At 45.3% G+C, this 143309-nt stretch overlaps 4 protein-coding genes and 1 non-coding gene across 10 annotated transcripts; 4 read left to right on the top strand and 1 right to left on the bottom strand.

The window, feature by feature from the left end:
- The first annotated feature begins 22262 nt into the window (after positions 1–22262).
- Positions 22263–30910, top strand: FAM111B (FAM111 trypsin like peptidase B). Of its 5 annotated transcripts, XM_028111361.2 has the most exons (5): positions 22400–22608; positions 23279–23349; positions 23463–23509; positions 24356–24522; positions 27164–30910. In XM_028111361.2, exons 1-5 carry the CDS (start codon positions 22435–22437, stop codon positions 29270–29272), a joined length of 2568 nt encoding a protein of 855 aa, XP_027967162.2. In that variant the 5' UTR covers positions 22400–22434; the 3' UTR covers positions 29273–30910. The 5 variants fall into 5 exon arrangements, with proteins under 5 accessions (XP_027967163.2, XP_027967162.2, XP_027967164.2 ...); XM_028111363.2 differs by lacking the exon at positions 23279–23349 and having other exon boundaries at positions 22487–22608; XM_028111364.2 differs by lacking the exons at positions 22400–22608; positions 23279–23349 and adding an exon at positions 22618–22707.
- Positions 30911–50393: 19483 nt separating this feature from the next.
- On the top strand, positions 50394–60460 carry FAM111A (FAM111 trypsin like peptidase A). Of its 2 annotated transcripts, none has more exons than XM_028111419.2 (6): positions 50394–50543; positions 52004–52073; positions 53313–53342; positions 54755–54842; positions 55373–55489; positions 56816–60460. In XM_028111419.2, exons 5-6 carry the CDS (start codon positions 55409–55411, stop codon positions 58595–58597), a joined length of 1863 nt encoding a protein of 620 aa, XP_027967220.1. In that variant the 5' UTR covers positions 50394–50543; positions 52004–52073; positions 53313–53342; positions 54755–54842; positions 55373–55408; the 3' UTR covers positions 58598–60460. The 2 variants fall into 2 exon arrangements, with proteins under 2 accessions (XP_027967220.1, XP_027967219.1); XM_028111418.2 differs by having other exon boundaries at positions 52004–52342.
- A 13497-nt stretch (positions 60461–73957) lies between these two features.
- Positions 73958–107012, top strand: DTX4 (deltex E3 ubiquitin ligase 4). The gene is made up of 9 exons (XM_028111056.2): positions 73958–74224; positions 82317–83040; positions 89561–89622; positions 89967–90128; positions 92227–92288; positions 93199–93351; positions 96387–96548; positions 101254–101343; positions 106779–107012. Exons 1-9 carry the CDS (start codon positions 74014–74016, stop codon positions 107010–107012), a joined length of 1860 nt encoding a protein of 619 aa, XP_027966857.1. The 5' UTR covers positions 73958–74013.
- A 3959-nt stretch (positions 107013–110971) lies between these two features.
- Positions 110972–115299, bottom strand: MPEG1 (macrophage expressed 1). The gene has a single exon (XM_028111055.2). The coding sequence runs from the start codon at positions 115186–115188 to the stop codon at positions 113035–113037; it is 2154 nt and encodes a 717-aa protein (XP_027966856.1). The 5' UTR covers positions 115189–115299; the 3' UTR covers positions 110972–113034.
- A 10920-nt stretch (positions 115300–126219) lies between these two features.
- LOC114203815 (U4 spliceosomal RNA) lies at positions 126220–126359 on the top strand. The gene has a single exon (XR_003608055.1). It is a non-coding gene; the product is annotated as a U4 spliceosomal RNA (small nuclear RNA).
- Positions 126360–143309: the final 16950 nt, after the last annotated feature.

Raw genomic sequence — 143309 nt, 5'->3', positions numbered from 1 at the left:
AGGGCTCGATCCCACAACCCTGAGATCATGACCTGAGCTGGAACCAAAAGTTGGATGCTTAACTGAATACACCACCCAGTTGCCCCATTGTCAACTGATTTTCAAAAACAGTGCCAAGACCACTCATACAAAAAACTTAACTTAAAAAAATGGATCAAAGACTTAAATGTAAGACCTAAAACTATAAATCTCTTAGAAGAAAACATAGGAGGAAATCTGTGTGACATTGTTTGGTGATGCTTTTTTAGATTTGACAGCAAAAGCATGGGCAACAAAAGAAACACTAGGCAAATTGGACTTCATCAAAATTTAAAGCATTTGTGCTTTAAAGGGCACTATCAAGAGAGTGAAAAAGACAACCCCAAAATGGGAGAAAATATTTTCAAATCATATATCAGCTGAGGGGTTATTATCCGGAATGTATAAAGAACTTTTCCTATTTCAATGACAGCAGCAACAACAACAACAATTTAAAAATGGGCGAAAGATTGGAATAGATGTTTCTCCAAAAGATATAAAAAGGCCAATAAGCACACGAGAACCTGCTCAACATCACTGTCTTTAGGGAACTGCAAATCAAAACCGCAAGGAGATCCCACTTTCCACCTGTTGGGATGGCTGAAATTAAAATACAGAAAGAACATGCTGGGAAGAATGGGCAAGCCTGCAATCCTGGCCATTGCTGGTAGGAAACCTCAAATGGCATAGCCGCTGTGCAAAACAGTATGGTGATTCCTTAAAAACTTTAACATAGAATTACCATATGATCCAGCAATTCTACTCCTAGGTATATACCCAAAAGAAATGAAAGCAGAGACTCAAATATATACCTGTACACGAACATTCCTAGCAGCACTAATTCTAATAACCGAAAGATGGAAGTCAAGAGATGTCTATCACCAAAAGGTGTCTATCAAGAGATGAATGTAAAAACAAAATGTGGTATGTATGTATACACAACAGGACCTTTTTCCACCTTAAAAAGAAATGAAATACTGATATATGCTACAACATGGGTGAATTTTGAGAGAATTATGCTAAGTGAGGTAGGCCAGACACAGAAGGACAAATATGGTATTCTTCCAATTATATGAGGTCATCTAGAGTAGGCAAGTTCATAGGGACAGAAAATAGAAAGAAGTTATCAGAGGCTGGGGAATGGGGGAATGGTAATTACTCCTTAATGGGCACAGACTTTCTGTTTGTGATGATGAACAAGTTCTGGAAATGGATAGTCATGATGGTTGCACAGCATTGTGAATGTACTTACTGTGACTGAATTATACCCTTAATAAAAAGGTAAACTTTATCTTGGGTATATTTTACCACAATAAAAACAGAGAGTTTGGAGAATGGCCTATTCAGGTTTTTCAGCAATTTTATTATTTAGAAAGAAAAAAAATTATTTCATTTTAATGTTTTATTTAAATTCTAGTTAGTTAACATATGTGGTAAAATTGGCTTCAGGTGTAGAGTCTGGTGATTCACCACTTACATGTAACACCCATTGCTCCTAACAAGTGCCCTCCTTAATTCCCATCACCCATTTAGGCCGTCGCCCCGCCACACTTCCTCCATCAGTTTGTTCTCTATAGTTAAGAGTCTCTTATGGTTTGCTTCCCTCTCTCTCTCTCTTTTTTATTCCCCTTTCCCTATGTTCATCTGTTTTCTTTCTTAAATTCCATATATGAGAGTGAAATCATATGGCTTTGTCTTTCTCTGACTTATTTCACTTAACACACTCTAGCTCCATCCACATTGTTGCAAATGGCGAGGTTTCATTCCTTTTGATGGCTGAGTAATATATATATACCGCATCTTCTTTATTCATTCATCAGTCGATGGATATTTGGGCTCTTTCCCTAGTTTGGCTTTTGTTGATAATGCTGTTATAACATTGGAGTGCAGGTGCTCCTTCGAATCAGTATTTTTGTGTCCTTTGGGTAAATACCTAGTAGTGCAATTGCTGGGTCATAGGGCAGTTCTATTTTTAACTCTTTGAGGAAACTTCATACTGTTTTCCAGAGTGGCTGTACCAGTTTGCATTCCCACCAAGCAGTGTAAGAGGGTTCCCCTTTCTCCACATCCTCACCAACATCTATTATTTCCTGACTTGTTAATCAGCCATTCTGACAGGTGTGAGGTGATATTTCGTCACGGTTTTGATTTGTATTTACCTGATGCTGAGTGATATTGAGCATCTTGTCATAGGTCTGTTGGCCATCTGGATGTCTTCTTTGGAAGAATGTCTATTCATGTCTTCTGCCCATTTCTTAACTGGATTATTTATTTTGGGGGTGTTGAGTTTGATAAGTTCTTTATAGATTTTGGATACTAGCCCTTTATCAGATATGTCACTTGCAAAATCTTCTCCCATTCTGTAGGATGTTTTTTAGTTGTGTTGATTGTTTCCTTCCCTGTGCAGAAGCTTTTTATCTTGATGAAGTCCCAATAGTTCATTTTCGCTTTTGTTTCCCTTGCCTCTGGAGATATGTTCAGAAAGACAAATTTGATGGTGAAGCTCAAGAAGACTTGTATTTGGCTAAATGTTGGAGGCAGAGCCAGTGTGAGGAGATAGCGAGGACATCTGATGTGAAGAGGAGGCCCTGGACTCAGGCTGGGGTAGAGGGCGGCAGAAGGAAAGGGGACGTGAGGCATTTTACAGTAGGAGGTGGCTGCTGACAGAGTGGTGTGGGGAAGGAAGCTCCGTGTCCTCCAGTGTCAGCACAGGCCACTGTGTTCTCGGGGCAAATGGAACCACAAGTTCTTTTTGCAGGCTGATAAAGTGCCATGAATCTGGAATTAAAACCTCTAAAACCTTAACCGAAAGTTAGAAGGAGAAAATAATAGTGAAAGGTTTCCTCAATTTTAGATAAATTGAGGAAGAAACAAAGAGCAAAAAGCACTTGGAGGTGAAGACGAAAGTAGCTTTTTCCACTAGCTACAAGAATTCTCAGTTCCTGCAACAGGATGCCTTTGTTTAGAGATTGCTTCATCAAGCCACAGAATAGAGCACAGTTTTAGCCAAGGCTTTAGCCCCAGAGGAGACAAGATATATTTAACTTTTAACACATGTGTACTATTTCACCTCCGTGGATATGAAAAATTTTTAAACATCTGTATTGGCTAATTGGCTAATGACTGCTTTACCTATCTGATCCAGGCCTCTTTCTCTTAATGTTAATTAACTTAATAAGTTTCTCACATTTTTTTTCATTATTCTCCGCATCACTGAATATAATTGGTAACTCTATAACCTGGTGTGTTGATGATATAGTCAATACAACCACCTAACATATGTTAGTTACTTTGCGCCAGGCATAACGCTAAGCATTTTACATGCATGGTCTTGTTGTAATACCATACCTCTGAAAGGTCTGCACTCTAATTTCTGGCTTACTGATTAGAAAGCATTTTGAGACTCTGATTGGTTAAACAGCTGGGCAATGAAGTAGGAGGCAGAAGTAAAATTTGAACCCATCTTAATCTTTGAATCACCCTCAGTTCTGCTGATGGCCTTCTCCAAGGAATTGTTAAATTCGTGACACCTTTTCAACAATTTGAGTATCATTTCAACTGAACTTCCTGATATGGGTTAACATTTTTCCTTGTATTTCAAATATTGTAATGAAACAGGCAACTACGGAAATGGCCAGTAGGCATAAAATATTGACGAGCTGGACCTTTCAGAAAATGGTTGCTAACCCCGCTCTAAGTTTTCCTTTCCTTTCCTCCCTTTGGAGGGCTGACATTTTTTATTCCCAATAAAAGAGAGCTTGTTAGACATCTGGTGACCAAACTACAGGAAAGGGGTTATGGGAGGGCTGGAGAGTTCTGTTGTGGGCATTTGGGAACCTCCCAGAATGTTTAATGTTCACTTTTAATATTCATTCCTTTCTGGGGGGAAGAGCGTGTGTTTCAGAGTCATTCATACATAGTCTCAAAATCTGCCTCTGCCTCTCATTTCTGGATGAACTTAAGGACGTTACTCGGTATCTCTGAGCTTTGGTGTCTTCAAAATGAGGAAGATCACAGCCTCATGAAAATTACGTGGTGAGTGTATGTGAAGTTGTATGTGAGTGTGTGTGAAGAAGTATGTGAAGTGCAGTTTTCAATCCCTTTGGTACCTGGAACACTTTCCCTTTACTTACCTTGTCAGAGTTTCTCCTTGAACCGAGACTGAAGCATCCCGCAAAGTGCTTCCACAGCATGATTCCCGGAAGCTGCTGACCTCATACAAATCCTTGGCCAGAAGCATCCCTGAGTCCCTGAAAGTGAGGGAGTAGCGGGAGGTCGGGCTGTTGAAGTGGAGCATTGAGGATAAGAAAGTAGCAAGCTCCTGATTCTGGCCCTTCCCCCCTGCCTTTCTGGGGAGGTTTGAGCTACAAACAGAATGGAGGGGGAGGCACATCTAGACCTGCTGCTGCCTCTCAGAGGGAGGCAACTTGGCCCATTCTGCAGGTTTTTTCATTCACATGGGGAGGCAGTGGAGGATGATGCCTAAGGGCATAGGTTTTGGAGCCAGATTGAATGGATATGCGTTCCAAGTCCGCCACTTTCTAGTTGTGTGGCTTTGGGTGTGTTCCTTCACCTTCCTGCTCCTTGCTCTCTTCATCTGTGACATGGGAATAAAATTAGCACCTTCGTCTTAAGTCGTTATGAGCACTACAGTCCCTAGGATGTAAGTACTAAGAGCCTAGCAAATGCCCAGTTAGTGCACCCTTGCTATTCATTATCATGAGGATGTCTGTGAATTTTTCCAAGTAACTTGCTGGTAACGTCACTTTCATCAGCATGGTCCTAGAGACACGGCTCATCTCTCCTGTCATTGGCTTGATCCCAGTACCCTCTCCTGGCCTATGTGTCTCTCTTGCTTATCATATCCAGGCCCCCGTGTCTGAGAAAGCCAGTGCAACCTTCCCAACCTCCCCTAATCCCTTCCACTCCTCCAGCTGTACAGCTCTGTTGATCACATCAGCCATGGAAACCCCTTCGACTGGGAGGTTCAGGTGGACTCCTGGCCTGAGTGCCAGATGCTCATTATCCGGCCTCAGAAACAGGTAAGTACACAGCCCAGGGTGGGTGGGACTGTCAGCTTCAAAGGGCCTGAGGAGCCAATCCAGTTCAGACTCACCATGGCTGCTTGCAGGGTCAAAAAGAAGTTGAGGTGCTTTAAAGACACTCCTTTGGTGCTTCATACCTTGGATGAGCACCACATCCCCACCCTGCCTGTCACAGCATAACACTCATCAGGGCAAGGGAAGGATGTGAGGAGAAGGAAAGTACTGGAAGGGCATCTCTGATCTGATGGAAATTCGGTGCTGACTGAGGTGGAGGCATCAGTGACAGGGGCTGAGACAAGGCCAATCTAAAGGGAACAGTGACTTAGAAACAAACACCAGGCAGAAGTCCACTCCCAAAATCCGCCTCTCAGTAAACATGGACAGTCATAATGACTTATGTCAACTATGTGGAGGCACTTCCCCTGATAGTGGATGATATCCTCAGGATAACCTTGTCAAGTGAGCCTTAATATCTCCAGTTTAGAGAGGAGAAAGCTATGCTGAGGGAGGGAGATTAAATCACATGGCTGCAGGAGATCATGTGTTAAAGCATGGTCTTTGGCTTTGCCTAGTGTGACCCGAATTCAAGTTTGAAGGACTGCCAATTTTACTAGGTCTGCGACCACAGACACAAATTTTTCTGAGCCTCAGTTTCATCTTCTGTAAAAGGAAGATAATAAGAGTAACTTCTTCATAGAATGACAAAATTTAAATGAGATACCATATATCAAAAACTTAGTCTATAGCACATGCTGTAAATATTACCATTGGTACTGGCTGAGGCCACACAAGGAGAAAATGATTAAGTTTAAGCGCAAACCTACATCTGTTTTTGCCCTAAAGCCTCTGAACTTCCCTAGACATCTAGTCAGTGAACTGATGCTTCATGGCCAGCTGGCTTTATTGTGGGTACAGAAGCTGGGTCCCCAAATAATAATAATCTAATCCAGGTCAAGCTAACCTTGCAAACCAGGTTGGGCCTGGAATGCAGACGGTAAGGAAGCAACCCCAGCTTGAGGAAACCAGGGAGACAGGCTGGGCCTGGCGCTCCCCACTTCTTTCTTGGCTCTTTCCCTAGGGATGTGCCTTTGGTCTCCTGGCTTCCCGACAGGCTGACTTTGAGAACTAACACCCAGTTTAGTAAATTCCATGGCCCAATTTCTTCAGAGCATAATGTGCTAAATAACTACAGGTGGCCCATGGTCACATATTTGTTTTCATTTCGATAATTTTGTATTTATGATGTGTAGTAGAGCAATGGAACTATGGCATCAAACCCATGATTTCACAACTCCATTGCTTTGAACAAGGCCAGTTTTCAACAAGTGAGTCAATAAATAAAAATACTGAATATATAAACATGCTATGGGACACCTATGTGACAAAAATTGGTAAGATTGTGAGACAATACAATTTATTTTTGAAATACATCCATCTAGCCAAATTCCATGGCATACCATGTTCTTTTCAGTATTAAAAGTTAATCCAATTGTCATGAAATTATGACTTATTTTTAATTTTTTTATTTCTTGAAGATTTTATTAATTTATTTTAGAGAGAGAGAGAGAGCACGGGGAGGGGCAGAAGGAGAGGGAGAAAAAAATCTTTTTTTTCTTTCTTTTTCTTAATTCAAATTAAATTAGCCAACATTTGTACATCATTAGTTTCAGATGTAGAGTTCAATAATTCATTAGCTGTATATAACAGGGCTCATCACATCACGTGCCCTCCTTAATGCCCATCATCCAATTACCCTATCCCTCCCACCCACCACCCCTCCAGCAACCCTCAGTTTGTTTCCTCTAATTAAGAGTCTCTTATGGTCTGTCTCCCTCTCTGATGACTTCCCATTCAGTTTTCCCTCCCTTCCCCTATGATCTTCTGTGCTGTTTCTTATATTCCACGTCCAAGTGAAACCATATGATAATCGTCTTTTCTCTGATTGACTTATTTTCGCTCAGCATAATACCCTCCAGTTCCATCCATGTCAATGTCAGTGGTAAGTATTCATCCTTTCTGATGGCTGAGTAATATTCCATTGTCTATATGAACCACATCTTCTTTATGCATTCATCTGTCAATGGATATCTCAGCTCTTTCCATAGTTTGGCTATTAGGGAGAGAGAATCTCAAGCAGACTCTGCACTAAGTCCATAGGCCCTGAGATCATGACCTGAGCTGAAACCAAGAGTTGGACATTCAACCGACTATACCACCCAGGTGCCTCAACTCTAACTTTTGATCCCAAATTGTATTTTGAGTTTGGGCCTCTTTCTTTATTCCCCTGACCAACTTCCATTTACTTTGTGGTGTCATAAAAGTTCAAATTTATATGCAGAAACTTTTCTTAGAGACTATTAGAATACGTGTCCCACAAATGTTAGGGGTATTATCCAACAGAAGATCAAAATCCTGTTAAAAACTGAAGTATTTAAGGATGAAATCATCCATTGGAGGGGTCAGATGAAACAAGGTTGGTCATATGTTGATAATCATTGAAGCTGGGTCATGAGTCCATGGGGATTTGTTATACTTTTCTACTTTTGTGTCGCTTTTACATTTTCCATTACGAAATGTTTAAAAAAAAAAAAAAACCCTTTTTTTCAAATAAAAGAACCAAAAAAATCTAACTTCCTCACAACTTGGGAGCAGTTGCAGAAGAACAGAAGTAACAGGCCGGTCCTTCCTCTAACTTGATGGGTCCTTCCTAACTTGGCTGCCAACTTACTAGTTGACCTTGGGAATCTTTCTGCTACACAGTCTCCTTAAGGACCTTCCTTCAGTTCCCTCATTTGAAAAACAGGGAGTTCACCCTGCATCTGAATCCACTGGTATGCTAATTTAAACTACAGGTTTTCAAGTCTTCCCTAGAGGTAAGGACTAAGAACCTTTAGAAATGTGGGATGCGGGAGAATTTATGTAGGCAAGGTTCCAATCTTATCACAAAGGTAACCTATGCTGATTATACAAGGGGAACAATCCCATATTGCTTTAAGAAATTACTCCCTGACCTCTTCTCTTCCCCTCCTTTCTCACCCTTTGAGGTAATCAGTGCCCTAGCTCATTCCAACACATAGAGGGGTATTGTTATCTCTTATTGCCATCACGTTCTGATTTGCCTTTAACCCAGCATCCCTCCGGGTCAATCAGTGCAATACTAACACATTCTTTTCAATTAATGGTGTCATAGTCGATACAGTGAACACACTGATATTTAGTCAGCCATCCTACTGGTTCACATCACTCATGGTTCTTTGCCACTACAAACAGTGCTTCAACAAACATCCTTGTACATGGATCTTTACATCTTGAACCATTTCCTCAGTAGAACTGATTCTTGAAAGCGGTATTACCAAGTCAAAGGACATGTGTATTTCAAAATCTGGTAGGCACTGCCTGATTATTTTCCCAAAAGATTGCTGTTATTTTATTTCTGTTAACAGTGACTAGAAGAACTATTTTTCCAGCACTGGATATTATCCCTCCTTTTAATTTATGCCAAACTCATGGATGAAAAATAGCATCTTATTATAGATTTAATTTGCATTTCCCTGACTAGTGAAATTGATAGATTTCGTGTATATCAGCTATTTGGGGTTTACTTCTGAATTGTCTGTTCATATCCTTTGACCACTTTTACACTGGGTTTTCATGTCTTTCTTAAAATTCTGTAAGGATTTTTAAAAATTAGGGATACTAACACTTAAGGTGTATGCTACAAATTTATTTCCCAACATATAATTATGTTTATTTTATCAATGGAAGTTTTTCAATCAGAAAATTTTAATTCTCATGTCATCACATACATTTTCCCCTATGATTCTGAGATTTTTTTTAATTAAAAAGCTTTTTCCTACTCTAAAGTTGTACAAATATTTCAATATTTTTATTTTTTACATTTCAGTGTAAGCTTATTTTTACTTTTTACATTTCATCTTCATTTCATCTGGAATATATTTTTGAATAGTATTTTTTAAAAGATTTTATTTATTTATATGACAGAGAGAGAGAGACAGCGAGAGAGGGAACACAAACAGGAGGAGTGGGAGAGGGAGAAGCAGGTCTCCCGCTGAGCAAGGATCCCATTGCGGGGCTTGATCCAAGGACCCTGGGATCATGACCTGAGCCGAAGGCAGACGCTTAACCGACTGAGCCACTCAGGTGCCCCTGTTTTTGAATAGTATTAAGATTCTTCTACATCTTTCTTCCATGTGGTTAGCCAATGATGCCAGTACTATTTATTAAAAATCACCCCACCAAAGCTTAAATACCTCTTTTGTTATATAATACATATATGTGTTTGTATCTATTCCTGTATTGGATTCTAGTCTTATGCTGTTTCAGTGGCTTTATGGTGAGTTTTAACATCTCTTTTCCTATCCTCTTTCTTAATTTTCTTTTTTTTCTTATGGTTTTATATTATATTAGTATGGACTTAAACAGACTTTTCCAGTTCCCCAACAAGTATTCCAACTACCTACTACAATTGTGATCTGAACTGGATTCACTTGTTAAAAATAATTTTGAGTGGATCGAGATTTACATGTTACTAAATCTTTTCATCTAGAAACATGATATGTATCCCAATTTTCTCAGTTTCTGTTTTACTACCCTTTGGTAAAATTATACTGTTTTCCTAGGGTAGGCCAAATGAAATAAAAACCATTCAATTTATTCTTGGCTATTTTATGCTTGTCAAGACTTTCAGTGGAATTAGTTTTCCTTTTCCATTTCTGAGTACTATTACTTTGCTATTGATTTTTTATTTCTGTTCTTAATTTTTTTAAAGATTATTTATTTATTTATTTATTTGACAGAGACATAGTGAGAGAGAGAACACAAGCAGGGGGAGTGGGAGAAGGAGAAGCAGGCTTCCCGCCGAGCAGGGAGTTCAATGTGGGGCTCGGTTCCAAGACCCTGGGACCATGACCTGAGCCGAAGGCAGACACTTAACGACTGAGCTACCCAGGCGCCCCTCTATTCTTTTTGTTGTTGTTGTTGTTGTATTTTAATCAGAATCAACATTAAGTGGCATAAAACATCTATCTCTTCGCTCTTCCCAATCTCATGAACTCAAAACTCAAATACAACACAAGCAGTTTTCAGAATTATTTTGGCCGGCCTCTCCAGTCCCAAAGGAGATTAAAAAGTAATAATGTAAAAAAGTTAAGGTCAAGGTGTCTTAATATCATATCTTAATAACTAACCACTTGCTTACTGGTGGTTTCTGCTCCATCCTGAAGCCTGCGCCCCTCTATTCTTAATTTCTAAACATGCCACACAAGATTCTTTAAGATACTGTTTATGTGTTTTCCATCAGAGCCTCTTTGACTTTGCCAACACATAATACTATAATATGTACATACAGATGATTTGCTTCTTTTTTCCCCACATAGTATTGGTTTTTTAGTTTCTTGTCCTATTGCATGTGCAGGACCTAGGAAGATAATACCAACTAAGAACAGCAGTATCTCCATCCTTGTCTCATTTCTGACATTAATGAGATGGCTTTAACAATTCACATTTGGAATTATATTTGATCTGTCTTTACATGTTTAGAGTATTTTCCCACGATGCCTATTTTCTTACAGTTTATATTTGGAATACTGACTGAAATTTATAGGTTTCTTTTGTATTTGTTTCTTCCTTTTCTTTTATTTTTGGCAGTTGATTACACTCACACAGTTTTTCATCCTTTAACAGATTACACGGAAAGATCTTCTCAGTCTAAGACATTCTTGCCTTTCTAAAATAAACTCTATTTGTTCACATCTACTATTCATTTGATATAATACTGGATATTTTATTCAGAATGCTTGCACCTGTATTCATAAGTGAAAACATTGAATAAATATCTTTTATACCTCTTTTGACCAGATTTCAGATTGAGGGTCTTTCTAGCTGTTACCATGGCTTGATACTGAAATTTTGTGTTGATTCTTGCCTTATGTAGAACTTAAATACAAAATTATCTGATTTTGGCCACCTGATAGTGGATAGACATTTCATTTCCAATTGTTTCTATTAGTATGTTGAGGTGTTTTATTTCTTTGAAGATCAATTTTGAAAATGGATGGAAATCATCCATTTCTTTTATCAGTAAACGTGTTGCCTTGGAGTCACATCTAACCTTCCATTAGAATTCCCTTGTTGCCCTCACTCTCTCCTTCCTCTTCTCTAGTAGTGTCTGATTTTTCGTTTTCTTTCTCTTGTTTTTCCTTAAAAAGTCTTACCAGGAGTTTATCTCAATTTTTTTTTTTTGACATCTAAATGGGAGTTTATGCTTTGTCTGCTTTTTGTACTATGTCTCATTCGCCATTTCATTATTTTCAACCATTGTTCTTATTGACTGCTCCCTTTGCTTTCTTTTGGTCACTTTGATATTCTCTTTACAATCCCTTGAATACTTTGTTTATCCCAGTCATTCTTTCGAAATGAGGCTTCTTAATACATCTACTATTGTGAATTCATCAAGGTTTGGTTTTGGCCACATTCAGGAACCTGCGTTTATTTTTACAAGCACCCTCCAATTCTTGAAGGATTCTTTAAAATTAGTTATATTACTTTATGTTTTAGTTTTCAGCAATATAATTTTCCACATAATATATTCACTGCTGAAACTCTCAGACTTGTTGTTATTTACTCTCAGAAACAAATATTGTCTCTCATGGAAGCTGTGGCTTGCCAGAATAGGGTTCCAAGTCTCTTTCTTCCAAGCCAATGAGAATAATACCACGGCAAGTTGCCCAGAGTGCCACCAAAACTTCTGATGACCTTATTCCATTTTAGAGGCTTCTGGCTGTGAATAAGGTATTTTTGTTCTCTTAGGTTAATAGTCTGTTGCTTTGGACAAGGGTAATGTCTTATTCATGTTTATTTCCACTGGAGCATCTTGCCCATGCTCTAGACACTATAGATTCTCAGTACATGAAAGCTGGGAAAAAAAGTTCAAGGGCATGATCTGACCTTTCACCATCCCATACAGGAGCTGACTGGCCATCCATACACAGGCAGACAATGCATGTTCTCCAAAGAGCCTCAACAGTTATGGGAAGTTCTAAAAAATTATGGCGTCATTAACCAGAAGATGCTCCAAATCCACGGCAACTAGTCAGAGAAAATGAGCAACTGCATTGGTGACCAAAGTGGGTCCCCAACCAACAGTATCAGCATCACCTGGGAGCTTATTAAAAATGCCAATTCTCAGGCTTCCTGAATCAGAAACCATGGGGTCCAGAAGAGGGACAGCAATGTGTGATAGAGCAAGTGCACCACCTGATTCTTTTTTTTCTTCATATTCTTCTATTTATACGTTTATTAACACTTACATCTTAATGAAAGGAAGATGTTTGTTGAAAGACGGTATAAGCACAATGAAGTTTCCACATGGCTTTTCCCTAGTGCTTCTATGTATGAGTTTCAAACACTGATATCTCATGAAAGGAAGATGTTAGTTACAGGATGAATTCTGCACCATGTAGTTTCTAAGAGATAAGCCCATAGTCCTTTCCATAGGCTTCTATTTATGCATTTAGTAACAATTACATCTTAATGAAAGGAAGATGTTAGTTGAAAGACGATATAAGAACACTGTAGTGTCAAGGAAATAAGCACCTGGCTTTACCCAGGTGCTTGTATGTATGAAAACATTTATACCTGACTGAAAGGAAGATGGAACTTGCATGACCGTTTTAGCAGATGGTCATTTCTAGGAGTTAAGCACATGGTCGTTTCCATGTGCCTCCATTATTCAGTTTTTATCTTATTTTTTTTAAGATTTTATTTATTTATTTGACAGAGAGAAAGAGAGGACAAGCAGGAGGAGTGGCAGGCAGAGGGAAAGGGAGAGGGAGAAGCAGGCTCCCCACTGAGCAGAGAGCCCTATATGGGGCTGGATCCCAGGACCCTGGGATCATGACCTGAGCCAAAGGCAGACACTTAACTGTCTAAGCCACCCAGGCACCCCCACCATTCAGTTTTTAAACACTTCCATCATAATGAAAGGAAAATGTTAGTTGAAGTGGGGTTTGAACACCTATGTTTTCCAGGATAATAGCACATGACTTTTCCCTAGTGCTTGTTGAGGAAAGTTTTAAAACACTCGTTATCTTAAAGAAAGGAAGTTGGTAGTTGCAGGACAGATTCAGTACAATGTAGTTTCTAAGAGGAAGCACATGACCTTTTCCATATGCTTCTCTTTTTTTGTTCCTTTTAAAAAACCTTTTTAGGGGCACCTGGGTGCACAGTAGGTTAAGCATCTGACACTTGGATTCAGCTCAGGGTCGTGGGATCAAGGCTGAGTGCTCAGCGTGGAGTCAGCTTGAGGATTCTCTATCTCCCTCTGCCCCTCTCCTACTCACACATGCTCTCTCTCTCTCTCTAAAATAAATAAAGAAATCTTTTAAAAAATTTCATTTGGAAATAATTTCAAACTTAACACAAATTTCAAGAAAATAGTAGTAGAATGAACACCCATTACTTCGTCCATATTTACCAACTGTTCCCATTTCCCTCCATTTGTTTTAGACTTGAGCTCATGCTTGCTTGGGCTCCCTCCCTCTGTACACACAACATAAATACATGGTATGTTCTCATGACCCATGTGGAGCACCTTGCATGTGCCATTGCACTTCACCTCTACATTCTTCAGTGTATATTCCTAAGAATATGGATATTCATTACATAGTCACAGTATTTTATCACCTGGAAACTTAAGATTGATATAATATGATTATTTTCTATACCATCCCTATTCCAATTTTGTCAGTTGACCCAATAATGTCTTTTATATCATTTTCCCCTTTTGTACAGACTCTAGTTTGGGATCGGGTATTCCATTTACTTACCATGTCTCTTGAGCTCTTCACTGGCTTTGTTTGTTTACTTTTTATTTAAATTCGGGTTATTTAACATACTCTGTAATATTAGTTTCAGGTGTACAATTTAGTGATCCAACACTTACATACAACACCTGATGCTCATCACATGAAGTGCCCTCCTTAATCCCCATCACCTATTTCACCCATCCCCCTGCCCACCTCCCCTCTGGTCACCATCACTAACTGATTCTGATATAAGCAGAGGGTTGGGAACCACCAAGAGCATGTACAGAGTTACTAATCAGGTGAAAGCTAAAGAAGCAGAGAACTCTGAACCATGAACAGGGTTGCTTTCTTACCTCTCTTCCCAGGGTTGTCAGGAAAATTTGGGTGAGGAGACCAGAACAGTTACATTCTCAAAGTCAGTTAGAGTAGAATATCTGAACAAAATCCTCCCTGTAAGGGAAGATATTTTGAAGCTCAGTACCTCCAATGAGAGCAAACTTGGAACCTGGTGTGAACATGCCCTCCAGATGTCGAGTTTGAGACATATTAAAAAATGTGTTCTAATCAATGTTGTGGCTTTCTTCAATATTGTTATTTCTTATACATTTTTGTACTTCTCCTATATCAGTTTTTGAGTGAGGAGAAGAAAAATTCATTCCCTGGGATGAATAAAAGTTGTCAAATGGACAAAATGGACAACTTTTCAAAGGCAGGTATCTATCTCATCAAGGACACGAGTGCTTGAGATCTCTAGAATGGGATGGTATCAGAAATTACAGGAGTGGGGACTAAAAGTTTGTTTCTCTTGTCTTCTTTCCACAGTGAGGATCTAAACTTGATCTCTCTCATTCTGTGCTGGAAAATGACTGCTGGAAACCAGGTCAGAATGAGAGGAGCCTGCCCAACATCCAGCGTGGCACACAGACCCTGCCAGCCCACTATGCTGGGCCTAAAGGGGGCTCAGGCATAAAGGCACATGGACCTCACCAGTAATGTGTGAATAGGCCATTCCTTGGATGGATACTGAAACCAGGGTGTCCAAAGACAGCTAATGGCGCATTACATGAAACATCTGTGTCAAGAGAGTATTCCATATACCTCTCTGTGCTGGCAGAGGTGGGATGCTATCTGGTTTCTTTGTGGCCTCATGTGCATGGCCCCAGTGGACCTGCTACCCACAGAAATTACTTCCATTTGTTTAAATGTCAAAGCTCTTCAGTCATCTTGGGAAAGTCCTCTATAATACTGAAGCACAAGTCACAAAATAGCTTTCTTTAACTCACAGATGTTTATTGGGCATTTATGATGTGCCAGGAACTTTTCTAATGTGGAGGCAGGATGTTAAAAGGCCCTGCCACAATCCTAAACAACTCACAATCTGGCGAGACCAGACATTGGAGGTGGTGGTTGCAGAGCCTTTCAACATGTATGATAAGTGTTCTTGGGACAGAAGAGGTTACCAGTAAGCATGTGATAGGGAAGCTAGGGGCAGTTCTTACTTCTGGGAGTCAGAACACTTTATGAAACTGGATAGATAGAATGCACTATCTAAAATATAAATAAGGGACTTTAATAAAATTGTCAATAGAATAGACCAAGTCCGTTTAGAGGGTTTGTTGTAAATACCCCTGCTACTTATGGATTTGTGAGGCACTGCTATGCTAAGTAATGAATGTCAGTCTCCTAGTTTGTGATTAGCAAAGTATAAAAGGTGAAATCCCAAACAAATGGCTTTCCTAGGCTAACTTCACCCACTCACACAAGTATTTTATCACTGTGATGCAGAAAATCGCACCCAAAGGATCAAGTTTCATGGCCTCAGGTCCTCTGCTAGATGTGGTATTTCCTGTGACTCCTTTCTCATACCCTTCACTAGTCGTTTGTGAAGCTTGATCCTGGATTAGGTGTTCCTGTGAGTCTGGTTCTTTGTTCAGCCCTTTGTGTTTTTCCCTGTGTGGTCTCAGGAGAAAGATCTGGTATTAGAAGGGTTCCTGGAAGAAGTAACAAGGATGGCGAGGATGAAAGAGTGAGTAGGAGTGAACCAGATGAAAAAGTGGTGAGAAATTCCAGATGAACAAAAGAACACATGCCAGGCACTATGATAAGCAATTTATAATTGAAAATTGATATTACTAATACAGAATCCCTGAGTTATACACTTCAGGAAGAGCACAAATACAACAATGACCTCTTCTGGCCCTGCCCTGCAACCCTGCCATTGGAATGTGAAACACTGTGCACACTGAAGCTACTGCATAAAACAAGGAATCTTAACAGAATTGACTCTGGATGATTGGCCAATGCCCACCCCCATCTCTCCATCAAAAGGTAAACCATAGAATTTCATGTTTATGTTCGATATGATTATAAATGATGCAACTCCAATAATTACCCTGTAATTACCTCTGTACTGTAAGATGGCACAGCAAGTTTACCTGCAGAGACAGCCCACTCGGATCAATTGTTGGGCTGCCCCAACTCCTGAATTCAGGCCTCATTGAAGGCAGAAGAAAATACTGCTTGCTGTGTGTCAAGGAAGATTCATATGCAAACCCAAGACTTGGGTCACAATTCAGGGGAGTTCACTTCCACGGGAAAGTAGGGTCAGCCCAGTTTCATAGGACACCAAGGACAACTGCGGGTAGCTGGTATGAAGGTGCTGATACAACGTGAGCACTGGGTCTGCCCTAAGAAAGAGTGAAGAGAGTCCCAGGTGGAGCGGGGATCAAGATGGTGAACCAAATTGCAGGTGTCTGTCTCCTTCACACCAATAACTATATGAAATAATGGGGAAAATAAAAGAAACAAAATCAGAATAAATCTGCAACAGCAAAGCAAAAGAAAAGGCAATGTCAGTTGACCTGAAATTTTTTTTTAATTTTTTTATTGTTATGTTAATCACCATATATTACATAATTTGTTTTGGTGTACTGTTCCATGATTCATTGTTTGTTCATTACACCCAGTGCTCCATGCAGAATGTGCCCTCCTCAATACCCATCACCAGGCTAACCCATCTCCCCAGCCCCTCCCCTCTAGAACCCTCAGTTTGTTTTTCAGAGTCCATCGTCTCTCCTGGTTCGTCTCCCCCTCTGACTTACTCCCCTTCATTCTTCCTCTCCTGCTATCTTCTTCTTTTTCTTTTTTCTTAAAATATGTTGCGTTATTTGTTTCAGAAGTACAGATCTGTGATTCAACAGTCTTACACAATTCACAGTGCTCACCGTAGCACATATCTTCCCCAATGTCCATCACCCAGCCACCCCATCCCTCCCACCCCCGACCACTCCAGCAACCCTCAGTTTGTTCCTGAGATTAAGAATTCCTCATATCAGTGAGGTCATATGATACATGTCTTTCTCTGATTGACTTATTTCACTCAGCATAACACCCTCCAGTTCCATCCACGTCGTTGCAAATGGCAAGATCTCATTCCTTTTGATGGCTGCATAATATTCCATTGTGTATATATACCACATCTTCTTTATCCATTCATCTGTCAATCAGTTGACCTGAAATTTTGAGCAGAGAGATGAACCTGGAGGAAACCCCAGGTCCTAACACGTCACGGGGCAGACCGCTGTGGAGACGGGAACTACATAAAACCTTCACGTTTGGGAATGGGGAAGAAAGAAGTGGGTGGGAGGTGGCCTAGGATATGCCTTCCCTGGGCCCATCCTGTCAAGCCCCGTCTCTCCTCCATCCTCAAGCCCCTGTTGGTCCTCAACAGCAGGGCAGTGGTGACATTTGCCCACAGGCTGACCTGGTGAGTACAGGCACTCAGACTGGAGGTGCAGAGTTTGCTTGGTAGGTAGCTGAGGATCACACGGAGGGACCAGGCACCTCCACTAAGGAATCTTAATTCACTTCTCCATCATATTCCCTGATTAACTTTTTATTGATCAATAATATATTTCCTAGTATTCATAAATGAATACAAATTTCTCTCCTACTATAGGAGATAAAGTGCCAGCTCTTCTCCCTCGGCTTCCCCAGTGCACCCCAATAAGATGATGTCTTTCTAAAGATTCAGCCCCTGTCCTTCTCCCTCCTCACATCCAGAGGAGTGAGTAGATGTCTAGACCAAACCTCTCTTCCCCCAGCCCTGCTGGCTGGGAGCACAACCCTGGTGGTTCAGACCAGATGTGGTAGACTCTCCCTTGCTGTTAGTCATTTCCAGAGGGTCTACCATGGTCATTGAGATTTAACCATATAACATAAATTTGGCCAGACTTTTTTGCTCATCACTGTTTCCTCTCCTCATTATCTGCTCCTGTCTGAGGTCTGTGCTCCTATTTATTTGCTCTGTGGTTAGCATTCTTCCTCCACTATTTTCTACAGATGTGTATGTTAGTGATATGATTTCTGAAGTCTTCCAAAGCCGCAGATATCTTTCTCTGATCCTCGGGGGACTGACACCCACGACCCCACGTTCGAGACCAATGACATTCTATTTCCTCCATCTTACGTACGATGAACCTGAAGCACAAGGAAGTAGGTAACTTGTTCAAGGTCATGCAGCCAGTAAGAAGTGGATGACTAGCCATGGGGGGTTTCAGACTGATTAACAATCAAAAGCACAAGATAAAACAGGGCTGAACCCAATGTCGTGTTTATAAAATGATGTAGGGCTGGACAGAGCTGGCAGAGCATATCCTTCCTCCTTGGGAGTGCTGCCGGGGCCCTGGTGCAAATGCCAGGCTCAGTCACAGCCTCCACACCCTGAGTAGGTTTCTCACGATGTTCTCCTTAAATTATGCTGAAACTGGTAAACTCAGAAGATTCATGTGTCATTTGTTCAGACCATCGGGTGGCTAAGAAGTCACTCCAAGGTCAACTCTCCAAGTGTCCTTGGCTCCTGTATAGGAAGTGAGTCAGCTAGGGTGAGGACAGGCTGTTCAACCCTTCTGTTCAACCTGTCTTCAGGGGCAAATCCAGGCTCCGAGATTAGATCTCCTGGCTCCTAGCCCAAAACGCCCGGTACAACCCCACCAGCACCTTAAGAGAGAAGATGCTGAGAGAGACAAGAGCAGAGTCTCTGAACTGTAACTGAGTTCCTGGAGGGATCTGTGTATGGGACATTTACCTGTCCTTCCTGTGGGATAGGGGCTGAAAAGTGGGAGAGAAGACGAAGAGGCTGCAGCTAAGTGGGCCAGAGGAAAGGGCTGGGTGCCCCTGGCCCTGAGGACTGCAAGAATGGAGGAGACCAAGGAGGCACGAACCAGCTGTCCCCCATAATCCCTGTTCTCCCACCTCAGCCCGGGGCTTTCCCCTCCACCTCCCGCCCTTAGGCTCTGTTGCTTTCCTCCCACTATGGGACTCCCCCTTGCCCATCTACAAGCTAGATACTGATATGAGGAGGCAAAACTAAGCCAATGGAAAATGATCCTATTTATTACAGAGTGAGATACAGTATATGAACAATAAAGCAGGATAAGGAGACAGAAGACATGGGGGGGAGGCGCATATTCAACAGGAAGTGGTCAGGGAAGGCCACCCTGAAAACCTGGTGTTGTTCTGAAGAAAGAAGGAAGAGAGCCAGGCACAGATGAAGGTGAAAGCTTCCAGACGGAGGAAGCTCTGCGGGAAGTGCCCGAGATGGTCCATTGGGGTGAATGAAGAAACTATTTGAACCTCCATTTATATTTTTATCTAAACGTGAAAAGTTACATGTGCCTAATATTCAATATGTTATTAAAATACATAATGTAAATAAGTATATATGGGGTGAGTGCTCAACTTGCTAACAATTATACCCGCGAGAAATTAAAAGTTCAGAGATTACTGTAGCACAGCCTAAGGCAATAATCTGAAAGGCCAGGGTAAATTTTTTCCATCACATTATCTGGAAGAAAACAGGTATCTATATGCTGTGTCTATCTTTTTGATTTCCTGTGTACATCTTCTTCTCCTTTACTTTACAGCAGAGTCCCCTATTCTTCTGTATTTTCAATACCAACTAGACCCATGCCTTGCAGATGAGTCGCTAATAGAGGAAAAGATGACTGGACAGACAGAAGGATGAATCAGTGTAGACCTGTTTCACCGAAACTTCATGCACTGAAATGCTACAAAGGCAGCCTTGGCACAATAAAGGACTTTGGCTTTGGCATCTGATAGGAGTGAAAATCCTTTCAAGGAACACCCACAGGCAACATACTTCCCTTGTTTCCTAATCTGTGAAATAGGAAATGAATTAAGCAGAAAGAGGAAATGAGGCAATGCTCTGGACAATTTCAAATTACAATGCCTGATGTTTAATGGACACTTCGCACTCTGCTCTCCTGACCCCTAGGCCCACGCACTCTGCTCCCCATTGTCAACACCCAGAAATACTTAGCTGCTAAGGCAAAGACAGGTACCACGCTGGCTTTGCCCCCTCGAAGCCTTTCACAAAACCTCCAAGGACCCAGAGTGATGAACCCAGAGACCAGCGAAGTGGGCCTTAGTTAACTGAGACCAAGGCAGTTGGAAAAAGAGGGTTGAGCCAGCCTGAGCTAGAGCAACCTTGGACAGACACATGTCCTTTCAGGGAGTACCTGATGCGGCATAGGCCACTGCCACCTCTCCATCCGGTTCCACAAGTGAAGCCCCCTAATGGGGTGGGAAGCTCTTGGGCGATAGAGAATGAAAAAATGGACAAACCAACACCAAGCTGCCTTTGGCGACAGTGAGTGTCAAACCTCACCCCCTTCCCCGCCTCCTCTTCCCTCCCCTTTCCATCAGGCTCGTTCTCTGGCGCCCTCTGCAGGCCATGCTCGGAACTCCAGCTGTGGTGGAGAACCTTTAACCACCGCGAGTATCCATCCACTGGTGTTGGGAACTGGGTTCCGTTCTTGGGGTCTTTGTTCCCTGCCTGGGCGATCCTGCAAGGGGACTGCCTGTGCTGACCACATCCCCAGGAGCTGCCTGTACGAGAGCCCGTGGGCGAATAGGGAGGGTCACACTGGGAAAAGTGAGGGCTGTGGGGAGCGGGACTGGAGGGGAGCAAGGGGCAGAAAGTGCTGGGGTGGGCTTGGGTCCTGGAAGCTGATTGGAAGAAAACAGAGAAGCAGTGGAAGGGGGCTAAGGACACCGTGCCTGCCTGCTTGGGTCTTAATCCTGGCTTTGCTAATAGCTGTTTGTCTTTAGGTCAATTGCTCGATGTCTCTCTATGGCCACAATTTCCTTTAAAATGGGGATAAGGGTAGCTGCCTCCTATGCTTGTTAGAGGATAAAACTAGTTAATATTTGTAAATACTTGGAGTACATTTTGGTCACTGAAATTAACAGTTGGCTTTAGAGATGGCCACCAACAGCACTGGCATCACCTCTTCAGAAATGCAAGTTACCGGGCCATACTCCAGCCTTAGAGAGTCAGCATCTTCGCAGAGGGAGCTCAGAAATCTGTTTTGACAAGCTGACCAGAGGATTCTGATGCATCATAAACTTTGCGAAGCACTGGTCTGAGTTTCCGCGGTTTTTAAAGCTACCCAAGTGGTAGCTGGAACAGGAAGGGAAGGAGAATCAGAAAGGGGCAGACCAGTTTAAGTAACAAGTAGGGAATCAAGACCCGCAAGAGGGGAGTGAACTTGCCCAAGATCTCCCTGCAAGAAGCTATGACACTCCTCCAGTGCACCACAGCCCCCAACTAGTCCCACGGTCTTAGGCAAACTGTCCTGTTTCCTAATCTGTGGAATGGGAGCAAAAGCCAACCTAACTCCAGGGGTGACTGCGAAGATCCCATGAGACCCAAATATGTCAACTACAAAACACCGGCCCGCTGGGAATAGGGTCTGAACTACAGTGATCAACCAACCCCAGGCCCCAGAGCCTGAGATGCCTGCAAGCCCCTGGGCCCCCGCTGGGCGGATTTCCCTCTAAGAGGTCCTTGATAAAATAAAACTCCTCCGGCAAATCACGGGGGCGGGGACGGGGGGAGATTTAGGGAGAAGTTCAGATCCCTGGGCTTCTTGCTTTGGCCTAAGTGTGTGCATTAGCACCAGCCTCGGTGAGGCTGGTTCATTTGATGGGGGGGCCATGTCCCACTAGACAGACCACAGGAGCGCTGCTGCCCGCTTTGGGCCCTTTAGAGCGCTGGAAGCCCGTACTGCGCCCGAACAGCACACGAAGGTTCTGGCAGGGCCTCTGCGCAATTCAGGCCGGCCCTCCAGCGGCCGTTGGGTCCCGCCCGGGATACGCCTCGCACCACCGCCCACTCCGCAGGCTCCAGACTCCGGCCCAGAGCGCCAGTCCCGCCTACGCGCTGCGGACTCCGCCCCGCGAGAGCGGGAATCGCAGGCTCCTCCCACTCCCGCCCGCGCTCGCTCAGCTCCCCGCCCGACCGCGGCCCCACAGACCCGGGAGAGCCGGAGGAGAGTGCGCAGTCGGTCCCGAAACGAGATGCCGGCTCAGGGCCAGCGTGGGGAGTGCGTGCGCGGAGGGACCAAGCCGCAACCTCACGCGGCCCCAGCTCACCGGATGGGGTCCGCGCCCAGCCTCTCCCGCCCGCCGCCTCGGTGCCGGGAGTGGCCAATGGGTTCCTGAAGTGGCTGTGTTCCTGGCCAATGAGGGCAGACACCGCCCCCTCGCCTCTAGTTGGCAGGACCAAGAGCGCGGGAGTGCTCACTTCCACTTTCCCAAGGGAAGAGAGCCCGCGGGGAGCCCTCCGTGCCACGTCTTCTCAGCTCTTGCGAATCCCGAGGCAGCGATCACCGGCCCCGTGGACACACTCCGCATCTGTGAGTGGTGCTCTGGTCCTCAGTGGGACGTGGAGCTCCTAGGGGTGGTCGTCAAGAGCACTAGGCCAAACCTTGGTCCTGAGCCGAGAAGTTTTGGGGGTAAGGGATAAGCAGCCTCCCATTGTAGGAAGCTCCTTCCCGCCCCCCACCCTCAAAGATCAAGACTTTTCCTCCTAGAAAGACACTTGGAGATTTAGCTAGGAAGCTGTTTCAGCTGCCCTGTTGTGTGCCTGGGCATCCGGAGAGGGGGAGGGGGGATGCGGAGGCGGGCGCGTTCTCGGCTGGGGGGGGGGGGCACGGATCAAATATAACTGCAGCCCAGAGTCACTGAATCATGATCTTTGAGGGTGGGATCCGGTATATCTTCCTTTTCAACAAGCCCAGAGGGGGTAATTCACAGGAACAATAAAAGGTTGATCTACACCAAACATCTTCATTTACAAATGAGGAACCCCAGATCCCTGGGAGGGGTGTAGGGAGAGGGTTTGACGTTTCAGGGTGGTTCTTTCTTGGCCTTAGGTACTTCCTTCCGTGGCTGCTCTGCTCAGTTCTCCCCGGAATACCTGAGAGGAACCCTCTTCATGTATCCCAAGTTCTCGGTGTGGGGAGGTCATTCCCTTCTGTGTCCTGTCACCTCTGCCACCTCCCTCTCTCTGACTCTTCAACTCAGGGATTCCAGCTGGCTCTGCTGTACTGCCCCTCTCGCAGCCTGGCCTGGGATCTCTCACGCGGTCAGCGGCAGTAAGCACAGGGGGTGCCTTATTTGTACTGTCCTTAATTGCATGATGGCCAGCCAGTTCCTTGTAAATCATTGTTACCTATCTTTTGCCCATTTTGTCTTGCTTTGTTTTCAGTGTGGAGGCTAAATCTGGTCCCTGTTACATTTGGCCAGTGTTTGAAGGTAATAACTATTTCAATGTTCTTTGCTACTAGCTCTGTGAACAGTGTCCCTTCTGGATCTGTTTCTGTTCCCCAGTTTCTTTCTTCATTAGGGGACCTATTTTCCTCTGCTGTTCATGCCTGGTGATTTTGTATTGGACATCCAGCTTTGTTAATTCCACATTTTGGGGTGCCAGAAATGTTTCAGTTCTCATCGATCTTCTTAAGCTTTGCTCTAATGCCCAGTTATGTGACTTGCAAACAGTTTGATCCCAGCAAACGTTGCCATTCAACTTCCTTAGGTGGGACCAGAGCAGCCTTCAGTCTGGGGCTACTTTTATCCCACTACAGAGACAATACCTTCCTGAATACTCGACCCGATACCTCATGCATGGTGAAGTTTTCTAGTTTGGCTTTTGGGAGGAGAAACTATTCTCAGGCCTGTGTGAGCCTCAGAATTGTTCCTCTTTTTCCTTTAAGTGGTTCTTCCCCTGGCTTCCAGTAGCTTCCTCACATGCATGGACTGACTGATACTCGGCTGAGATTTCAGGGGGTACCCACTGCAGATCTCCGATTCTGCGTGTAGCTGTAGCTCTCTTCTCTCTAGTAGTCTGCCCCACAAACTCCAGCCACTTCGGCCTCCCATGACCCTGAGCTTGTCTTCTCAAGCCAAGGAAACTGCCAGGCTCTGCTGTTTCCCTTCCCTGAGATATGGTCTGGAAACACTCCCCAGGCAGAAAGCTAGAGGTTCATGGGGATTACCTCATTTGATTTCTGTCTCTGAGGGGTAAGAGATCACTGTTCTGCACTGCCTGGGGCCCAGTGTTTGAAAGTTGTTTCATGTACCTTGTCTTTCCTTTGTTTTTAGTCATTGCAAGTGGGAGGGTAAATCCAACCGTTGTTTCTCTGACTTGGCCACTAGCAGAAGTGAGTCATAGTTTCTCAGAAGTCATCATGAACTCCATGAAACCTGAAGAGAACAAGTCATTCACTGCTACAGAAAATGGCCGGGGTACCAGACCTGAAGATTCACAGGTATGTCTCCTTTTTAACAACTCTTGGCTACAGCAGCGTTCTCCAACCGTAGTATGGTATTAGGATCCTGGAAGGGGAAAAGCTCATAAAGAATGGCGGTTATAAACCCTTCCTCTGTGTTGTGGAAATTTTATATTTGGGAGATCACATCTCTAAGTGCCTGTCAAAACCAAATGATAGTGTATGAATTAGCAGTGCAAAGTGTGCCTTGTTAGACAACAAGATCACTAACAAACACTGTAGATGCTTGATATCAGAAGGACAGACAGGCCAAGATAGTAAGTAAGCAATTACTGCTTACTGAGAAATTAGTGTGTACCTGAAATTACTCTTGCAACGTCCTGTGGATTATCTCATTCAACATTTAATAAAACAACAGATGTTGTTATCATCCCTGTTTTAAAATTGAAGAAACTGAAACCCACTTTTCTTAAAGTTGCAAAAATGATGAACTTGAGGGTGAGGATTTGAATCCAAGCAGTCAGACTTCAGAGTCGGTTTTTGACCAACGCAAAATATGCAAAATGATAATACTGACTCAAGATATAAACAAGTGTTTTGGAGTGCAGAGAGGAAAATGCTCCATTCACACTCAAAATTTAGGCAGTATCACCTGAGAAAGATCTTACAGGATGAATAGAATTTCACCAGGGAAGTGTATCCAGCATGAGGAAATAGCGGGAGTCAAGTCATATGCACAAGAAAACATATCTGGGAGCAGTATAGTTAGACTTGATGGTGTGGAAGAATTCAAGAATGTGGCAGAAGATTATAGTAGGCTTTATTTCAATAAAAATAAAATAGGAAAAGCAAGCCTTTACACTTTTTAGAAAAAAATAGAATAATTCTATGAAAGTTAATCTTATGACATAGAATGATTAATAAACGTGACAACAGAAAACTAAGGATTTCTTATCTTGAATGACGCCTGATGAGAATGAAAAAGCAAGCCAGATACTCCAAGAATATGTTTAAGACATATAATAAATAAACGACTTGTGTCTGAATATAGAAAGGATTTTCAGTGATCAAAAGGAATATAGTCCAATAGAAAAACGGGCAAGAGACATGAACAGGCAGAAGCATGAAAAGGCATTCAACTCGCATTAGTAAGTAAACGAATTAAGATGCCATTTCACACCCACAAGATTGGCAAATGTCGACAGTTGGGCAGTACTGACTTTGGATGAGGATGTAGATGTCCCACAGTGGAAGTACAAGGTGGTACAACTGTTCTGTAAATAATATGGCAGTATTTAATAAAGGGAAGTATTCAGAGATCCTAAATTGGAGCAGTCCCACTCCTACCCCTGAGTGACATTCTTGCACGTGTACGCCGGGAAACATTCAAGGATATTCACAGCAGGATGGAACCACTATTTTTTTGTAGAAAAAACCTGGAAATGAATAAATGCAAAGGAAAAGGAAAGCACCATGAGAGGAAGAAACTCACTGTGCCTGAAACCAGACAGAGCTCATTCAATTGCACTGGCCTCCTAAATAAACCAAGCCCCTCTGTCCCTCCTGAGTTTACTCTCTCCAGCTTTATTCTTCGTTCATATAGAATAGGTCCAAGACTTGAGACTCCACAGGAATTCCCATCCAAGTTCTACTGAATCCTGTGGTGTCATGTTTTTCACCTATGTCCTTGGTTTTGATTCCTGTTGCCATCAGATTATCAATACTTTTTCCCAGGCTATTACCAACTGGTTCTATTTGTATATGTTTTTGAATATGTATATTTATGTGTATATGCCCATGTGTATTTACTTGTATATCTATCCAATCCTGGGATTTATCAATCATTTTAGTATATCATGTGTTTCCTTACTGCTGTTGAAACATGTACCGAATAGAACTAAACAGATACTTAATGGGAATTTTTGCAAGGTGATGTTTCACCTGTCCAAGAGGTGCATTCAGTAGCTCCAGTTTTACTAGTAAGTAATACAGATTTTAAAAACAGTCAAATTAAATGGCATCTCATTTATCATTTGGTAGACATCTAAAATAGTAGTACTGAAATCCTTTGGAGGAATCAACCATATGGTTGGCCTCTTTGGGCAGCAAGGGGGGAAGAATCAGGATGAACTGCTGCAATTTCTCTGGCAAGGAGTTGGGCAGCTTAGATGTTGTGAAGTACATTATAACCTTAGTCTCAGTTTTTCTACCTCAGGGAATCTAGCCTAGGGAAATATTCAGATGTTGAGACAAAATGTTTTGTGTGTAGAAATGTTTGTCATATTTAGAGTAGTAAAAACCTGGAAACAATCTAAGTATCCAGCAACAGAAGAATGGATTAGAAATTATTGTACGGTGAAATATCCTGTGGCCCCTCAAATTGTGTTTTCAGAGGTTGTTGAATGGCATGTATGTCATTAAATGTGTTTCATGACATGTCAATCAATGGCAGATTGCTTAGTGATTTGTATGTGCATGTGAAATCATAGAAACAAATAAAACAACATGTAGAATGGTTATCTCTGGTGATAGAATAACTTGATTGGTATTTTTTCTCCCATTATTCATTATCCATGTTATTATCCAATTCTTCACAGTATCTATTAGTTTTATAATTAGAAAACCATGAAACATTATTAAAGGTGGTTCTTACTAAGTTTTTCATCTTTCCTTTTTTAAGGATACTGTCATGAGGCGGACATGTCCTGGCACACCTGCTGCTCATTCTCTGTCTGACAGGAAAGAGCATAGCAGTCCCATTAAGCTTAAAAGTGAAGTCAAGCAGGAAGCCTCTGTGGAAATTCAGAACCGAGACTTGAGCACCAGTAAAAAATGTTCTTTTACTTTTACTTTGAGTAAAAGCTCCGGGAAATCAGACCGTAGTGTGTTTCGAGGCCATGGTAAACCCACTGAGAGTATCTACTCAGCTCTGATAGCTAAGGAAAATTTCAGTGAAAGGATGGGGAATCATCTTAATAAGAACATCCTTGTTTATGAAGAGAAAACTATAGGCGGATATGTAAATTTAGGAATGCCCCTCAAGTGCCTACCTGAAGATTCCCATTTTAAAATAACATTTGGTCAAAAAAAGGGTAACCAGGATCAGATGTTTCGCCAGTGTGAAGATCCAAACATGGAATGCGTTCTTTTTCACATTGTTGCTGTTGGAAGGAATATAAAGAAGATTGTCAAGATCAAGGAACTTCATGAAAGAGGAAGTACACTTTGTGTCTATGCCTTAAAGGGTGAGACTATCAAAGTAGCTCTAAGCAAGGATGGCCGATTTCGGTCCGACCTTGACAAATATGAATGGAAAGTAATGGAAGATCATCAGAAAATTCATGGAAAGCAGTCCCTGGTGGATGAAGTATGTGGAAAAACCTTAGAAATGGACATTTTTAAGAAACAGGTCAGGAGAAGTGCTCCTAAAAAAATTAATCAGAATGAAAATGCCACTGATGAAATCAGTCCCTGGGATCAGATACAGTCTGAGAGCAAAGAACACGAACCAGAGACCGATGGGGAAACTGAAGTTGTAGAGTCCACCAGAGAAAAACTCGTCCCACCTCAGAGTCTAGGGCATGGTATTGAAGGTAAAAAACGACGCACAATTTCCAGAATGAGGAGGTATTATAATAGTTTTAACAGAAAACACTGGAGGAACAACTCAAGACATAGGCAAAGGCCCCATGTGCGTATGATGCATGTTTTTCAAGCCATGCCGAGGATGGCGACTAACCTCTGGCTAAAGAATTGCCAAATATTGGACAAAAGTATAATGGATCAATATCCAAATTTTAATGGGGAGGCACTTTGGATGAGTAAGTATTTTCAGAATGAACGGAAGAGAACCAAACTGACAACCTTTCAACAATTCAATGTATATAAAAAGTACTTTGGGAAAGTGACTGAAAATTCTACTGCAGTTGCAACCTGTGAAGCTCTTATTCATCTTAGTGAGTCAGTTGGGTTCATGACATGGGACAATAATGGAAATCGAGGGTTTGCTACTTGTTTTGTCTTCAATCATGGTTATATTTTCACCTGTCGACATGTAATACATCTTATGGTGGGAGAAGGCACAGATCCAAGTTTGTGGCCAGCTATAATAAGCAAATGTGCAAAGGTAACTTTCACTTACAAAAGGTTCAGGCCTGTTAACGTTGATTGGTATGACATTGAGCCATGGTTTGAAGTGTCTGATGGACCTCTAGATTATGCCGTTCTAAAGCTAAGCAAAAATGAAAATGGATTCCCTCCAGGATTGTTTGGACGAATTTCCTCTCAACCGTCTAGTGGTTTGGTTTATTTAATTGGTCACCCAGAAGGCCAGGTCAAGAAGATAGATGGCTGTGCTGTGATTCCTCTAAATCAGCGGTTATTGAGGTACCCAGAACAACACCAAGATGGGATGGTAGGACCCCATGCTGCCCTGTATAATGCTTTCTCCATGTTCACCGAAAAAAGTTTCCTACCAGAACTTTGGAGAACTGACACACTTAGCTATGATACCAGCTTTTCCAGTGGATCCTCTGGCTCCCCAGTGTTTAATGCATCTGGCGAATTGGTTGCTATTCATACCGTTGGGCATTTTTACAACCATGGAGGTAAAATCCAAGCCCTTATTGAATATGGCTATTCTATGGATTCAATTCTTTGTGACATTAAACAGAAAAATGAGAGGTTTTATAAATTCTTAAACGAAGAGAAAAACGAGAACCATAACAAAGACCATAACAAACAAGAGTTGTCACTTCACGATAATCAGATTGAATCCATGGAATATTAGAAAAAAGGTTTTTTTTTTTTCAAGAAAATATGCCAATAATTTAGAGTATTTGGGGCTGTTTCCTTAAAGTATAATGAAAATTCTTTTAAATTAAAAAAGTTTTAGAGAATCATGTGGATGTGCAAAACACATATAAGAGTTTAAGTAAATTCTGATTTCTAATTTTTTTTTTTTTATTTGAAGCTATCTCAAGCCTCTGTTATATACATACAAAGAATTTGGTGTTTACCGTTCTGAATGCTTAGGAGGATACATCCATCCCATCTTCCTAACTGGTAAGGTGACCCCATTCTCTGCATCACAAAATAATGGGTAAATAAACTTTAGAGGGAAGGAAAAAAGACTTGTTGTTCCTCTAAAACCCAAAATTCTTTGGTAACCTTAATGTTTTTTCTTTTTTGTGTCACCTGTAACATCAGCCCCTATTGCAAATGCCCACAGAAAATCCTAGCTTTTCTGTCCTTTCCTCTAGTTCTGCCCTTCTGTGGAGGACAGAAGCATGACTTGCTAAGTCTCCATGCCGACCCTCTCTTATCCATAGTCTAGGAAGCTAAAATATAAATATATCAGTCTAAGTTGCAAGTTAAGATTCGGGTATAAAATAGATGCACTTGCCTGTTATCTGGAAGATAGAGATAAGATGGAAATTGTCTTTTTTTCTCCATCTTCTGGCAGACTATGTCATAGATGTATTTACCCACTCCCCTAGATAGTCCAGAATTTCTGAGTGATGTGCCTGTCTCCATCACATCAGGATGCAGCTTTTTGTGGTCTAGAGATGAATCCTACCATTCCCTTTCACCCTACTCACATACCCAATACAGCATAGTAGAGTATGGCCAGAATCCAACCACTTAAAATAAAATTTCCACTCAGAAAAGTGAGTGGAAAATACAACAGTCACTGTCCCATGGCAGTGATCCAATTCTGTTGTATCTATGGTGCTTTATTCCCCAGATCCCCTGCATGAATGGGCCCTGAATATCAGTGTTTCTTTGTGACCTGACCTCTAAGTCATAATTGATAGAATTTTTTATAGGCACAGGGTTCAAACTAAAGTTCTCTCCCATGATCCAGACCTAGAATATACAAATGCTAGTCAGTTTTGGACTGAGAACCTGTACGTTCTGGAAGTATGCAGTGACTTTGCTCATAGAGAAACATAAACCTGACACTCCTATATGGTAGGATGGATGATGACCCACAATGCTATCTAGGTCCTACTACCTAGAAGCTTTGAAAGTTAAATTATGTGGTAAAAGGGACTTTGCTGATGTGATTAAGTAAGAATTTTGAGATGGGAGGAGTATGCTGACTTAACCCAAGTTCTGAGTGTAATCACAAGTGTCCATGTGAGAGGGACATGGAGAGAGATTTGAGTACAGAAGAGAAGAAGGTTGTGAGGGAAAAGCACACAAAGGAATGCCAGACCACAGCCTAAGTCATAAAGGCAGCTTTTCCAAGCTGGAAAGGGCAGAAAATGGATTCTTCCCTCCAGACTCCAGAAGGAACTGTCTCCCGACCAAACTCCAGAAGCAACTGATGCTGACATTTTGCTTTTCCTCTCCTAAGATCCATTTTGCCTTTCTGACCACCAGATATGTAAGATAATAAATTTTGCTGCTTTAAGCCATTAAATTTGTGGTGATTTGTCACAAAAACAATAGGAAACTAACATAAAGAGACAGAAAAGTCATGCTGGAAATATGAAATTAAGCCACACAACTCAACCTATCCAGCCCTCTGATAAAAGGCTAATCAGAAAAACGAAACTTTCAGGGTTCCTGGGTGGATCAATTGGTTAAACATCTGCCTTTAGCTCAGGTCAATATCCTGGGGTCCTGGAATCGAGCCCCACATCAGACTCCCTGCTCAGCGGGGAGTCTCTTTCTCCCTCTTGCCTTCCCCCTGGTCAGGCTTGCACTCGCTATCTCTCTCTCTCTCGTACACACACAATCTTAAAACGTATATTTATTTTCTTCTTGGGAATAAATAAAATCTTAAAAAGGAAAAGAAAACCAAACGTTCACTGATGGCCACATAGTTTAGTTCGGTAGAGTATCTCAAAACTCTTGAGGGCACCCAGGATCAAAAACTGAACTTTTGGGGCACCTGGGCGGCTCAGTCGTTATGCATCAGACTTCAGCTCAGGTCATGATCCCAGGGCCCTGGGATCGAGCCCCGCATCGGGCTCCCTGCTCAGCGGGAAGCCTGCTTCTCCCTCTCCCACGTGCCCTGCTTGTGTTCCCTCTCTTGCTATCTCTCTGTCAAATAAATAAACAAATGAATCTTAAAAAAAAAAAAACAACTTTTGAAAGTTCCCTTGGAATATTTTGTCAGAGGAAATGGACAGTAGCAGAGGAGACAAGTTTCAAAATAGACTTTTAATTTTAAAGCATAGAAGCATGAAAAAGCAGGGTTCTTTCATGAAAGAAGACTTCAAAGTGGCAAATGTTGCTTTGAAAGAGCTATCCTGGCACTAATTGACATTGGATGATTTTAATTCTGAGAGGTCTCTCACCATAAAGAGTAAACACCAAAGTTCAAGCTTCCATTTTTCTGTAATAATGGAGGACAAAATATTATACAAGGGTGGGTTAAGTAATGCATAGACCTGAAATCATTGGATGTTTTTGTGCTAATACACATTATCAGGTTTGTGTTTGAAAATGGTATTTTTTTCACTGATAAGAAAGGCTTGAAATGGGCAATGGCACTAAGCAATATTTCTTGGCAGTGCGTTTCCATCAATGCCAGCCACAAGGAATAGCATTAAACCCCACATTTCTCAGTGCATGACATTTTTCTTCTTTATCATATGCCACCGCCAAATAAAATGGCATTTTTTTCTGAATAAAATACTTTATAAAATGAAAACAATTTTCTTCATGTAGCCTTGGTATTGGTATGTGGGGACAGTGTAACACATTTTCATCTCACAAGACTGTTCCATCACAGTCCAAGAGATAGGGTCCCCCTCTGGACCCAGCACACCAAATCCTGGAAAATTCTGGAGGCAGCATTCAATGTATTTCAAGCTCTTATCATTTTTTCCAAAGTTCCACTGTTCATCCACAAGCCCTGCATGGAGGCATCCAAGATGTTCGGAAAGCTTCCTTTCCTGTCAACAAAAGAATGTGCATTCATTCAGCCAATACAGAACACCAGGATTACAGAAAATAAATATGACATCAGCCCTTTCCTTGAGGATCCCACAGCCTAGAAGAAGAAACAGACAGACAAAAACTACTAATTCTTTGTCTGCTTCAAAATGTTCCTGAACAATTTAAGAGGGAGATAACTCTATGTGCTTTATGATACATTTCATAGCAGAAAGTGAGCGTCATATGTTGTAGTACATCTCAAAGAATTCCAATCATATATCCCGAGGAAGAAGAAAATAAGCATATGTCTTAAGAGCGCAGAGATACGGATAGACCGGAACAGTCTTCAGTTTTGTTTGAAGATGCATTCTGAAACACGTGGATTTTGAATTCTCCACAAAATATCTAAATACATAATATATCTTTCAACAGATATTTCAATAAAATTTGTATCACAGGAATATGAGAGCCATTTTGATCTTACGGCTTCGTGTGTCCCAAAGCCCATCACCACATGCCTCTAGGGAAGTGCCAAAAATGCAGTTTAGGAAGCACCAATATAGGAAAAAGAACATTGGACTTTTTTGGTGATAACAATTAGGATTTAATCCTGATTCTCTCACTGGACAAGTTACCTGAGATAGTCTTCTTATGTGCAAAATCAGAATGACATCCTCTGTGGGTAGAGGAGGTTGAGACAGGTGGAAGAGAGAGCCCAAAGAAGTTTCACCTCTCCCCAGCAAGGAGGAGTTTTCCAGAATTGGTCAGTTTCAAGGTCACTTCTTGTCTGCCAGTGAGTGGGGGTTGCTAGGCACTAAAATGTCCAGAGGTGGGTGAGGCCTCTTTTTGCTCTCTGCCTGCCTGACCTTCTCTGGCTCTGTTTCCCCAAGATCTCAAGCATCCTCACCTGCCCTTCTCTTGTAACAGAGTCAAACCTAGGTTGACAAGATATCAAAATAGCATGTGCGTTTAGAGGAAAGAAAGAATTGCCTTAGGGCAGGTACTCCATTCCACATTTTCAGAGTTATATTATTATTAAGATTCTCATGGGAACACAGCTGGGCGACAGGAAGAATTAATGTTGGCTCTCTTGGCTAAATCACTTGCACTTCTGAGTGGATAGATTTTTTTTTTGAATTAGTAATGTAATTATAGAGCATAAGTGGATATTAATGGAAATTAATTCTATTTCTTTGAACCCTGTTATCCAGCTATACCCTTCTCTAAAGGCTACCAGTGATGTGATATATTTATGTAACCTTCCAACGATATTCTATGCAATTTTAGATGTGTACATACTATGATAGCATACTGTAAATGTGATTCTCTCCATTTTATTTGTCGTTCTTGTTTTCCACTTATAAATACATTTTAGAATTCTTTCCTTATTAGTTCATATAAGCTGCTTCATTCTTTAATGGCTGCATATTATTCCAATGTGTGGATTATACCATAATGAATGGACCTATGTTCCTATTGATGGACACGTCTCATATGTTATGCTCGCACATATTAAATTCATCAAAGAATTAAAATCCAATTTGGGAATAGCTTCCATTTTTATACATATTATTTTACCCAACTATTTCGATTCCAGGACTCATCTTTCAGAAATATTTATACAACTGGTGTAATATGTTTATGAAGACTTTTGCAGAATTTTTGTTATTAGGAAGAACTGAACATAAATCAAAAGTGTGCTAGTATGGAAATACATAGCTGTGCATCTCCCCTTTTTAATTTTTATTTATTTATTTTTAATTTTATTATGTTATGTTAGTCACCATACAGTACATCAGTTTTTGATGTGGTGATCCACAATCCATTGTTTTCGTATAACACCCAGTGCTCCACGCAGTACGTACCCTCCTTAATACCCATCACTGGGCTAACAAATCCCCCCTCCCCCCCTCCCCTCTAAAACCCTGTTTGTTCCTCAGAGTCCGTAGTCTCTCATGGTTCGTCTCTCCCTCCGATTTCCCCCTTCACTTTTCCCTTCCTTCTCCTAATGTCCTCCACGCTATTCCTTATGTTCCACAAATAAGTGAAACCATATGATAATTGACTTTCTCTGCTTGACTTATTTCACTTAGCATAATCTCCTCCAGTCCCATCCATGTTCATGTAAAAGTTGGGTATTCATCCTTTCTGATGGCTGAGTAATATTCCATTGTATATATGGACCACATCTTCTTCTTCCATTCATGGGTTGAAGGGCAACTCGGTTCTTTCCACAGTTTGGCTATTGCAGGCATTGATGCTATGAACACTGGGGGGCTTATGGCCCTTCTTTTTACTACATCTGTGTCTTTGGTGTAAATACCCAGGAGTGCAATTGCTGGTCATAGGGTAGCTCTATTTTTAAATTTTTGAGGAACCTCCACACTGTTTTCCAAAGTGGCTGTACCAACTTGCATTCCAACCAACAGTGTAAGAGGGTTCCCCTTTTTCCACAACCTCTCCAACATTTGTTGTTTCTTTCCCTGTCTATTTTTGCCATTCTAACTGGTGTAAGGTGGTATCTCAATGTGGTTTTGATTTGAATTTCCCTGATGGCTAAGGATGATGAACATTTTTTCAATAAACCACTGGCCAGACTTATCCAAAAGAAAAGAGAAAGGACCCAAATTAATAAAATTATGAATGAAAGGGGAGAGATCACAACTAACACCAAGGAAATAGAAACAATTATTAGAAATTATTATCAACAACTATATGCCAATAAACTGAGCAATCTGGATGAAATGGAGGCCTTCCTGAAACCTATCAGCTGCCAAGACTGAAACAGGAAGAAATTGACAACCTGAATAGGCCAATAACCAGTAACAAGATTGAAGCAGTGATCAAAAACCTCCCAAAAAACAAAAGTCCAGGGCCTGATGGATTCCCTGGGGTATTCTACCAAACATTCAAAGAAGAAATAATACCTATTCTCCTGAAGCTGTTTCAAAAAATAGAAACAGAAGGAAAACTTCCAAACTCATTCTATGAGGCCAGCATTACCTTAATCCCCAAACCAGGCAAAGACCCCATCAAAAAGGAGAATTTCAGACCGATATCCCCGATGAATATGGATTCCAAAATCCTCAACAAAATCCTAGCTAATAGGATCCAACAATACATTAAAAGGATCATCCACCACGACCAAGTGGGATTTATCCCCGGGATGCAAGGGTGGTTCAGCATTCGCAAATCAATCACTGTGATAGAACACATTAATAAGAGGAGGGAGAAGAACCATATGGTCCTCCCAATTGATGCAGAAAAAACATCTGACAAAATACAACATCCTTTCCTGATTAAAATTCTTCAGAGTATAGGGATAGAGGGAACACTCCTCAAGTTCATAAAATCCATCTGTGAAAAACCCACAGCGAATATCATCCTCAGTGGGGAAAAGGTGAGAGCTTTTCCCTTAAGATCAGGAACATGTCAAGGATGCCCGCTCTCACCACTATTGTTCAACATAGTACTAGAAGTCCTAGCAACAGCAATCAGACAACAAAAAGAAATAAAAGGTATTCACATTGGCAAAGAAGAAGTCAAACTCTCTCTCTTTGTAGATGACATGATACTTTAGGTTACGTGGAAAATCCAAAAGACTCCACCCCCAAATTACTAGAACTCATACAGCAATTCAGTAATGTGGCAGGATACAAAATCAGTGCACAGAAATCAGTTGCTTTCTTATACACTAACAATGCAACTGTAGAAAGAGAAATAGAGAAACAATTCCATTTACAATAGCACCAAAAACCATAAGATACCTCAGAATAAACCTAACCAAAGAGGTAAAGGATCTATACTCTAGGAACTACAGAACACTCATGAAAGAAATTGAAGAAGACACAAAAAGATGGAAAAATATCCCATGCTCATGGATCGGAAGAATAAACATTGTTAAAATGTCTATGCTACCCAGAGCAATCTACACCTTCAATGCCATCCTGATCAAAATTCCAAAGACGTTTTTCAAAGTGCTGGAACAAAGAATCCTAAAATTTTTATGGAATCAGAAAAGATCCCAAGTCGCCAAGGAAGTGTTGAAAAAGAAAAAGCTGGGGGCATCACGTTGCCCGATTCCAAGCTATATTACAAAGCCGTGATCACCAAGACAGCATGGTACTGGCACAAAAACAGACATATAGACCAATGGAACAGAACAGAGAACCCAGATATGGACCCTCAACTCCATGGTCAAATAATCTTCAACAAAGTAGGAAAAACACGCAATGGAAAAAAGACAGTCTCTTCAACAAATGGTGCTGAGAACATTGGACAGCTATATACAGAAGAATGAAACTTGACCATTCTCTAACATCATACACAAAGATAAACTCAAAATGGGTGAAAGACCTCAATGTGAGACAGGAATCCATCAAAATCCTAGAGGAGAACATAGGCAATAACCTCTTTGACATCGGCCACAGCAACTTCTTTCAAGATACATCTCCAAAGGCTAGTGAAACAAAAGCAAAAATAAACTTTTGGGACTTCATCAAGATAAAAAGCTTCTGCACAGCAAAGGAAACAGTCAACAAAACAGAGGCAACCCACAGAATGGGAGAAGATATTTGCAAATGACACTACAGACAAAGGGCTGATTTCTAAGATCTGTAAAGAACTTCTCAAACTCAACACCCAAAAAACAAATAATCAAGTAAAAAAATGGGCAGAAGACATGAACAGACACTTCTCCGAAGAAGACATACAAATGGTCAAGGGACACATGAAAAAATATTCAACATCATTAGCCATCAGGGAAATTCAAATCAAAACCACACTGAGATACCACCTTACACCAGTTAGAATGGCAAAAATGGACAGGGCAAGAAACAACAAATGTTGGAGAGGTTGTAGAGAAAGGGGAACCCTCTTACACTGTTGGTGGGAATGAAGGTGGTATGACCACTTTGGAAAACAGTGTGGAGGTTCCTCAAAAATGTAAAAATAGAGCTACCTTATGACCCAGGAATTGCACTAATGGGTATTTATCCCCAAGACACAGATGTAGTGAAAAGAAGGGCCCTATGCACCCCAATGTTCATAGCATCAGTGTCCGCAATAGCCAAACTGTGGAAAGAGCCGAGATGCCCTTCAACAAATGAATGGATAAAGAAGATGTGGTCCATATGTACAATGGAATATTACTCAGCCATCAGAAGGGATGAATACCCAACTTTTACATCAATATGGATGGAACTGGAGGAGATTATGCTAAGTGAAAGAAGTCAAGCAGAGAAAGTCAATTATCATATGGTTTCACTTATTTGTGGAACATAAGGAATAACATGGAGGACATTTGGAGAAGGAAGGGAAAAATGAAGGGGGGAATCAGAGGGGGAGACAGACTATGAGAGACTATGGACTTGGAGAAACAAACCGAAGGTGTTAGAGGGAAGGGGGATGGGGGATGGGTTAGCCTGGTGATGGGTATTTAAGGAGGGAACGTACTGCATGGAGCACAGGGTGTTATATGAAAACAATGAATTGTGGATCACTACATCAAAAACTAATGTATTGTATGGTGACTAATAGATAAAATTAAATTAAAATTCAAAAAAGGAAGATGTGGCATATATTTACAGTGGAATATTACTCAGCCATCAAAAGGAATGAAATCTTGCCATTTGCAACAGTGTGGATGGAGCAAAAACGTGTTGTGTTGAGCGAAATAAGTTAGAGAAAGACAAATATCATGATTTGATTCATGTGGAATTTAAGAAACAAAGCAGATGGACATATGGAAAGGCGGGGGAAGAAGAGAGAGGGAAACAAACCATAAGAGACTCTTTAGAATAGAGAATAAACTGAGGGTTGATGGAGGGAAGTTGGTGGTGAATGGGCTAAATGGGTGATGAGTTTTGAGGAGGGTACTTGTCTTGTTGAGCACTGGGTGTTTTATGTATGTGATGAATCACTAGACTCTACTCCTGAAAACAATATTACACTGTATGTTAACTAGAATTTAAATAAAAATTTGAAGAAAATAAATAATATCTCTAATTTGCAACTAGGATTATAAGTCAGATTCCTTAAAATAGACACACTTGCCTCTTATTGGAAGATAGAAATAAGATAGAAACCATCTTCTTTCTTCTGGCAAACAATATCATAGAAAAATGAGTGTCTAGAGAGAGTAGTGTTGGCCATGTGTCCGTGTCTAGTCCTCAGCTTCATGTGTATCGAGGAGTGATTGCAAGTAGTAGGAGAAGCCAAAATCCATATTGCAGTGTCTGGTCATTTACTTTGAGAGTATGAAGAGGTATTTGTAACAGCTTCCTCATCTACCTTCCTGATTCCTGGTTTGCCACGAGAGGGTGCATTCTTGAACTCCATTCCAGTGTTGGTCTTTGAATCCCTCCCACTGCTTTTGTCATTCTAAAGATGTTCTAGGGACGCCTGGGTGGCTCATTGGGTTAAGCATCCAACTCTTGGTTTTGTTGGCTCGGGTCATGATCTCACGGGTTGGGGGATTGAGCCCCGTGTCAGGCTTTGCACTCAGCGTGGAGTCTACTTGAAAGATTCTCTCTCTCTCTCCCTCCGCACCCTCACAAATAAATAAATAAATCTTTTAAAAAATGTTCTAGCAGTTAATCCCTTCAGTTGAATCTCTTTTACCTGCACAGATCTCTGATACACCCTCCTTACCAACTGGCCGTTGATTGTCCAAGTATGTGATAGCCTTTCAGTTGTTCAAATGCTATAAATGTCAGAGAAAGTGTTGGTTCAGAAACTCTAGATCTGTATGTGTATTAGAAAGATACAGGAACAACTGCTAAATTTCAAAAGAAAAATAGCATGAGGTTATTTCTCACATGGTAGTCTAAAGATACAGCCCTCTGTGGTTGTGGGAGTTTCAGGGGGTGATGGTATTAGGTTTCCTCTGTCAGGTCCAAGATGGCTACAAAACCTCCAGCCAGCACCCCTACGCCACAGCCAGGAGTAAAAGGAAAATGTGCAAAAGGGGAGTATACCTCTTCCTCTTAAGAACACTGTCTAGAAACTGCATATATCCCAGCTGCTGGTACCCACTGTCTACCACTTGGTTATGTAACTGAAAGTCAGGCTGTGAAATGTAGTGTTTATTCTGGATGACCAGATGCCCAGCCTAAATTCTTTTACTTTGGAATAAAGGGAAAATAGATTTTGGATGAACTAGTTGTGTCAACCCACTCATCTAGCCTCTCTGGTGTCTATATACACTCTTCTTTCCGCTCCCAAATATAGTCCAGGATTCTGGGTGATGTGCATGTCTCTCCATCACGTCTGGATGCAGCTCCTCATAGCCCAGAGATGAATCTGCCCATTCCCTTTCACCCTACTCACACACCCGATAGACCATAGTGGAGTATGGCCAAAATCCAACCACTTAAAGTAAAATTTCAATTCAGAAAAGAGAATGGAAAATATCACTGTTCCTGTCCCATTGCAGTGATCAAATTCTGTTGTGCAGAAAGTGCCAGGATGCCCAGCTCTGGCAGGGAGCACAAGTTTAGGTTAGCTCACTGCAGCTGTTGGTCACTGCTCATGGCAGTTGGAATTGCCTTGACCTTTGTCCTTCCAAACCTCAGATTTTGTCCTTCAGGGTGTTTTTTTCTGTCCATTGTTTTCTGTGACCATTTCTTTTGTTTCTGCAAAGTCTAGTTGTAGTAATTTAGGATTTATGTGTAGTAAAATATATCCGTTTTGGGATAAAAGTCTATGAATTCTGACATACATATACTGGAGTAACTACTACCACAATCAAAAAGTGAAGGAGCGTTTATTTTATAAAATATACAGTGCAGTCAACAGGCTTACAGAAATTTAAAGGTAGTTTCAGTCAATGTATAGCTTTCCCTAACTTCTAGGTGCAATCTGAAGTATCTTCCATGATGAAGTGATAAATTTGCTGTTAATTTTCGTTTCTTTTACTTCTGGAACATTTGAATCAGAATCCAAACAGTCTATACATTGTGTTTGGCTCTAGGAGTCTCTTCAGTCCCTTTTAATGTGTAAATTCCCCCTTTATCTTTTTCCTGACATGTATTTATTGAATAAAGTGGATCATACTTGTCCTGTAGAATATTCTACATTCTGGACCTTGCAATTCCATCTTTGTGGTGTCATTTAATGTGTAGTTGGAGTCCCTGTATTTCTTGTAAACTGGTGGTTAGATCTAGAGGCTCAATTATATTCAGTTTGGACTTTTTGCCAAGAATACTTCCTAGGTGGTGCCAAGGGATGTTTGGCCTTCCAGTTACATTTACTGTGGGTCAATATCTGATCCTCATTTTCATAGCATCATGAGATTTAGGATAACTCCCACTGGCTTCCTAACACTGAGCGTTGAATCGAATCTCTGGGGAGCTCACTACTTCAAAGAACTAAGCGAAAATCATTTTCTATCTTCTTTTATTAAACTTTAAAATCCACTCCCACAAAATTCCCTGGTTTTTGATGGCAAGGTTTAGCAACTCCTGAAAATTCTCTTTGCAAAAAACTTCTTTCCCACACATTCTGCAAAGCGCCCTCAGATCATAGTAAGTTTAACTCTGGTGTGAAGGTTAATGTTATGTGTCAACTTGACTCAGCCACAGGGTGACCAGATACTTGGTCAAATATTATTCTAGGTGTTGATGTGAGGGTGTTTTTGGATGAGATTAACATTTAAATTGATAGACTGAATAAAGCTATTTATTCAGTGGGTAGGTGGGCCTTATCCAGTCAGTTGAAAACCTGAATAGAAGAGATCTGGGAGACCCCCAAGTAACAAGGTATGCTTCCTGTATGGCTGTCTTTGAACTGGGATGTTGACTTTTTCTTGCCTTCGTACTTGAACTGAAACATTGGCTTTTTCAGGGTCTCAAGCCTGCCTGGTTCTCAGACCTTCAGACTCAAACTAGAACTTCACCACCGGCTCTTCTGGGGGTCCAGTTTGCTGGCTCACCCTGCAGATCTTGGAACTTTCCAGTATCCATAATCACATGAATCAATTATCTACACTAAGTTAAATTATATTGTTTTATATATGTTTATGGATTCTGTTTCTCTGAAGAACCCTAATACATATGGTAGCAGGGCCTCTACAGTGAGGCATAGAACTTGAGAGAAATGTCATCTTTCTCCTACCAGAAGAAAAAAGAGAAGCAGCAAAGAGAATGAATGTGTCATTCAAGTTTAGAGGATGCTATTTTCCATGTCTCAGAAGCCTCCGAAACACCATAACTCCAATTCTAGGACACTTACCCTTTGTAAATGAATGTCTTAAATTTCACAAACAGGACAGGGAAATTTGTGCATGCAGTTGCCATCAGAATTTAGTGACATAAAAAAAATCAATCTCAGAGTTCTGGTAATGAAGAGATAGATAGGGGCGCCTGGGTGGCTCAGTCGTTAAGCATCTGCTGTCAGCTCGGGTCATGATCCCAGGGTCCTGGGATGGAGCCTCGCATCAGGCTCCCTGCTCCGCGGGAAGCCTGCTTCTCCCTCTCCCACTCCCCCTGCTTGTGTTCCTGCTCTCACTCTCTCTCTCTGTCAAATAAATAAATAAAATCTTTTTTAAAAATGATTAAGATAGATATTTCATACCAACTCTCCCACCCTACACACACACACACACACACACACACACACACACACACGTACACTGAACAACCAGAAAATCTAGACTTAAAATAGGAAACACCTGTGTGAAGCCATCAGGACTCTACCAACACAGCTAGGAAGTACAGGGCCAATATCCCAGTGAGGAGGGAAGCCCAAAGGTGTCAGCTCTGTAGTTAGTGCTGATTTTACCTTAGAGGCACCTGCCAATTCTGGACGAGATGACTGAGAGGTTGAGTAGCTGACCAGACATTTGAAGAGAATCATGAAACTGAGGAGGCACAAGAATTAGAGCTTAAGGCCTATCAAGTAGTAGAGGTTCTGGTAAACACAGGATTTTGAATGCAAAGTGTTGCACCCATAAATAAGAATGTTCCAGAAATAGCTCAACCTTCACAGGGATACAAATCAGTTTGAAATCACCTCAGTCCAAATTAGGTTAAGGTGATTGGGGATTACTAGTGATGCCAGCCCAGCCACCTCCCAGAATGCATTGTAAAGTCTCTTTGAAGGAAGGTTATATCATGCTGAGTCTCATATTTTTCCTACAAGACAAAATTTGCTGCATAAAAATGAAACCTTGGACTTTTAAAGAGAAGGAAAAGGACTTGTATTGGTGACATAGATTAAGAAAGACAGCCAGGATGTAGACTTGATGAGAAGAATGTGATCATATTCTTCTATCCAATACTAACATGAGAAATGTATTATGATTATTTACTTATATGCCAATTGAAGGGCCCAGCATGTTTACTTGAGAGACAGGCCTTCTTTCCCAATTACTATCTGAATAATGGGGAGTTAAGTTCTACTCTCGGCATTTGACTCATTCTTTCTCTACCAGACCACCACAGGTACTGACATTTCCTGTTTGGTATTTACTGAAATTGAAAGAAGGAATTATGCAACAAAAGGCCACCTATAACTGTAACCAAGAGGATACCTTTAGACGTGTCCACAAAGCTGTGGGCCCTCTTGTCAAATCCTGGGAGCCCAGTACTCCTGCTGCACCACACACATGAGGATTTCAGATCACCTGATCCTGCTGCTGCAATTAAAAGTCCACTGAAAAGTTTTCACAGGAGCTCCTAATTGGGGAAATCAGATCCTGAAACTTATGTTTTTAAAAAGCATGCAAAGGAAGCCTGCCTCTCTCAGTGCCAATCCTGGGAGGCTAAGCATATGCCACTGCTTGAGCTTGCCCGCCGCTTGACCTGCCCCTTTGAGCTAAAGATGGGTCCAACCAGATGCCCGGACAAGAGGTGGTTCTAAGTGCTTCTAGTAGGATGTGTTTTCCACCGTAATTTTCGGTAAAGCTTATCACTGGGATGTGCAGGAGTCAGACACACAGACCCTGGGACTTTGCCACAATAAGCACATCTGAACTTGGGATCTATAGCTCCAGTGTCACCACCTGTGTGCTGGCATCCCTGAAGCCCTCTCTATGCCACCACTCCCTTTCCTCATTTCTGTATTATAGCACACGGGTGGTAACTCTCTTTTTACCTGCCTTTTTCACCTACTAGATTGTAACTTATTTGATGATTAGGACAATGTTACATTCTTCAATGTATCCCCAGTGCTTAACACTCCTTTAGCACACACATAAAGTTCTAGTAGCTCCAAAAAGAGTGAGTACATTTTTTCAAACGAATTTAGATTTATAGTTCTTAGACACAGGTCAATGAGACGTGAATAAAGGCCATCCTGTAGTATACTCATGGGACTTCTACCCCAACAAATACTTGTCCTGGAACAACACAAATCAGCTAAAGATGAGGCCCCAAGGGTCTGCTCCTCCAGCCCTTCTGTTTTTGCTGCTTGGTCCTCTCAGGCTTTCTCCAACCCTGCAAAGAAAGGGCAGCCAAGAAGAGAAAATCAGAGGCTGGTCCACACCTCCAGGGTAAGATGACTTGCAAATCCACCTTCATAGAACATTGGCTTTGGCCTGGTTTTTTTGTTTGGTTGGTTGGTTTGGTTTTTCTTGTTGATTGTGAAGGTCAGTTATACGGTCAAAGTACTACTAGAAAACCAAACCCTGAAAATGAAATCTGACTAGTGATTCTTCTGGTCAGTCTCATCATGTTGTCCAACCACTTCCCAAACTTACAGCGAGGGAGGAAAGGATGGATACATAAGTTAACTGGTAGGCCTCGGGAAACAGAAAGCGGCTTCGATCCACCCCCCGGGAAATTACAGTGTGCTTTTGCTGTTGTTGCTGCTATAAAAAGGCCAGGGAAGAAACCGAAGGTTGAGGAATTAAACTTCCTAATATGGTATATCTTGATTAACAAAAGAAAAATATATAACAAAATATATTTTAAAATCCTGCCTGCTCTCTCCTTTTCAGGGCCAGAAATACCTGGCGGCTAAGTTAATAAAAAACAAGAATCCCTTTACATGTTTACAATAAATCCACGGTATCATCAATGATGGAGAAAAGGGCACTTGACTCCCAGCAAGGTGAAGTCGATCAATGCTAAACTGTAGAGGCGGCGAGGCAGCCCCAGCAGGCCAAGCCAACTTCAGTTCTGGCACCTTTAGGCCAACAGCTGGATCTAGGAGGAGCACTTGAGAGAGAGCGTCTAGCTCCGCAGCTTCTCCGCTCGCTGCTAATGCCCCGGGCTCGTCAGGCACACGGCGAAGGAAAAGCAGTTTCCTGCCCCCGGGAACAGAGAGTTGGGCAAACGGCCTCCCTTTTGTGCTGCTATTGGGCAGGAAGGATGTCAATCCTCACCTTGGCTCCGCCCCCTTTCCCCTCTCTCTCAGGCTCATCCTCTCGCGCCACCTGCAGGCGGCGCCCGGACTCGGCTCGCGGTGAAGAAACGCCCTCACTGGGCGGGGTTCTTAGGGACTTAGCTCTAGCGGCAGGGACTTTGCCAGAAGGGGACTTCCTGCGCTGAACTCGAACTCCGAGTTCAAGAGCACCGCAGGCGCCGCGAGAGGATCCTGGAGGGACAGGTGGGGGCGGCGGGACGAGGGGAGAGCGGGGCAGGGAAGAGCTGAGGTGGGGAAGTGCGGACTTGGGGTGGGGTCACGGAAACCCATGGAGCAATGGAAAGGAAGCCGATCCTAGAGCCTGAAGCCGCGGGGCCAGCTTTCTCTAACGCAAAATGGGGGGATAAAAATGGTGCCCATTTCGCAGAGGTGTTGTGGTGATTTAAAATATGTGGCGTGCCTACCACCCGCCAGGCAGAGTGTGCGGTGTTTGTTAACCAACAATTGACTTTAAGGATCTTCTAAGCAGGAGCCTCTCACCGGGGTGATTTTTTAAAGATGCTCCTTACTGAGCCTCACCCCGGATTTGTTGAACTATAACATATTGGGCTGGCTTCAAGAATCTGCATTTTTATTTTATTTATTTTTTTAAGAGTTTATTTATTTGAGAGAGAGAGAACGAGCGGTGGGGAGGGGCAGAGGGAGAGAGAGAGAAGCAGACTCTCCTGATAAGCAGGAAGCCTGATTCCGGGCTCGATCCCAGGACCCGGGGATCATGACCTGAGCTGAAGGCAGACGCTTAACCCACTAAGCCACCCAGGCGCCCCCAAGAATCTGCATTTTTAAAAGACTGCCCTAAATAGTTCTTATAGACACTAAAGTTGGGGAATCACTCATCTGTGATTTGCAAATGAAGGAACTGAGAGGTGCCCAAACTCTCTCTGCAGAGTCCTAAAAGGCTGTAAGGCTCTAAGACTAAAATCCTACCGTACCTCTTTCTTTCCTTCTAACTGGTTCCGTGGCGCCTAGCAAATTCACCGGGTTCCTAATCTGTGAAATGTAGACAAAGTCACACCCACTGCCAAAGCGGTGAATGTGAGGATTAAATAAGACTCAGGTGTGTCAAGCACAACCCCAACGGGCGACAAGTGCTGAATGAAGGTTCCCACCCTACCCCATCCAGTTTTCCGAGGTGCAGAGGCCGGTCCCCACCAGGAAGCTCTTAAGTAAAACGGCGTGCCTTGGAAGTGCGAGTCGCAGGAAGGGGGACTGAGGATAGGTGGTTAGGGACTGTCCATCCATGGGGCTCAGTCCCGCTCAGCCAGGTCGGGAGCTGCTGGTGCACCAGGAATGACCCGCGGCGGGTTTCCGCGTCGCTCTGTAGGAGGAAGGACAGGGCGCTCCAGCCGGAGCCCCCTGCGCTGACCCAAGGCCTAGGCGCTCTGGCCTCTGGCCACGGCTGCGCGAGGCGCGGAGGATACCGCTCTTCCCGAGAGAGGATGAGCCCCGCATGCAGGCAGCCTCCTCCTTGGAGTCTCTGCAATCAGGGAGGTGCAGGCACCCTCTAAGCAGTCTAAGCAGAGCCCCCGCCTGACGGCGTTACCTCGTCTTTTGCCCTCCAGATCCTGGGTGGATCTGGAGTCTTATGATCTGGCTCTGAATTTAGGAATCCAGGTCGCACAACAGTTTTGACCTCAAGGTGAAATGAACATCACCTCGTCCTGCTGGTGGAAGAGTAATTTGGTACATCCTTTTTGTATTAGTAATTTGACAGTATTCCCCCAAACCTAGAAATTATGTGCAATTTTTGACCTAGTGCACAGCCTTGTAGACAAGTGTGCACCAAACAGAATAATATGATAGTCATAAAAGAAGTAACACTGACAGCACCTATCATTTATGGAGTATTTGTGCCTGGTATATTTGGACACTCATTCCATGCACGGCCTCACTGAAGCCTTCCCACATTATGAGGAAGTACTAGCAGGAGCGTGCGTGTTCTTTACCTGGCGATGGCAGAAGCCAAAGAAAGGCAAACAGAACGAACCAGTGGCACCCAAGGCCAAGCTCAGCAAGTTTTGGATCTGTGCACATTCCACTGTCTAAAGCAAATCAGGTGGCTAAGCCTGACATTAATGAGGTGGGCGGAACTGCAAAGTCAGGGGGCAAAAGGTGTATATACAGGGAAGGGTGAAGATTTGAGAACAATTTCTCACACCCATCATCTGGTTCTTCCAGTTTCTCCAGACTTTCCCAAATCAGAGAAACAGAATTAGGGTTTCCCTAATTCCCAGAAAATCAAAATAAATGTTTTCTAAGGCAAAATTACATAAAGCTTTACAAAACTTTAAATAGCAAACATGCATAGTGTGTCCTGGAAAAGTACTGTGCGTAGAACTAGATTGTATTAAACTGCTCTGGATCCATGAATGTGAGCAGCATTCATTCATTCAACTCTGTATCCCTAATATCCAGTCCATTATCTGGAAGCAGGAACCAACGTGTGTTTTAAAAGAATGAAACCATGTTGGAAATTCCATTATGTGTGTACCTTTTCCTCCTTCCTAAGGGCAGGACTCTCCTCAACATTTACACTTTGTAGCTCTTGTAAATTGTAACTGCACATTTATGTGTTGAAGAAAGGATTGCATAAATGAAAAAAATATGTAGGAAGAAGGGAGCTGCTGTGCCTTTCGCTGTTAAATATTAAAGGCAACCATAGAACTCTTTCAATAGAAAGAGTTTAGCCTTAGTTTCAGTTGAGAGTTCAAATCCTGACAAGGAATGTTCCTGGGCAAATACTTGCTAAACCTTTATCTGTGAATCAGGGCAGATGACCACACCTTCCCCACAGGGTTATTGAGAGAATTAAATGAAGCAGGCAGGACGCCTGGGTGGCTCAGTCGGTTAAGTGACCGCCTTCGGCTCAGGTCATGATCCTGGAGTCCTGGGATCGAGTCCCACATCGGGCTCCCGGCTCAGCAGGGGGCCTGCTTCTCCCTCTGACCCTCTCCCCTCTCATGCTGTTTCTCACTCTCTCTGTGTCAAGTAAATAAATAAAATCTTTAAAAAAAAAATGAAGCAGACATATGCATGGGTCAAGCAGAGAGGAGCTCAGAGCAGTCCCCCAGCAGATCTTATTTGCCTGTATACCCTCTTGACTCCTTCCACCCACAGATATAAATGTTACCCCACCTGTGAAAGCAAATAGCCTGGCTGGCCTTTGCCAAGGAATCCCATGCCCCTCTTTCCATTTTTAAATTACTATAAAAGTAATTACAATAAAATGTTATACACCACCACCAATTTATTTTTAAGAGTTGTTGATATATGTTTCCCATAAGAAAATTAGTCATAGAATATATGAGTGATTTATTAAAGTTAGTGTTTATAGACCACAGTGTCATATAAACCTATCTTGGTTTATGAAACAGGTATTTATTTACAATGCTTCCAATAATTAAGAATGAGTTATAACAGGCAACCAAAAAAGAAGCTTGTATCAAGTATGATGAACCTGGAATTTTTATTTACTTTTTTGGGTTTTGTTTGTTTTTTTACAGAGGAAGCATGGCTTTTAAGATAAATTCTGAAGTAAAAATGGAAAACAAGGCATCTTCGTGTATGATATAATCTTTTCCTGCAAGATGGCCTTGCAAAAAAATTAACAGCAAAAACTCCGGGGGCGCCTGGGTGACTCAGTCCATTAGGCGTCCGACTCTTGGTTTCTGCTCAGGTCATGATCTCAGGGTTGTTAAGCCCCTCATCAGGCTTGGTGCTGGGCTTGGAGCCTGCTTAAGATTCTGTCTCTATGTCTCCCTCTGCCCTTTCCCCAGGACCTCTTGCACTCTCTCTAAAAAAAAAAAAAAAGAAAAAAAAAAAAGAAACGAAACAAAACAACAACAAAACCCTGCAGATGAGGTTGTACTTTCACATGTTTTATGTAATGTCTTATAGGCACATTATCTAATTAAGATTTTCTAGCAAGGATATTACATTCAGGAGTCACAGTAAACATTCTCCAAATAGACCAGTTACCACAGCATAATTATACCCATGCGTATTATTGTTGTTACCTGTTTCCCACAAGAAAATTAGTCATAGAATATATGAGTGGTTTATTAAAGTTAGCGTTTATAGACCACAGTGTCATATAAACCTATGAAAAGCCTATTTTTATGTTTTCCAAAATGTCAGAGTAGTGTCAACTTTGAACATAATAACAGGGCGAATCTCTGTAGCAGAATAACAAACACAGGAATTATTTATAAAAATGATACTGTATTAAGTCCATTTGCTCTTAACTGTTTAACAACATAAAAGCTAAAAAAAAAAACATAAAAGCAAGAGGCAAGAAATAAAATGGAGAATATGCATAGGAAGAAAACTCATTCCATACTGTTACCTTTATATTCGACCTTGAATGTACAAATTAATCTCTTCCCATCACAGAAAAAGCACCCCCTCCTGCTTCGCCTCCCCCCCACAACTACTTACTGGCTGCAAATTAAGTATGGAAGAAAACACTTTTAGGGGCTAATGATGGGAAAGAGTTGTTCTCTGTTAGACCTAATCTGGGAATGAAGAAATAACCTGTTTGATTAAGCATTTACAAGGAATTCATCTACTTTTTTAGGAGTTCCCTGGTAATTATAAGAACTCTGGTCTTCAGCAGACAAAGGAAAAAAAGAGGAAGATTTCATAAATAAGTTTAATGGTCAAATCGCTTTTAAAATCTTTTTGGTTTCAAGTCTTGAGAATGTGTTGTATGCACATTAAGTCCGGTTCCCCCCAAATTATCACATATATTGTAGTTACCAACACACTTTTCAACCCTGTCACTCTACACACATCATATATTCCTCTGTCAATTGCAGAAAATGTGTCAGGGTTGTAACTGTGGCTCCTTTTCAAATATAGGATCGAATGCGTGCACATCTGCTGTTGATGCAGATCCTTAAACAGCTGGCTGTCTGCAAGCCCTGTCCTACTGGAATCGTCAGCTCTGAGATTCTTAATTCCTGGAGTCCCTACGGTTTTCTTCATCAGGATTGTAAACGTCTGCCTATATTGGTGGACGTTTGGAGAATCGATTCATGACAAGGTCTTTCACTCCACCTCCATTCTCGGCTTCCCCTTCTTCCTGATTGTCATAGTCAACCATCCGCTGGGAACGCCAGAGTCGCCCAAGTCCCCTCCTCCCCACCCACCCGCGGCGCCTCCAGTGCGCTGGAGCTGGTGACACGCTGCAGACGCCTGGCTAGTGCCCCTGCCCTCACCTTCAACATGATCTGCAGGAGGGGACAGCCTGGCATCCAGAAGCTACGTTTCCACCCACCCACTTCCGCGGCGGGTTCCTGCGCGCAGGCCAGGAGCGGCCTCAGTGCCTCGCGTCCTGTGTCCCGCCTCCCGCTCCGTCCCACCCCCCCGCCCCCGCCCCGCCCCAGGACTGTCTCGGGGATTCAGGACCAGGGGAAGGAGAGAGATGAAGCAGGCAGTGATGGCAGTGAGCAGCACCGTGAGGCAGGTCCTGCTCGCCGGGACTATGAACGCTTAGGAGGGGAGAGTGCGCGGACTCCCGCAGCCCCGATTCCTGCCTGGGACTGTGTGCACCTTGCAGGGCGAGGGTCCACACTCAGCCTTTCCCGCGCTGTACTTGGCGGCTAGAGCGCGACCAATCGGCTTCCTCAAGAGAGCAGCCATCCAATGAGAGCAAAGCGACTCAGGATCTCTCCGTCCTTTGGTCAGATGCACAGACAGCTTCCCCAGAAGGCGGAATTCCTGGCTGGGGGCAAACGTCCCCCCAAAAGTCGCGAGTGAAGGCGAGTGAAGGCTAGGTCCGGGGCGAACTCTTCTCTTCGGTGAGTGACCCCTTTGGTTCTGGAGCTGACTTAAGAGTTTAGAGAAAATTTATTGACAGGGTCACGAAGGAGAAAAACCTCAGGCTGGGGAGAGGGGGCAGAAAAACCCCATACACCGGGGATACTGTTGTTTCCTGAAAGGACTGAGGTCTGTCCCTGGAAACTTAGAGTAAAATGAAAGCATGTATATCCCTTTTGCAGTGTCCAAGGGGAGAGCAGGTTCTAATTTTAAAAACTGATGTGTCTTTGAAGACCCACCGTTAACTTTATTAAAATGTTTCCTAAGAAGATCAGCCTCTCTGTGTCTGAATTCTGTGTATAGCAAACAAATCATGTCAAATGTGTTTTCCTGAGTGAGCTTCTTTCCAAGATAAAATACTCAATACTCTAAGTGACAAATGGTGACTATGTTCTCAAGCATGTTCATCATTAAGAGTACCGAAGCCATCTACATTCACATAGCTTGCTAACTACATTAATACATTAATATGACTTATCTTCTCTTTTCATCAACATAAATTTACTATACCAGGAAACTTTTGCCCAGGGACAGGAAAGTTGCAAATATCTTTATTGTTTACTCCAGGAACTTCCTCAAAGACCCCTGCACTCTTCAATTGAAAACATCAAAGTACAGTTTCCATCCCAAACCTTCTTGAAAATCCTTGCCTGTCATCCACCAATCCTAAACTGTCACCCAATGCTTGCCCTATCCTAATCAATCCCCCACATTAAAGACCCGACTTAAACCAGACTTCAAAATCTCAATAAGGAGCCCAAACTTGCTCTCCCCTTTCTGAGACACTACCAAAGTTCTGTTCCCCATAACCTCAAGAAGCAGTAGGCTTAGCTTTGTCTTTCAACAGGCGGTTCTGTTGAGATTTCTGGGAGCCAGCATTTGACATCCCTGGAGACCTCACAATACCTAGTCAGTGTCTGCTGCTGTATACCTCTGAGGTCCCTTGAACTTTCTCTCCGGTGCTCTCTGAACTCAATGGTGGGAAAAGTGGATCCTGCCTGATGAGGTTCAGCTCCAGCTTCTTTTCGTTGCGTTCCCCCAAGTGTTGAGTTTATTTTGCCCTTGGGAGAAAAGAAACCTTTTAAGGAATCCTTTTGATTATCTGACCAAAACTTCAAAAGGTCTAGATTTGACGAAAATCCGCCTTCTTAGCAATACAACAATTGGTCTCTACCCGTGTCAGTTGTGGCTGTCCTTGTGTGGCAGAAAAAGTTCCTAGGGAAGAGAGAAGAGGCGTAGACTCCCATGTCTGTTTCTCAACCCGGCGGTGGGGACGAAAGACGTTGGGGAGATTTTGTTTCGGGCTGGAGGGACAGAGACAAACACGCTAATATTTTATTTTATTTATATTATTTTATTTATTTATTTATTTTAAATTTGTCTTTATTTATTTTATTTTTATTTATTTATATTTTATTATTTTATTTATTTTATTCTGGAGACCCCCGACAGCCAGGCCAGCTTCCCAGGTGTCCAAAGAAGCGAAGACCCGGAGGTGGCGGTGGGGAGAGGTGGGTAGATTTGGAGGCTGGGGCTGTTAGATAAGAAAGTGGAAGGAACCCAACAGCCCGCTGAGCAGCGGATCGCGACCGGCGGCACGCCTCGAACCACAGGTCCCGCCTTCCGCCCGCTCCGCGCCGGCCCCGCGCCCGCCGAGCTAGCAGGGGCGCGCCTCCCAGGCCAGCTTCCGGCGAGGGCTCAGAGGCCTGGCTTCCTCCAATAAGCACCGGCCTCGGCTGCGCGCCGGATTCAAGCCCCGGGTGCCGGCGGCCGGCGAGGGGTGAGTGAGCGCGCGTGAGCGTGCGGGGCTGGGGCGGAGGGCTGGGGTCTGCTGGCCGGGGCGGGACAGCGCCGCCCACCCGCGGGGCCCAGAGGGCCCAGCTTTTATTTCCGTGGCGGCTGCTTGTCTCGTCGTGTACTGGGGGGAGCGGGGTGGCGGCCTTGCGGGAGGCCTAGGTCGGCTGAGACCCGATCCCTCTCCTACAGCCTGGCTCAGCTCTGCTCACTTGCTCCAGAGAGGAGGGGGAGGCGAGGGAGAGAGGAGGGGGAGGCGAGGGAGAGAGGAGGGGGAGGCGAGGGAGAGAGGAGGGGGAGGCGAGGGAGAGAGGAGGGGGAGGCGAGGGAGAGAGGAGGGGGAGGCGTGGGAGAGGAAGAGGCGGGGAGGAGCTAGAAGGAGGAGAAGCAGAGAGAGCTTGGGGAGGTAGAGGAAGAGGGGAAGAGAGAGATGAGTTGGAGGGGAATTCCAAGGGAGAGCCTCTGGGTGGGCGGGCAGGAAATGGACCAAGGACAGGCTGTATATCTTTATCTCCTTACTGGAGGACTTAGGGCAAGCCCTTTAGGTCAGCAGAGCCTTCTCCAACTCCAAGAGTGGGCTGGAGTAGGGTACCTAGCCAAGGACACTTCACATTTGGTATTACATGGTTCTCGCTGGATACTGGAAATGATGTGTGTGGGGGGGGAATGTTGGGGTGTTTTCTTAATCTCTTGCCCCTTTCCACTGTGAATGCTCAAGGTCATCCCAGTGTAGTGCAAAATTCACGTTTCCTTCTGTCCACTTCATATTCCTTTTTTGGTCCATATGTGATAATCACTCCTAAATCTCCTAGGTTCTCTCTCAGTCCCTAAGATTGGGTCATCATCAACGGACACACTGAAACCCCAGATTCTGTTAATTGTTGGACAGTTAAGTTCTTGCCTTCAAGGATCTTCCAAAACAGCCCAGTGATAAGTATCTGTTTTTGTTTCCCCAGGTTCTCTGCTGTTTAAAAAGTATCCCTGTGGTAAGTACATTGATTTTGGTAATAGTAACAGTAGCAATATTTACTGTGCAACCTGTTACGTGCCAGGCGCTGTTCTAAAGGCTTTTCACGCATTCTATTTCTCAGTCTTCACAAGGGAATCAGATTCCACCACTCCTCCTATCTTAGAGCTGTGGACAAAGAGATAGACAGCAGTTAATTAACATGCCCAAGGTCAGGCAGCCAGTAAAAGGTCATCTGATATTGGAACCCAAGTGGTCTTACAAAAACTCACTTTGATGCAGCACCTTCAGATTCTTTACCCCACTTAGAGTCATTGCCTCATCTTACAAACAGGAGAGTTGGGCTCAGAGATGCTAGAGTTTCCTGGGTAGCTCATTACCAGTAAAGAATGAAGCCACTGCTCCTGCTCCATAGTGAAGTGGTTCGGAGAATAGTCATAGTCTTTAGAGAACTTGAACTTGACAAGAAACAGATGCGCTAGAGCGTAAGTTAACCACATGATAAAGCAGCCCAGGAGGTGAACGCTCTGCAGACAACTTCTCTGTTCTCTTTAATAAATCAGGGCCTTTTCTAGAATGAAAGAGACATAATAATTAAAGACAACTTGTGCACCTCAATTGGCTCTTCGTCCAAATAAAATAATATTGTGATTATGAAAGAAAAGTTCTTAATGTGTAGAGCTGGAAAGAGACAATTAAGGATAAAATGTCACGATGTATCTAAGTGTAAAATAATCTAGGAAAATAAAAAGATGATGCAAATTTATCAAAACATAACCAATCATTAACTATGTGATAAGCATATGGAAATTCATTATCCTATTCTCTTTTTTTGTTGTTCCTATTTGAAAATGTTCATAATCAAAAGTATACTCTCTGGAGCTTTGTGACCTTGAGTAAATAGTTTAATCTCTCTGGATGCTCAAGTTTTTTATTAGTAAAATGGAACTAATAATACCTGTCACCCAGAGCTGGAAGAATTAAATGAGGTAATTTATAAAAAAGCACTTAGGATAGGTCATAGCATCTCACGTGCATACTCCATTCATTCACTGGATATTTACAAATGTGTCTTTTTTTTTTTTAAGATGTTATTTATTTATTTGACAGAGAGAGAAAGAGAGAGGGCACAAGCAAGGGGAACAGGAGAGGGAGAAGCAGACTCCCTGCTAAGCAGGGAGCCTGATGTGGGACTTGATCCCAGGACCCTGAGATCATGACTGACCTGAGCCGAAGGCAGACGCTTAACCGACTGAGCCACCCAGACGCCCCACAAATGTGTCTTTATTGAGAGCTCGCCACATGCCGGGCATCGTGGTACATGTTGGGATACTGAACACAGAGAACTGCTGCCCTCCATGGCTTTTGTTCTGTTTATTGCTAATGAGGATTTCAGTGTTTTATTTACATTGTTCATTCTCTTCTGGGGAGACATCCGAGGAAAGATAGAAGGAAAACTATCCCTTCAAACAAACAAACAAAAACAAGGAGCAGCTAAACTTCCTGACTGTCTTCCCAGGTAAACTCTCATTCCAAGATTATTTTGTCTTTATGGTTCTTTTCCCATCCATCCCCTGTAATTACACCATCCCTGGGCCACCCCCACCTTAAATGGGGGCCAGATTTCAACATCCCTGTAACTAGAACACACTTTTGAATTCTCATACTGCAAACCCTTCTGCATTTGAATTCCATCTCTGCCACGTGGCTCTGGCCTTGAGGGTCACCTACGTTCTCTGAGTTATATTTTCTTCGTTTGCAAAAAGCAAATATACCAGCTTTGCATAGTTTCTAGGGGAATTGGCAATTGGAGATAATTTAAAGTGTTCAGTGTAATACCTGACAGGCAGTGCTCTATAAAAGGGAGCTTTTATCATCAAAGTGATTGTAGTTGTTGGATAAGCTATCTCCTTGCTAAGTTAACATCTCTGAAGAGAGGGATGCTAGAGGCAAAGGGGAAGGGTGGGGTATGGGGTCGCATCAGCGTTATCCTCTACAATTAACATAGCTATGGGAAAGTGCCGTTCTAACAAACCTTCTTGAAATTAGTGTTTCAGCTAACTGTCCCTTCATCTTCAAACCATCATGAGCCCTAAGAAGCGCAGGTCACAGAAGATCGCGTTCGATGAGAAGAGTAATATGAAAATTGAGCACTATTTCTCTCAGGTATGTTTGTAAATACTGTTTATGGACTATGCCAATATGAAACACAGCTCTCCTTGACACTGGGTGTCATAGTGCTTTCTGCCAAGAAATTACCTTCTTGTAGGTTGAGGATGTTGTTAAAATCTTTCTCATCCATTTTATTCTACTTTTTAGTTTTAATACAGTTTTAATACAAATCTTGGCCACATCAAAACAGCCTTCAGTAAAAAGCTATTGTAACACTTCCTGAACAACAACAACAAAAAATCTACCATAACGTATTACAGTCAACTGTGGAATAAAAAAAGTAATACCATTTCATGGCATGAAAATATATACTATTCCAAATATGGCTAATCTGATCACAGTAATAACCTACATTTGTGCCATGCTTTCTAGTTTATGAAACAAATTTTAAAATAATCATCCTTATCATAACCTTATTAGGCAGGGAGGGAGGATTTTATTATCCTCAATTTATTTATGCAGAGAGAGAGAGAAATGACTTCTTGCTTGAGACAGACTTGTCTCCGACAGGGGAAGACTTGCACTTATATTTACTGACATTAAGTCAGGGCTTTTTCTAATAAAGGGGCTCTGTTATCATATCAAACCCTCACATTCTTTCCTGAGTCTGAAATGCTCCTTGCATTTATCAGGAAGAAGGCTGAGAATTTTGAGAATTTGAGGATGCAACGTAAAAGCTTTCATTTGTTTTCTTTTATCTGGTTGTAACTAGAATATCCAAGTACCTAGGGAAGCTGAGAAAAGCCTAGTTATGCTTCTCTTTGTCCTACTTCGTGACAAAGCCAGCTAATAACCATGTGCTGCCTGGTTCCCTTATTTGAAAATGTCTGTATCTGCCCTAGAATCTTCTGAATAGTTGGAAATCCATTACAGTGTTCCAACAAGGATGTTTCTGACAACACTGGGCTGAAGAGGTGCTCTTTGAGAGTTTGTTATATTGTGCCCAGAGTAAACTTATATTACCTTACGTTCCTTTTTTTTTTTTTAATCCGGAATATTAGCACGATTACAAAGAAGGGAAACAAAAGTGAATCTGTTAATGTGCCAGTCATCATGCTAGGTATTGTTACCCATGACGGTACACTGAATCTTTACAACCATCCTGCCTTGTTATTTCCATGGACCAGCAAGTGATCTTGCCACTATATGAACTTGTATCTGTCCACACCAATGCCATGATGAATGTGACTTGGGAAAAATGTCTCATTCCGGCATAGAAATCAAATGCTCTTAATTTTTCGGGGAATTTCTGCTATTTGATGAATCCTCTTTGTGTAAGGTTGTATTCAGGGTTTTAAAGCATTTAACATTTATTTTTAGGTCAGTAAAAACCAAGAGAATAATTCCAGTATTCCTCAAATGAAGATGGGCTCTAAAAAAGGTCCAAAAGATATAACTAACACCCAGGCTCAAGGACCCAAAGACCAGACCATGCCCCCAAACAAGACAATTAACATCACCCTGGCTGTGAACCAGAGGAAGCACGTGCTCACACATAGTGAAGGGGATAGCTTATACGCAGCACTCAACACTCTAAAGGCTGTCGAGAAGGAACTAAAAACTCAGCGGGGCAAAGAAATGCTGGTGCTTGGCACGGAAGGAATTGAAGGCTACATAAATCTTGGAATGCCCCTCAGTTGCTTTCCCGAAAGCTGCCGTGTGCTAATCACATTTGCCCAGAGTAGAAGTAGGCAGAAAGAAGGGAGCCAGGTATTTGGCCGGCATGACAAGGTGTCCCCTGACTGTGTCAAATTTTATATTCATGCAATTGGGAAGGGAAAGAAAAGGATAGTTAAGCGCAGGCATCTTCACAAAGAAGGGTGCAAACTCTGCGTCTACGCTTTCAAAGGAGAAACCATCAAGGACGCTGTGTGCAAGGACGGAAGGTTTCTCTCCTTCCTGGAGAAGGAGGACTGGAGACTCATCAAAAATCTGGACTCCATTCTAGAAAGTACACAGACTGTTGACAACCTGGAAGGTGAGCTCTTTGAGGTTGAAGTTGAGAAAAGCACGGGCTCTGGAGCGGGAGCTGCTCAGAATTTGGAGTCAGAGGAAAGAAACACCCGTGTGTTGAGAGAAGAAATTGTGGCTCAGTACCCCAGTTTGAAGAGAGAAAGTGAAAAAATCAGAGACAACTTCAGGAAGAATTTGGAAAATAAAAAGAACAAAGCTTCATTATTTAAATTGCATGAAGTAAAGTTTGGGAAACTGACAAAAAACTCTACCCTGGTAAAAATGCACAAACTTCTTTCTCATCTCAGTGACTCAGTTGGGTACTTGTCATGGGACAACAATGGAAATAGGGGTTCTGCCACCTGCTTTGTTTTTAATGGGTTGTTCATTTTAACTTGTCGGCACACAGTAAATGACATTGTGGGAAAAGGAATAGATCCAAGTAAGTGGGCAGACATAATTGGTCAGTGCGTAAGGGTGACGTTTACTTATGAAGGGCCCCCTGAGAAAGAAGAGAACTGCTTTTTCGTTGAGCCTTGGTTTAAGGTATCTGATGCAACTCTCGATTATGCCATTCTGCAACTGAAGGCAAATGGACAACAAGTACCTTTGGGACTCTATCATAGAATTGCTCCTACACCACTTAGTGGGCTGATATATATCATTGGCCACCCCTATGGAGAGGCAAAGTCTAGTGATGCTTGCACTGTGATCCCTCTGGAGCAGCGAGTCGGGAAATTGCAGGAACATCCTCAGGCTAGAGAGGGAGAGGGTAGCAGTGATGACATGCAATATATCCATATGTACACTCAAAGAAGCTTCCAGGACATCGCTCATGATCCTGATGTGATTACCTATGACACCTCTTTTTACTTTGGGGCTTCTGGCTCCCCAGTGTTTGATGCAAAAGGTTCATTGGTAGCCATGCATACTGCTGGCTTCGCTTATAAGTACCAAAGTGGGTTATCTCATGTCGTTGAATTTGGGTGTACTATGGAATCCATCCTCCTTGATATGAAGCAAAACCATGGACAGTGGTTTACAGAAGAATGTATAAATCAGTCAAATGCAGAAGAATGTATAAATCAGTCATACGCAGAAGGATGTATAAATCAGCAGGATGTGGAAATGGTGAGTGATGAGGATTGAGGATGGTGAGAATTCAGTTTATTTCCTCGCTTCAGTGGAGTTGTTATTCCATAGGCAATGGTGATCATTTCCTGAATTCCAAAATGGTTACTTCTGTTTAAAAAATTACTGTTATAGAGCACTTCCTATGCACCACTTCTCTAAACACATGAAGACTATAATCCTAACAAGTGGGCTGTTAACCCGTTTTTAAAGTCGAGCAATGGGAAGAATGATGGCGTTGTGACACTTAACACTGGTGTCGCCGTTGTGTGTGTGTGTGTGTGTGTTTTCCCTTATCTTCTGTGTCTTCCCCTAAGTTCAAGGGCTTGAAGGCAGGATCTAACGCTTGTTCATCTCTTTATCTGCGGTGTCTGGAAGATGGAAAGTAAGTGCTTAGAAAACGTGTGGGTCAATCAGTAGCACAATTTAGGGCTGCAGTTAATCTTAATTGAGGAACTAAATGCTTGGTTAGAAGTAATCTCACACAAAATCTTTAGAATTTCCCAAATCATCATATTACTAAAACCCAGGATATATGTGTTCTGAAATTCAGAGGGTAATATCACTCTTCCTATATTTATCAGGCTATTAGGACAAAGAGAGTGTCTTAAAGATCATATCACTGTGATCTTAATGCCCTTAGTTTTTACCTTTTTTGTTCTAGGATCGCAAGGAGCATAGCACATTACATTTAGTTGTATGTCTCCTTAGGCTCCTGTTGCCTGTTCTCAGACTTTGACTAGTGACCTTGACAGTTAAGAAGAGTACTGCTCAGGTATTTTGTGGGATGTCCTTCTGTTGGAATTTGATGATTAAACTGGGGTTGTGGGGTTTGGAGACTGGAGGGGCAAAGTACCTTTTCACCGTATCATATCAAGGGTACATATCCCTTTGACGTATCCTCATTGGTGTGTTGTTTGTTTCCTGGTTTTTTGAGCACTTTCTTATGTTGCGTTCCTACAAGATGCTCCAGGCTCCACTTGTATATACATTTCCTGCCCCAGGCCTAGAATCAGCCATTTCTCCAAGGAGCCCTGGTTACTTTTCGTGGAGAACGGTATTAGAAACCAAGATCTGGGCACTAGGTATGCTTGTTGCCATTGGGTGTTATTTCTTTTATGCTCACTTAGCAGCCGGAGAAAAGAAATATGTGTGTGTGTATTAACTTATGTACAGTCATCCTTCCCAGCTTATTCTTGATTTTGTTTTCTGGGCCTTCAGTTTCCTGTGGTCAGATGATCTTCCTTCTGACTTATCGCCAGAAGGTCAATGGTAGCCTAGTGCTGGGTCACAGTGCCTTATGTCATCTAGCTCACTTCATCCCGTCAGGTGGGCAATTTACCGCCTCACATCATCATAACAAGAAGGATGAGTGCCGTACAATAAGGTATTTTGAGAGAGGGAGAGAGACAGCATTCACATAACTTTTATTCCAGTATATTGTTATAATCACTCTATCTTATTAGGTATTGCTAATCTCTCACTGTGCCTCATTTATACGTTAAACCTCATCATAAGTATGTGTGTAGGGGAAAAAACAGTATATATAGGTTTCAGGCGTCCCCTAGGGGTCTTGGAACGTGTACCCCGCAGATAAGGGGGAGGGCAGCTGCATATACATATATCTGCAAACACTCCTACGTGTAACTGTCTGGATGTACAATTAAGTTGAGCCCGTTTTTACTGACGTCTCCCACTGTAGTCCAGTCCCACATGGGCCGTTTTCGCCTCCTCCCTTGCTCATCTGTGAACTCCCAGTCCCACAGTGAGAAACGTGGCTCCGACCATCCCCCACCCGCTTAATTGTTTAATTCAGTATTCATGCAAAGCGGCATCAGAATTGTTCACCTGTGCTGGGGTGGAAATAACATGGGCAACTACAGTGGGTGGGGGGGGGGGGTGTGCCATCTCTTTTGCCTCTAGTCTTACAGACTCACTCCCAAAGTGACTGTCGTTCCATGCCCTTCAGTGAAGTGTTTTGTACATTTGCAGTGCAGTTAGGTTCTCTTGTCACAGTCTCCACTCTTTCCTTTCACCTCTCAACCTAAGTGACATTTAAAATTTGCATATACTGGGACACCTGGGTGGCTCAGTCGGCTAAGCAACCGACTCTTGATTTTGGAGCAGGTCGTGGTCTCAGGGTCTCGGGATCAAGCCCTGCATCACGCCCCACGCTTAGTGCAGAGTCTGCTTGAGGATTCTCTCCTTCTCCCTCTGCCCCTCCCCCTGCTCATGCTCTCTGTCTCTAAAAATAAATAAATGAATAAATCTTTTTAAATTTGCATACATCAAGGTTCACTGTCCATGCTGTGAGTTCTGTGGGTCTTAACAAGTGCAATAATGTCAGATCTCTACCATTACAATATTGTACTGAATTGTTTCACCAGCCTAAAAGTCCCCTGTGCTTCACCTGCTTCTCCCTCCCTCTCCCCTGTACCCCTGGGGACCACGGATCCTTTTTACTGTCTTTATAGTTTTGCCTTTTTCCAGAATGTCACCGGAGTGGAATCATACAGTATGGAGCCTTTTCAGCTTGACTTCTTTCACTTAGCAATATTCAACAAAGGTTGCTCTGCATCTTTTTGTGGCTTGAGAGCTCCTTGATTTTTGCCACTGAATAATATTCTCTTGTATGGATATACCACAGTTTGTACATTCATTTACCTTTTGGAAGATATCTTAGTTGCTTCAGTGTTTGGTGATTATGAATAAAGCTGCTGTAAGCATTTGCGTACAAATGTTTGTGTGAACCTAAGTTCTCAACTCAATTGGGTAAATACCTCAGAGTGTGATTACTGGACCGTCTGGTAAGATTGTGTTTAACTCTGTAAGGATCTGCCAAACCATCTTCCAGCGTGGCCCTACCATTTTGCCTTCCCAGCAGCAGTGAATGCGAGTTCCCATTGCTTCACATCCTCACTAGCATTTTGTGGTGTCAGGTTTTTTTTTTTTTTGATTGTAGGCCTACCAATATTGTGGGAATGCCTTGTATTCTTTAGGGGATTTTGGGATTTATTCATGAAATCTGGGCTGTCTTGGCTGTGTACATACTTACAGTATGAGTCTGGAGTCTGTCAGGAGAATAAAGCCACTGAATTATCTTTATAGGACTTTTGGGCTCTGACCTGAAAGTGAGAGAGGAAACCAGAAACCTAGGGAAATATTAACTAGGACTCTTTTATGGGAAGAAATATATTAATTGTGCAAGACTGTTGAATCACGGATCTGTACCTCTGAAACAAATAATGCAATATATGTTAAAAAAAAAAAAAGGAAGAAGATAGCAGGAGGGGAAGAATGAAGGGGAGTAAGTCGGAGGGGGAGACGAACCATGAGAGACGATGGACTCTGAAAAACAAACTGAGGTTCTAGAGGGGACGGGGGTGGGGGGATGGGTTAGCCTGGTGATGGGTCTTAAGGAGGGCACGCTCTGCGTGGAGCACTGGGTGTTATGCACAAACAATGAATCATGGAACACTACATCAAAAACTAGTGATGTCATGTATGGTGATTAACATAATAATAAAAAAAGAAATATATTGATATTTAGGTAACATAACAGAAAATGTTAGAGGTTGTAGGTGCTTGAACTGTGTTTTCCAAAAAGATATGTCCAAGTCCTAACCACTAGTACCTGTGAATATGGATGTGACTTCTTTGGAAATTAGAGTCTGCAGATGTTGAGTTAAGTTGAGGCTCTCTAGGTGAGACAATCCTGGATTTAGGGTGGGCCCTAAATCCAATGACAGGGGTCCTTACCAGGGAAAGGAGAGAGAGGTTTAACACATCCTAGAAAGAAAGCTTTGGGGGGGTGGAGGCAGGGAGAAGAAGAAAAGGAAGATGTGCAGATCTGAAAAGCCCTGGCTGGGACAGTAGGGGTGATGGTCCAAAGGAAGGAGGAAAAATAGCACTGAGTGAGCAGATCAGCTTCCCTCCGGGCTGTGGCCCATTTCAGAGCCAGTGTCTCCTTTGGATTCACCTCTCCCTCACATCTCACTCAGCAAGAACCACTTTGTTGCTTGTTTCCTAAGCCCCCAGTTCTCTCCAGTTCTTTCCTGGCTTCCACCAAACCTCTGGCCTCTGTCCACGGTGCTCACTGCAACTAGCATTGGGACAACTAAAACATGAAATGTTCATTTGGTCGACCCCAATCCACCACCAGCTACCCAAAACCAAAAATAAAAGCATGTAGTGATTTTCCTCTCTCTCCTCACCCCTGTTGCCCTCCTTCCTCTCTACCAAAACCTCAGCTGCTTTTGGAGAAAGACAATTAGAGATGAAGCTGAGATCACCCTGTCCCCAAGGGGGTCCAAAGACCATATATGCTTGTGTAAATACAGGAGGGAGGACCCAAACTTATGGCCAAATCTCCAGAATACCTTGTCCCAGAAGAGGAAAAGGTTCAGGCACAGGAGTGTTGGAAAGCCCCAAGGACTGAGGGACGGAGCTGGGGGAACTTGAGTAAGGGCAGAAAGGGGTGCCTGGGCCTTGGTGCTCACCACACACTGAGAGGTACACGGAGAGGAACTAGCTCTGGGGCTTAGTGCCCTCCCTTCCCACCCTCCTTCCGCAACCTTACCCCACCACCCTGAACTTTCCTGGGCTCTTGGATGGAGCCCTTGATTTGCATTGCACTTGAATAGGAGGAAAGACACTCTAAATCAAGTAATGGGGTTTAGGAAAGTTTGAGGTGGGGGAGGAAAACTGAAGTGATCCTGTGGATGGTTGCTTTGGGTGGATTCAATGGATTGCCGTTAGGGAGTTGATGTGCTGTATCCCTGAACTTACCCCATCTCCTAAGTGCCACGGGGCATTCTCCTCTGGAGGAACTGCTTCATATTGGTTTGTCCCCAAACCATTTCCCTGCCCGCTTTGACGATTCCAGCAAAAATAATACAGAACTTCCAAAGAAGAAGGGAAAATCCCGGTTTGCGTTAAGAACGGAAAGGCCGCTGGGGCGCTGAGGGAGGCCATTTCCTGGTACAACGTCGCCACCTGCTGGATGCAGCAATAGCGCACCCCTTCTAAACAAAGGCCGCCATTGACCTGTTGCTAAGCCCTGTTGAAACTGACCTTCGGACCTGAGGAGGTCTCTTCCACCTGACATGTCCCTCTCAGGGTAGTTCGACTCGGACTCATTTACTGACAAACGAAGGCTCCAACCTTGGTAGTCAAATACAAACGGTATGTACATTCAGGAGCTCAGCCAGCCTGGCTCTGGCATCATTCTTGCCTTTTACATGAAAAGGTGGCAATTGCTTTATCACCTGCACCAACACCTGGATTTTGTTGTTTTCCTCCAGGGCGGGAGATTCCCTATCTTCTGATAGAATACAGTCAGATCCCCTTAATTCAGTCAGGGACAAAACTGACTTGAGACTGAGTCACAGACAGCTGTCGACCTCTGGTCTGCTCCATTTCCAGAAGTTAGTCCTGAGAGCTAGGGATGTTTCCTATTGCCATGTCCCTTTTCAAATCCTGAAGTCCAGTTTTTATCTCATCAACACTATATAATTCTTTAGAGAACTCCGCCCCCACTTTTCATTGCCTTAAGCAGGGGAGGACATGAATATAAATTAGTGCAATCCTTAAGGATCTAAAGAATATAGGAAAAGTGGTCTCTGTCATATATGCATATAATTTATTAGTTGACCCCTGCAGAAAACTAGTAAGTCTGAAGAACAGCCGTTGACTTCTGCAAAGTCAAACCAAGTGGTAGGCCAGTGTACCACATCTGTGATATCACAGTGTGGTATTTTTGCCAGAGCAAATTAGCACTGCCCCAGGTACACTGCGTGTGACCATTGACCGGATTAACGTGTTCTTTTCTTTCACCATCAGGAAAAAGGATCATAAGCAGCTCAGTGGAACAGACGATAGTACCTATTTTTTTAGTTTTGCCCGAGACTATATTAACACTTTCTTCTTTTGATACAATATAGATATAAAAAGTCTGGACTATTTGTACTTCCTGCAGGACCATCACATCAATCCACTCTGTCAATGACATCATGCTAATCAGGCCAGAGGAGCAAGAAGTAGCCAGTACATCAGAGGTCATGGTAGACACACATTTCAAATGATAGGAGATCGACTTTATGAAGAATCAGGAGCCCACTAAATCAGGGATGTGCCAGGACATCTCATCCAAAGCAAGAGATAAATTATTGAGTCTTGTGTACCTCACTATGAAGGAGGTACACTGCCTCTTTGGTTTCTGAAGGTAGCATATTCCACACCTGCGTATACCGCTTTAGCCCATTTACAAGGGTGACAAAATAGGCTGCTGGCTCTACATGAAGCTCAAATTAGAAAAAGTTTCTGAAGACCTTGGCTATAGTGAAAAAACAAAAACAGTGCTGTTACTTGGATGGTGCCGCCTAGCTGAGCCTGATATTACAAATGTCAGCTGAGGGCAGAGATACCATGTGGAGTTTATGGTGAACTGAACCCAAGTGGGGGAATCACAATACAGACGCCTGGGGTTTTGCAGCAAGATCATGTCGTTTGCAGTGGAGAATTGTATGCCTTTTGCATAGCAACTCCTGGTGTGCTACTGGGCCCTGTTAAAGGTGGAACATCTGATCTTGAGACATCAAGTGACTACGCATCCAGAATTGTCCATTATGTGGTGAGTTCCTTCAGATTTCCCAAGTCATAATGTCAGGTGTGGCCAAAGGCTGTCTCTTGTAAGATGAAAGTGGTACACCCAGGATGTATGAGCAGGACAAAAGATCACAAGTGAGTTGCATGGGCAATGTGGAGAGCATCTCTACAAGAACAGCCACATCCCAATTCCAGGAACCTGTGAGTATGTTAAATTCCATGGCACAGGGCAAATGTGGGGCATCTCTAATTGGCCATGTTAGCTTCTGAGCTCCCTGTTGGCCAAAACTGTGACAGGGCACAAGTTCAGGAGGTCACAAAGACCACCTTTTAGGTTCAGTAATTTTATAAAAGATCCCTAGAAGTCAGAAAACTGTTATGTTCATGGTTATGGTGTATTACAGTGAAAAACAGATTAAAATCAGCAGAAGAGTGAGATTTATTCAAAGCATGCAAGGCTGGTTCAACCTGAAAAAAATTAATTGATTATTGATGTAATGACATCAGCAGGGTAAAGAAGAAAAATGATATGATCACATCAATAGATTCAAAAAAGCATTTGAGAAATTCCAATGCCCATTTATAAAATCTCTCAGCAAAGTAGGAATAGTGGAGAACTTCCTCAGGTTGATAAAGAACATCTACAAAAACCTACAGCTAACATAATTCATGGTGAGAAACTTGATGCTTCCCTGCTAAGATCAGAAATAAGGCAAGGATGTCTGCTCTCACCTCTTCAGCATCATACGGGAAGTCCTACCTAATGCAATTTGACAAGAAAAAGATACAAAAGTGATACTAATTGGGAAAAAAGGAATAGAATTATCTTTATTCACAGATGACATGATTGTCTATATACTATGTATAAAATCCCAAAGAATCATCAACAACAAAATCTCCTGGAGCTAATAAGCAATGATAACAAGGTTGCAAGACACACAGTTACTATATGGAAGTCGGTTGCTTTCTTATACATCAGCAATGAACAATTGAAATTTGAAATTTAAAACATAATACAGTTTTCTAATGAACTAGAGAATTCTACCAAACTTTTAAAGAAGATTTAGTATCAATACTATACAGTATTTTCCAGAAAGTAAAAGAGGGTAGAATGCTTCATTTTATATAGCTGCTATTATCCTGATATCAAAACTATACAAAGATAGTAGAGAGAGAGAGAGAGAGAGAGAACTGCAAACCAATATTTTCCATAATTTTATACCCCCAAAGCCTCAAAATATTAACAGTTAGAATCCAGCAATATATTAAAAGCATTACTTACCATGACTAAGTGGAGTTTATTTCAAGGATATAAATCTGGTTCAATATTTGAAAACCAATTAATGCAATCTACCATATTAACAGACTATGGAAGAAAAATCACATGAACATATCAATCGATGCAGAAAAAAGATTTGATAAAACTCAATAAATGTTTGTGACAAAAAAGTCTCAGAAAAATAGGAATAGAGGAGAACTTGATAAAGAACATTTGAAATAAACAACTACTGGAGCACCTGGGTGGCTCAGGTGGTTAAGCATGGGACTCTTGCTTGATTTTGGCTCTGTTTGTGATCTTATGGTCGTGAGATCGAGCCCCCCCCCCCACTTGGGCTCCGCACTGGGCGTGGAGTCTGCCTAAGAGTCTCTCTCTCCCTCTGCCCCTTCCACCTCCCTCTCTTGAAAAAAAGAAAGAAAGAGAGAGAGAGAGAGAAAGAAACACGTACAACTGATATATTTAACAATGAAAGACTAAATGCTATCTACCTATGATCAGGAACAAGGCGCAAGAATGCCCATTCTCGGCTAAAATTAACAAGTCAGGGAATGATAGATGTTGGCGGGGATGTGGAGAAAGGGGAACCCTCCTACACTGTTGGTGGGAATGCAAGCTGGTGCAACCACTCTGGAAAACAGTATGGAGGTTCCTCAAACAGTTGAAATTAGAGCTACCGTTCGATCCAGCAATTGCACTACTGGGTATTTACCACAAAGATACAAATGTAGGGACCCGAAGGGGTACGTGTACCCCAATGTTTATAGCAGCAATGTCCACAATAGCCAAACTGTGGAAAGAGCCAAGATGCCCATCGACAGATGAATGGATAAAGAAGATGTGGTATATATACACAATGGAATATTATGCAGCCATCAAAAGGAATGAGATCTTGCCATTTGCAACGACGTGGATGGAACTGGAGGGTGTTATGCTGAGTGAAATAAGTCAATCAGAGAAAGACATGTATCACATGACCTCACTGATATGAGGAATTCTTAATCTCAGGAAACAAACTGAGGGTTACTGGAGTGGTTGGGGGTGGGAAGGATGGGGTGGCTGGGTGATAGACACTGGGGAGGGTATGTGCTACGGTGAGCGCTGTGAATTGTGTAAGACTGTTGAATCATAGATCTGTACTTCTGAAACAAATAACGCAACATATTTTAAGAAAAAAGAAAAAGAAGAAGATAGCAGGAGAGGAAGAAAAGGGGAGTATGTCAGAGGGGGAGACAAACCATGAGAGATGATGGACTCTGAAAAACAAACTGAGGGTTCTAGAGGGGAGGGGGTAGGGGGATGGGTTAGCCTGGTGATGGGTATTGAGGAGGGCACGTTCTGCATGGAGCACTGGGTGTTATGAACAAACAATGAATCACGGAACACTGCACCAAAAACTAATGATGTAATATATGGTGATTAACATAACAATAAAAAATTTAAAAAAAAAGAATGCCCATTCTCACTACCATATTCAACATAACACTGGAAATTCTAAGAATTATAATATGGTAAGAAAGGGAAACAAAAAGCATAAAGATCAGAAAGGAGGAAATAAAATAGTCCCATTTTCGGACAGTGTGGAAAATTCCAAGGAATCCGCAAAAAAACTCATAGACCTACACTTGGACTCATGAAAGGTCACAAGATACCAGGTAAACGTACAAAAATCCATTGTATTTCTACATAGCAACAAACATGTGGACAATAAAATGAAAAATACAATGCCACTTACATGCACTCCTCCCCAAAACAAAATACTTGGGCATAAGTTTAACAAAACATGTACTGTATATGTGTGCTGAAAGCTACAAAACGCTAACAAAACAAATCAAAGATCTAAGTAGAGAAGCATATTGTGTTCCTGGGTTTGACGACTCAGCATAGTGAAATGATGTCAGTTCTCCCCAGACTGATATATGGTTTCAGTGCAATTCCTTAAAAAATCCCAGCACATATTTTTGCCCATATAGACAAGATTATTCTAATATTTATATGGAAATCAAAAGAACTGGAACAACTAAAACAATTTTGAAAGAGAAGAATGAAGTGGGAGGAACCAGTCTACTTAATTTAAAACAAGACATCATACAGCTTATTCATCAACACTGCGGCACTGGTGGAAAGACAGACAGATACGCCTATGGAACAGAACAGAGAAAGCACAAACAGAGCCACATAAATATGCCCAACTGATTTTTTTTTAAGATTTTATTTATTCATTCATGAGAGAGAGAGAGGCAGAGGGAGAAGCAGTCTCCCAAGGAGCAGGGAGCCCGACGCGGGACTCGATCCCAGGACTCTGGGATCATGACCTGAGCTGAAGGCAGATGCTTAACCATCTAAGCCACCCAGGCGCCCTGCCCAACTGATTTTTGAGAAAGATAGAAAAACAATTCAAAGAAGGGAGGATAGCCTTTTCAACAAATGGTGCTGAAACAATTCAACATCCAGAGGCAAAAAAAAGAAAAGAAAGGAAGGAAGGGAGGGAGGAAGGGAGGAAGGAAGGAGGAAGAAATAAGAAATTCAAGCTAAACTTCATTTTCACACAAAAATTAACTCAAAATGGATCATAGATTTTAAACACAAATTGTAAAACTATAAAAATTTCCAGGAGAGGGGCACCTGGGTGGCTCAGTTGGTTAAGCGACTGCCTTCAGCTCAGGTCATGATCCCGGAGTCCCAGGATGAAGTCCTGCCTTAGGCTCCGAGCTCAGCAGGGAGCCTGCTTCTGCCTCTGACCCTCTCCCCTCTCATCCTGTCTCTCCCTCTCTCAAATAAATAAAAAAAAAAAAAAAAAAAAAAACCTTCCAGAAGAAAATACTCAAATCCTAGGACTAGCCAAAGAATTCCTAGAATTGACATAGAAAATAGAAACCATAGAAGGAAAGTATGGTAAGTTGGACTTCATCAAAATTAAAAATGTTTGCTTTGTGAAAGACCCCACAAAAAGGGTGAAAAGGCAAGCTACACATTGAGAGAAAATATTTACAAACCACATATCCACCAGAAGGTTATTAACTAGATATATAAACAACTCTCAAGTTTCAACACTAACAAAAATTAGTGGCAAAAGACACGAACAAACATTTCATTAAAAAGGATACATAGATGCCAAAAAAAAAAAAACTAAGCATATGACTTTGCAATTGTACTCCTGAGTGTTTATCACAAAGAAATGAAATGAAAACTTTATGTTCATGCAAAAACTGGTATATGAATGTTCATAGCAGCTTTATTCATAATAGCCCAAACTAGAAACAACTGTATGTCTGCAGTGGGTGAGCAATATGGTACATTTGTTTTATGGAATACTATTTAGCAATAAAAAGGAACAAACCCTTGATATACACAACAATCCGGATGAATCTTTAGAGAATTATGCTGAGTAGGAAAAACTAGTCCCCAAAGGTTACGTAGTCTGTGATTCCATTTACATAACATTCCTGAAATGAAAAAATTATAGATTTGGTAATATATTAGTGATTGCTAGGGGCTCAGGACAGCATGGTAGGGGGAAGATTGGTTGTAGCTATAAAAGGGCCATATAGTGGAGCCTTGTGGTAATAGAAATGTGTATTGTATACACTTGTAGACAAAGTATATATTTTGTATACATTATATAATATATGATACAATGATATTGTATCAATAAGGGAGCAGAATTATAACTATTCTGTATCTTGACTGTATCAATATTAGTAGTGATATGGTTTAATACTTTTTTTAAAGATGTTATTATTTTTAAGTAATCTCTATACCCAACGTGGGGCTCAAACTTAAAACCCTGGCATCAACTCAAACGCTCTACCGACTGAGTCAGCCAGGCACCCCATGTACGATACTTTTTTTAAGTACAGGTTTTTAATATGTTACCGTTGGGTAATATGAGGGAAAAAGATGCATGGGAGCTGTCTGAATTCTTACAACTACCTGTGAATCTACAATTATTTAAAAATAAAAAACTTAAAGAGAAGGCAATGCAGCTTCTGTCTGGCTCTTTCTGTTGGGTCATACTCATTTGGAACCCAACCTCTATGCTGTGAAGAAGCCAATCGGCAACATAGGCCATTTGTAGGTGATTGGGCAGATAGCCGTAACTGAATTCCCAGGTGACAGCCAGCATCAGGCACTGGATGGGAGTGAGAAAGCCTGCACATGATTCCAGCCCCCAGCCATCCCTCAAGCCGCCTTGAGCTACATGTGGAGCAGAGACTAGCTGTCCTCGTTAAGCCCTCACCAAATTGCAGATTCATGTGCAAAATAAATGTTCGTTGCTGTTTTCAGCCACTAATTTTAGGGTAGTTGATAAGAGCAATAGGTAACTGGGAAAAATGAACATTCCACAGAAAAAGAGAATGCCTTTTTCACTGAAATTTAGTGTTAAGTTATGATGGCACTTTTTGGAGTATCATCAGATTATACCTTTAAACAATTCAGACTGGCTTCATTCCAATCAGTCCCAATTAGTGAGGTTTTATTATAGCTGCCATATTCCAAATTACAAATTGGGCACCTCACTTGGTTAAAGATTAGAAAAAGAGAATGCCTTTTTCACTGAAATTTAGTGTTAAGTTATGATGGCACTTTTTGGAGTATCATCAGATTATAACTTTAAACAATTCAGACTGGCTTCATTCCAATCAGTCCCAATTAGTGAGGTTTTATTATAGCTGCCATATTCCAAATTACAAATTGGGCACCTCACTTGGTTAAAGATTAGTATGCCACTTGGGAACAGGAGGCAATTAGGGAGACATAGTTTGGATACTATAATAAAATGTCTGAGGTTTTCAGGGGTTTATGGTATGGATTATTTGAAATTAGATTGTCTTGGGAGATCTGAGAAATGTATAAATGAATACATTACTCTTATTGTTGACACATAATTATAAATTATGATTGCCAAGTGGGTTGTTATAAATTATAACTCATCATAGCTTATCACAAATACACACATCCTATAACTGTAATTAATGACTAATGTCAAGTCATCTATATATTCACTTCTTTGTACAAGTGAATCAGGCTATATACAAACCCTCTCTTGTGTCATTAGGCGTTTTTGTTCTCTTGTAACACACTGCCATCTTTCACATGGCAGGTGCAAGAAGACCAGACACAGAATCAAGCTGGACATAGGTAAGAGCCAGCTTCTTCCTACTTCCTATTCATCTTTCAAATGGCCGGTCTAACATTTGTCCACAGCCCTCTCATCTGGTTTAGGCATTTTCTGCTTGAGAATTTCTGCTTGAGCTGGTCAGACTCTGTTTTCTCCCTGGTACTTCCAGCATTCCTTAAAGCAATACTGACAGTTCTGGATACTTCCCCAGACCACAAGAAATCTTCCAGAGTCTTTATACTCTTGGTCTTATGATTGGAAATAAAAATAGCTCAATAAAGCTCTAGATCACCTTTTCTTTACTTCGACTTTTGTTCTTGCAAAATACCTTTTCCTCGTGTTTGCCTTCCCTTGTTTCACACTGAGGCTCTTTCACATTGCCACATAACTTGTTTCTTACTGCACCACCTCCTTGTCATGGATGGAGTATGCATTTTTTTTTTTTTTTTTGGTGGGGGGTTGCCCAACCAAGTTTTGAATACCAATTTCGCCTTTGGCTAAATATGTGACCTAGAGCAAATTGTTTAAATTCCCTAAGTCTCATCATTTGAAAAATAAGAATAATAACGGCTCTTGGTAGGATAAATTGAGATCTCCTTTACTCCTTTCCCCTTTGTCCTTCAAACCCTGAAATTTGATGTTTTAATGAAGGTATTGATTGAATCGGTTGGGAGGCTGGCCTTTGGGAGATACTAACTGGAATCTTTAGAAGTCATGCTAGGGAGACTATTGGGCAAGGGCACCATTAGGAACAAAGCTCTGAGGTAGCCTCGATCCTAGCGCTTTTTGGAGGCTGGAAGAAGAACATTTCTGATATTTTTCTTTTGCTTTTTGTTTAGAACCCCGTGAGGGGGAAGGCAAGGTCAGAGGGATGAAGAAGATATGGGCAGTACTAACAACAGAAGAAAGGATGCCTGTGGGAAAGTAAATCTTTCACAACAAAAAAGGTTATGATATTATGAGAGAAAACGATTATTTCAAAGAGATCCCAGTCCCTAACACATATACTGTTTTTATTTTTCTATATCCTATCCTGCATCATCCTCATCATATGAATTCATGTGTGTGGTTGCGACCTCAACAAAACGAAGTCTGTGTTCTCTGGCAAAATTAACACTAAATCTTGATGTTAATCTGCCCTTCTAGATTATTGTCCATGCTAACTAGTGACGGCGAAAATAACCAAGTCTAGCTTGTGTTTGTCCTAGTGTCTCATTATTTCGTTCATAGAAACCCTGCAGAATAAATCCAGTTAGCCTGTATCTTCTGGACTATAGTAGTATTGAAGCAGGCTAAGAAAAACACATTTGCACTCCACATGGACGACACAGACCCATCATCCACCAAATTGCTTCATCCCTTTTGCACTGGGTCTCGCTAGCAAAGGTTAGAGTCGAGCCGTAGTTGTGTGGCCATTGGCCCAAACGCGCGTCGCCCCGGGCCAGCAGGGGGCGTGCGAGCTCTGGGGCACCGGCCCGGCGGTCAGGGGCGTGGCTCCGCCTCCTTGACGGACAGCTAAGGATGCGAGCGAAGATGAGGTAATAGGAGCCAGAGCGAGGAGGGCGTGGGGGCGCGGGGCGCGTGTGTACGAGAGTGTGAGTGTGAGTGCGTGCGCGAGCCGGAGACCTGGCGCCGCGGACACCGATCACGCTGAATTAAAAAAAGAAAGAAAGAAAATTCCATTTCTGGGAGGGAGGCTGCAAGGCGGTGGCGGGCGACAGCTGCGGTCCCGGGGCCGCGTCATGGCCTGTCGCTTTGGGGCGCCTGGGGACGGGGGAAACCCCCGCAGGCGCGGGTTTGCCTTAGCGCCCAGCTCGGGAGGGGCGCTTCATTCTGGAGGCGACTGAGCAGAGCCGCAGGGAGGGGGAGCTCTCGCCGAGGCGGCGACAGCGTCCGCGCGGCCACAGGGTGGGCAGGGAGGGGCGGGCGGGGAGGGGAGCCCGGCGTGCCTTTCCGAGCGCGAGCGCGCGGCGAGATCCCACCCCGGCGTCTGCAGAGCCCGAGGCGCAACTGGTGCGAGGGCTCCGGGCTCGCCTCGCGGTCCGCCCAGCTCCGACCGCCCGCGCTCCGGCCGCGCGCCCGCCGGGGCTTTGCAAGGCGGGGGCCTGTCTGCGGAGAGCCGGGCATTTGCATGAAGCCGCTGGACCCCACGGAGCAGCGGCAGCAGCGGCGGCAGCGGCGGACCCCGGCGGCGGCGCACGGTCGGAGCCGGGCGGCCCGGGTGTCCGGGCCCCGGTGGATGCGCGGCTGGGGAGGGGCCCATGGGCCGGAGCTGAGGCTGCCGGGGGCGGCGGGGCGCGGCGCGGGGGGCGCGGCCGAGGCCCGCGGGCGGCGGCGCAGGAGGAAGCGGAGGAGGACCGGCGCGCGGGGCCCGGGAGGCAGGCAGCGCAGCGCCGCCGCCGCTGCCGCCGCCGCAGCCCGGGGCTCGCCATGCTCCTGGCCTCGGCCGTGGTGGTCTGGGAATGGCTGAACGAGCACGGCCGCTGGCGTCCCTACAGCCCGGCCGTGAGCCACCACATTGAGGCTGTGGTCCGCGCCGGTCCCCGCGCCGGGGGCAGCGTGGTGCTGGGCCAGGTGGACAGCCGTCTCGCGCCCTACATCATCGACCTGCAGTCCATGAACCAGTTCCGCCAGGACACGGGTGAGCCGGCGCCCCTGCCCCGCCCGCGCCCGCCTCCCCTCCCTGCCCTGGGATCTCCCGCCTCAAGAGCCCACCGGGACCCACCCAGTCCGCAAGTCCGTGCAGTGTGTCACCGGGAGGTGGTTGTGGAGGGGGCGCTTTACTCCCCACCATCCTAAGATCCCTCTGCGATAAATGTCCATGCAAGTAATATCAGTGCCCTGGATATGCAAATGGAGCTTCCAGCGAGCCCCTAAAACCCCCCCTTCCGCGCCCCCTTTTAAGCGCTCGGTGGCCCCAAGTTCTGCCATGTAGAAATTCGAGGACCCGCCCAGCCCATAAGCAATCCCGGCCGCTGGGAAAGGCTTCCTGCTCTCATCCTCACACCTTGGCTGGCCCTGCTTTGCCTCAGGCACCCTTGGGACTGACACACGTCCCCCTTGTCACCCACCTTCCTGCCTCCGCCCCTTCCGTGTGGGATGCCTTCTCACAGCTGGGTCCTCAGGGTGGGACCCGGGGGAGGGAAGAAGGGATTCCCTGGGGGCATTGGCGGTGCTCTAGCATGGGAAGGGTGGTCGCCCTGGGAGGGGAGCCTGGAGCTAGGGGCTTCCAGGGCATGGCACGCCCTGGATGCTGTGGCGTTGGCCAGTGCCGAAGCAACAGGCCAGAGCAGATGTTGGGGGGGGGGTGCGGCTCCGGAATGCCTGGCAGGAAAGCCGCTCTCTTTGTCCGCGGAGGAGGAGGAGGAGGTGGATTCCTAAGGAGAAAGGGTCCCCAAGCTTCCTCCTGAAACTGTCCCCAGCACTAAACCCCTGTCTTTTTATGAGAATCAAGTTGCCACTGTGGCCACCACAATCCCGCTTCCTTGTTTTCCAGGTCAGAGCAAGGCGGAAAGCCTGCAGGGAGAGGTGGGGGGTGGGCACCGTCAGGGCAGAGCGGCTTGTCTTTGCTCAGCTCAGGGTGTCCAGGCTTAATTGAGGACCTGGGACCGGTCTTGCCTCTCCAGTAGTCTCTTCACAGGGGTGGGAGGTTGTTTCTGGAATTCTGGCGGCGCTTTCCCGAGAGGGTGACCCTGGAGCCTGGAGAAGCAGGTGTGGTGGGGAGGGGCTAGAGAAGATGACCCGGGGAGTCCCAGAGGATCCACGAACAGCTGCTTGAGCAGGGCATCCAGCCTCCTTGGAAAGCCCCCACATCCTGTGTGCTAATTAGGATTGTCATGGGAAAGGGGCGTCTTTCCACCCTCGTGTCCCCATCTTTAGTCATAACTCCCAAAAGCCTCTTTGCCAGGGACTTTGCAGATACTGGCCAACTGAGTAAAGCTTTCTGGGGGGAAGAATTCCAGAAGTGTTAGCATCTGGAGGGGCTTAAACCCTAGTGGGAAAGGGAGGGTGGTGGAGCTGAGAGAGACGGGGGGGGGGGGGGGGGGGGGATGTGGGGAGATTGAGAAAGAGGATTAAGTGTGGCTGGGGGGAGGGGGAGAATATAATTGGGCAATTGGGGTAAAGGTTGTGGAGGTGAGGGTGCAGGCAGCAGATGGGGGGGAGGGTTGCTGAGCCCTGGAGGTGGGACCAGGGAGGACTAGCAGTTAAGACACCTGACCGGGCATTCCAGTCCTGCTCAGAAGAAACAGGCAGGTGTTAGCTTTTCTCTTTCAGACTAAATCTCTGCAACATATGGAGAAACACTCTGGTGACATAAAGGTCCCAGCCGCTGTCCCACATTTGGGAGAGAGTGAAGTTTAATCACTGTTTAGGGGTGTCTAAGACAGAGATGAAGCGTGCCCTTTCCGACAGAGGTGAATTTACAGAGAAAACGGGGTCGAGGGAGGGAATCTATATCCCGCCTGCCCCAGGTCTGACCACCCTTCCCTGAGGACAGGCTGACTACGGCCTGGTGGCTCCTCAGACTGGAGACTGGAGGCAGAGAGCTAGCCCTGCATCATTTTAAAGACTGCCTCGGGATCTGTTTTACATTCGAGTCTGTCTTAGAGGCGATCAGACCGCTTTAGATTTCATCCACTCATTCTAGTTAGTGGTCAGTGGGTGAGCGGGTACTGAGCGCCTTTCTCCTAGTGCCAGGCCCTGTGCTGGATGCCGAAGGCACTGGGCTGAATTCCCAGGAATGCCGGGCTGTCAAGGAGCTTATCAAAGCAGAATAGAATCTCTGGGTTTCTGGGCTCGGAGCCCCCTCCTCCCCCTTCTCTGCCAACAGACACTCAGTTCCTCTCAATATAGCTCATTGATGAGGCCATGACAGGGTAGGAACTTTATACTGCAGGCGCCCAGGCAACCCCAGCCAAGCCCTGGCAATGTTTAATTAAATTACCCGCCATCCCCAAGCCACAGTTTGAAGCTGGGAACCAGAAACATCCCCACAAACAAAGGAGACCTGGAAGTCCCCTGCCTAGAGGCGAGTCCTCTCTTTTTTTGTTGCCTCCTCTATGTGGGGACATTTCCTGACACAGGAGCTCTGTTTCTTCAGAAGTTGACTGCCCTGCCGCGAGGGAGGCCTCAGGGAGGCCTCACACTCTCGGCTCCCCTGGGCTCCCGCCTCGCCCACCCTGTCTCCAGGGAGATGGCTGGGAGGTCACAGATACCCTCTGTCGCCTTTGTTTGCCCTGGGCCCTTCCTCCCCACACCGACTCTGGGTTTGAGCTCATTTGCACTCTATGCTGGTCTCTGGGAGTGTCTTGGGCTAGGGAATCTGGAAGAAGGGAGGAGATGGGGCAGTGGAGGGGATGGTCTTGGCTGCTTCCGGAGCCTTGCTTGGGTCCTGTCCATCTATGGTCATTTATTTTGACTCACCTTTTCTGTCCCAGGGCAGTGACTGGAGTGCTGTCCTTCAGCATTCCAGCCCCTTCTATCTTCCAGGACATCTGATTGCCACCACCCCCAGGGCTCCAGCAGTGGGACATGGGGAGCCCCAGGCTGGGGGTGGGGAAACGGGACTCAGGCTCTCACCCCAGACTCATCGGCTTCCTGTGTGACCTTGGACAAGTCCCTTAGCTGCTCAGGCCTCATTTTTCTCTGTGGAGCGAAGAGCAGCCTTGAGAGCCCTCTGGTTCCTGTCCTGTCATCATGCAGTTGGGCAGGTGAATGGGTTTGGTCTCTGCACCAGTGAGGATGCTGTTTAGGAGTGGCCTGGTGCAAGGCAGAGTCCTTTCCAGCTCAGTTTTCTCTGCAACTTTTGCCTCTTTTATGTCTTTAATATGGTGAGAAAGGTCAGATGGCGAGAGATGAATGGTTTTGACAGAAGCTGATTTTTAGGTCCCCACAGGGTACTCTGCCCTGTGTGAGCACAGGTGTGGAGGAGGCAAGTGTCACGAGGCCCACGTGGTCGTGACAGTGTGGGGGATGCTCCAGGCCCCTTGCGCACATTGTCTTGTTTAGTCCTCACATCGATCTTAGGAAGGACCTACTGTGCCCATTTTATAGGAAGGGCAACAATTTGGAAGAGATTAAGTTGCTCGAAGTTTTACAGCTAATCAAAGGCAGAGCTGAGATGCCAAATCAAGTGTCCCACGCTCTACTCTGTCATCGGTGAACACTTCCGGGGCGCCTACTTGGCACAGGCACTGTTCCAGGCACGTGGGATACCCCAGTAGCCGAACATCCGGGACTTTGGGGCCTCCTGGGACACTCCAGTGGGGCTGAGGGGCGCTTTGGAGAGGCCCGGAATTTCTCTGACACGGCGATGCGCGGTTGTAAAGTGCCCTTGAGACAGGGTCATGCCTGGAAGGTGTTTCTCCCATTTCCCAGAAGCCCAAAACATCTCAGGTGCTTTGGAATGCAGGTGTCTGAGTTGCCAGGAAAAACTGATTTTCTCTTTCTCCCTGCTGAGTTTATGAACATTCTTTATTCCTATCCCATTAGAGGCCTTTTCTTTGGGTCACTGCACCCAAGGACTTAAATGGATTCCTCAGATCATCTAGTTCATGGTCCTGCGTTTAGAGGAGGCCAGGACTAGCCAGCACATTCCAGATTACGGTGGTCTCTGAAAATAACCAGAGAAGTGAAATCCCACAGTGACATTCTTTTGTCCCACAGCTTTGGTTCTGAGGTCTGCCTTCTGTCTCTAACTAAGCTGCTGGGGCTGAACGAACTCAGCGCCTTTCCCTCCAAAAACCAACTCTTCCTCATGACACTGCTCTGCCTGCAAATCGTGCCACCATTTTACCACTTGCCCATCGTCAAGACCTCAGGATTCTTCGACTCTGTCGTTCGGAGTCTTGTTCGGGTGCCCAGTATGTCGAGGCCCATGGACCATGTGGCCCAGCTGTTAAAGTTAGCGTGCATGATGAAAATCCAGGGCGGCTATTCACATGCAGATTCCTAGGCCCAGGCCCCGGCGAGGCTGATGATTCTTCCTAGCGGCCAGTGGGTACTCTAGAAGGTGTTGCTCATCTGTACCCCCAGGAGATTCGGAAGCAGGTGATCCTGGAACCTCTCTGGGAAAGCATTCAGCTACTCAAGGTCAAGTCCTACCCACTTCTCTGTAGGGTCCCTCCAGTCTGTCACCTCCTTTTCATGTTCACTGCCAGGACCCTCATTACGTCTCACGTGGAACGAATTAACAGAGCAGCTCTGGTCCTGTCACTTCTCTGAGTCACAGACTTCACTGGCTCCTCGTTGCCTACAAATAAAACCCGTCACAGCCTGGTGTTCCAGACCGTCTGTGCTTTGGCCCTAACGTAACTCTCCAGGTTCCTCTTCCGCTCTGCCTTATACTTTCCCCTACTCCTGATAAACTGATGTCCTTTCTAGCCTCACGTATCCCCTCAGGGTTCCCTAACACCCCGTCCCCCCAACTATTCACAAAGCCCCTTCTACTGAGATGCCATTTTCGCCTATTGAAATTGTCCTTCTCATTCAAGCCTTATGGTACCTGTCATCCCATTTCGGGTAATGTTCTCCCACCCGTCATTCCTTCATTCAGTCAGTCAGTATTTATGGAGCTCCTAGGACATGTCAGGCACCGGGAATACAACCAGGAGCAAACCCCCAGATACCCACTTTGCAGGACTGGGAGTCCAGTGGAGAGAGACAGACGTTCACCAGATTAATCACACCAAGAAATGTGTGACTGCACATCAAGACAAATGCTGTAAAGAAAAAAAAAATAGGAGTGGGAATCCGATCTGGTCAGGGCAGCCTGGAGAGGTTTCCTTGAGGAAATGAGCTGGACTCTGAAGGATGAGCAGCAAAGAGGCATGCCGGAGTGTTTGGGGGAGGCACCAGCCTTGTGAAAAGGCCCAGAGAGGAGAAGCCTGTGGCGGTGGGGGGGGATTCGAAGAGGCCAGTGTCACACCAAAGTCGCAGAGCGACTTAGGCTGTGAGGCGGGCCCGCAGAGATTGGGGGCTGGGAGGGTCAGGTCCTGACCTAAGGGGAGGTCATGGAAGGGGTTTAAGCACAGAGGGGATGTGGGCGAATTTTCTCAGCCCACGTGCATTTTGTTGGCCCCCTTCTTCTGGCATATTCTGCTTCATAAATAGTCATTCGCACACTTGTCTAGTTTTAGATTGTAAGCTATTTGAGCAGTGCCCGAATTCCTCAGAGCAGTGAGTACTCAGCAACATGGGATAAATGATTAAATGCCAAAGTAGCCGAACTTCAGTCAATCACAGCATGTTTATGGAGCCCTCGTGAGTGCCATGCACCGCCCTAGGCGCTAGGGCACAGAGCTAGATGGTGGTATCTGGTACCTCCACCTAAGGCCCGTATGAAGAATGCCGAGGCCCCGGTACACACCAGGCAGGCATACACAGATACGCACCCCAGACCTCCTGAGGCGGGGGGCCTGGACTGGGAGGACATCTCAGGAAATGGGTGGCAAATGGCATAGGACCCGAATGAGGACAATTTCAATAGGTAAAAATGGCAAAGGAGGCAGCTCGGGCCGGGGGGCGGGGGGAGACCTGGCGAATAGTAGGTGAGGGAATGCAGGAGGGTAAAAGGGCATCTGTCTGCTGGGAGGAGAGGAAGAGACAGGCATGGGGGAGCTAAACCTGGGAGAGCCACGGCTAGCTTCCAGAAGTTCTGCGGCAGCTCTCCAGCATCTCTGAGATTGATCCCACTGTTGTAAAAAATGCCTCTTGAGGACATTGAGGAGCACTGGACTAGTGCATTGCCCCTGCCACCCTGGAGAGAATATAAAATAGGGTCATTTAAGCTCTCTAAACTTAATCTCCTCATTTCTAAAAGGTGTTTCTTAGGATTGCCATGAAGATCATATGGGATGAGTTAGGTGCCTTCTAAATAATAAAGATTGTATAAGGAGTTATATATAATCTCTCTCTCTCTCTCTCTCTCTCTCTCTCTCTCTCTCACACACACACACACACACACACACCACATCCTCTGAACTAAACTTTCCCTATGACTCCTCCATTCTGCTTAGACATATAATAGAAAATAAATTACAATGATAATCAACCAACTTTTATTGAGCCCTTGCCCTGTGGCAGGTGTTATTTTAGCGCTTTATATTCATTCCTTCCTTTAATCCTCAAATCCACCCTTTGAAGTCGCTACCCGGCCCAAGCAGAGGAGGAAACTGAGGCTTAATCACACAGCTGGAAGGGACAGAGCCTCCACTGTTGGACCCAAAGCCTGTGCTCTTTGCTCCCCAGCAAGCTGGCTATTTAGGAAGGAAATGGAGGCAAACCAGGGTACTCCTGCCCATCCCCCCTTCTTCCTCCTCTCTTCCTCCCATCCCGCTTCCCGCCCCGCCCCCCAAGTCCCCCAGCAGAGGTCCTGGTGCTGAATAGGGGATTGTTTTGCTTCTCCCTCCTGCCTCTGAATGTTGATGTTTTGGGTCATTAAGGGGCTCGGAGTTGGGGTGGGGGGTGGGTTATGACCCTGGCAAAGGCCTGAATAGCCATTGTTCCTTTTCTTCCCCCCTTGAATGGAATTCTGTCCCTGGTCTTGGTGTCTCCCTCCGGGTTGGAGGAGGGGGTGGGTCAGAGGCCTGCGAAGGGGAGCCTTTTCCCACCACTTTGATGGATAGAGCTTAAGCTGACAGATGCGAGATTCAAGCACCCTTGGAGCCCTCCCAGGCCCCCCTCACCCTGCCTTGACCCTGGCATCTTCAGCCTTGATGTTGATACCCATGAAATGAGCCCTGATTGGGCGTGAGTCTGAATCCAGGTTTGGGGTGGGTAGGGGAGGAAGAGGCAAGAGTTACAGGCCTAGTTTCCCTCCAGTGCTGCAGGCTCATTTCTGCTGTGCTGCTTCCCTGCAACTAGCCCCGGCCCCCCTTCCCTGCCTCCCCTCCCCCAGTGAGACCGAAAATGAAGACAATCCTATCTTTAGGAGGGTTTGGGCTTTTTTAAAGAACAATGCTAGAGAAATAGAAAATTAGTATGATCATTACTACTGCTTTGATACAAGATTGAAAGCTTGCAAGTGTAAGAGTTCGCTCAACCTGATTTTCTATTTTTGTTTTTGCTGCACCCTTAAAGGGACAGGGAGCCGGATCTCTAGCTCCACCGCTGGGGGGCTGCCTTCCTGGAGACAGTCTTCTTCCTCTGCCCTCTAGGCTTCCGAGACCGTTTGTTCTTTCTCTTCACAGCCCTCCAGGCAGGGGCATTTAGAGAGTACGGGAGAAGTGATATGATACTTACGAACACCTACTCTGTGTCGAGGGCTTTGGGTGCCTTAGTGCCAATTTCAGGTGCAGGAGAGATCCAGAACCTGGCATATACAGATACGTATTTGTTGAATGAATAAGTGGGTCACATTTAATTTTCACAAAAGTTCTGCAAAGGACTCATTGTTTCTCAGGGGAGGGAAGGAGGTTGGGGAGTTCTACATAAACTCGGAAGTGAATCAGTCTGGCCGCAGACCAAGGTCTACCGACTAAGAAGGGGCAGGTGCTCTTTCCAGTACCCTGCACGGCCCCGCACCCTTCACACTGTCACCGAGCTGAGCTGCTCCCATCCCGTGCAACTGCACAGTCCTCAAGGCAGGAAGGAGTCTCATTCAAAGCTGATACCTCAGCAGGCAGCCTAGGGCCCGCCCACAGCAGGACTGATTCCTGTTTGCCTCTGGACCAAGCACAATCCAGTTTCATTCCTTGCTGACCCTGACCCTGTCCTCCGTCCCACTCTGGCAGGGACCCTCCGCCCAGTTCGCCGCAACTACTACGACCCGTCCTCGGCCCCCGGCAAGGGCGTGGTGTGGGAGTGGGAGAACGACAACGGTTCTTGGACGCCCTATGACATGGAAGTGGGCATCACCATCCAGCACGCCTATGAGAAGCAGCACCCCTGGATCGACCTCACTTCCATCGGCTTTAGCTACGTCATTGACTTCAGCACCATGGGCCAGATCAACCGGCAGACCCAGCGCCAACGCCGCGTCCGCCGGCGCCTGGATCTCATCTACCCCATGGTCACCGGCACCTTGCCGAAGGCCCAGTCCTGGCCGGCCAGCCCCGCATCGGCCGCCTCGCCCGCGGCCCCGCCCTGCTCCTGCCCGCAGTGCGTTCTGGTGATGAGCATCAAGGCGGCCGTGGCCGACGGGGGTACCGGGCCCCTGCAGCCCCCAGCGGCCCGCAAGAACATGCCCCCACCTGGAGCCGTCAAGCTGCCCCCTCAACCAGGTCCCGGGGCCAAGCCACTGGACAGCACGGGCACCGTCCGAGGGCCGGTGAAGACTGTCCCATCGCAGGCGATCCGGCGACAGGCCTCCAGCACGCCGGCAGGGGTGACCGCAGGCTCTCCCGCCAGTCCCCCCGGAACCAACGGCAAGACCGGAAGGGTGGCCCTGGCGACCTTAAATCGGACCAACCTGCAGCGACTGGCCATTGCCCAGTCCCGAGTGCTGATCGCCTCTGGGTAGGTACTTCCAAGGCTGCCTCTGAGCATTTACTCATAAAGGGCATAGGACCCCACTGAGCCAGGCCAGAGGTGAAAGAGGGGCTGCCAAGACTTAAACTCCCTGTCATCTTGTCCTGACCCTCTGGTTGCGGGTGGAAGGCTGCGTGGTGTGGTGGCTAAGGGTGGGCTTGGCCTCTGGGGTCCGTCAAAGCTTTGCCATAGCTATGCGGTTTGGGACAGAGCCCTAACACCCCAGGGTCCTGACTTCCCCCTGTGAAAATGCCGGTGATAATCCCCATGTTAGGCTAGCTGCTGAGGGTTCAAGGTTACGCACACCATGCCCTAACAGGCAATACTAAATGAGCTCCCACCAGGATCTACTTTGGGGGCTTTATCACCTACATCATCTTTATCATCTACAGCAACTCTTTTGAAGTAGGCATTTTGATCCCATTTTACCCATGAAGGAATCAGAGATTCTCTTGCTCAAAGGCACGGAGCAATCATTGGCTGAGACCAAGATTCAAACTTCAGGAAGTCTGACGTCAGAGCCAGACAATTCTGACTCAGCCGTGCTGCTTCTCTGTCAAGCACACACCACAGTGCCCAGCACACAGTAGGTGCCAAATAAGGTCAGCCCCTTTCCTTGGTCTCTCTGGAAAATGGAGGGGTAAGTCCAGATTGGAATTAACAGCGCATATTTAGCGAGTACTTACTATGTGTGCCAGGCACCTTCTGTGCATTGTCTCAGTACTTCCTGTGACCGCCTGGTGGTGGTGTGGGTTCTATGATCTTCTTGCTCTTCCCAATCTTCAAATGGGAGAGACCCAGGTCCATGTGGTGCCCACGGCCTTTGCCTTGCCAGCTCCTGATTTCCGGTGAGATGGGCCTCTCACACTGGCCCACTCTTCCTTTCTCCAGAAGGACCTGGCCCCACCTGTGACCCCTGAACCCCAGGCGGTCAGGGCGGTTTGCAGTGAGGTTGAACCCCTGAGTGTGAAATTCAGGCTGCCCAGAGGGGGCTGTCTGTACACAGAGGCTCAGCAGTGGGAGAAAAGAGGAGGAGGATGTACTGCAGAAGGAGAGGCCCAGCCTTCACTCCAGCCTCCGCCACTAAACGAAGCCACAGAGCCTCTGCAAGGTCCAGCTTCCTTGTGCGTGCAGTGGGGATCGTCAGGCTCGCCTTGCCCGCCCCATGGAGTCACTGTGGAGACCTCCACAAAGGGAGTTCATCCCTTGAGAGTTTACCAGATGCACTTGCCAGTGCTACCTCATTCCCTGGCCCTGTGTCAGGCATGGGCACCAAGCTCAGAATTAACTTTCCAAGGAGGGCCACACAGCTCAGGTGTCATAGAGTGGGGGGGTTGGAGCCCAGGGCTTATTTCCCTCGTCCTCTGCCCTTTTGGCTAAAGCTCACCTCCTCGCTGTATGTGAAGGCAGTTTATAAATGGTCAAGTGCTGGTCGGATGCATGGGATTTTCCTATGACTACTTCTGAGCTGGCAGAAAATTTGGGAGAGGGGAATGGGCATCTGAACCATACCACTGCTTCCTTTCTTCCCCAGGTCAGCCAGCAGCCTCCTGGGGGCCTCTTACAGAGTTCTGGGGTAATTATTTGTGTGGCAGAGGGAGGCTCGTATAGTGGACAAAAAACACAGCCTCCAGAGCCTGACCACCCAGGCGGGAACCCACGTTCCTTGGTGTGTAACTTGGGGCAGATTATGCACCCTCAGTCTTCAGTTTGTTCATCTATGAAATGGGAGAGTAATAGTACCTTCTTTCTCAGGGCTGCCACGAGAACTAAATGAAATATTCAGTGTCTAGATTTAGCACAATGCGTGGCACATAGGAAGAGTTTGGTCAGTATTAGCTGCGGTTATTCACCTGTGTCTATTGAAAGTCGTTGCATTAAAGTCAGAGCCGAGCAGAGTCCGATGCCCCACCTCATTGCTGGCGCCCTTGGCAAATGCCAAGTGACCTCACACCACAACTGAGGGAAAGGACTCCCAGATCACTTTAAATCTCACCCAGGGAGCCAGCCGGCGGCTCTTCATCTCTCCGCTTTATTCCCCCTGCCTGCCAGTGGAATTGGAGCGAGAGAATGGGGCCGAGGTCCGGGCAGCGCCCCCTTCAAAAGGGCTATAGAAACAAGCTTTCTTCTCTGCTCTGTTTCCCTGACAGGGGAGGCCCCGCCCTACCCCTCTATCTTCCAGCTCTTTCCTTTTTCTACCTCTTACCACCGCCCTCACCCCCCACCACCATCTTCTCCTCCAGTCTTTCTTGGCCATTTAATTAGCGTGCTTGCCCCCTTTGTGCAGCACTGCCGTCGACCTTCTGTCGCGGACTGGCCCCTTCCCCTCCTCTCCCTGTCCGCGAGCTCTTCAAGCAACTTTCCCACGGAAAAAAGGAAGACCAGGGAGGGCGGGAGAGGTGGGCTGAGGAGAAGGGTTTGCAGGGAACAAAAGACCCTGTGAATTATTCAGAGACACAAGCAGGGGGTTTCTAAAGAGACGAGAGGGGGGCTGCGGAGTGGGGGGCAGGAGTGGCCCCTCTGGCCCGCTCCTCCAGAACTGAGGCTTCTCTATCTCTGGCGAGACTTCAGTTGCTGGAGAGACAAGACCGTTGTCCGGCCTGAGGGTTCCTGGGTCGTCTCACAACTCCTCGGAAAACCCCCACTCCTTCTCACCATGGTATCTGCAGAGCTTTTTTCCTGCCATCGGCCCCCTCCTTCTGCCACCTTGCCAGCTCTTCTCTTTTCTTAGTTTTGTGCTTGAGGGACAGAAATGGAAACTGAGAACAGCCCGGTGGCATGGGGGAGGGTGTCTTCTGATGGTTAGGCCAGACAGCTTTGGCTGAGCCGAGTTGCCGGGAGGATGTGAGCCGCATGCCAGCCATTGCGTTGCTGATTTCTGGAAGGAGGGCTCAGGCATGGACAGCTGGGGCGCCAGCAGGGTGCCACCAGTGGGGACGACATGGGCCACCTCCCTGGTTTCCATTTTAACCAGTCACAACCATGCGGGAGGAGCTGATCAGGTAAGGCCAACTCAACAATCCTAAGCATTGCCCGCCTCTCAACCTTACACTGTACACTCGATGTCCTCAAGAATCTGAGAAAATTGGACTATTACAGCAGAGAAAAGGCTTTATCGAGCTCAACTTCCTCATATAGTTGGGAAACAAAAATGTAAACAACCACCCAATTTGCATAGGGCTTGCCTGTTTACAGAGTATTTGACCTAAATCCTCTCAGGGACCCCGGGGACAGAGATGGAGGGTGTCAGCAAAGTGCAGGGAGGCTGTGTGGCTCTCCCAAAGGCACAAAGCCAGGGCCAAGCTGGACAAGAAGGCAGGTTTCCTGACCCCTGTGCAGGGCCCCCTCCACAGTGCCCTTCTGCATTCCATAAGCAAATATCCCCTCTGCCAGTTCGCTGCCACCATCCAGAGCCTACTGACGCGTTGTCCCTTTCCTGGGAAGACAGGGACACCGCCTCTCCCACAGTATTTCCCGGAGTCCAGGGTCCTCATGAAGACCCTCCCTCTCTTCAGGCCTGGCCCCTTCCCCGGGTTCTTGGGCTGCCCAGGGTGTGCTCTGGGGATTGGACTCTTTCCTGGTTAACCAGATTGGGTGTGGAAACCTGCCAGTCCAGTTTGTGGGAACAAAGGTGGCTTTTGTCACCCAGATCACAGCTACTTATCAGCTGGAGGGAGGGCGCCTTGGAGCTGGTAGGGGGAAGGCAGGTGCGGGGCTGGACTGCGAGTGCTGCCCCCTGGTGGGGAGCCGGGGAATAGACCCTTCACTCGGGTCCCCAGACCAGCTGTGCAGAGGCCAGTCAGCCTGGGAGGGAGACCCAGGGCTCAGGCAGCGGCCTTGCTCTTAAGCACTAAGGTAGGGAATCTTCAGGAAGTCCCCCTGGCATCTGCTAACTCCAGACCCTCACAGGTTCACAGGTAAGGAGATCGAGGCTCGGAAAAAATTGAGGGAGGTCGTGAGGAGTTACTGGCAGGGTTGGGACTCGAACCTGGTTTTCCTGACCCTCATCCACCCTACCATGCCTGGCCCTGTGGGGCAGGCCACGGAGTCCAGAAGCAAGGCTGGGCCACTTTCCTTGGCCGACTTTCCTTTGTGTTGAATGCAGCCTTCCCCTCCCCGCCCCCCATGCGGGTTTGATTTATCCTGGGGGGAAAGCAGCCTGTGGTGGCCTGTTGAGACACAAACACTCCCACATTTGTTCTTTCACATCCTTACAGCCCCAGCGCACATGTCAACGTCCCGAGAGGGGACAGCCCCCCCCCCCACCGCCCCCGCCGAAGATTCAGCCAGGGAAGCACCCATCCCTGCGGGCTTGTGGGGGACAGACAGACCCCCTGCTCAGCCCCATGCCAACTCCTCTGTCTTAGTCGTGGGTTTATTCCGTACGCTCTCTGCACTCCCATGTTCTCTGTCTGCAACGTGGGGTGACAGAAGGTTCGCACGGACACGAGAATGCAGCCCGGTGAGCGGCTACAACAGTGGGCTCTGTGGCCAAACTTCCTGGGTGGGAATCCTTAGCTGTGTGGCCTCCATCGAGTTTGCTTAACCTCTCTGTGCCACAACCTCCTTGCCTACTAAAACGAGGTTGATGATAATAGCCCCTCTTGCGTAGGTTGTTGGAAGTCTGAGATGGATTTATACACCCTGAGCGGTTATGACTGTGCGTGGGAGCAGATGGGCCCTGTGCCTCTTCGCCATGACCACACAGAGATGAAGGGCCACGGGCTGTCTTGTCCACGGCTGTGTCCCCAGGCTCTAACAGAACGTGCCAAACGAAGTAGGGCTCAATAGGAATGGGCAAATAAACAAATAATAAACAATATAAAGACACAACAGAACATGCCCTTCCCCCTCCTGTTTTCCCTGCACAGCCCTGCCCCCACAGCAGAACTGTTGGCTCCTGGAGTCATCTGTGACCCAGTCCATGTGTTTCCAAGCCCACTTCCCCTCCGAGCCCAGCTGTAGAAGCCTGGGTGGCAGTCGGGGGGGGGGGGGCGATGGCGCAAGACCCAGCCCCACATGTCCGCTATTTTTCTCTTCGGCATCGTGGGAGGGCTTGCCTTTCCCAGGCAGCTGTGAGGACTCCTCTCGAGCCTGGCTCGGGTTTCTGGGGACAACAGAAAGAGGAGGAGGCTTTGCCTGATATTTAGATTTCTGAGGGAAAAGGAGGGGTGACAGCTGTGGGGACAGTGGTTTCCCAATGCTGGGCTGGGACTGGCTGGATCTGCGCCCTTTCAGCAGAAGGTGGTGGAAATGCAGGTTCTTGGGCCCCCCGATGGGAATTCTGATTCAGGCCTGGGGCTCTGTCTTTTTAAAAGCTTCTTCGGTGACTCTTACGTACACCCAGGTTTGAACTTGCTTCTTTATTTATCGTTCTGTCGACCAATACTCACTGAATGCCTGCTAGCGTCAGGTTCTGAATGAAACAAAGATATCTGCCTTTATAGAGCCTCTGATTCTGGAAGGGGAGGTAATAAAGCAACAACTTATTTTAAAAAAATCCTAAGTTCCATGAAAAAAAAAAGAGAGCAAGGTAAGAGGGATTGAGATGGGATGAGAGGGATGAGTCATAGTATTAAATGAGGTGGTCTTAGGAACCTCACGAGAAGGTCAGCCGTGACCGGAGGGTCCATAGGCGGAGGCTGAGCAGCTATCTGATGGTAGAGCCTTTCAGGCAGAGGGAAGGGCACATGCAAAGGCTCCGAGGAAGGGGCATGGCTGGCATTTGGGAAGAACAGCTGGAGCAGACTGGGATGGTGAGCAATATGTGGAGAGACGAGGGAGGTGAGGGTTTGAGAGTGGAGGGTGTTGGCAGGTCACAGAGGGCTGTGTAGGCATTGCTGGGACCTTGAGTGAACTGAGGAGCCATTCTGAGTTTTGGGGTTCTGAGTGGAAGGGTGACCTGGTCTTAGATTTTAAAGGTAACACTTCTAGGGATGCCAGGGTGGCTCAGTCGGATGAGCGCCCGATTCTTGATTTCGGCTCAGGTCATGATCTCAGGGTCCTGGGATCGAGCCCCACATCGGGCACCACACTCAAAGAGGAGTCTGCTTGAGATTCTCTGTCTCCCTCTCCCTCTGCCCCTCCCCCCCAAAATAAATCACTAAAATCTTTAAAAATAAATAAATAGGGCGCCTGGGTGGCTCAGTTGGTTAAGCGACTGCCTTCGGCTCAGGTCATGATCCTGGAGTCCCGGGATCGAGTGCCGCATCGGACTCTCTGCTCGGCAGGGAGTCTGCTTCTCCCTCTGACCTTCCCCCCCTCATGTACTCTCTCTCTCTCATTCTCTCTCTCAAATAAATAAAATCTTAAAAAAAATAAATAAAAATAAATAAATAAAGGGAACCCTTCTGGTTGGGGTGCTAAGAACTGACTCTGACTTTAATCGGGATGCGTAGTTTCTGTAGAAAAGGGGAACCCCTCATTGTGTGAATTTTGGGGTTTCCAACACTGACCCATTTTATCCCGCTTGTGAAAACCATAATGTACTTGCTCTTGCCTTCCACAGCGTCCCCACTGTGCCAGTGAAGAACCTAAATGGGTCCAGTCCTGTGAATCCTGCCTTGGCAGGTAAGAGAGACCCTGGTCTACCCTTGCTCGGGGCAGAAAAAGGGAGCAGTAAAGCTGGTAGTGAGCATTTTATAAGAGAGAAAGAATTAAAGTGAATGAGGATTTTGGGAGTAGGGCTTGAAGGGCAGGAAGAGTGTGGGGAGAGCTGATTGTTAAAAGCAAGACATGCTGTTGAAGGCGAGTGAATGCATGTATTTCTGGGGAAAGCAGCAAGGAAGGGGAGGTGGAGAATAAGCGAGTTCCGAGAACTCTGCTGAGAAGCGGGAGGGCAGGGTTATGGGGAGGGGAGTAATGGGATGTTGGGAGCTAACTCTGCAGTCCTGCCTCATGCCTTGCCCTTCCAGGCATCACTGGGATTCTCATGAGCGCCGCGGGGCTGCCTGTGTGTCTCACCAGGCCCCCAAAGCTGGTCCTCCACCCACCGCCGGTCAGCAAGAGTGAAATCAAATCCATCCCAGGGGTTTCCAACACGAGCCGCAAGACTACCAAAAAACAAGCCAAGAAAGGTATTGGCCTCCTTATCCTAAGGGGTATGGGAGTCAAAGGTTTGGGTCCCAGCCTTGGCTCGGCCACCATCACTAAAGGTCATACCCGTGGCTTTTCACCCTGTGCGCCTTCGTTTCTGCCTCTGCTAAGTGGGCCCAGCAAGTACCTGTTCCGATGACGGTACCAAAGTGGATTGTGTATGAATCAGATGGAGACGCTTTTAAGAAGGATAAAAACGCAGCACAGAAATATAGAAACATAAAACCACAAAGTGTGACGCAGAATAAAATACAATACAGAGGGAGATCGCCACGGCACTGAAACCCAAACAGACTGGGTTCCAACCCCAGCTTTGCCACTTGCAAGTCACGTGACCGCAGAGGGTCTGTTTTCGGACCTTTCCGATGGGGTGAAAATGCTCACAGCCAGTATCGGGCAGGTGTGCCCCAGAATGCATCCATGGCAGCTGGGGAGTAACCACTGTCCTGTGTCCCTCTAGAGCCCCTAGACTCTGGCCATGCGAACCTTCCTTCAGGGCCTCCTTCCTGCCTGTGCGCAATCCGGCCACTAAGGGGTCAATACCTGTACCTACAAACTCGCACCAAAGGACCCCACCGCAGCTCTGCAGCTGCTCTTTCTGGCCGCTGGTACTGGTTGTTAAATATTTTGACCATCACCTCAAGCCCCCACCTTGCAACCATGTTTTGAAGTTCCAGTGGGAGCGCACTTATATTGTAACTTGGCCCACGGCCTGGCAAGTAACAGGCTCTCAATTAAAAGAAGCTTAATTCTTAGAAGCAGGACAGTGGGAAGGAAGGGCCTGCCTCCCGGCTCTTGGTGGTTGCATGATCCGCCTCCTCAAACCCTTGCCCTACTTTCCTGCTCCATCAAGAGTTCTCTACTTAAATGAACTCGATTGCCTTGATCATCATCTGATAGGAAATGACGGGATTTCACACTTTCTTCGCACTCTTCCTGTGATTATTAATAGCGCGTGTTGGACCCTTAGCTGGAAAAGCGCTAAAGGACTGCGCGTCCATCTGCTCTCTGAATTGTCAAAGCAACCCTCTGAGCAAGAGCTGTTGTTCTTCCCCGTTTTATAGGTGAGAAAACGGAAGCTCAGAGCGGCTAAGAGACGTAGGTGCCCAGGGAGGCAGTGACCCTTTTTTAGGCCGAGTCATCCTGCCTCCTGCCTTCAGATTGGGGCTGCCGCCTCCGGGGCCCGTCCCCAAAGAAATTCCAGAATCACGGCAGCCCTGCGGGCTGCTTCCCCACTGCAGGGCTGTCTCTGCTGAGCCGGGAGGCAGGCCCTTCCTTCCCACTGTCCTGCTTCTAAGAATTAATTGAGAGCCTGTTACTTGCCAGGCCCTGGGCCAAGTTACAATATAGGTGCGCTCCCACTGGAACTTCAAAACATGGTTGCCAGGTGGGGGCTTGGGGTGAAGGTCAAACCGTTTAACAACCAGTACCAGCGGCCAGAAAGAGCGGCTGCAGAGCTGAGGTGGGGTCCTTTGGTGCGAGTTTGTAGGTACAGGTACTGACCCCTTAAGTGGCCGGATTGCGCACAGGCAGGAAGGAGGCCCTGAAGGAAGGTTCAGCTGACAAACAGCATCCCGAAGCTGTGGGCACCCCTTCCTACTTTCCCAGGGAAATAACATCACCCCGACACCACATTATAGATCGAGACAGTACTTAGCACGTTGTAACAGGAAAGTGATAAGCCTACCTCGTGGGTTTTTTTTTTTTTTTTTAATGTGTAACAGTTTACACAGTGCCTCCAGCTGTCGCCTCACCACATGCTTTGGGCTTTGCCCAGGCTCTGATTATATGGAAGAGAAACCCACTCAGCCTATCTCAGGCAAAAAGCGGGTTTGTTGAAAATAGGCACGGGGTTGGGGGGGGTTGTCAGGGAGAAGACCACAGGGGGTAAAGACGGGCACGAACACCTCCCACCTCCTCTTCCATCTGCTGATTCCCTTTCAGAGTCTAAAATCCGATTGCAGAATGAATTCCTCCCCTTTCCTGCTTGGAGCCTGGCTGATAACTCCCCTCTCTGGCATGCCCCGCTTGACAAGGCTGTTTGATCCCTTATCCACCAACCGTCTTGTCCCCCAACAGGTAAAACCCCCGAAGAAGTGCTGAAGAAGTATCTGCAGAAAGTCCGGCACCCGCCAGATGAGGTGAGCGCAGGGGGAGCAGGGCAGGGCTCACACCCCCCAGCATTTCCCCTTGCCGGATTTCTCCGCAGGATGCAGTGGGAGCAACTTTCCGTGCCCTGACTGGTACAGAGCTGGTCAGAGCTGACACAGGGCTCCGAGGTCGGTGGTCCGGAGCTGCAGACACCCCCTGACCCCCGACCCACCCCGTTCAGCGAAGGGCTGATTGATTCCAAGCTATCTTTCCATTAACAGTCTGAATTTAAGACCAACAGTAGGATAAGCTACATTATCATATCATGAACTGACTTTTCAATGGGTTTGATGTAGATCGGTGGTTCTCAGCCAGAGGGGATTTTGCATGTCTGGAGGGGAGAGGGAATGCTTGTGGGGACAGGCCAAGGATGCCAAACACCCACCCGTGCCCAGGATAGCCCCCTCAGCGAAGAATTCTCCAACCCCAAATGCAAGTAGCACCAAGGTTGAGAAATCCCTTTATAGACTTATTTAAACAGCAGCCCCTCTGGTACACTTGAGGTACAATTCCTTGGCCGATGTTCAGCTTAAAGGGTCTGTTGGCAAGAGTCTATTTCCTCCCCAAGTCACTGGAGAACACCAAGAAAGGACAGTGCATCATCCTATAGTCCTGAAGGAGATTACAGCTTTGGGGGTGAGCCCCAGGTAAGCACGGACCACCACCAGCAATTATTTTCAGAACTCTTCCATTGTGTAAAGTGAGGTAAAGCTATATTTAGAATCCCAAAGGCACATCTGTCTCTACCTTGGTTTGTGGGTTTTCTAGAAGAGTAGCAGGGACAGTTCGCCTGACCTCTGACCATGCAAGAATCACAGGGGAGATGCTCTGGCCTCCCGGGCCGGGTGAGAGCTGAGAGCCTCTCTGCTCTGTCCCCCCTCCCCCCCACCCCGCCCCCAGGACTGCACCATCTGCATGGAGCGCCTCACGGCCCCCTCGGGCTACAAGGGCCTGCAGCCAACAGTCAAGCCTGACCTGGTGGGCAAGCTGTCCAGATGTGGCCACATCTACCACATTTATTGCCTGGTCGCTATGTACAACAACGGCAACAAGGTTAGTGCCGGCCCGTGGGGCGCTCACCTCCCACGCTGGGCCCTGTTGGGGTTGCACCCCGGTGATCAGGATCAAGCCTCCACAAAATGATAACCCGTCTTAGCCAACTGCTCCCAGTCTCTACACTGGGTGTGATGGTCCGAGAGGTATAGACTTCCAGTCCCTGAGGGGCTTTTTGGGGGGGGGGGTGTCCATGACAATGGGCCTGTGGGGGTGTTCATTACTACCAGTGTAGATGGATTTCCCTAATTACTTGTTCTTCTCCAGGGCTAGTGATTTTCGTTACAATTCATTTTCTTTCTTTTTTTTTTCTTCAAGATTTTATTTATTTATTTGACAGAGAGATAGAGAGCACAAGTAGGCAGAGAGGCAGGCAGAGGGAGAGGGAGAAGCAGGCTCCCCGCTGAGCAGGGAGCCCGACGCGGGGCTCGATCCCAGGACCCGGGATCATGACCTGAGCCGAAGGCAGACGCCCAACCGACTGAGCCACCCAGGCGCCCCTACAATTCATTTTCTTTGGACAATTTCAAAACACCCTCAGAAGCATTAGGGACTGTTGCCAAAGTATTCCTGGTAGGCCTCTGAAGCTCCCTGTTGGAGGAGGGGAGGGCCTTTTGTGGTGCTTGTCTTGTCCATCATTGATGGTGGAGTGGTATTCCTCCAGGAAGCTGGTTCCCGGGAATCTGGGAGACTCCTTAGATGACAACTCTCTCCTTACACTGTCCGAGCTTTCATGAAGCCACTGACTTTTCTCCAGTTCTTTGCTGTGCTGGGAATAACCATCACTCCCTTATCTCCATGAATTCAAATCCTACTTGCTTCTCCGGACCCAGCTTGGATCGCATCAGAGTCTGAGATTTCCCTGATACCCGCAGCTGCTTACTCATCCCCTCGCCCCCAAAAGAGTCTGGCTTTTGGAGAGTGCTCTGGACTGCTCTTGCTGTGGGAAAAAGTAGAGGCAAGAGAGGCAGTGGACCCAAGCCGGAACCCTGGCTTAGCAACTGAATGACCTTGGGCCAGATTCTCAATCTCTCTGAGATTTCATTTTCCATCTGGAAATGGAGATAAAACAACATCTACTTTACAGGGTATTATTACCATTATTATTCAATTTGATATCTCCTTGATATGAGAGCTGTAATTTTTTCCCCTTCATCTTTATATAGCCCTGTGATTTAAGTTCCCATAGTGCTGACCTTGGGATCTTTCTTGTCTCAGAGAGCTCACACTCAGTCTCTGATGGATGATGCCTGTCTGGTCTGGTGCTCACTTTTCTGACCCTCAGTTAAAAGGTTTCACTGGGATTTTGCGTTTTAAGAGGTTATTTCGGATTTAAAGGGGTTTTTAGCACATTCATTCCATTTTTGGTGTCTGTTTTCAAGAATAATCTAGCACCTCTTTGTATTTATTTCCTTAGTGCTTCAGAAATATGCCTCAAGACACTATCCTTCATTCTTTTTGCACTGCTTTGAAGCATGCATTTTAAATTTTCTTTGCACAGAAGAGGGAACAAAAGGGCCCAGAGACAAATGAAGTGATTCACCTCCAAGGTCATGAAGCAAGTTAAGGCGAGAGCAGAGAGCAGGACCCTGGGCTTTTGACCCCAAGCCTTGGGTTCCTATCCATCGATCACGTGAAGGAACCTTCTCCATCACCCTGAATACAAGTTATTCGTTTAAATTCATAGAGCTTCCATTGAAAAGTCCCCACATAGCTCCGCAGAGGATCTCTGCCCTCCTGAGGTGGTGCAGACGTCCTGGAGTGCTCCGGTCCCTGTTGTGCCACAGCCCTTTCTGCACACACTGCTCCTTGCTCACATCTTCCTTCTCACCCACTCTCTTCTGGAAAGCCTAGGAACAAGGCTCCTCCCACCCATGCAGTTCCCGCCTCGCTGGGCCCCGCTGTAAAGCCAGGGTCCCTTATATCTCTGCATCCGGAGTCTGGCCCTGCACCCCAACACAGCCACCGAGGTGCAGTGCGGAGCTGGGGGGTTTACACACACCTGCTGGGACCCTGGCCTTCAACTGTGCTGTGCCTCAGTTTTCCTCTCTGTCAAAGAGACTCATTTTTAAGACTAATAGTAATAATAAGGCTAACATTCTTTTTCAGCCACTATCAGGTGAGCCTGAATGAAACAAGATGTAAACTCTGTTTAAACTCTGTAAGGTTTAAAATGCTATAACTAAGGACTCCTTCCCCCCTTCACTGCATGTGCAGACCTTATCCTCCCTCCTTCAAAGCCAATTCACAGCTCTTCTTCAGGGATCATTTTCTTAAAAGTCAGCTTCATCTACTCCGGCACATGGCACCCACTTTGTCTTTTCAGAGCAGTGGTTTGCAAACCTGTACCAGCATTAGACTCGCCACAGAGATCATAAAAGCACGAATAACATTTAGATACACCACTTCATGGTATGCAAGACTTCCCGTGGGTTATCTAATTTAATCCTTCCAACAACCCAGTGAGATAGATACTATTATTTTCCTTGTTCTGTGGAAAAAAAAAAAAAAATAACAAAACAAAAAACAGAAACAAGACTCAGAGAAGTTAATTAATTTGCTCAAAGTCACACAGCAGGGTAGATGGCAGGGCTGAGAATCAAATCCAGGTGGTTTGACTTCAGAGTTCTTACTCTTAACTGCTATGTTCTGTAGCTAACCCCCCACCCCCAACCAGTCCAACTCGGTGTCCTGGGGTGGGGTCCAGGCATCTTTATTTCTAGCAAACTCCTCAGGGGTTGTGAGGCTTGGCAGTTCGGCAGTGGCTGCTCCCTGGTGCTTTGTTGTCTGCCCCCCTCATCTGGTACTTAGCGGGTAAATAATGATTTAACCTGCCCCCGTGAGCTGGTCTCCCTTTCAAGGGTGGGGTCTCTCTTACATGTCCCTTAGCAGGGAGCTGAGTTGTGGAATTTCCTTGTTTGGGTGCATTTCGTTCCCCTGGCCCTTTATCTTCGTTTCCTTGCAGCGTTAGGTGGGGAGGGAGGTTGTTACCAAAACTGATTCCCAATGTGGCTGTTCCGGCCTTGTCCCCTCAGGATGGCAGTCTGCAGTGTCCAACCTGTAAGACCATTTATGGAGTGAAGACAGGCACCCAGCCTCCGGGGAAGATGGAGTACCACCTCATCCCTCACTCCCTGCCTGGCCACCCCGACTGCAAAACCATCCGGATCATCTACAGCATCCCTCCCGGCATTCAGGTGAGCTCACTCTCAAGCCACTGGCCATTTTTTTTTTTTTTTTTTAGGTTTACATGTTGGCAGGAAATATGTGTGTCTTAATCTCTTCAGGCGGCTGTAACAAAATACCATAGACTGGGTGGCTTTTAAACAACAGGAATTTATTTCTCGCAGTTCTGGAGGCTGGGAAGTCCAAGGTCAAGGTGCTGACAGATTCACTGTGTGGTAAGGGCCTGCCTCCTAGTTCATAGATGTCTTTTTGCCATAACCTCATGGCAGGAGGGGCCAGGGAGCTCTCTGGGGTCTTTTTCATGAGGGAGGGTTCCTTTCTGATCCCATTCAGGAGGGTTCACCTTATCACACACCGCCCCCTCCCCCGCCACCAAGGCCCCACCTCCAAATACCATCACCTTGGGGTTAGATTTCAACCCATTAATTTCGGAGGGACACAGACTTTCAGCCTATAGCATCCCATCGGCTTCCTGTCGTTGTGTGCAAGATGCGTTCTGTTCCAATAGTGCCCAAAGTCTTAACTCATTCCAGCATCAACTCGAAAGTCTAAATCCGAGGTCTGGCCTACAGACCATGTAGATCAGCGGTGGGAGAGACCCCAGGTGCAAGTTCCTCTCCAGCTGGGAACGTGCGAAACCGAACAGTTTATGTGGTGGAGCCCCCACAAACAGGTGCCCTTGTAAAAGAGTCCCCAGGGACCCCCCCTCCCCTGGCCTCATCGAGGCCACAGGGAGAAGACAGGATCTGTGAACCAGGAAGGGGGCACCCACTAGACACTGGATCTGCTGGCCAGCCTCCAGAATGGTGAGAAACACACTTGTGTTGTTTAAGCCACCCTGCCTGTGGCATTTGGTTACAGCAGCCCGAGAGGGCCAAGATAATTTCATACTATGAAAACTTTCCTTTCTCCCATCTACACGGTCTCAGCCCCTGCCCCTGACCTTCCACCATTGTTCTGACTTTCTTACGTGTCCCCCAGCTTTCTCTCTGCCTGCGCAGCGAAGATTCTTTCCGCGCCGCCCATGCGCACCCAAAACATGACATATTAGACACACCGTTCTGCACCCTGCATTTTTCAATTAACAACATAGTCTGTAGATCTTACCATGTCAGTGTATCTTCCTTGTTCCTTCTTAGCTCTGGGTGATAATCCATCGTGTAAGTGTACCATAGTTTATATTCAACAGTCTCCATTTGACGGGCATATGGATTGTTTCCAATCTTTTACTACAACAAATAATGCTGAAGTGAATAACCTTGTATGCCTGTGAGCGTATCTGTAGAATAATTTTCCAGAAGTAGAATTTCTTTGTCAAATGGCATTTGCATTTAATATTTGATAGATGTTCCTTGGCTTTGATTTGGGGGAGGGGCATTTCTCTCCTCTTTTAAGTCTTTGAAAGGCAGTCCTAAGGAACAAATTGAACAGTATTCCTGCCAGTAAATACAAATGCGTTCCTTCCTTCACACATTGAAGCTTTTCCAAAATGATCTAGGGTACTTATTGGATTCATTTATTGGGCAAATATTTATTAGTTTATCCTTCCTTCCTCCTCCTTGCCTTCTTCCGTTTTGTCTCTTATTTTTTTTGAAGATTTTATTTATTTGGGAGAGCAAGAGGGAGAGAGCGAGCACGAGCAGGGGGAAGGGTGGAGGGCAAGGGAGAAGCAGACCTCCCACTGAGCAGGGAGCCCCCACACAGGGCTTGATCCCTCCCCGAGATCATGACTTGAGCCGAAGGCAGACGCTTAACCGACTGAGCCACCCAGGCGCCCCTGTCTCTTATTTAACAAATATTGGAAGATGGTTTATGGGCCAGGCACATTCTAGGTGCTGGAGAAACAATGGTGAACAAAACGGACAGTCCTTTCTCCCCTAATGTCCCCACTCTAGGGGGATGGGGAAGACAACACACAGATGCACAACCAAGGTACTTCCAACTAGTGGTAAGTCACATGGAAGAAATAAAACGGGGGGGGGTGATAGTCAGTAAAAGAAAAGAACTGAATAAAAAACAGGGTTCTTCCCTGAGGGACTTACCAGCCAGTCAGGGGAAAATAAATACACATCACGAAACTATAGAGCAAAACACGGTGCGCACCATTGATGAAGGCTGTGGGAGGCCACACAGGGTCTCCAAAGTCTGGCAGACCTGGGTTCTGACTGCTGGTTGACTCCTTATTGGCTGGGACTTTGGACGATCCCTTGACCTTTCTGAGCTCGGTTTCTTTATCTGTATAGCTGGGAACCTCCTGTGCAGAGGGTTTGGAAGGCCAGGAGATAACATTTGTATGTGCACATTGTGGTATTGGGCACAGTGCTGAGGTGCTCAGTGCCTGGTCACTGGCATTATTGGAGTATGCTACTTGCCAGGGTAAGGAAGAGGGCTTATGTCTGTCTATCCGGGAGGGTCGGAGGAGACTTTCTGGTGCAGGGCACATGGTAGTAGAGCCTGGAGAGCCATGAAGAAATGGAGAGATTTGTAGTGGGCGGACACAGCGGAGTGGTAGCGGAGAGGAAGTGGGGGTGTTGGAAGAGTTTAATTTGGGACTTATGGCCGGCAGAGGTGGGGGATGGGAGGAGGGCGCATGAAGGTTGGAGAAGACTAGACAAAGGAGGGCTGTGGCCGGGCCGTGGAAGGGCGCCAGCGTGTGGAGGGCGGTAACTTCACTCGCCAGGCTGGGGAGCGCTGAGAGGCTGCTGGGCATGACTAGCGGCATGGAAAGTTGTGCATTGGGAGTGCGGTTCAGGAAGGTGTGCAGGGCAGAAGAATGAGGGCCAATGACCTGATAGGCCAGTTAGGAGACCACTCTGGGTCATGGGGCCCGAACGCCGGAGGCACTGGCAGCAAGGGAGAGCGAATTAAGGCTGGATGCGGGGGCCGCCGAGACTTCTGCAGTGACCGGAGGCAGCCAGTTTGGATGGTAGGGACATGACTGACAATATGGGAGTCGGGAGACGGCCGACGGCCCCGGGGTGGCAAGTAGAACAGACCGAAGTGGGCGAGGATCGCGGCAGTGCAACTCTCTTGCAGGAGGTGCTTTTCTCAGCCTCCGGGACGGAAGAACGGACAGGTGGCACTAGGGGGTAGAGGGGCCCCAAGCCTGTGTCAGGGGAAATGCATCTCTCTGCGGTCAGGACAGCCGCCCCGTAGACCCACCCCTGAACATCCGCAGCAGGACACCAGGGCCACGTCTGTCCCTGTCCCCAGAGACTCCCAGAGACTGCACGGGCTTGGGCTTCCATGAGGAGTCGAGAACTTGGAACTCCGCCTTCAGAGAGTGATTCCCTGGGGGAGAAACTCTGATCCGGGGGAAGCAGAGTCGTGACTGTTCCGCTCAGTGACAGGCCGGAAGCAGGCAACCCTGCTGGGTCCGGGCCAGGCCGGCGTCTGTGTTGGCTGCACCCCGGGCACGTCCCAGGCGGGCGAGGCGCGGGTAGAGCCGTGGTGGGAACCGGCCCTTCCGTCGGGCAGCCTGGCCGACAAACAGCCGTGGCCGTGAGCGTGTTGTAAATGTGGAGTGGTTTCACATGAATACGGGATTCAGGGCTGTCAGGTCCCGCATCTCCAAGCATCCCCAAGAAGACGGTGTTGCGGCTCTCAGCCCACAAGGGACCTTTCCCTTCGCCGATATTGCACTTAACGCTGTTCAGTTTGCCAAATGATAGATGATCTACCACGCTATTAAAAATTTTCTTAAATCACAGGATTTTAACATCGATTTGGAACCACCATCCATTATAAAACAAAAAAGCAAAAAAGATCCCCAAAGTCTGTGTTTTCTTGCAATTTTGGTGTTCGTGCATTCATTCACTTTTTTTCAGCCAGAACTCATTTAACCATTTGTGTGAGAGCTTATGCGAGGAGCTGCATGGAATTATCATTGTTATATTGGTTTCATCTAGAAGGGATTTTTCAAGGGGTTCCACAGACCCTCACGGGTCAGAGAAGCTCAGAAATTACAGGCAGACATTTGTGTGTGGGCGGGGACGGGTTGGGGGAAGTACGTGCCGCAGTACTGGGAGAAAATCCTGCCCTTTTCATGAGCTGCTCAGGGGGCCTGTGGACACGTTCTGGACCCTGATTACGAAGCCTGGCTTCTGGCTGAATTCTGCTTCAGTTTCTTTCCCACCCAGTGGCCCGAGACTGCTTTTTTCACAATAGCCAAGACAGGGAGGAAACCTAAGTGTCCACCAGTGGATGAATGGATAAAGAAGGTGATCGCATGGCCCCTGGCTCAGAGGCACTTTTGTGATTCTGAGTAGTTTGGAGGTAAACCGTTCAATGTGCCCCAGGAAACCTGGGCTTAAGTTTTGGCAAAGCCATTGGAGAAGCCCGGTAACCTCTCTAGGCTGCAAGTTTTCCTCTTTTGTAAAACAAAAGAGCCGGCATAGCTGATGGATGATGATGATGAACATTTACTGAGTTCTTACTATGCTCTGGGGCCAAACGCACTTAACATTCATATTCTCCCTATTTAACAGCCGGGGTACCCACATGCCAAGAGAGGGCTCCAGCCAACACCTCTGGGAAGCAGCAGCTCTGGGTCCAAACCCAGGTGAAACCGCTACTGTCACGGCTTTGGGATCTGTTCTCTGTCTAGACACTATGACCCTTATTCTTGTCATCATTATTTGAATTAGTCACGGTCTGCACCCCTTCGTTAAAAATATTTTGAAAGCTGCCCTTCACTGTCTTTCTTTCTGCTTTCAGGGGCCAGAACACCCAAATCCTGGGAAGAGTTTCAGCGCCCGTGGCTTCCCACGACACTGCTACCTTCCGGACAGCGAGAAAGGGAGAAAAGTAAGAGCGGGCGTCTGGGTGGGGTGGAGGAGGATTTACCTCTGTGTCAGGGCCCCAAGTTTTGCTTCCTGCCATGCGCAGGCTAAAAAGAGCAGGGTCTCTTTTTACTCTAGATGCACATGGTAACGAGGTCATATTTGAGTCAGCCATAGGTAAGGGTGGATAGGATTAGAATTTTTTTCTCTTGCAGGGTGGTGAGGGCAGGGCTTTTTTCTGTCCTGGATAATACTGGCAATAATTCATCTATTTTGGGGTCCTTTCTCTCAGGCTTTGCTGCTTAGCAGCTGGTCCTGGGACCAGCACCGGGGGCCACACCTAGAAGCTTGGTAGAAATGCAGAACCTTAGAACCTACTTCATTTTAACAAGATCCCAGGTGATCTGATAGCACATTAAAGCTTCAGAGGCGCTGCTCTGGGACAGGGATCTTAACTGGGGGGAGATTACTTTTTTATAGTGTACTTTTGTATTCTCTGACTGCCCCAAAAAGGCAGAGGGAAGAAATCACTGGGTTTCTGGATTCCCAGTGATTCATGGTCAGACTTCAGTGCTTCTATAAATTGTAAAGTTAGAATAAAGTTTTTGTGTTCATTTCTCTGTGGCAAAGGCCAGAAAATCATTGGATTTTCTAAACCTTCCCTAACCTCAAAAAGGATAAGAACCATCGATCTAGGGGGGTGTTGTGCACCTTGTGGGGTGCTAGGGCGCAGTGCTGGACAAGAGGTGGATTTTATTTTATTTTTTAAGGTTTTATTTTATTTATTTGAGACAGAGAGAGTGAGAGAGAGAACGAGCAGGGGGAGGGGTGGGGCAGAGAGAAAGGGAGAAGCAGACTCCCTGCTGAGCAGGGAGCCTGATGCAGGACTCGATCTCGGGACCCTGAGATCACGACCTGAGCCAAAGGTGGATACTTACTGACTGAGCCACTCAGGTGCCCCAAGAGGTGGATTTTAGCTAGCTCTCTCCAGGTCATGCTGTGTAACAAACAACCTCAGTCTCAGAGGCCAACTTCAACAAATGTTTATTTCTCATGCACTTTGCATGCCAGTGGCTGTAGCTTGTTTGCTGCTTGAGTCAGCTCAATCTGCTCCACTGGGCTCCATGTCCTGGAATCCGGCTTGAAGGAGCAGCCCTTCTGTGATCTATGCCCTTCCCATGGAATGGGGCCGAGGACCAAGAGAAAATCCAAGTGGAATGGTACAATCCTACTAGAGTTGCCCCTGAAAGCTTGTTGCTCCTACTCACATTTCACCAGCCCTGGGCACTATACAAGCAATGGGGTCATGAACTGCCCACAAGTGGCTCTTTGGGTCCCATGGCAAAGGGTATGGATATGTTCTCCTTGTACAGAGGAGAAAGCAGATCGTTTGGAACAATGAGAAAATCAACCACATCGTGAAGATGTGCCCAGTGCAGGATCCTCAGATTAGGAGTCAGGCTTAGTCCTGATACCTGATTGCCCTGAACAGGCACAAGTTGGTGCCTGAGCCCCAGATTGACAGTCCCAACTGCTGGCTAAACATGTCCACTGTGAAGTCCTACTGCTAAAACTTGAATCCTCTTGCCAAGAGCTGCTCCTCTTCCATGCCTCCTTCCCCATGTTAATGACATACCCAGGATCCTTGGGACCCAGATTGGACATGTTAGTGGACCCTTGCTCTGAACCACCACCCCACTTGGGGCATTTCCCCATGAACTGCCCACTAAACCACTTGACTCTTTTCTAATCCTGCCATTCCCAACCTAGTAAATCCTTTCATCTTTCACCTGCTACCAGGTTCAATATCCTGTTTTTTAAAAAAGTAGGCTCCATAAAAAAAATAAAGTAAAGCTCCTCGCCCAGCGTGGAGCCCAACGCAGGGCTAGAACTCACAACCCTGAGATCAAGACCTGAGCTGAGATCAGGTCAGATGCTTAACAGACTGAGTCACCCAGGCGCCCACAGGTTAGATATCCTAAAGCACGGTTTCTAGCATCAAGCTTTTTTTTTTTTTAATTTTTTTATTGTTATGTTAATCATCATACATTACATAATTTGTTTTGGTGTACTGTTCCATGATTCATTGTTTGTTCATAACACCCAGTGCTCCACGCAGAATGTGCCCTCTTTAATACCCATCACCAGGCTAACCCATCCCCCCACCCTCCTCCCCTCCAGAACCCTCAGTTTGTTTCTCAGAGTCCATCATCTCTCCTGGTTCGTCTCCCCCTCTGACTTACTCCCCTTCATTCTTCCCCTCCTGCTATCTTCTTCTTTTTCTTTTTTCTTAAAATATGTTGTGTTATTTGTTTCAGAAGTACAGATCTGCGATTCAACAGTCTTGCACAATTCACAGCGCTCACCGTAGCACATATCTTCCCCAATGTCCATCACCCAGCCACCCCATCCCTCCCACCCCCCACCACTCCAGCAACCCTCAGTTTGTTCCTGAGATTAAGAATTCCTCATATCAGTGAGGTCATATGATACATGTCTTTCTCTGATTGACTTATTTCACTCAGCATAACACCCTCCAGTTCCATCCACGTCGTTGCAAATGGCAAGATCTCATTCCTTTTGATGGCTGCATAATATTCCATTGTGTATATATACCACATCTTCTTTATGCATTCATCTGTCGATGGACATCTTGGCTCTTTCCACAGTCTGGCTATTGTGGACATTGCTAGCATCAAGCTTTTTTGTTGAGAAGAAATAAAGTGGGAAAAAAACCCCAAAAATTGTTTTGATATCTTTCCCTTCCTTCTTTACAATGTAAAACCTTCTCAGTTTGGCATATAAGACCTACAGCAGTGTGGGTCTAAACCTTCCCCTCATACTAATTCCTCGCCCTTATCCTTCATTTGTCGGCTGGTCCAGGGCCCTAACCTTGGGCTCTTGCACAGCAAGGTAATAAAGAACATGGATTTGGGAGCCAGACTGGCTTTGGTCTGAGTCCTAGTTTTGCAGTTTACCAGAAGTGGGGACTGGCATAAAGATTAACATTCTGAAGTCTTAGTTTCCGGATCTATAAACTAGTGGTGATCATTTCTATCTGCATGGACAGGATGTTGTAAAAATTAAATGAAAGTAGCATTTGTAAAATGCCCAGCATGGTGAAAACTATTGTTGTAATTACACACGCTTCAGCTCATATTTATTTACTGTGTCTACATGTCCTTTTCTACTGATATACAGTTGACCCTTAAATAACTCAGGCGTCAGGGGAGCTGGTCCCCATTTCCCTGAAGTGGATATCCACATAAAACTTTTTTTTGAAAGATTTATTTATTTGCGGGGGGAGCAGAGAGGGAGTGGGGGGAGGGGCAGAGGGAAAGAACCCTCAAGCAGACTCTCCACTGAGCGTGGAGCCCTACACAGGGCTCCATCCCAGGATCCTGAGATCATGACCTGAGCCAAAATCAAGTCAGACAGTTAACTGCCTGAGCCACCCAGGGGCGCCTCCACATAAAGCTTTTGACTACCCCAAAACTTAACCAGTGATAACCTTGCCCTTGACCAGAAGCCTTGCCGATAACATAGGCAGTCAATTAACACATATTTTGTATGGTATATGTATGACATGCTGTATTCTTACAATAAAGCAAGCTAGACAAAAGAAAATGTTAAGAAAACTGTAAGTGCTGTCCTGTAAAAGTTTTTATAGGACTGTAAAAAAAAAAAAAAAAAGACCACATATAAGTGGACCTGAGCAGTTCAAACCCGTGTTGCTCAAGGGTTAACTGTATTCACACCCTCCTCTCCCTCCGATCCTCAGTGCAGAAGCATCTTCCTCCCTGAAGTCTATACAGATTCGCATCTGAGAGTCAACAGAGTAGTGATTCAGACCATGGACGGACAGTGGAGTCAGGCAGTCCTAAAGTCAAGTCCCCCTCTGCGCTTGCCTGGTGTATGACCAGGGCAAGTCTTATCCTGCTGAGCTTCTTCATCTGCAGAAAGGGGATTAATGAGAATACCTGTTGTATTTAATTGTCGTAACTACTACATGACCCAGTGCTTGCTACTTGTAAGTGAACACTCAGGGGAGCTCGATCATATTTCTAATGTATGCTATTGTTATTGCTGTAACAGTTATAATTACCCACCTCCAGCCCATACCATGTTGATGGTAGTTCTTTTTTTTTTTTTTTTAAGATTTTACTTATTTATTTGACAGAGAGAGACACAGCAAGAGAGGGAACACAAGCAGGGGGAGTGCGAGAGGGAGAAGCAGGCTTCCCGCAGAGCAGGGAGCCCGACGCGGGGCTCGATCCCAGGACCCTGGGATCATGACCTGAGCTGAAGGCAGACGCTTAACGACTGAGCCACCCAGGCGCCCCAGTGTTAATAAGTCAAAAAAAAAAAAAAAGAGAGAGAGAGAGAGAGAGCACAAGCACGGGGAGCAGCAGAGGGAAAAGCAGGCTCTCTGCTGAGCAGGGAACCCAATGTGGGGCTCGATCCCAGGACCCTGAGATCATGACCTGAGCCGAAGGCAGATGCTTAACTGACTAAGCCACCAGGTGTCCCAATACTTATTTATTTTTCAGAGAGAGAGAGCAAGGGGAGGGGCAGAAGGAGAGGGAGAGAACAGATTCCCCTCTGAGCATGGAGCCCATCTCAGGGCTCAATCTCACGATCCTGAGATCATGACCCAAGCTGAAATCAAGAGTCGGACGCTCAACCGACTAAGTCACCTGGGTGCCCCCTGGTAGTTCTTTTTTGAATCCAGGGTATTTTCATCGGGTGCTTTCTTCATGCTGGATAGGATATTAGGCAGTTGTCTTACTCAACAACGATTTTTTTTTTTAATTTCGCTGAATTAGAACATTCTGCAAGGCCTAACACCTCACTGGGCCTCACTTATGAAATAGAGACGATAATAGCCCCTGCCAGATCTGCCTCCAAGTGTGCTCGTGAGGACCAGAGGAGCAAATAAATATGAAATAGCCTGGTAGAGGTCACAGCACTTCAACCACGTCACTGGAGAACTACGGCACGTCTTTAGCTGCATGTGCACTAATACCACCTTTGGCGGGGGGGGGGGGGGTGCTAGCGAAGGCACAGCTTCCGAAGCTCTGGGATCATAAGTGCCTTGAATTCCTAGGTCCTATCTTTTAGCCGTGATGTTGGTAGCTAACATTTCTTGAGTAGCGTGTGCCAGTCTCTACTATGAAAACTCTGGTAACATTTAGCAGATCATAGCATTGCCATTTTGTAAGTAAGGAAATTAAGGCTCAGAGAGGTGACATCATTTGTCCAAGTTCCCACAGTTCACTGGTGACAGAACCAAGACTTGCGCCTCCCTGACTCCACACCCAAAGTCCTTCTATTCACTGTGCCGCTTGGGGCATCATGATGCAAGAAGAGGTGGACCTTTGGGAAGACTCTGCCATCCAAGGCATAGTCTTTGACCGGCACTAAGTGTCTGCCTTTGGTCTCCTGCCTTGACTCACTCAGGTGCTGAAGCTTCTGCTTGTGGCCTGGGATCGCCGCCTCATCTTTGCCATCGGCACCTCCAGCACCACGGGCGAGTCAGATACCGTCGTCTGGAACGAGGTCCACCACAAGACAGAGTTCGGCTCTAATCTCACAGGTCACGGCTACCCAGATGCCAATTACCTGGATAATGTGCTGGCTGAACTGGCTGCCCAGGGCATTTCTGAGGACAGCACTGCCCAGGAGAAGGATTGAGCTGGGCGGGGGGGGGGGGGGGGGTCTTTGGGCCAGGAGGGGCCGTGGGGACCACAGGGCGGGAAGCGGGAGAATCAAGGTGGAAGTCGGTGCCATGCCCTCCCGACTCTCATTTCCCCTTCTGTCCCGTCCCCCCCCCCCAGACGGGGGGCGACAGGACATCCCCCATCCCTCCAGGCCACAGGGGGCAGCCAGAGTAAGGTGATGTCATTCATAAACCTCATCCACCACAAAGGGGACAAGGGATGAGGGCCATCCTCGGTCTGTTCCCATGGAGTTTTCGGTGCTGGGTAGGCAAGGAACCCCCCCGCCCCCCTAAGTAGGGGACATGGTCAGCACACTTAGGGTACGGACAGTGCACAGGCACTCCATACCCTGGCCTTGTGAAGCCTGAGGTTCAGTACCTCAGCTGGCTTCTTGCTGCTTCCACTCTCCTATGAGAGCGGAGTTTCTGCTTTTCTTTCCTTCTCTGGAGGCGAGGAGCTCTCACTGTGCAAGATTGGGGGGCAAAGGGGTGAACCGCTAAACTGCTGTGACATCAGAAATCGATGCCTCTGTGTACAGCGAGGAAGTACTTCTCGCCAAGAGGGTCAGGGAGGCAAAGGCTTCGGGGAGCACATTCAGCTCTCATAATAGTCCTTGGCTTCTCTGGGCCCTCCCTCCTCACATTTTTGACCTGTCCAAAGAGGCGTCTGGTTCTCTTGTGTGGATGGATGGACTCTGGGATTCCTCTCTGGGGTGGCATCCCATGATGTTTCCAGCCCCTCTCTGATCAGACCAGAGTCTGCATCCCACTTAGCATCTGAACTGTCCTCAGGGAGAGGAGCCCAAAGCCTTCTTCCCAACTCATCCCAGACCAGCTCAAAGATTCCATGAGTTTCATCAAGTCACTGTGAGTAGAGCCCACGCTGGGCTCTGTGCCGTCTGTGTATGTGCATATGTGCGTGTGTGCATGTGCGCGTGTGTGCGTGTGCGCGTGTGCGCGTGTGCGCCACTGGGCCAGGTTGGTGGACAGTCCCACCCTGTTCTCCCATTCTGTTTTGCAAACTGTCAAACTCCAGTTCTGATGCGGACCAATCAGGCTGTGGTTCCTTAACTTTCCTCACCCTTTGCAACCCATCCCATAGAAAACTTGGACCCAGATGGTAACGATCACGCATCTTGCCAGATGCCCCAAGGAACTGTGCTTGTGAAGAAGTGTAAGGTGAGGGCTGGACTGACCCCTTTTTATATCCCTTTCAAGACTGGATCTAACCAATTCATCCAGTCTTGTTTCTATGAGGGCTTTGATCTGTCTCCATGTACATTTGCTAATCAGAGCTCAGAGGTGGTGCTGGGCCCTTCATCTATTACAGATTGACCTAGAGCATGGAGGGAGACTTTTTAGCTCATTCCTAACAGGGTTGGGACCACATCATGGTCCAGTCCAACCTGCATTTGGGTTGTGTCCCAAGACTCTGTCCCCTCTCCAGCATCCCTCTTGCTTTTCACTTCCCTTAAGGAATGAATTGGGGGTCAGGGAGGACAGAAGGGGGATCCAGAAGGGAAACCCGATTCCCCCTTGGAAAGTGGGTTCTTTGAACTATATGTTTGAGGGAAGTTCCTCTGGATACTAATTTGAATTTATATACCTCATGTTTTGGGGGTTTGACGTATATATATCCATATATATTTCATAATATTTGGAAAGTTTTTGATGCTAGAAAATGGAAACAAAAGAACCTTCAGAAATGGTACTTAAGTTAGAACCTGAAGCCAGGCTTTCCTGCGAACTGGCTCCGTAGCTGCTTGCTGTTCGCCCACAGCCGTTTTGACATTCATGTGGCCAGTGGGTTCCCCTGAGTGTCACCCAGTTCCTTGGGACATGCTGGCGCTGAGCCTTTCCTCATTCTCCAAATGGCTATCAGGATGCTAACTGGCTCCAGCAGAGGGAGCTCTGATAGGAGGAATTGTTCCTGTGACACCTTAGGTCCAGTTTCTCCCGTCAGCCGGCCGCCATCTCATCTCACCTTTGGACCAGGACGTTGGACCTGAGTTCACTGCACCACAGGGCACAGTTTCCTGCCACAGTCAGGGAGGAAACATATGAACTCAGTGGAAGGGACATCACTGCGGTGTTTAATATCACACCCTGTGCCCTCTGCCCGGCTACTGTGTACCAGAGATCATTGAAGAGCCTCACTGTAGACTTAGTACCATCTCCACCTTCAGCGGGAGACCCGGGTCAAGTGTCTGCTGAGCTTCTCACCCACGGGAATCAGGACACAGATTGAGGGTCGGTGGGTAGAAACACACAGCTGTGGAGTAGGTGGGGAGAGGAAGAAAATACACTCTGACAACTGGCAGTGGTCAGCGGGGAAAGGCTGGTTTCCCTGCAGCAGGCAGAAGAAGGGGTGGGCGGGGCAGGGGACAGCTGAGCGAAGAAGGGAGAGGACTGAGGATGGACCAGGCAGGGAGCCAGGGGCAATAACCACTTTGAGAGCAAGTCTTCATACCTTCAAGCCTTCCCTGTCTAGGATGCTGACTATGTCTGTGCCCCGGGTCTCTTCCTCCCTGAGGATGCTCCATAGGCGCGACCTCATCCTAATGCTGTTCTTCTGGGGGGCTTTCTAGGCAGAAGGGATCTTGAATCTCCTTTCTAACACTGTGCCAGGCAAGGCGGGGGTGTCCCTTTGCCCTTTCTCTGGGCCAGCCTGGCAAGGCGCAGTCTCGGGCTCAGTGAGAACCCTGCCAGCAAGGGTCCTGAGCACCCACCCCTCCGACATAGGATGTTTTCCCACCACTGCTGTTCCCGCTGTGTCTCCTGGCCCGCGAGGGGAATCCCATGCCTTTCCTTTCATGCACCAGCAGCCTACTTTCTCCCTTCCTGAGTCTCCAGGGGTGACAAATGGGATTGAGGACAAACTCTGTCAGATGTGCATCCCTTAAAGGTTACTTGTGTATATGTGGTGGTGTGTGCCTTTGTGTTTCATACCCTTTCCTCTACCTTTTTTGTAAAACTTGGACTTCTCTGTGGTTTTACACTTGGTCAAAAGTACTCGTCCTGTTATTGCACTGTTGTGTGCATGAGAGGGTAGGGGGCAGGCCCCGTGTGGTACAAGAAAGGGCCCTGTCCCCTTTTCTTGTCTGTGATCACTGGCAATTGAGTGGGGGTTTTCTGGGAGAGGGAAGGTGAATGTCCTAATGTAAATCTTTGTAGCTGGTGTGTTTTGAACTCCTTGGTGTTGCTCTGTGAGAGGACATCGCCACCTGGTGCTCATGAGGTGTATGTGCAGAACAATAAATGGCAAGTGAACAACCACAAATTGCTGTTAACCTTCTGCTTTTTACAGATGTGAGGCATGTGGGGCGCCTCCCCGACCTGTAAGCAACCACAAGCCCCAAGATGGGGTGGGGGAGTCCCTTTTCTCTTTTCCCCCCCACATCTTTTCCACCCACACATTTGACCAAGGGACCCGGCTTGACTCTTGTTCCTCTCAAGATCTAGACGGCGCCCACGGCCACGATGGGGGAAATGTGAATCTATGTAGGAAACACCGCCTTAAAAAACAAGCATGTTTCTTACAGTTTCCTCCACCTGACTACTATGTAGCGTATGTTTCAGTAATTTGCAGGCTGTCGTTTCTCAAATAAATACTTAGTATTAATCATCCCGACACTAACACGAACACAAGATGCAAATGCAAAGCTGCCCTGATCACCCAAATGTGTCTGTATTTCTGAGAGTCTAGAGAGTGTTGTTTTCGCGAAGCCGGGGTTCGTCTTCCCACAGAGCCCAGCCTGAGCTCCTGGGTCAAGGCAGCAGAGCCTGTGAAATTCCTGCTCTGGGTTCTGACTTTGCAAAATGACCCGAAAACTGCAAACTCCCGCATTTTCATTTCCTGTGGGTGAGCAGTCAGACGGCGTGTTTCTTAAGTACACATTTTAATGCATACTTATGCATAATTTTGTTAGAAATGTAAGTTTGTGAAGAACTTTTATTTCAAAGGGCAGTTAGCATTAAAAGTCCGAGAGCCCTTAGCTGTACTTTGTCTCTCTCAGTCATCTTCAAGGAATTCACGGGGGAATTTGCAAAAAAAAAAGTGGTTAGTTCAGCTGAAATTTACCCACAAAACCCCCAGAGGTTTAGGAGAATATTTTAATGCTTAAGTGGCAGGGTTCAGAGACGAGGTTGCAGAAATCAGTGTTGGCAGCTGGGCAGTCGGGGATGAGTGTGAGTGTGAGTGTGAGGGTGAGACGAACGAGTAGCCTCCTTCCCATCATCCCACAGGCTGGGATGCTGCAGGCTCCTCAGAAGGATTTATGTAAGCCTAAACTCGTGATTGTGAATGTTAACGAGGTGAGGACAGATTATCCTTCATAAAAATTAACTCATTCGTGGCATCTGATTCAGTGAGGAGATATGTAACTATTAAAAATGTTGTAGAGAAGGGGCGCCTGGCTGGCTCAGTGTGTAGAGCATGTGACACTTGATCCCAAGGTTTGTGAGTTCAAGCCCCACGTTGGGAGTAGAATTTACTTAATAAAAAAAATTTTTTTTTAGTGTCGTGGAGAAGTATTAATAGACTCACCTTAATCATTACAATTCGGTGAGGCTGGTATAAAAATTGGGCCAAGCCTCCCACCTCAAAAAAAAAAAAAAAAAAGGAAGAAAAAAGAAAGAAAGAAAGTTGCGCAAAGCCCCAAATGCCAGGAAATACTCATGCATCCTGCTGCGTGCCTGAGGGAGGTCAGCCTGGAACTGAAATAAATGTATCACAAATGGTGTCGGATGCCTTTTTTGTTTCATTTAAAAACATAGATTTGATCATGTCAGGCCCTTTTCTGCTGGGGGAAAAAAAAGACAAAGGTAGGGTACATAATTGGTAGGTTCTGCTCTGTTTTGTTTTAGGGAGGAAATAATACTTAGGTGTGGGCTTACTTTGTCTCCTGCCCCTAGAAAAATGCAGACTTCTTGTTGGAATGTGGTGTGTGGGGAGAGGGTGGGGGTGTGTGTGCGCACATGTGTTTGGAGTATGTGTGTATGTTTTGGGGGGGTGTTCGGAGGGTGCACACCTGTGTGTTTGGGGGGGTGTACACGTGATGCGAGGACAGAAGGGGGAAGGGCCCCTCATGGATGAAGCAGGCCCCTCTGTTACCCCTCTGGTAACAGAGCCCAGGAAACTGTAATGCTTGTTCTACCCCAATCTGCAGCTCCATAAGCCAGGGAGGTGGTTAAGGGTAACCAGTTTACCCTGAGTGCCAGGATCTTGTCCAGTTCTCACCCTTTTTTTAACTTATGCCTTGTCTCCAAACCATCCCTTCTCTCTTGACCTCCTAATAGAAGATTGTAAGTTAAAATATTTTTTTGAGGACTTTATGACAGTCTGAAGTCCAAGAGTGACCTGGTCTGAGTGAGTCTGGATTGTGGCTGGAAGGCTGGAAAACGTGGACTTAGTAGAGACAACATCTTGCTGTTCAGATGAGCTTGAGAGGACCCCGTCCATCAGTACAGAGCCCTCAACGGTGAAAATCAGTGGCTAGGCGGGACTTCCCGTATCTTCTGGCGGAACTTTCAGCCTCCAGGAGCATGAACTCCAGAGAGATTTTTAAAAAATCAAAACAGTAGGAGGGTTAACACTTACAGACAGAAAGTCCTACAGCTCGTGAACTGGAAACCGTGGCCAATCTCAGATTAAATGCATGGTCTCCAAATCCAAAGGTCAACACGCTCCCCCCTCTCTTTTCTCACGTATGTATTCAGGTGAAGATAATCAACGATGCACACAGAGAAAAGATACCCCCTTCGTGTTTTAGCCCCCATGATGACTTTGGCTTAAAAAGTCACGTTGGCTCTCCTACCCCACCCCAACCCTGTCCACGCAGCTCTGTTCACTTCATGGCCGGGAGCCCTAAGGAAGTCACAAAGTTATACCTGCTTTTTCTTGCACCTGCCACGCCAGTCCTCAAGAAGGCGGAAGTGAAGAGTGAAGGGATGAAAGGCATGCTTGCAGAGACGAGGGAGATGTTTCCTGGGAGAGATTTAGGCCGGACTCTGCTCCTGCTCTTGGTCAGGGGCGCCCCCCGTCTCTGCAGAGCCCGCTGCCAAACTCTGCCTCTCGTCCCCCAATGCCTGGTAGCCCCTCTTCTTGTACTTCCGGGTGCCATAGATGGCCAGGGCAATGGCGGCTGCCAGGACAGTGGTGACCCCCATTGTGACCCCAGCTGCTGCCCCTCCCGAAAGACCACTGCTGTCCCCGCGGATGACCCCCATGGCCCTGCGCAGCTCTAACGGCTCCCCCAGCCTCCACTGGTGGGTCTGGGAGTCTTTAATCCAGGAACTCGCCGTCTCGCTATTTGTCACGATGACAGTGTTGGTGGCAGCCTGACTCATGAGGGGTGGCGTGGTGTAAGGTGGGAGCCTGGCAGGGGGCAGAGCCCCTCCTGTGAAAAGCCCAGCCTTGACACAGTAGGACACTTGGCAACCATCACTGATGAGGGCCAGGTGTTGGCTGAAGCCCCCGGGACACTTTTTTAGAGAAGGTGCCCCTAAATCTTCGGCTATGGCAGAATTTACCAAGGGGTTTCCGACTGCACAGCTAAAGAACCCACCAAAGGGGACGGAAAACCTATATCCCAACTCATAGTCCTGAGAGGCACATACCTTGAGGTTTTCAAAAAGTCTCAGTAGAAAATAGCCAGCCGGGCAGGACTGTGCATTTGTCAAAGGGTTTATGCTCTTACCAGTGAAGAGGCCTCCGAAAAGCAGTCCTGAGTTTTCTGGTATTTGGCCACTCGCCACGCACCAAAAAGCCCTAAATTCAGCCTTTGCCACCCGGAACACATCTTCACACACCGTCTTGCAGAAGATGAGGAGGGTGCATCTCCGTTGACACTCCAGGTGGTTGTAACCTTCCTCGTGGATCTGGGACAGCAGGCGGACTGGGGAGTAGCCAGAGGGGCAGGAGAAATCACCAGTGAGGGGATTCTTCTGCTCCAAGTTTTGGCAGAGCTGGGCAACCTCCTTCCCTGACAGCTGGGTGCATTCCTGATAAACTCCTCCGAAGGAGAAATTGGTCATTTTCCCCTCGCAAGAGCCATCATCAGTGTTGGCCTGAAAATTGAAGTTGGGCGAATTGACATCTGTGCATCCAGGGTAGGTGTTGAATGTGTAATAGTGCCTCACGGCAGCCTCCACCGTCCGGGACAACTTCTTCACCAAGGGCCCTGGCAACTCAGGCAACGTGTCAGGGTTGATGAAGAAATGTAGAGGCAGGCCATCGCGGTCTATGGCCACCAGGTTGTTGGTGATGTTCTGCTGCCAGGCCTGGAGGGTGATGCCTGGGTAAAAAGGAACCCCTCCGATGCTTCGCACCCTGGAGTTGGTTCGGTTTGAGAGATAGCTCTTGGTGAGGGCACTCTGCGACGTGTAGTTCTCCTCAAATTTGTAGTTCACGACGTTCATGAAGGCAATCCCAGCAGATGCGGTCACAGCGCTGTGACTGCTCTGGCTGTCCTGTAAGAATGAGGATCTGATGTGGTCCTCCTGGATGAGAGCAGCTCCAGCATCCACACTGGTGATGATGTGGGTGCCATAGTTGAGGACCAGAAGCTCTGCCAGGTAGGTGGCCATCCGCGTCTGGTTGTTCTCCAGGCGGTCAGAGATGTCCATGAGCTCCTTCTTAAACTTCCAGCTTAGTTCTGAAGCTAAGTTGATTTTGACCGTGTAGATCAGGTTTCTTACCTGAACCCGTGTAGTTATAGCTTGGTCTTTCACTTGAAGGGTCTTCATCTTCTGGAAATCAGAGGAGAATTTGCCATTGACCTTGGAATAGAGGGAAAGCTCCAAGTTGATAGAGAAGGAGGTGCTGCTCTGGTAATTCACCCAGGACTCCAGGATTTCGGAGTTCATCTCTAGGTTGCTCTGTTTCTGGGCGATGCTGACAATTTCATCGGGGATGATGTACTGTCCATCCTCCGTGGTCCTGCAGCTCCTGTAAGTCAGGTCCATCACCCGTCCCATGTCCACGTTCCGCAGGTTATCCCAGCCCCCTCCGGGTAAGACTTCTAGAGCAGGTAGTTTTAACGCATTCTTGCATTTTTGAAATCCAGCCTCATTTGTCTCTCCCAAAGGCTTGTCCGTTTTAGCCCACACTACTACTGCCCAGAAGAGGATAGCACCCCTGAGGCTGTTCATGGCTCAGACAGCCCCAGCCACATGCCAGCCTTAAGTCGCAGCCAGAGAGCTTGGTGCAAACTGAACAGATGGGAAAGAAGGCAGCTGCTGAGACAAACACATACAACGGTTCTCAAGCCACCAGTTCCTCTTTAGGCTAATCTAATTGCCAAATAAGGAAATGAAAGTCTATCGGAGTACTAGGGCCCATCAGGACTTTGAAGAAAATCATGTTGTGCTAGATATGCAAACGCAGCCCTATATCCTGAACAGGTAACTCCTCTAATGCCCCACCACCACCCCCCAGCCCCAGGCTAGTGACTGCAGCAGCAGTGGGCTCTCAGAAAAAGGGCGACCGCATGTCTTAACTGCTTCCTTCACGGGAGATTTCTGGCTTTGAAAGAAAGTTTGGTTTCATGTTTTGCTCTGATGTTTCAAATTTTCCTTGACGTCTCTCTCGGGACTCTAGTATCAGTTTCCTTTTACTGTAAAATGCAGAGGTGAATGGCAACATTAGCGTTGCTGAGGCACCCCGCCTCCACCTTACCTAGGCTCGCGGTAGGTCAAGGCCAAGGCCTGGGTTCCCATTCACCTGAGGGGGAGGGCGGTTCACACACGAGAAAGGAGTGAAAATCTTGGACACAAGTCCTGTGGAGTTTCACTGTCACAAGCCTAATAGTCCAGGCTTTGGAGGTGCCATTACCTGAGACAGAGCTGTAGAGACCTGAAGAGGACTCGGTTTTGCTACATGCTGGAAACCTCAGTGTGTACTGTCCTCAGCATTCAGAGTGCAAGCAAGTGATCCGCACACTGTGTTGTTTCCTTCCATGTAGAAATGTTTAAGCAAAGAGAAAATCCACACTCTAATCTAGATTTTGATTGATGCAAAGCAGACAGTGGCCAAGGAATATTTGTTTGTATATACACACTTATACATCCTCTGTGTGTGTGTGTGTGTGTGTGTGTGTGTGTACACAGTTGGCAATAAGTGGGTACCTGCTGTTACATCTTTAATTTTTTGTTCTGCTGCTAAGTTCATGTACTCGGTATAGGTGCGTAAAAAAGAATGTGCCTCTTTATTACTCGTTCTTCTAAAGCAACAATTCATTTGTTCTATCGTTAGGAGAACATAATTTCATGAATTTCCTTCTGTGCCTATTAGACCCTGTAATTTGGAAGAGTGTTTCCAGACCCATTGATCTAGTACAGGATTCATCAAAGCCCAGCTCCATCACTACTTTAAGACCACTAGGGAGCATCTTAGTACATTCAGTAGTAGCCAAATAATCCAAAGCAATTAACGAAGCTCCCAATGGTACCCTCAGGGCCCCCCAAATCTTACCACAAACCAGATGCAGTGCTGAGGCTGAAAACATCATGTTTCAGTTTACAGGTATCACGACACTATCACCTGAAGCAACCTGGGAAAAGTTTTCAGGGACTTGAACAGCGGCATATGGCCCCTGATGCAGTGACAGGTGTTTTCAGATAGAAATAGACCAGTTGTCCAGGTTCACAGGTGGAACTCACTCTTACTAAAACCTTGGTGATGTTCTGGGTTTATTCATGGCTAGGTTATGATGCGTGGAGGAATCTATTTATATCGGGGAGGGATTAATGTATAAGCCAGTGTCCAGTTTATATTTGGCCAGAGAAGCAAGCCTGTGCACAGGATGTCCTGGCTAATTTATAAATGAGTTAGTTATAAATTTGTAGCTCAGTAGAGTGATTCGACCACTAGAAAAATTAGAAGTTGGTGCCCTCGAGTACTTACAATAAGTCTATTAAAATCCCCACACACTCCTTGTCAGACTGTCGCAGGGCTAGTTCATCATCATGAGAAAACTCTCATACTTACCCGGTTTTGGAGACACGCTGACAGTTTCTTACTTTTTGTTTACTTGTTAACAGATCCTGTTGCATTCTCACTCTTCTGCAATGAGAATAAAAGCAAGGCAAATATAGACCATTCTCTATACAGGTGTTACTATATCTCTGAACGCACACAATTGTCCTGTTGTTTGGATAGTCTTCTTCATTTTTACCGTAGCAAAAAGTGGAAAAATAGCTAAAAGAGCCAGCAGGAGTGAAATTATATTGCATCCATATGACAAAATATTTTACAGCCATCATAACTATATTTGCTTTATTTTATCTTTTTTTATCTGGTAATTAGGTTTTTTTTAATTTTTATTTTTTTAATATTATATTCAGTTAGCCAACATATAGTACATCATTAGTTTTTGATGTGGTGTTCAATGATTCATTAGCTGTGTATAGCACTGGGTGTTATACATAACTATATTTTCAAAAAATTTTACTAGCATAAGAAATTCTTATGCCATAATGTTAAGTGATAAAAGCATGATAGACACAGTGTGATCTCCACCATGTACACATATATATCACAAGAGAGATATACACCAACTCATTGACAGCGATGGTATCCAGCTAGTAGGTTTTATAGATGATTTAAATTTTTCCCTCTCACTTTCGTATATTTTTGGAGTTTTCAACAAGGAGCATATCTTTACTCATCTGACACATTTTTAGTGAGAATCTACTAAGTGGCAAACACAGGGATGGGTATGGAATAATCATCGCCTTTGTACTCAGGAAAATAAGCAATGAAAATGCATTTTAAACACAAAAGAAACAAATTATTTTTGGAATTTCCATATACGTGAAATGATGTGAAGCCTGCGATTGCTGTGTTCAAGGAAGTTCTCTTTTCTATTCATGGAGAAACAATGCAAAGAGAAGTGTAGAATGATGGGAATTCCAGCACAACTTGAATTTGCGTGCTACCGGCAGGACTTGCTGCTCATGGCGGTCAGGTGTGAGGAAGTGGCCATGAGACCTTGACTATGGGGGGGGGGTCACACATTCCTTTCCTGCTTTATTCTGCTCACTGGCAACTTCCTCTGCTTTTTCTCGTGCTGAAATGCATATGCAATCGCAGAAACTCTCCAGATGGCTACTCTCAAAGGGCCTAAAAACCCGAATGTTGGTCTCTAAAAGAAAAAGGCCACTTTTATGCAAAAGATATACCTCAGTGCTGCGGAAGTGTGATTTCACTTCCTCCAGAAAGAGGCGAGAGGGAAGTCCCACGTCTGCTTTCTTTCTCAGTTTGAGCACGTGCAACCTTCTAAGCCAAACCATGATTCACATCTGAGGTGCAGTTCTGTGTGGGCTTGGGGCAGGTCTAGCTGTTTCCTACTTCTGCGTATCACCTGCGGTCTGACACGGGCAGGAAACCCTGGCTGTGTTTGCGGGGACCAATCCCTTTCTTATTTTTAGCAGGAATCCAGGAAACCAGCCAAATGGTTGCAAAATGGGTTGAGGAACAATGTCTTTTAGAGATTCTGGAATAAACTTGGTTCTGGAAAATCCAGGAGGTATCAGTTAACAAAGTGACCACATTTTCTTTTCTTGAAGAGCTGATTGCTAAGCTGATGTTTGGAGAGCCGCTTTGTCAAGCCCTTCCCCTCTGAGACTGTTCTTCCCTCCAGGATTGTTTGCATTCTGACCCCAAAAATAAGAACACCATGGTTCCTTGAGTCCTTTTGACCTTGGTAAAAACAGAAGGCCCATGTGAAATGCCGCATATTCCCACTGGAAGCTAGGTCAGGATTTGCCAACCTGTGCCGTTTTTCTTCTTTTCTTGGTTAACACTTTTCCCTCCCCTCTTCCTCCCAATTTTGCTAATGCTGTGTCTCCTCATCCACTATTCCCTTTCTGTTCCTTTTTTTCTCTTTGCCATTTCCACCTGTAGGTTTGAGGGACACAGTCTGTGGTGTAAGGTGACATTTTCACTGCAGTAAAGAAGAAACAGTCACTGACTCTTTAGGCTGCACTTCCTTATTCCACGTTATGGCAGACATCACTCATCAGTCGTACCATTCATTCCTGCTGAGCTCTGAGGCTGCCTCCGTACCCTTTCCAGCACAGTTCTCCAGGACATTCTAATGAAAGCCTGATTCATCCACCCATTAAATAGATACTTATTTTTTTAAATTTAAATTCAGTTAGCCAACATATAGTACATCATTAGTTTCAGAAGTAGAGTTCAGTAATTCATCAGTTGTGTATCACACCCAGTGCTCATCATGTCATGTGCCCTCCTTAATGCCCATCACCCAGTTACCCCATCCCCCCAAGCCACCTCCCTAAATACTTATTAAGCATCTATTATTTGTTGGGCACCCATTGTAGGTGCCATATTTGGATTAGCCAATACCAAATTTAATGCTCTTTTAAGAGTCTGGGTGACTGAGTGAGCCCTCAGAGCTCCTTTCCTTTTCCATCTCCTCTCCAATCTAAGCTCTGCGGAGACAGAGCAGTTAGGACCAACCCATTCCCCTTCCCCATCTGCCTTCGGGGTTCCTAATGACATCAGTCTAATATGAAGAGTGCTTCTTGTATTCTCCTTCAGCTGAAAGCAGCTTCACATGAAGGGCTTTGTACCCAACAGGACTGGAAATACAGTGGGATTCCTCTATGTCCTTGATTCTCGGTCCCCACATCTTTCCTGTCATGTAACTTCCTCTCTGAAGAATAGCGGAACAAAAGAATTGACTGAGTGGCATTTGACCTCCCTGGGTCAACTGCTGGCAGATTTCATATTTCTATATTTGTTTCATTACTGGGTAACAAAACAGTCTAACATTCAATCTTTCCCTCTTTAACCACAGGATCTTCAGATGGGACTTTGAACAGAGATATTTTTCTTTCTACCGGAAATAATCATGAATAGGTTAAGGTAAAACAAGCAAATTAGGTGAGGTGGTTCTTCCAGAATTATCTGGAGTTGGGAGCTTTGGGTCCTCCACTGAAATATTCCTATTGTCTCAGGAGTGCCTGGGTGGCTCAGTGGGTTGAGCTTCCGGCTCTTGTTTTTGGCTGGGGTCATGATCTCAAGGTTATGGGATTGAGACCTGCACCGGGCTCCTTGCTCAGCGGGGGGTCTACTTGAGATTCTCCCTCTCCTTCTGCCCCTCCCCCAGTTGTGAACTCTCTTGTTTGCTCACTCTCTCTAAAATAAATAAATCCTTTAAAAAAGATATTCCTATTGTCTCTGCTTTTTTTGGTGATCTAAATGTGACATTAACAGCATGGGCTGTGTTGTGGGTCTATTCAGTCTCTAGATTTTGTTCTGCTTAGTATAGTAACTCAAAATACCTTAAGTCTGGACTGATAAACATGGATGGGAAACAGTTTTCAGAATTGAAATGTAGGCAACATCCTGGCTCCATATGTGACTTTTGGGCAAGTTCTGGAGCCTCCCTAAACCCCCGTCACATCAACCATGAAACATAAGAAGTAACATCTACCTGTATGTAACAGGTGAAGTTGTAAATCATCCATGTAAAGCAATCATCCATGTAAAGCTCCATATGACCCAGGTAGGAGCTCAGTGTGTATCTGCTTTCAGCTTTGCTTAGCTTGCTGCTATGTTCAGGTTGACTCTGTAGTTCAGTCCTTTCACAATGGAAATAGGAGAAAAGGCATATCTCAGGAGCTTGACTTTCTTTTGGTTGTCCATTTGACAGCATGGGAAGCTGTATTGACTCTGAGGGATCACCTGAATATTTTTTACTAATATCCTAAACAAACACAGGCATCTCTTTAAGAAAAACAATCTAGTAGCCATGCCATCTGGATTAATGAGAAAGGTAAATTAGAAGTGATTGGTTGCTTTATCAAAGAATTCATCCTAGGAGGCTTTTAGAAGGGGGTTGACAAATTTTTGCTATAGATGGCCAGTGAGTAAAAAAATTTAGGCTTTGAAACCAAATGATCTCTATGGTAACTATTCAATTCTGCCCTTGTAATTCAAAAGTAGATGATATGTAAATTGATGGGCATGCTGTGTTCCAATAAATCTTTATTTACAAAAACGGGTTGGGGTGGGGCTGGATTTTGGCTATGGTCTGTAGTTTACTGATGCCCAATTTAGAATCATAGAATTATAGAATCCCATAATTGGAGTGGACCTGCTCTCCCAGCCAAGGCTTAAGCCACCTCCAATATAGTCTCACAATCCAATATAATCCAACCTCTGCTTAGGTGTCTCCAGGGCAGGGTGGCTCCCTACCTACTGTCTGCAGATAATTCTGATTCTTAGAAAACATTTTCTTCAATTGAACCCAAATTGTCCGTTTGATCCTCTGGTGGCTGAGATCAGACTTTTGGGCTATGGCCATCTTGACAGTGATGCTGTATACCAGATCCAAGCAAGAGAATGTGGTTGGCTTACATGCCCACCATCCTGGAAGTCCTGTGGGAGTATAATTAAGTCTTTCTTGTTTAATGACTAATCAGAATGGGTGAGGACCATAGTGTGAGTGTCCTAGAGGCCTCTTGTTGACCCAATTATTCCTTAATCAGTGGGTCATGAAGAATTTCAGGGTTTCCAAGGCAGGGATCAGAGCAGATAGGGTACTTGGTAAGCTTGGAAAAGTAACTGTTAACCTACAAGACAAACATATTTCTTTCTTTCTTTCTTTTCTTATTATGTTATGTTAATCACCATATATTACATCATTAATTTTTGATGTAGTGTTCCATGATTCATTATTTGCGTATAACACCCAGTGCTCCATGCAGAATGTGCCCTCTTTAATACCCATCACCAGGCTAACCCATCCCCCTACCCTCCTCCCCTCTAGAACCCTCAGTTTGTTTTTTAGAGTCCATTGTCTCTCATGGTTCATCTCCCCCTCGGATTTCCCCCCCCTTCATTCTTCCCCTCCTGCTATTTTCTTCTTCTTCTTCTTTTTTTTTTTTAACATATAATGTATTATTTGTTTCAGAGGTACCGGTCTGTGATTCAACAGTCTTGCACAATTCACAGCGCTCACCATAGCACATACCCTCCGCAATGTCTATCACCCAGCCACCCCATCCCTCCCACACCCCACCACTCCAGCAACCCTCAGTTTATTTCCTGAGATTAAGAATTCCTCATATCAGTAAGGTCATATGATACATGTCTTTCTCTGATTGACTTATTTCGCTCAGCATAACACTCTCCAGTTCCAACCACGTCATTTGCATCCCAAAGATTTTGAACAGTTGTGTTTTCATTTTCATTGGTTTCCATGAATTTTTTTAATTCTTCTTTAATTTCCTGGTTGACCCATTCATTCTTTAGTAGGATGCTCTTTAGCCTCCATGTATTTGAGTTCTTTCCAACTTTCCTCCTGGGATTGACTTCTAGTTTCAAAGCATTGTGGTCTGAAAATATGCAGGGAATGATCCCAATCTTTTGGTACCGGTTGAGACCTGATTTGTGACCTAGGATGTGATCAATTCTGGAGAATGTTCCATGGGCCCTAGAGAAGAATGTGTATTCCGTTGCTTTGGGATGGAATGTTCTGAATATGTCTGTGAAGTCCATTTGGTCCAGTGTGTCATTTAAAGTCTTCATCTCCTTGTTGATCTTTTGCTTAGATGATCTGTCCATTTCAGTCAGGGGGGTGTTAAAGTCCCCCACTATTATTGTATTGTTGTCAATGTGTTTCTTTGCTTTTGTTATTAATTGCCTTATATAATTGGCTGCTCCCATGTTCGGGGCATAGATATTTACAATTGTTAGATCTTCTTGTTGGATAGACCCTTTAAGTAGGATATCGTGTCCTTCCTCATCTCTTATTACAGTCTTTGTTTTAAAATCTAGTTTGTCTGATATAAGGATTGCCACCCCAGCTTTCTTTTGGTGTCCATTAGCATGGTAAATGGTTTTCCACCCCCTCACTTTCAATCTGGGAGTGTCTTTGGGTCTAAAATGAGTCTCTTGCAGACAGCATATGGATGGGTCTTGTTTTTGAATCCAATCTGATAGCCTGTGTCTTTTGATTGGGGCATTTAGCCCATTTACATTCAGGGTAACTATTGAAAGATACGAATTTAGTGCCATTGTATTGCCTGTAAGGTGACTGTTACTGTATATTGTCCCTGTTCCTTTCTGTTCTATGTTGCTTTTAGGCTCTCTCTTTGCTTAGAGGACCCCTTTCAGTATTTCTTGTAGGGCTGGTTTCGTGTTTGCAAATTCCTTTAGTTTTTGTTTGTCCTGGAAGCTTTTTATCTCTCCTTCTATTTTCAATGACAGCCTAGCTGGATATAGTATTCTTGGCTGCATATTTTTCTCATTTAGTGCTCTGAATATATCAAGCCAGTCCTTTCTGGCCTGCCAGGTCTCTGTGGATAGGTCTGTTGCCAATCTAATGTTTCTACCATTGTAGGTTACAGACCTCTTGTCCTGAGCTGCTTTCAGGATTTTCTCTTTGTCTCTGAGACTCGTAAGTTTTACTATTAGATGTCGGGGTGTTGACCTATTTTTATTGATTTTGAGAGGGTTTCTCTGTGCCTCCTGGATTTTGATGCCTGTTTCCTTCCACAAATTATGGAAGTTCTCTGCTATAATTTGCTCCAATATACCTTCTGCCCCTCCCTCTCTTTCTTCTTCTTCTTCTTCTTCTTCTTCTTCTTCTTCTTCTTCTTCTTCTTCTTTTTCTTCTTCTTCTTCTTTTCTTCTTTTCTTCTTCTTTCTTCATCTTCTTCTTTTTCTGGGATAATAACCCCAATTATTCTGATATTGTTTCATCTTATGGTATCACTTAACTCTCGAACTCTGCCCTCATGATCCAGTAGTTGTTCATCACTCTTTTTCTCAGCTTCTTTATTTTCCATCATTTGGTCTTCTATATCACTAATTCTCTCGTCTGCCTCATTTATCCTAGCAGTTAGAGCCTACATTTTTTATTTCACCTCATTAATAGCCTTTTTGATTTCGACTTTAGATTTTAGTTCTTTTATTTCTCCAGAAAGGGTTTCTCTCATAACTTCCATGCTTTTTTCAAGCCCAGCTAGTATCTTTAAAATCACCATTCTGAACTCTAGCTCTGACATTGTACTACTTTCTGTATTGAGTATGTCCCTGGCAGTTGGTACTGCCTCTTGTTCTTTTTGTTGAGGTGATTTTTTTCCATCTTGTCATTTTGTCCAGAGGACAATAGATGAATGAGAGAACAAAATGCTAACAAGGTAACAATGTCCCCAGAAAATATATATAAACAAATCAGAAAAGACCTGAAACTGGGAGAAAAGAAAGGGAAAGAAATAAGGAAAAAAAAAGAAAGAAAGAGATAAAAACAAACAAAAACAAAACAAAGCAAAACCAGAATATGATCAAATATGATCAGGCTGGTGCATAGATCAGTGCCACACACTAGATTTTGGGTGTATTTTGGTCTGTTAGAAGAAAGTGCCTCTCAAAATTTTAAAGAAAGAAAAACATATATGTACAAAAATAACGGTTAATACGATGAAGGGATGGAATATGACTGCAAAGATGAAAATTATAAAAGATTTTATAAAAGGAATTGATAAGAAGTTGGTTAAAAAAGAAAGAAGAGGATTAAAAAAAAAACGAGAGAGAATGTGATCAGGCAGGAGACTAGAACAAAGCCATACACTAGAGATTTAGGGTATATTTTGATCTGTTAGAAGAAACTGTATCTCAAAATTTTAAAGAGAGAACAACTTATATATATATATATACACCAAAAATAAGGGTAACTACTATGAAGGGATAGAATATGGCTCTAAAATTGAAAAATAAAAAATATTTTTTACAAAGGGGATTGATAAAATGTTGGTTGAAAAGGGAAAAAGAAAAATTAAAAAAACAGTTAAAAAAATTAACTTTGAAAGACTAAAGAATCATGGTAAAAAAGCCATGAATTCTATGTGCAGTATTCCCCTAGTGCTGGAGTTCTCCCGTTCTCATTGATTGGTAAACTTGGTCTTGGCTTGCTGGCTGTTTGTGCTGATCTTCTGGGGGAAGGGCCTGTTGCCGTGGTTCCCAAACGTCTTTGCCGGAGGCGGAATTGCCCCGCCCTTGTCGGTCTGGGCTAAGTAATCTGCTCGTGTTTGCGCTCGGGAGCTTTTGTTCCCTGCAAGCTTTCCCTATGGCTTTGGAGGATGAGAGTGAAAATGGCGGCCTCCAATCTCCGCCCGGAGGAGCCGAGAACTCAGGGCCCCGCTCCTCAGTGCGCCCCCAGAGAAAAGCAGTCACTCCCATGTCCCCGGTTTCCGGCCGCACTCCGCGCTCACCGGCCTGTGACCGAGCGTTTCTATCTCTGGCACCCGACCCCGTGTGGAGTCTCCAAACCCAGCAGATCCCTGCGATGCGCTCCCGCGCCGCTCCTCCCCGGGAAGGAAGGGGAGTCTCCCCGGATCTGCCGCTTGTTGGGTCCCTGCTGCAGGAGCAGTGGCCCGACTGGGCCGCGGATCACAGTTTATGGCAACCCCGAGCTGAGAGCCCGCGCCTCGGCTCCGTCTCTGCAGCCGGCTTCCCCGCTCCGATACCTGGGAGCTCTGCCGCACTCAGGCACCCCTGGTCTTTCTGTGACCCCGAGGGTCCTGAGACCACACTGTCCCACGAGTGTGACCACACCCCCCGCTTAGCCACTGGAGCGACGTCCCTCAGCGAAGCCAGCTTCTAAAAGTTCCGATTTTGTGCTCCGCGGCTCTGTCACTTGCCAGAAGCGGCCGACAGAGGCCTCTCCCCCGCCATCTATTTCCCAAATATCGCCTCGGATTCACTTCTCCACATGTCCTACCTTCCAGAAAGTGGTCGCTTTTCTGTTCAGAGAGTTGTTGCTATTCTTTTCTTCGATCTCCTGTTGAGTTCATAGGTGTTCAGAATGGTTTCATCCCTATCCAGCTGAATTCCTGAGACCAGATGAAATCCAGGTCTCCTACTCCTCCGCCATCTTGCTCCGACCCCCAAGAAGAATATATTTCAATATTTTCACAACCTATACACACGAATACCAGTGTTCTGTAGAAAAGCATCTGACACATAGTAGATAGTAAATAAATATTTGTTGTAAAAAATAGCTGAATAAAAGAACAAATGTAGTAAGAACCTTGCAGTCTTAGAACTCTATTAATGAGATTCCAGAACAGTCAATGGCAGAGACCTACAGGCCCCAAGGTGATGGAACAAACAGGGCAAAACATTCCATTTAGGAGGGGTATCCAAGCTTTGCGCAGTGGCGGTATCATAGCCAATGAGGTTTATCCGAGGTGCGATTATTGCTAATAGGAGGGGTATCCAATTTATATTTGAAGTTGAAGACAAGAATCCATATCCCAGAAATTTTATGCCAGCGTTCTGAGGCTTGTCAAAATTGGGACTAGACAGACAAAAAAGGACTGATTCCACTTTATGAGGTTCCCAGAATAAGCAAATTCATAGAGACAGAAAGTAGAATAGCATTTACCAGGGATTAGGGCAGGGAGAAATGAAGAGTGTGAACATGTAACAAAGTTTTGACTATGTGTTTTTATTAGTGGTTGTTGTGGAAGCAAATCCAAACTGAAGAGTTTTCTTTTGACATGCTATGTTGTATCTAGAGACCATAAACACTGCTGGACCCAAAAGACTTTGGCTCCTTCCTCACTTTTGAGCTCAGCTGTAGTACTGGGCCATGTGGGATATGGTTTCTCCAGTAGTTGGCCAGAGGAACTGGATAATACAATCCTGAAGTACAGAGGACTTAATTCCACGTGCCAGTGAACATTAATGAATTAGAGATAAGAGATAGGTGGGATCTGGAAAATAATTTGCTCTTCCTTCCAGTGGACCGTTTGGAGGACTGGTGGCTTCATGCAATCTGTCGGAAGATACTAGACAACTGTATCTTTCCTTAAGCTGTGATCAACTCAGTAATATACCCCCTTAGTTTGCTTTGTCTCTGTCCCTGCCTTAGCTCCCTTGTGCCTTTACCTTTGCTGCCCTGGGATTGTACCTCCCAATAAAACATTAATTAATGTGGAACATTAGTTAATATTATAATGTCTCTCTTATGTGGTCCATAGCATCCCTTGCATTTGTCACTGTATATTTTAATGACCTTTTGTTTGACTTTCTTTTCCAGTAAATTGTGAGCTCCTTGTGGGAAGAGACTGTGTCCTTTCATTTCATTTTTATATTACAAGGTCTAGTGCAGTATCTGGTACCTAGCTAATGCCCAACCAATATTTGTTACTATTGAATGAGTAAATAAATGAATAAAGCAGACAAAGCTGGCGATAATTCTCAAGCACACCCCTGGAAAATCAGGCCATGAATGGTCTGATTGGGAATGAATATTCAAGCGGAAGCAACATTATGATAGGATTTTTATTTCAATCTATGCCAATATTTCTGAGCACTTACTCTGGGACTACTGTGTGCTCTTTGTTATTTCTTATTATAAAATAATTTGGTTTTCTGATCCGTAATTATATCCTGGGTGAATCTGGGATTGTGTGAGCCTAGTGTCTTATGTAACAAATGAATCATAAAAGCCCAGAGGGAGTACTCCTATGTGCCAAGAGCTTTTGCCTTATTTGTGTCTGAACTGGTGTTTAAAGCTCTGGCCCTGAAGAAGTGAACCCATATCCACTTCCATACTCACCTTCATCCCCATCCCTGCCAAGTACCTGCGGCTAGTGAGGCTGGCTTAAGGGTACCATGTCTCACCCCTCCCCCCCTCCTTCTCCCTCCTCCCTGATGCTCCTGCACAGTGTGCAAGCAGAGCCTGCCTAGAGGGTGGGGTAGAAGTTGGGTAGGAAGGAGAAACTATCAGAACTGACCTTCCCCAATTCTGACGATAATTCCTTCATGCTGACAGTTGCAACAAGGACTAAGGAAGGTAGAGGAAGAATAGGAAAGAGAAACAGGTCAGCATAATGCAAAAGAAAATAGGAGGGGTTTTATTTAAAATTTCTAGTTGTTACACAACCAAATCTGAGCTTGGTTAATGAGACCAAGGGCCTTGGCTCTGGTCTTAAGGTCTTAAGAACATCTTTCTGTCCCTCTTTCCTCCTGGTTCTCTCTTAAAGCTAGGTTTTTCGTGTCTAACTGGGAAATTAGGGCATCATGGGGCAGTAAAAGTAGCACAGGGTTAGAATTCTGGAGATTTGGATTCTGTTCCTCATCTGCAACTAACCTGCTGGTGACCTCAGATGAGTCACTTCCCCTCTCTAAATCTCTGTTTCTGAATCTATAAAATAATAGTTTGTTGAGCTCCTTTGCAACATCTGCATGATACATGGTCCATGAGGCTACAGTCCAATTAACTTGCTTCAGCTGAAAGCTACAGCTGTGATCTTTTACTAATAAATGTTGAGGATATTCTGTCCCATATGGGTCATGGCATGTACATTTTCGCACTTGTTCCCACTGCTACTTCCTCTTGCTGGCTTGTTTCCTTGTGTGGTTTGTAACTTATGACTCTTGAGCTCCTTTTCCACTGGGGTTTGCTATGGGAAGCCAGTTTGCTCTGGTTCATGCAGTTGTCCCTCCAAGGTGGTTTTAAATTAGTCTCTGCTGAGGCCTGATACTCATACTGGACCAGTGTTTATGTTAATTTCTTGCTTTGGCCTCAGTGTGAAGTAAGACCTCACATTTGCATGAATACAAGCCTGGGGTTCTGATACCCCTTAGAAGATAGCAAGCATCTCAACCATTTCTTACAGGCAAGTGGGTGGAGTTTTTCTCATCTGCAGGTGGTGGCTGAGACAGACAGCCTCTCTTGACTCCCAGTCCCCTGTGAATATTGTACACGGGCCCAGTGGCCTAGATCACCTCCCACAGCCCCTAATGCCCCAGTACCCCGCTATGACTCAGAAAGCCCCTTAGCCACAGAACTTTAGCTCCACTAGCTGCTCTGATTTCAAGTTCTCTTTCTGACACCCAAATATTTCCCTTCTTTGGTTTTGAGCTTGAATCTTTGTGTTTGAAGAAATGTGTCCCTGCATGTGTCTGGGGGAAGGGGCGTCCTCCACTGGTTGAGTCAGCCCAACCAGCCACATTCTGCCATGTTATGGTTACTTTGTATGGTTGATTTCTCACAGATGTACGGGGGGGGGGGCACATGTGCACTGTGGAATCAGGGCTTTTGGAGGCAAACTTTCCTGCTGTTACACCCTTCCTCCCAGTAAGAGAACTCTTTCACTGAAGTCTGAAGTCCTTTCTCCAGAGACAACTGTTTCCACTGGGAGGGCTCAGGCTTCCAGTGTGACCTGCCTTTCCCTCTTGCTGCACCCCCAGGAAAAGATGGAGAATAGCTATTCTCACAAAATGACAAGAACAGAACTTCTCCAGAGCAGGGAGAGGGAAAGAGAACAGCTGGTCACTGCACAAGTAAGACGGGGAGAGGGAAGGATGAAGCAAGCTGGGCTGCTGGGGTGGAGAAAGGCCTGAGACCAACTTTATTGGTATTGGGATGTTAACAAGAACCACCTCTTCCCTCCTTCCCCTTCACTTCAGTGGTGTGTTTGTGTGTGTATTTATATGTTGTATGATTGTGTATGAGTGTATTGTGTGTGTGAAAGGGTACTGTGAGTATGTATGTGTGAGTGTATATGTGTTTGTGTGAGAGAGTTCTGTGAGTTTGTGTGGAGTGTGAGTGAGTGTGTGTGTGTGTGTGTGCGCGCATGTGTAAAGTGCACAGTCAAGGCACTGGGAGTCAGGAGCAGTAAGCTTGAATCCCAGACTTGTCATTCTCTTGCAAATTGCTTCTCTTCTTCAGCCTGTCATTTCTTCATTCACAAAATGAGAGGACTATAGTAAATTTACAGATTATAAGCATAATTTTAGCAGTGGAACCTTTATTTCCAAATGCAAGCTCACACAGAAACTAATATTTAAAACATGTTAAAAAAAAAAGGGGGGGGACTGCCTTGATTGATTGAACAAGGGCCAGGGCCCCAAAGCCCAGTGGCTTCCTCTCCTTCTCGCCTCTTGGAAAAGGCCCGTACAGATCCCTGGGACCCCTGGGATACAGTATGAAAACAGCCTGAAGCAACATGTACTTTCTCCAGTTTATTTCAGTGAGGCCTTACAATTATGATCAGAAGGAGGAAAGTTTCCCTAGCCGTGAAATTCACGCAACAGAGCTGAGTGGCATGATTTCCCTGAAAACAGGAAGTCAGAGTTGCCAAACTGTGAAGCCAAGATCCTTGGCCTACCTGCATTCTTGGTTAGAGCAGTTTCACCTCATCTCGGAGAAGCTGTTGACAGGCCACCACCAGCTGTTAGGGAGTGCTTGGAAGGCTACTGGGCTGTAAAGGGGGTGCTTTCACTAACCAACTGGGAGCCGTTAGCAAATCATGTCACCCCCCCCCCCAGAGCTTCAAGTCTTTATTTGTGCAAAGAGGGGAATGGAAGAGATTAGTCACTGGTAGGTCACTTACAGCTCTAAAAACTTTCTGAGATACAGTCATATGATTAATGTACTCACAAAAATTTATTGTGCACAGAGTATGTGTCAGGCACCACTTGCTTAGCCGTGGAGATTGTAGTCTAATGGGAAGACAGATATTGGACAATGATGAATTGTATGAAAGGGCAGTACGGAGGGCTAAGAGAACATTCGGGAGGGCTTCAGCTTGGACTAGGGGGTCAGGATGGTCCTCCAAGACAAAGAGAGAGATACACAGAGGCTCAGAGAGAGACAGAGACAGAGACTGAGAGGGAACCTGGAGAATTATGGGGAAGAGGTCTAGATTGACTACAGAGTAGGAACAAGGGTGGGATTGGAGCAGAGGTCAGAGACATCAGCGACCTACACGACTAAGGCACCAACCCATTTCTTGACTGGGTTGGTCTAAGAGCACAGGTAAAAATGCTTAACATCACTCGGCATCAGGGGAATACAAATCAAAACCACAATTAGAAATCACCTCACAATGGAATGGCTAAAATTAACAAGTCAGGAAACGACATGTTGGTAAGGATGGAGAGAAAGGGGAACCCCTCCTACACTGTTGGTGGGAATGCAAGCTGGTGCAGCCACTCTGGAAAACAGTATGGAGGTTCCTCAAGAAGTTAAAATAGAGATACCCTATGACCCAGCAATTACACTACTAGGTATTTATGCCAAAGATACAGATGTAATGAAAAGAAGGGGCACCTGCACCCCATGTTCATAGCAGCAATGTCCACAATAGCCAAACTGTGGAAAGAGCCCAGATGTCCATCAACAGATTAGTGGATAAAGAAGAGGTGGCATACACACACACACACACATATATATAATGGAATATTACTCAGCCATGAAAAAGAATGAAATCTTGCCACTTGCAAGGACATGGATGAAAGTAGAGGGTATTATGCTGAGCAAAATAAGTCAGTCAGAGAAAGACAAATACCATATGATTTCACTCATATGTGGAATGTAAGAAACAAAACAGATGAACATAGGGGAAGGAAAGAAAAATAAAATAAGATAAAAACAGAGAGGGAGGCAAACCATAAGAGACTCTTAACTGTAGGAAACAAACTGAGGGTTGCTGGAGGGGAGGTGGGTGGGGCTTGGGGTAATTGGGTGATGGGCATTAAGGAGGGCACTTGATGTAATGAGCACTGGGTGTTATATGCAACTGATGAACAACTAAATTCTACCCCCAAAACTAATAATAGAGTATATGTTACCTAAACTGAGTTTAAATTAAAAAAATTGTTTAAATGCACCAACCTGGTGTGTAAAGCAAACTCTTAGGCATTTTTATATTCTACTTTGCTCCCAAATATTTGAGCAAGCACTTTGCAGAGATATATAAAATATACATGGTAATAGAATAAAGAATTGTGAGAGACACAAAGTGGGGGTACAGAAGAGAACCAGGCATAAGAATAAGAGTGCATGGCAGGTGACCCAAATTCTAACCACAGATGAGTCATAGATTTTGCTCATAACTTTTCAGCAGCCAGTGTAGACAGAATTCATGTTTCCATGTTCAGTGATACAATTCACAGTGTTGACAGGGGGAATACAGAAAAATTGTTGCTATGAAGGCACTTGTTGGTATAATCCTTCTAGAGTCCTCCAGTAAAACAATTCAATGTGGCTGCTGATATAATATTGTCTCTCTTCTTATCTGGCTTAATCCAGGGGTAGACTTTAAAACATCAATCCGAGTAGGAGACCTAGATTTCATCTGGTCTCAGGAATTCAGCTGAATAGGGATCAAACGATTCTGAACACCTACGAACTCAACAGGAGACCAAAGAGGAGAGTAGCAACAACTCTCTGAACAGAGAAGCGACCACTTTCTGGAAGGTAGGACATGCGGAGAAGTGAATCCGAGGCGATATTCGGGAGGATAGACGGCGGGGAAGGGGGCCTCCGTCGGCCGCTTCTGGCATATGCTAGAGCTGCGGAGCACAAAATCGGACCTTTTAGAAGTCGGCTCCGCTGAGGGACGTCGCTGCAGTGGCTAAGCAGGGGGTGGAATCCTCCCGGGACAGTGTGGTCTCAGGACCCTTGGGGTCACAGAAAGACTGGGGGAGCCTGAGTGCGCCAGAGCTCCCAGGTATCGGAGCGGGGAAGCCGGCTGCAGAGACGGAGCCGAGGCGCGGGCTCTCAGCTCGGGGTGGCCATAAACTGTGATCCGCGGCCCAGTCGGGCCACTGCTCCTCCAGCAGGGACCCAACAAGCGGCAGATCCGGGGAGACTCCCCTTCCTTCCCCGGGAGGAGCGGCACGGGAACGCACCACAGGGATCTGCTGGGTTTGGAGCCTCCACACGGGGTCGGGTGCCAGAGATAGAAATGCTCGGTCACAGGCCGGGTGAGCGCGGAGAGCGGCCGGAGACCGGGGAGACGGGAGTGACTGCTTTTCTCTGGGGGCGCACTGAGGAGCGGGGCCCCGAGTTCTCAGCTCCTCTGGGTGGAGATTGGGAGGCCACCATTTTTGCCCTGGTCCTCCAAGGCTGTACGGAGAGCTTGCAGGGAACAAAAGCTCCTGAGATCAAACCCGAGCAGCTTGCTTAGCCCAGACCGACAAGGGCGGGGCAATTCCGCCTCCGGCAAAGACATTTGGAAACCACAGCAACAGGCCCCTGCCCCAGAAGATCAGCACAAACAGCCAGCAAGCCAAGACCAAGTTTACCGATCAATGAGAACGGGAGAACTCCAGCGCTAGGGGAATACTGCACATAGAATTCATGGCTTTTTTTTACCATGATTCATTAGTTCATCAAAGTTAATTTTTGTTAACTGATTTTTTTTTCTTTTTCCCTTTTTCAACCAACATCTTATCAATCTCTTTTTAAAAAAAAAAAAACATTTTTTATTTTTTATTTTTAGAGTCATATTTTATCCCTTCATAGTAGTTACCCTTATTTTTGGCATATATATATAAGTTGTTCTCTCTTTAAAATTTTGAGATACGGTTTCTTCTAACAGATAAAAATATACCCTACATCACTAGTCTATGACTCTGTTCTAGTCTCCTGCCTGATCACATTCTCTCCCTTTTTTCCTTTTTTTTTTTTAAATCTTCTTTCTTTTTTCAAACAACTTTTATCTTATCAAGTCCTTTTATAAAATCTTTTATAATTTTCATCTTTACAGTCATCTTCTATCCCTTCATTGTATCAAACCTTATTTTATACATATATGTCTTTCTTCCTTTAAAATTTTAGGAGGCACTTTTTTCTAACAGACCAAAATACGCCCAAAATCTAGTGTGTGGCACTGATCTATGCACTAGCCTGATCATATTTGATCACATTCTGCTTTTTTTGTATTGTTCTGTTTTTGTTTTTATCTTTTTTTTTCCTCTTTCTTTTTTCTTTCTTTCCCTTTCTTTTCCCCTGGTTTCAGGTCTTTTCTGATTTGTATACAGTATATTTGCTGGGGACGTTGTAAACCTGTTAGCATTTTGTTCTCTCATTCATCTATTCTCCTCTGGACAAAATGACAAGACGAAAAAAATCACCTCAGCAAAAAGAACAAGAGGTAGTACCGTCAGCCAGGGACCTACTCAATACGGACATTAGTACGATGTTGGACCTAGAGTTCAGAATCATGACTTTAAAGATACTAGCTGGGCTTGAAAAAAGCGTGGAAGTTATTAGAGAAGCCCTTTCTGGAGAAATAAAAGAACTAAAATCTACCCAAGTCGAAATCAAAAAGGCTATTGATGAGGTGCAATCAAAAATGGGGGCACTAACTGCTAGGATAAATGAGGCAGAAGAGAGAATCAGTGATATAGAAGACCAAATGATGGAAAATAAAGAGGCTGAGAAAAAGAGGGAGAAACAACTACAGGATCATGAGGGCAGAATTCGAGAGATAAGTGATACGATAAGACGAAACAACATTAGAATAATTGGGATCCCAGAAGAAGAAGAAAGAGAGAGAGGGGCAGAAGGTATATTGGAGCAAATAATAGCAGAGAACTTCCCTAATGTGAGGAAGGAGACAGGCATCAAAATCCAGGAGGCACAGAGAACCCCTCTCAAAATCAATAATAATAGGTCAACACCCCGACATATAATAGTAAAACTTATGAGTCTCAGAGACAAAGAGAAAATCCTGAAAGCAGCTCGGGACAAGAGATATGTAACCTACAATGGTAAAAATATTAGATTGGCAACAGACCTATCCACAGAGACCTGGCAGGCCAGAAAGGACAGGCAAGATATCTTCAGAGCACTAAACGAGAAAAATATTCAGCCAAGAATACTATATCCAGCTAGGCTGTCATTGAAAATAGAAGGAGAGATAAAAAGCTTCCAGGACAAACAAAAACTAAAGGAATTTGCAAACATGAAACCAGCCCTCCAAGAAATATTGAAAGGGGTCCTCTAAGCAAAGAGAGAGCTTAAAACCAGCAAAGATCAGAAAGGAACACAGACAACATACAGTAACAGTCACCTTACAGGCAATACAATGGCACTAAATTCATACCTTTCAATAGTTACCCTGAATGTAAATGGGCTAAATGCCCCAATCAAAAGACACAGGCTATCAGATTGGATTCAAAAACAAGACCCATCCATATGCTGTCTGCAAGAGACTCATTTTAGACCCAAAGACACCCCCAGATTGAAAGTGAGGGGGTGGAAAACCATTTACCATGCTAATGGACACCAAAAGAAAGCTGGGGTGGCAATCCTTATATCAGACAAACTAGATTTTAAAACAAAGACTGTAATAAGAGATGAGGAAGGACACTATATCCTACTTAAAGGGTCTATCCAACAAGAAGATCTAACAATTGTAAATATCTATGCCCCGAACATGGGAGCAGCCAATTATATAAGGCAATTAATAACAAAAGCAAAGAAACACATTGACAACAATACAATAATAGTGGGGGACTTTAACACCCCCCTGACTGAAATGGACAGATCATCTAAGCAAAAGATCAACAAGGAGATGAAGACTTTAAATGACACACTGGACCAAATGGACTTCACAGACATATTCAGAACATTCCATCCCAAAGCAACGGAATACACATTCTTCTCTAGGGCCCATGGAACATTCTCCAGAATTGATCACATCCTAGGTCACAAATCAGGTCTCAACTGGTACCAAAAGATTGGGATCATTCCCTGCATATTTTCAGACCACAATGCTTTGAAACTAGAACTCAATCACAACAGGAAAGTCGGAAAGAACTCAAATACATGGAGGCTAAAGAGCATCCTACTAAAGAATGAATGGGTCAACCAGGAAATTAAAGAAGAATTTAAAAAATTCATGGAAACCAATGAAAATGAAAACACAACTGTCCAAAATCTTTGGGATACAGCAAAGGCAGTCCTGAGAGGAAAGTATATAGCAATACAAGCCTTTCTCAAGAAACAAGAAAGTTCTCAAATACACAACCTAACCCTACACCTAAAGGAGCTGGAGAAGGAACAGCAAATAAAGCCTAAACCCAGCAGAAGAAGAGAAATAATAAAGATCAGAGCAGAAATCAATGAACTAGAAACCAAAAGAACAGTAGAACAGATCAACGAAACTAGGAGCTGGTTCTTTGAAAGAATTAACAAGATTGATAAACCCCTGGCCAGACTGATCAAAAAGAAAAGAGAAATGACCCAAATCAACAAAATCATGAACGAAAGAGGAGAGATCACAACCAACACCAAAGAAATACAAACAATTATAAGAACATATTATGAGCAACTCTATGCCAGCAAATTAGATAACCTGGAAGAAATGGGTGCATTCCTAGAGATGTATCAACTACCAGAACTGAACCAGGAAGAAATAGAAAACCTGAACAGACCTATAACCACTAAGGAAATTGAAGCAGTCATCAAAAATCTCCCAACAAACAAAAGCCCAGGGCCAGATGGCTTCCCAGGGGAATTCTATCAGACATTTGAAGAAGAATTAATACCTATTCTCCTGAAACTGTTCCAAAAAATAGAAATGGAAGGAAAACTTCCAAATTCATTTCATGAGGCCACCATTACCTTGATCCCAAAACCAGACAAAGACCCCATCAAAAAGGAGAATTACAGACCAATATCCTTGATGAACATGGATGCAAAAATTCTCACCAAAATACTAGCCAATAGGATCCAACAGTACATTAAAAGGATTATTCACCACGACCAAGTGGGATTTATCCCTGCGCTGCAAGGCTGGTTCAACATCCGCAAATCAATGAACGTGATACAATACATTAACAAAAGAAAGAACAAGAATCATATGATCCTCTCAATAGATGCAGAAAAAGCATTTGACAAAGTACAGCCTCCTTTCTTGATCAAAACTCTTCAGAGTATAGGGATAGAGGGTACATACCTCAATATCATAAAAGCCATCTACGAAAAACCTACAGCGAATATCATTCTCAATGGGGAAAAGCTGAGAGCTTTTCCCCTAAGGTCAGGAACGTGGCAGGGATGTCCACTCTCACCACTGCTATTCAACATAGTATTGGAAGTCCTAGCCACAGCAATCAGACAACAAAAAGAAATCAAAGGCATCCAAATCGGCAAAAAGGAAGTCAAACTCTCACTCTTTGCAGATGATATGATACTGTATGTGGAAAACCCAAAAGACTCCACCCCAAAACTGCTAGAACTCATACAGGAATTCAGTCAAGTAGCAGGCTATAAAATCAATGCACAGAAATCAGTGGCATTCCTATACACCAACAACAAGACAGAAGAGAGACAAATCAAGGAGTCGATCCCATTCACAATTGCACCCAAAACCATAAGATACCTAGGAATAAATTTAACCAAAGAGGCAAAGGATCTGTACTCAGAAAACTATAAAATACTCAGGCAAGAAATTGAAGAAGACACAAAGAAATGGAAAAACGTTCCATGCTCATGGATTGGGAGAACCAACATTGTGAAGATGTCAATGCACAATCTACACATTCAATGCAATCCCCATCAAAATACCATCCACTTTTTTCAAAGAAATGGAACAAATAATCCTAAAATTTGTATGGAACCAGAAGAGACCCCGAATAGCCAGAGGAATATTGAAAAAGAAAAGCAAAGCTGGCTGCATCACAATTCCGGACTTCCAGCTCTATTACAAAGCTGTCATCATCAAGACAGTATGGTACTGGCACAAAAACAGACACATAGATCCATGGAACAGAAAAGAGAGCCCAGAAATGGACCCTCAACTCTATGGTCTGCTTATCTTTGACAAAGCAGGAAAGAATGTCCAGTGGAAAAAAGACAGTCTCTTCAACAAATGGTGTTGGGAAAATTGGACAGCCACATGCAGAAGAATGAAACTGGACCATTTCCTTACACCACACACAAAAATAGACTCCAAATGGTTGAAAGACCTAAATGTGAGGCAGGAGTCCATCAAAATCCTAAAGGAGAACACAGGTAGCAACCTCTTCGACCTCAGCCGCAGCAACTTCTTCCTAGAAACATCGCCAAAGGCACGGGAAGCCAGGGCAAAAATGAACTATTGGGATTTCATCAAGATAAAAAGCTTTTGCACAGCAAAAGAAACAGCCCACAAAACCAAAAGACAACCGACAGAATGGGAGAAGATATTTGCAAATGACATATCAGATAAAGGGCTAGTATCCAAAATCTATAAAGAACTTATCCAACTCAACACCCAAAGAACAAAGAATCCAATCAAGAAATGGGCAGAAGACATGAACAGACATTTTTCCAAAGAAGACATCCAAATGGCCAACAGGCACATGAAAAAGTGCTCAACATCGCTCGGCATCAGGGAAATCCAAATCAAAACCTCAATGAGATACCACCTCACACCCGTCAGAATGGCTAAAATTAACAAGTCAGGGAATGACAGATGTTGGCGGGGATGTGGAGAAAGGGGAACCCTCCTACACTGTTGGTGGGAATGCAGGCTGGTGCAACCACTCTGGAAAACAGTATGGAGGTTCCTCAAACAGTTGAAATTAGAGCTACCATTCGATCCAGCAATTGCACTACTGGGTATTTACCCCAAAGATACAAATGTAGGGACCCGAAGGGGTACGTGCACCCCAATGTTTATAGCAGCAATGTCCACAATAGCCAAACTGTGGAAAGAGCCAAGATGTCCATCGACAGATGAATGGATAAAGAAGAGGTGGTATATATACACAATGGAATATTATGCAGCCATCAAAAGGAATGAAATCTTGCCATTTGCAACGACATGGATGGAACTGGAGGGTGTTATGCTGAGTGAAATAAGTCAATCAGAGAATGACATGTATCATATGACCTCACTGATATGAGGAATTCTTAATCTCAGGAACAAACTGACGGTTGCTGGAGTGGTCAGGGGTGGGAGGGATGGGGTGGCTGGGTGATAGACATTGGGGAGTGTATGTGCTATGGTGAGCGCTGTGAATTGTGTAAGACTGTTGAATCACAGATCTGTACTTCTGAAACAAATAACGCAACATATTTTAAGAAAAAAGAAAAGGAAGAAGATAGCAGGAGAGGAAGAATGAAGGGGAGTAAGTCAGAGGGGGAGACGAACCATGAGAGACAATGGACTCTGAAAAACAAACTGAGGGTTCTAGAGGGGAGGGGGTGTGGGGATGGGTTAGCCTGGTGATGGGTATTAAAGAGGGCACATTCTGCATGGAGCACTGGGTGTTATGAACAAACAATGAATCATGGAACACTACACCAAAACAAATGATGTAATATATGGTGATTAACATAACAATAAAAAATTTAAAAAAAAATAAAATAAAATAAAACATCAATCCTCCTGCCTTATCATCCCCTTAATCCCAGTGTCTTGATATTGTTACTTGAGACTGTTCTCCTTCATCAGAGACTATAACACAACTGGGCATTTCTTTATCTAAATCTAGATACAAATTCTCTAAGTTGGGATGGAGCATCATCACTACTGTTACCTTTGAAAAGCATTATGGATTCATTGCCAATTCCATTCTGTTTCTGTTTTAACGTTTTGTTTCTCCCTTGTTTCAAGTCATTTGAGAATAAAACCATTTGTAAAACTATCCCACTGAGAAACCCATCTTTGAATAATGCTGTTTTAAATAAAGCTTGTAATTCTTGGTATATAACATAAGTGATGATCTTATCAAAACTGGCCATAACTATTTAACAGAAGTCAGTTCTGCTTTTTTTTTCTGCACTTAAATTATGCATGACTTGAGAAAATGGTTTTTGACAGAATTTGCTTTAATATTTTCTTCTTCAGGGGTGCCTGGGTGGCTCAGTCGGTTAAGCGTCTGCCTTCGGCTCAGGTCATGATCCCAGGGTGCTGGGATCAAGCCCCACAACAGGCTCCCTGCTCAGCGGGAAGCCTGCTTCTCCTTTTCCCACTCCCCCTGCTTGTGTTCCCTCTCTTGCTGTGTCTCTCTCTGTCAAATAAATAAATAAAATATTTTTAAAAATATTTTCTTCTTCATTTCTGGACAATGCCAAACATACATGTGAGAATGTGTATTTTCAATTAATGTCTTAGTGTCATGTAGATATGCATTTAGGATCTCCCTCACTTGTTAGTGTGTGTCTTTGTGTTTACTTGACTTCCTTTTCGAGACTTGAATATTTCATTTCTTAGATAAAAATGGTTAAAACCCCTATTTTGTGTTTATATGTGCTTGTAAGAACTGAAAAAAAAAGTGTATATAGTCTTTATATTGTATGTAGTACATTGTATGTAAATGAAAACAATAAACAATCTTATCTAACAAGATAATTTTAAGGATTAAAAGAATACATATAAAGAGGTTATCAGGTAGGAAAGTTTTGTTAATATCATCCTGCATCAAAGGTAAGGAGGCAGGTGCCTTAGAATGTTATTGGCAGGAATATCCATTGGTAGCCACTTTAGAGGGAGTTTGACAGTGTCTATTAAAGTTTAAAAATAGACAAACCCTATAAATAGTGATTCAATTTCTGTTTGTACAAGAAAAATCGGTTATTAGCACAAAGAGGTATGTATAAGCACATATATTGCAACACTATTTGTAATAAACTAACAAGAACTGGAAACTACTTAAATGTCCATCAATGCAGAATAATTACATGAATTTTGGTGTGACAATTCTGTGAAATAACTTAAAAGATTAAGGTAGATTTAAATGTCCACCATGGAAAGAGCTCCAAGAAATAACGTTGAGTGAAAAAAAACACAGGGTATGGAAGGGTCATTCAGTATGATACCATTTATGTAAATGCACACAGAACCACATAAAGCAATATTATATATTGGTATGTATAAGAATATGCAGAAAAACTGTAAATTTACATACTAACAACAGTCATTACCTCTTGGGGAGTGCAGGAAGGAATTAAAATTGAGAACTATGGTCAAAGGAGACACTTTCTTACCTATAGTGTTATAATCTTTTTTCAGCAAGGAATCTGCATATGTTATAGAACTGAAACAATTTTGGGTCACCTGGGTGGCTCAGTCGGTAGAGCATCCAACTCTTGATTTCAGTTCGGATCATGGTCTCAGGGTCCTGGGACGAGCCCTATGTCAGTCTCAGCACTGAGAGGATTTCCCTCTCCCTCTTCCTCTGCCCCTCCCCCTTCTCTCTCTCTCCCTTTCTCTAAAATAAATAAATAAATCTTAAAAAAAAAAGAATTGAAACAGAATTTTTAAAAACTGCTGGGCACAATGCCTGGCATATAATAAGCATCTATTAAGTGTTAATTCCCTTTCTTTGGCATAAAATCTCAAAATTATCTGCCAAGTGAATTTGGATTTTATTCATTTATTAAACAAATATGTATTAAGCACATAGTTTGCCCCAGTCATGTCTTATGTTTTAATGGAGAGCAGTTTACACAGATGTTAACAACTCAGAGAGAAGACTAATAACTGAACAAGAAAAAATAAGAAAGCATCACAGGTGCTGATAGAAATAGAAGATGTGATGGGACACATTGCTGTAACTCTTTTTTTTTTCTTGTTCAAAACCAATATATAATAGCAATGGAATATAAAGCCATCTGTGGAAACTCATAGAGTAGTAATTCTCTGCCAGATGAGCAATATACAAAAAGCACCAAATGAACCCAAGCACACCACGCTCACAGAAGAGTAACAACAGCAACTTAAGTGAACTGTCCAAGGACATCAGGCCTCAGATTGTCTCTTGCTTACATGTCATTCAGATGAACATTCTGGTCACATCGCAATGTGAGCAGAATCCCTCATGATGGCTCTGTCCGCAGTGGGGCTGACTGGAGGCAGGTTGCACAACAGGGAAGAAAGTTTGCTTAGTGGAGGGGTCAGCAGCATGGGTTTGGGGCCAAAGAGATGAGGTTCACATCTGGATTCTGTCACTTACTAGCTGTGTGACATCAGATACGTCACTGCTTCTCACTGTCCTAATGCATAAAAATGGGATAATACGTGTTTTTGTTCTTCTCTCCAAACCCAGCTAATAGCATTGGTTTCCAGTTTTGTTGTTGTTGTTTCTATAGTTTATCACTTATTTTTAAAAGCTTTATTGAGGCACAATTCACATGCATTAAAATTCACCCATTTTGAGGGTGGGTGGGGGGAGCAAAATGGCGGAGGAGTAGGAGACCTAAATTTCATCTGGTCCCAGGAATTCAGCTGAATAGGGATCAAACCATTCTGAACACCTATGAACTCAAAAGGAGATTGAAGAAAAGAATAGCAGCAACTCTGAACAGAAAAGCGACCACTTTCTGGAAGATAGGACATGCAAAGTGAATCTGAGGCGATATTCGGGAGGCTAGATGGTAGAGGAGGGGGCCTCCGTCAGCCGCTTCTGGCAAGTGATAGAGCCACGGAGCACAAAATCGGAACTTTTAGAAGCCGGCTCCGCTGAGGGACGTCGCTCCAGTGGCTAAGCGGGGGTGGAACCCTCGCGGGACAGTGTGGTCTCAGGACCCTCGGGGTCACAGAAAGACCGGGGGTGCCTGAGTGCGGCAGAGCTCCCAGGGATCGGAGCAGGGAAGCCGGCTGCAGAGACGGAGCCGAGGCGCGGGCTCTCACCTCCGGGTTGCCATAAACTGTGATCCGCGGCCCAGTCGGGCCACTGCTCCTCCAGCAGGGACCCAACAAGCGGCAGAGCCGGGGAGACTCCCCTTCCTTCCCGGGGAGGAGCGGCACGGGAGCGCACCGCAGGGATCTGCTGGGTTTGGAAACTCCACACGGGGTCGGGTGCCAGAGATAGAAACGCTCGGTCACAGGCCGGGTGAGCACGGAGTGCGGCCGGAGACCAGGGAGATGGGAATGACTGCTTTTCCCCCGGGGGCGCACTGAGGAGCGGGGCCCCGAGTTCTCAGCTCCTCCCGGCAGAGATTGGGAGGCCGCCATTTTCACTCTCCTCCTCCAACACTGTACAGAAAGCTTGCAGGGAACAAAAGCTCCCGAGAGCAAACCCGAGCAGATTACTTAGCCCTGACGGACAAGGGCGGGGCAATTCCGCCTCCAGCAAAGACATTTGGGAACCATGGCAACACGCCCCTCCCCCAGAAGATCAGCAAGAACAGCCAGCCAAGACCAAGTTTACTGATCAATGAGAACGGGAGAACTCCAGCGCTAGGGGAATACTGCACATAGAATTCATGGCTTTTTTACCGTGATTCTTTAGTCTTTCAAAGTTAATTTTTTTTTAACTTTTGTTTTTTTTAATTTTTCTTTTTCCCTTTTTCAACCAACATCTTATCAGTCCCCTTTGTAAAAAATATTTTTTATTTTTCATTTTTAGAGCCATATTCTATCCCTTCATAGTAGTTACCCTTATTTTTGGTATATATATATATAAGTTGTTCTCTCTTTAAAATTTTGAGATACAGTTTCTTCTAACAGATCAAAATATACCCTAAATCTCTAGTGTATGGCTCTGTTCTATT

This window comes from Eumetopias jubatus, unplaced genomic scaffold, assembly GCF_037043125.1.
Source record: "Eumetopias jubatus isolate StellerSeaLion01/CBP00866 unplaced genomic scaffold, mEumJub1_p1.0 scaffold_13, whole genome shotgun sequence".
NCBI lineage: Eukaryota > Metazoa > Chordata > Mammalia > Carnivora > Otariidae > Eumetopias > Eumetopias jubatus.
Note: the sequence above shows the minus strand (reverse complement) of the source record. Positions and strands in the feature narration are given on the sequence as shown.

Coding starts and splice junctions, on each gene's coding strand:
- FAM111B (XM_028111361.2), top strand. CDS start 22,435: ATGAGGGCAGACACCGCCCCCTCGCCTCTAGTTGGCAGGACCAAGAGC. Junction 22,609..23,278: donor CGTGGACACACTCCGCATCT/GTGAGTGGTGCT, acceptor TCTTCAACTCAG/GGATTCCAGCTGGCTCTGCT. Junction 23,350..23,462: donor CTCTCACGCGGTCAGCGGCA/GTAAGCACAGGG, acceptor CTTTGTTTTCAG/TGTGGAGGCTAAATCTGGTC.
- FAM111A (XM_028111419.2), top strand. CDS start 55,409: ATGAGCCCTAAGAAGCGCAGGTCACAGAAGATCGCGTTCGATGAGAAG. Junction 55,490..56,815: donor TTGAGCACTATTTCTCTCAG/GTATGTTTGTAA, acceptor ATTTATTTTTAG/GTCAGTAAAAACCAAGAGAA.
- DTX4 (XM_028111056.2), top strand. CDS start 74,014: ATGCTCCTGGCCTCGGCCGTGGTGGTCTGGGAATGGCTGAACGAGCAC. Junction 74,225..82,316: donor CCAGTTCCGCCAGGACACGG/GTGAGCCGGCGC, acceptor CCACTCTGGCAG/GGACCCTCCGCCCAGTTCGC. Junction 89,623..89,966: donor TGTGAATCCTGCCTTGGCAG/GTAAGAGAGACC, acceptor TTGCCCTTCCAG/GCATCACTGGGATTCTCATG.
- MPEG1 (XM_028111055.2), bottom strand. CDS start 115,188: ATGAACAGCCTCAGGGGTGCTATCCTCTTCTGGGCAGTAGTAGTGTGG.